Source organism: Hibiscus syriacus, unplaced genomic scaffold, assembly GCF_006381635.1.
Source record: "Hibiscus syriacus cultivar Baekdansim isolate YM2019G1 unplaced genomic scaffold, ASM638163v2 tig00111745_pilon, whole genome shotgun sequence".
NCBI classification, from domain to species: domain Eukaryota; kingdom Viridiplantae; phylum Streptophyta; class Magnoliopsida; order Malvales; family Malvaceae; genus Hibiscus; species Hibiscus syriacus.
This window is the reverse complement of record NW_024063168.1, coordinates 153,643-297,821: the sequence shown is the minus strand read 5'-3', so window position 1 is coordinate 297,821 and position 144,179 is coordinate 153,643. Positions and strand designations below refer to the sequence as shown.

Here is a 144,179-nt window from a genome sequence, read left to right as displayed (position 1 = left end):
AAACGAACCCAATTTTTTGAGATAAAATCTGAACTCAATCTGACCCAACCCGAAATAATAATAAAATATTATTTTTATTCAATAAAAATAATGGTTTAATTGAAAAAAATAATAATATATATAGGGGTATTATTATAATTATTTCTAAATATATAAGGCAAAATAATATTTTTTGGGGTCGGGTATTTTCACCCTAAACCCGAATCCGACCCGACCCGAACATCACCTTTAAAAAACTATTTTTATTTATAATTTCGCGAGCAACTTGTTTTTTTATTTATAATTTTTACTAGTTTCTTAAAAAATTATTTCATTAAAAAATTTACTAATTTACTGATAGATGATAAATGACTTATCTATTAATTTTCTAATAAAATACTAAATTATTAATTATTAATTATTGTTTTACTACACCCAAAAATTAAACTATAATTATTATTTTAATGTGTTTTGTGGATTTTTATTTTGGAATTTAGACTTTGAATTTGTTTCATACACTCTTTTGATAATATTTTTTTATTAAATTTATCAATTTAGGTTTATATTAAGCTTTATATAATATTAGTAGATTTTACCTATAGTTTAAAAAATAAGATAAAAATTTTGGTAAGCTTAATGAGCAACAAGGCGAGTAATGAGCTTAACGAGCACGAGTTGATCAACAAGTTTTTTTAACGAGCATGAGTCGAGCAAAATTTTAACGAGCTTAACGAGTCGAGTCGAGTCGAGCAACAATTTTTTTTTAAAGAGTATGAGTCAAACACTTTCTAACTCGCGATCGACTTGCTCGATAAACACCCTAGTAAAAGCTACATCTTATAATCGGAATGAAAGAATCTGTCATACGACGTATTTTTCAAAACTTTGAGAACAACATCCCAATCCGTCACCTGCTCCGACAATGGCGACATATGTATTTTAACTTGACCACTCCTTACCTCTCTATAAGGCAACCTTAAGAAGTCTTAAACTTCCCTGAGTTTCTGCATCGGGTGAAAACTTGTATAGGTGAGCCTGGAAAAAGAACCTGGATCAAATTCGAGATTAATCCAATCTTACCGAGAGATTCTTAACAAGATCTTCGTAGTAAAGAACTATTTGGCGAGTAGTGCTGAAATATTCGATGGCCTTTGCAGTTTCCTTCTCGGTTAGCCTCAAATCGGGAATCAGCTGAGTATTGTTGATAGTTGGCTTGTATTTAGCAAGTATCGGAGTCTGCATTTGAGTCAAGTCATTATAACTATTAGTGAAGTAGAGACAACACCATGGTTGGTTGAGAGCGGAATGTATGCGGGATTTTATGCTAGAGAATTAGGGGATGAATTCATAAAATTTTAAGGAAATAAAATAGGTTATCAATGGAAAATACAAATACCTCGGCAGGTGAATGGACATGAGATTTGTGGGTTCCATTCAAAAGCTTAGCTTCTTTGTCACGTGCATTTGCGAGCAGAGATACCAGTCTCCGAATAACATTCTCCCTATACAAAAATATTGTAGAAACCCCATTTCTCTTGAAATACTCCACAACATCTTCGTGATGTTTCATCACTCCCTGGTGAAAAATAAATAAATATCATTTGGTCCACAGTCTTGGCATTCACCATACTGAATTTTATGTACCTGATTAAGCATCCATTTGAACCCAACTGCAGCTGAGCATTCATTCTTGGAAGCGCTAGTGTACCAGTCAAGGTTATGAACTTTAGCCAGATTCTCCAGGATTGAAGATGCATTCCTTCTCCTATCCGAAGGTCCCATAATTTCTCCATTTGAGCTAACATTTATGTGGCTGTTTAACAATGTCTTGAACCATCCACTTCCTGGTCTCTGCATTGACATAATCACAAAGTATCTCACTGGATTGCACACACATTCTTCCCTGCATAACAACAGATATAAACCACCTAAGAACAATGGAATATATGTATGCATCCATGCATGCATGTATGTATGTATAAGGATAAGATTAATATAATTGGTGGTACCGGCTGAACGTTATAGGGTTTGGAAAATGTATAAAAGGAGCTTCCCATCGTTCAATGCTTAGAGTTTGGCATTGCCGAGGCTTCTGGTTTTTGAGTTTTGGTGTCTGCGTGAGGGGTTACCATCCGTAAGCGGATTGAGCATACATAAACTCCAGAAACCATGAAGAAAAATAAGATCAAAATAGTTATTGTTAATGGAAATTTCTTCGGTTCCTGCATGTATTTTCAAATTTGAACATGATATTTAGTGTGCATCCGTAAAACCAGTAGAGTTAATCAAGTTAATGCAGTAAAAAAAAACAACAGAACTGGGCGACTTAGAACGCTTACATGTAAAAATCTCCATTAAAAGTTAAAAAAATAAAGTGTAGGTTTGAAGTTAAAGACAGTTTCATTTTGGATTGGTCTGATTTCTCTAGTTATTTTAGAAAAGAGAAGGCGAATGAAGAGGTCAAAAGCATGCAATTGGCAAGGATAACCGATTATTAGATTAGTTCACTAAACATAAATTTCCCCATTTTTAATTTTATTAAATTATATATCCGAGAATTCATCGAATGACATCAGTAATATAAAGTAAAGGTCCTAAATTTAAGAATTTGTGTACTTGTGTTTACGGGATATATATATATATATATATATATATATATATATATATATATGTTTTCAATTGATTATGAAATTCTAAAGATATATTATCTCGTAATTACTTTAAACTATTTGAAAAAAAGTTTTATGGCTGAATTTTATCATCAACGAATTAAAATACTTATACTAATTTCGCTAAAGATTTTTAATGTAAAATTTATCTTATCATACGTATAAAAAATTAAAAATTTCTGAAACAATATTTTCAGTGATCTCTCATCTTATGAGTATATTTAAAAAAATCAGTTAAAAACAAGGGTAAAGTACACAAATGGTCCCCTGACTATAAGATATTATTTTATTAATTCCTTTAACTATTAAAAGTTACAAAATGGTCCTTCGATTATAGAATGTTACTTTGTCATGTCCCTCAACTATTAAAAGTTACGAAATGATCATCCAACTATTTATTATGTTTCAAACTTGTCATTTTCTATAAAAAAAAATTACAATTGTCTAAATTGGATGTTAACATGATGACTGAGCTATGATAGTCTTTAAGATTCTAGGATAAGATTTTATCATACTGCAGTCAGCAGGTTAACGTTCAGCTCAGAATACCATCAAATTTTTAACGAAAAGGACAAGTTTGTAACATAGTGAATAGTCGGGTGACCATTTTGTAACTTTTAATAGTTGAGGGACTCAATAAAACCACACTCTAAAGTAGGAGGATAATTTTATAATTTTTAATAGTTTAAGGACTTAATAAAATAATATTCTATAATCGGGGATCATTTGTGTACTTCACCCGAAAACCAACATATAATAATTTTTTGATTACAAAATTAAAAAAAAATCAGTGCTAATCCAAGGAGTCTCTTTAGTTTTTATTTAGTAGGCTCAGAAAAATCCTCTCGATATTTCTTGAATTGGATCGAGCCCGATATGGTCTTTGTTATATATATGGCCTTTCACAGCCCAGGAGGATTCAATAGAGGGAAAAAGAAAAAGAAAAAAGATCCTCATTTCATATTTCTTCTTGCCAAGGAAAAGTTCTCGAAACCCCCATCCACGTGTCCGGCATGGAGAGGTTGCAGAGGATGTTCGCTGGTGCAGGTGGCGCGTTGGGGCATCCACCGCCGGACTCGCCTACTCTCGATTCGTCAGAGCAAGTCTACATCTCCTCTCTGGCCCTCCTCAAAATGCTTAAGCACGGTAAGTCGGTAACCTCTCTCTCTCTCTCTATGAATTTCTGCTCACAATTTTTGTTTTTAGTTTTCCTTTTACTTGCATAGGTGATTAGGGTTTCTTCGGTTTTTATATTTTTGTTTCTGAATTTGATAGAAACAATCGAAGGGCTTGTCTTATTTTCCTTTTGCGCTTTAGGGTTTACTTCATTAAATTAAAATTTTAATTGCTGATCTGCCTTCTCTTTACTTTCTATAAGTAATATGAGCTGTATCAATATCAATTTTAGGCTGAAATTAATGTGTACTTGTGGTGATTGTGATTCTGTTTCTGTGCTTGGTTGATGTGAAAACTTTATAGGAAGAGCCGGGGTTCCCATGGAAGTTATGGGTTTGATGCTGGGAGAGTTTGTTGATGAGTACACAGTGCGTGTTGTGGATGTCTTTGCAATGCCACAGAGTGGTACTGGTGTCAGTGTTGAAGCTGTGGATCATGTTTTTCAAACAAATATGCTTGATATGCTCAAACAAACAGGAAGGTATTGTCTACTCTGTAGTTCCGTTCATATTAACTTTTAACAGTTGTTGGAAATAGCTCAAAGATTCAATGACTTGTTTCTCTAGATCGAGCTGACCTTTATGCTTGGCATTGCAGGCCGGAGATGGTGGTGGGTTGGTATCATTCACATCCTGGATTTGGCTGCTGGCTTTCTGGTGTTGACATTAACACACAGCAGGTAAGGTTTTAAACGTTTCGCATTGTGCTGCATCATACGCATAGTAGTTAACATGCTATGTTATTGTTGCTTAGAAGACTTTTTTGTCAGAATATGAGCTTTAATATCATTAGTTGGTGTTACCATATAGGTCATTGACCCTGTAGTACTTTTTTGCAAAGAATGAAAGCATTCAACTTATCTGGATCTTATATTGAGTTGCCTGATAGTATTGTGTTTTAGGCTTAACTGAAAATAAGTGTCAAAATTATCTCTCTTTTTTGCTTTATGTACCTAATGATTTTTTAATCAAAGTAGGTAGCTAACGCTTCATCATGTTATCATTTTAAAGTTGAACCATGGCGTCAACATCCTTTAAAAAGCTGTCACCCAATCATTGCTTGTCACGTAGCCTGGTTTTTAATTTATTTTAATCTTTTATTTGAAAATCCAAAATTCCTAATTTCTCAGAAAACCTAAAATCGCTAATTTCTCACAAAACCCCCTTAAATAACTATTTTCTAAAAAACCCTAATCCCTTCCCCCTTTCAGCCGCCACATTCTCCTCCCTTGGAAATATGTTGTCAGCCAACCCCTTCGCCACACTTTGTCGCCAACACAGCCTCCTTCTGTTGAATCGTTCACCCCCATTTCGGTAACCCCTTTCACCCATCGTTGACCACTAAACCCTCCATAAAATAAAAAATCTTCGCCCCCGCTCTTCACTTTTCCCCCTTTGCACCATCGATCGTCCTTCGACTTGCACTAGTCATGGGAGGGGTGGCAGTGGTGGTTGATTTCGTTGATGGGATTTAGGGATTTGGATATTAGAGATTTAGGGGTTTTGATAGTTCAGGATTTTAGGAGTCTTTTTGAGAACATTAATGATCTTAAGTTTTTTTAATTAACGGAAATTAAAAGCCAGGCCACTTGGCATGCATTCATTAGATGATGGAAATTAAAAATGGTATAGTTTGAACACTTATTTTTTTAGTTAAGCCTTTGTTTTATCAGATTGTTATCCCTGAACTTTTTGGTTTGTTCGTTCCTGTTGTTGGAGGGTGCGGGTATATCTTGACTATGCCATCCTTAATTGATAACTTTAGGAAACAATGATTCCAATCATGTAATGGATAGGAGAGGAAGGGTATCATTTCACTGCAGTGTATTGATTGTGATTCATGCTATTGTAAACTCCCTCTGTCCCCTTCCTAGACTGAAACTTTGATCTTAGGAAGGAAAGACATAAAGACTGTGTCAAAGTCTGATCATTAGAAGTTTAACAACTTTCATTGTTTGCAGAGCTTTGAAGCTTTGAATCAAAGGGCTGTAGCAGTGGTGGTGGACCCAATCCAGAGTGTTAAAGGGAAGGTGGTGATTGATGCATTCCGTTTGATCAATCCCCAAACCATGATGCTTGGCCAAGAACCACGTCAGACAACATCTAATCTTGGGCATCTTAATAAGCCATCTATTCAAGTGAGTGCCAAAAGAATATGTCTGATTGCTTTTTTGCATCTCCTTTTATACGAGAAATGATTTAATCTCATCATTTATGTTGCAGGCATTAATCCATGGGCTAAATAGGCATTATTACTCCATAGCCATTAACTATAGGAAGAATGAGCTCGAGGAGAAGATGCTGCTGAATCTTCATAAGAAGAAGTGGACGGATGGATTAACACTTAGACGATTTGATACACATTCCAAAACTAATGAGCAGACTGTTCAGGTGAATGAATGGACTTTATCATCCCAGTCTATGCTGTATAATTATTGACCGTGTAATATATAATGTGCATGCTTTTGTCCCTCGCAGAAGTGAGGCATCCGCGGCATGAAATAGGAGAATAACATTAGTTAATGATAGCTTATCTTGCCATGAACACTTTGTGAATATCCATGAAAAGAAGGCTATGGTTTCTTAAATGTGTGGCCTATTTTTCTAATTGGTCACACTTTGTTTTAATAATTGCTTTTATAACGTTGCTCAAAGAGTTGAAAAATGAATGTTAGATAAATTAATTTTCTCATTTCCGTGACTCCATAAGGTGAATTTATGATGCATGTTTGTTTTGATATTGTGCAGGAAATGCTGAATTTAGCTGTAAAATACAACAAGGCAGTACAGGAGGAAGACGAATTACCTCCCGAGAAGCTGGCAATCGCAAATGTTGGACGACAAGATGCCAAGAAGCACTTGGAGGAACATGTCTCGAACTTGATGTCCTCAAACATAGTTCAGACTTTGGGAACTATGCTCGACACGGTGGTGTTCTGAACTCGACCGTTTTCAAATTCAGGAACATTGATGTCATAGCTTGGTGAAGCGCACTGCTATCTTTGTTATTTGGTGAAAAACTGAGAGTGACTCAACTCGTCTCTCATTAATCTCTCTGCCCGCACCTTCCCTCGATGTATTTTTTTTATAGTTCTTTCGAGATTCTCTATTTCGCAGTGTTTAGCTTTTTCAACGTACTTCTACTTAGCTCGGTGTTTTGGTTTAAATTGCTTTAAAGGAGCAGGTTTTTAATGAATACGTCACGACTGGTTGCTTTAAAGAAGGTGACGACTTGGGTCCATTTTTTAAGGAAAAAACTAATCAATAGAATGTTATGACTTGCGTCACATTTTGGTATAGAAAATGCTACTCCATTTCTCTAAAAAAATTAATCATAATATTTCACTAAATAAACCAAAAATTTATAATGATTAGCGGCTTGGAGAGACAAACTTAAAATGATTTGAAGACCCAATCAAAAAAATCTCAAATCCCATATTTAAACAACTTGGAACTGAAAAAAATTATAACCTAAACCTAAAATACCATAATCCCAAATCTAGGAAACTAAAACTTCAAATTATAAAATCCAAATTAATATGTTTCAAAATCAATCTGCTCTGGCTAATTGATATGGACTGCATCTCACATCCGGCTGATGCAGCCCAAAGCCCAGCCCCAATTTGTTAATGTATTGGTTTATTTTGCGTTTTGAATTAATCACTATATTCGATTTATTAATCGATTAATCCGATTTATTGGTAAATGTATTGGTTTATTAACTCTGATTCTTCTTTAGTTTACCGTCTTTCTGCCAATTTTACGAAGAAAAATGGACAAGATGATGTTTTTGAGATCCGTTTGTAGAGCTGCCTGTTTCAGATCTTCCCATTTCACGGCTGCCGCCGTCGCCGCCACCAATCACAACCACCACTTGGGTTTCCGTAATCTATACTCCATCTCATCGCCTTCCGCCTCAAATCCGCCCACGAACATTCCTTCTGGTACTATTCTATTCTTTGGATCATTATTTGATTACCCATTTCTCGTTTTTCATTATCTTGGTAATCGCTGAGTTTATCGACTTATATTTAGTATTTTCTAATAATGTAGCTCGTGGCCGACTATTCTTCATGGGATTTCAAAATTTATCCTTTTGGTTGTTTTCCTGTGCAAGCTTTGCACTTTGCCCTTCAAAAAGTCGAATTTAAGCGCGTAGAACCTCCTTAGGATTGTGGTATTTTTCTAACATAAAAATTGGTGGGTTTTTTATGTTCTTAGGGTGTACGATGTGGAACTGTGTTAATTGTTTAGTAATGTTTTAATTTTTTTAGAACAACAGCTAAGAACTTCTTGTGGGTTGTTTAGCATGTTGTAATGATACCAATTTGTATCAAATTCCAAACATTTATTACGAGGGAAAATATGCAGGTGCCAGGTCATCCTTCGGGTTGAGATTGGGAAGCTTGCGCTATTTTAGTGATGATGTATCTCATATGCCTGTCATAAAGGACGATGAGATTCTGAATGTTTTTAAGGACTTGATGGCTGCAAGTTGGGATGAGCTTCCTTATTCAGTGGTACAGGATGCAAAGAAAACCCTGTCCAAAAACACGGATGACAAAGCCGGACAGGCAGTTTTGAAAAATGTCTTCCGTGCTGCTGAAGCCGTTGAAGAATTTGGTGGTATTCTGATCAGCATGAAAATGGAACTTGATGACAGCATTGGAATGAGCGGAGAGGTATTACTATAGTCTATAAGACCCTGATGATTTCGTTCTGTGTCTTTACTATTACCAACTGTTGGCATTTGATGAAATGTATTTTTTTCCTTTTTTCTGTAGAATGTGAAACCTTTGTCAAGTGATTTTTCAGCTGCACTTAAGACGGTTTTTCAAAATATGCAACTTACTTGGATGCATTTGACCCGGATGAAACCTACTTGAAAAAGAAGGTAGAGACAGAGTTGGGATCAAAGATGATCTACCTTAAGATGAGATGCGGTCACCTTGGTGCCGAGTGGGGAAAGGTACCAAGAATATTTGCAACTAATTGTAAATTCACGTATGACTGTATGATCTATGTCAAGGGTGTATAACATGGTTCATTCATGCACTGCGTAGCATTTCCTTGTAGTTCATGTTTGTGAAACAAGAGATTTTTCATTAACCATTAGGTTCCAAATGGTGAATAAGATGTGAGAACAACAAAGAAAGTCATCTCAGATTACGTTATAGGTATTAGTTGCTATTTGTTCTTCCCTGATGTTTAGCATCCTAACCATCTGGTGTTCTGGAACACCAATCTGAACCTAGGCTAAAGGTTAACCTGTTTAGAGAATCCTTTTTCATTACAGGAACCGTTTATATCCACATTCATCCACCTAAACTTACATAAGGTAAAACAAGGGAAGCTAATAGATGCTTTCGCCATTCACTCGGTTTTCTTTGTTGCATTTATTATATTTGTCAATTGTAGTCATTCTTGCATGCGCAGTGTGCATAAATGCCGGTACCAATTTGCTTTTGTATTCCTACACAAATATTTCGGATGCTTTCATTGCAGATTACTGTTCTTGGAACTTCTGGACTTTCTGGATCTTATGTGGAGCAAAGAGCTTAGCACTAAAGTGTTTCAGAGAGTTCATGTGAACCTTTTTTTCCCTTTTTTGGTTTTAGATTATGTTTATGAATATTAGGAGACAGGTTGGTGTCTCCTGAGAACCTTGGAGGTTGGAGTTTGCTTGGCAACTAAATAAATGGCTTGTGTTTGTCAACAACACAGTAAATCAAAGTGAAAATCATGTTTTTTTATGCTTCTTTTCATGGGAAATTTTTCACAATGTTTCTTCTTAATTTGTTAGGATCTATAACTACAAAGTTGCTCATCGTGTTTACAATACTTCTGGTTCAATAAAAAAGTTGTCTGTTTAATGGGCATCAAGAAAGCATTATCATCTTATCCAAGTGTGAATATCTGATGTATTTTTAACATTTAAAAAATACATAAACTAAAATCGATCAATTTAAAATACAAGACCTAAATACACAACTTAACCGTAATACAGTCATTAACCATAGAATTTGAATAAAAAAAATCAAAAAGAGAAACACAAGTTACATCCTGATTACCTTCTTCATGTTTTGACTGGTAGCTGGACTTGGGAGAAGAAGGAATTTCTATTGCCAAAACAATCCAAGTAAAGTGTGTAAAGGTAGATTTTGTGCTTAAATATACGGCGTCTTAGCTAATCTGGTGCCTTTATGCCAAGACCAAGACTCTGAAGGAGATTTAGGCAAAGGTGGGAGCAACACAGCCTTCCTACATAGCCCAAATGGCCACCCTTCACAATGACAGAATTCCCTAATGATTGATCGTCTTCGAAAATCCTCCAAATCGAAATTCCAAATCTCCGTGAAATCGACCTTGTTTAAGCTTGAACAATGGGAAAAGTTCGACTTGGTCGACATAAATACTTCTCTGCTTGCACCACTCGAACACAGTGGGAAACAGCTCCCTACGGAAAAGAATTCGTCGTCTTCATTATCATCGTCTCTTATTTTGGCATGCTTTAAGCTTATATAAAGCTCTCCCGTCGATGGAGATAACACCCATGAAAAGCTTTCCGCCATTAGACTTGGCCTTTTCTTCATCTTCTCCATTGCTCGACTTCGGATTTCCGAAACAACTACCTGTAAACAACATCACATACAATGAGAACAAATGAAATGAACACTTATCTCGGCGATGGAATTCATATAGGAAGAATAGAAAAGAGTTGGTACTTCGGATTCATCTTCCATGTCACTCGTCGAGTGTTCATCATCACAACCTGAAATCGAAAGCCGTCCATTGAAACTATGGCAACGGGAAAATGCTTCCTTGAGAAGTGAAGCCAGAAACATGCATCTCTTAGAATGATGAGACCGCTGTTCTTGATAAAAGGCACTCATGGTTGGAGAACTGGACGTGGCAAATTGATCCCCAAGATACCAACTTTATATTATGCATATTCTTATACAACATTGATTGTTATAAGACTTGTACTTGTTTTATTATTATTATTTTGATGTTGAAGTTGACCTGATTGAACTGATAGTGGCCTTACAGCTTACTGAAAATACTGGGATTCTATATTTCTATACTTTGGGGTGAAGGCCAAGTTAAAAAGCAGAAAAACCTGGGCTAAGACAAGCCAACAAATGACAACGAAAATCCCAGTTTTCAGCTTGAGATTGCCGTCCAATGGTCATCATCTAGGACTAAAAAAACTCCCTTGAAAGTGAAGCATCTTTTGTCATTTTTCCATAAGATAGTTCCTTTGGAGTTACTTACAAGTTTTACTTGTACCTGAAGTCACGGTGAAAACTGAGACATACTACCAAACAATGGCGGTCAGTACTGTACAAATTTGAAAAGGATTTTGCTTTTTCTAGTAACTATTTAAGAGCTGTTTATAAATATATATTATATAATCTTAAATATCGAAAACTGTGTCGGGATTTCAAGCAATGATAGGACAGCCCAACTATAGCACTTGCATTTGCCAAGCCAAAATAAAGAGAGAGAGAAGAAAAACAAGTCATCTCCAACCTCAGACAAACTTTATGAACGGAGAAGGCAAAATGGTGATAGAGATGAAAGCAACCAATGATGCTAGCTTTTGTCTTATTCCACCTAATTTAGAAGCAAAAAGAAGATTAGAACATGAATAAATATAAAAAGCTAATTAGAGAAACATTAACATAGAAGGGACTTAACCAGAATTAACACAGCAGATCAAATTCCGAAGGATATGAAAGTTGAGCATCACCTTGTTAGCTATAGCATCTCTATGGAGATACAACTTTATTTTGTTCCAGTCCACTAACCAGAAGCGTCACGGGCAGCGAGTCAAGGTCCGAGGTCAAGACAATCCTAGGTGCCCGAAGAGTATCGAGCAACACACCAAGACTACAATTCGAGTTACACTTGCTGCCATCCAAGATGGATCACATCCGAAAGACCCAAGTCAAAAAGTAAATAGAAAGCTAATCAAGTTAGGATTCGGGAATCAAGATAAGACTTTAAGTTGAGACTCCACATTATAAGAAGGAATACTTTGAGTTATTTTAGGATTTTTGTCTTGTGGATAGGCTTTAGGGACTTTAGTATAAATAGAGGCTCTCCCAACCTCAATTGTCACACAGATTTTCTTATGCAATCAAAGATTAACATAAGCATTGGGGTTCAAACTCTTTCTTGTCCTTTTTTCTCTCAATATTCTACCTCTTTATTTCTGCCGACTCAATCTATCCGATTTCATCCAAGCCAAGGAACGTTTTCGAGACCTTGAGTATCCAAGGACGAAGGCTGACTTAGGCGCATAGTTCATGCCGTGGTTCCAAATGCCGTAGGGCTGCTAGGTTCAAATCTAGCCCGTGACAGAAGCTCATGTTTAAATTAGCACACTACATCTAAAATCTAAAACCAAGTGGTGAATCACCAACAATCCTTTGTTTATCCTAGTCCCAGAAAACCTCTTCAAAAGGCACAGCAGTCTGGATAATTTCAAATACCCAAGGGGAGTGAGGCAAAACACAAAAAGGAATCATGAATGCCCTTATATTTCTATCAATCTACAACTAATGTTCACCTACAAACCGAGTTATTGTTATCTTGATGAATCAATTGATCCAAATTCAACAATGGAAATCATTCATATACATTTTACCAACGATTTGGTCACGCAATTGCAGAAGCATCTCAAAATGGCAACATCGTGCAATCTTTTAACTAAAATTTGATGGAACTTAAAAAGGAAAAAAATACCACACAAATATGGACTAGTTTGAAACAGAAGATTTGTGGAGTTGCTGAGAAGTGAAAGATATAAGAGACTGAAGCTTGGCAACAGCAGAGGCTTTCTCAGGTGGGCATTTGGAGAGTGAAACATTCAAGGAATGAAAAGCATCATCAAGTTTGCCAGCAGCCAATGCAGCACAACCAGCTTTATAAGCCTCATCAGCCAACCGGGCATCATACTCGGGCGAATCCTGACCCTCGTTTCTGGACGATGACGAAGATGGGAGTCAAGGAGAGCTGTAGCACGTGCATATTCGAGATTAGTGATGGAAGCGTTGATTTCAGCCATGAGAGCCTCAGGTGTCAATGGGAAGGTCTTCACTCCATCAAACACACTGAAATGGGGATTCCCTTCCCCAGAACCCATCTGCTTCCCAAGAATCTTTTAGTCAATGAATGACCTTAAGCGATTTAAACACTGGTCCGCTGTCGGAATAGCGATAACGGTACCTTCAGAAACCGTTACAGCAATACCCGCAATGACCTCACTAGCATCCGTCCACATCCGCAATTTAAATCCCTTAACTTTCCGCTTTGACCCTAGTCGTGTAAAACCCAACAATGAATGATTTAGTCAACTGAAATTACTGAATTAATAATCTTTAGAAAGCAAAACCCAGAAAAGATATGGAACCTGTTAATCATTAAAGGAGGAAAATAAAAATCTTGAACTGGAATCAAATCATGTTCGAAAAAGATAACGGAAGTAGCAAAAACACTAACCTTAAAAAGATGATATCTGTCTTTCAGATTCCGTAACAGATTCTTTGCTCCAACAACAAAGAAGGTTAAGCTAAGAACTGGTTTTATCGACGAGTTGTAGTAAGAATCGAGACGTGGGGCAATTTTTTTCCTACTTTCGTTTTGTTCCCAACAATTATTTATGATCACCAATTAAACCCCTCTTAAATTTTAGGGTATATTACATATTTGGAATCTAAACTATTAAATTTGATCCGCTTTATACATAAACTTTCAATTTTTTAAAACTATTCTAAAAATTTAGTTTTTGTTTCATTTTAGCACCACGCCGTTAAAAACTTTTGTTTTTGTACTCGTTCAAATTTAACGTTAAATTTTAAAAAATAAAAGTTTAGGTACTAAAAATGTCAAAACTGATAATTTAAATACTAAATGTGTTAAGATTTTAATTGCGGGTACTAAAATGAAATGAAAACTAAATGTTAGGCATAATTTTGAAAAAAATTGAAAGTTTTGATATTAAAACAAAAAGATTAATAATTTAAGAACTAAATGCATAATTTACCCTAAATTTTAATGTTCTTCTTCAAGTGTTGATTAAAAATCGAGGAATTGAATTTTCCCCGACCACAAGTTTGATTGCATCATCCCCCCCCCCCCCAAAAACATTTTCAATCATTTTTCTGTCTTAAATTAATTTTTTTTTACTTTCCCATGAGATTGGCAATTGTTAAAGGATAAACTACACAAATGTTTATTAAAAAAAATTTATTTTTTACTAAAGTTTCAAAAGTAATAAATAATTCACTAATATTATCGATTTATAAAAAATCGATTATTCGATGTTATTATTATTGTAATTGACAAAAAATGGGCGTACCACATTAATCACTAACTTAACATCATTTGACCAGCACTTTGTTGATCTTTTTCATCTTCGCATTTCTTTTAACTCTTCAACACCCATAATTTCTCTCCGATCTTCCCTTTTTAATCATTCACGCGATGTACATGCACTATTTTCAGAGAAAAAAGGTTTAATATTAAAACAAGTGCATATATACCTAAATTGACTTTTGGTGTCTAATTGTTCGGAACAGGGAGAGAAACTCAATGATGGCGGTCGTATAACGTACGGACAGTTGGAGCTATCAAAATCGTCAGAAAATATTAAAGGAAACCCTAAAAATCCGACGACCCTTCCCAATGATTTTCACAACGATATGCGTATTTTCACGGTGGGTGAGAGACTGAGTTTTGGTCGTTATGGCGAGACGATTTTGATGGTGTCAACGATAATGACCACGGACCGACGATGGGCGATCGATGGTGGAGGAAATAATTTTTAGTTTGTTTTTTTAATTTATAATATTAAGTGTTTTACAATAATTGTTTTAAACTTTATGTGTAATACGTGTCGGATAACAATCAATTTAACGATAGTTACAGTCTAATCACCTAAAAGTATAACGTTAAAAACGTTAAACGCCTATTTTTTAACAAAAAAAAGTTCTTTAAACACCAAAATTATTTGAAATATAATATAGACACTTATTTTTGTATTAAACCAAAAAAAAAAACCGGGTCTTATTTAGCTCCTACCACCACTACATCCTTATTGATCACCGTAAATGATAACAAAAAGTGTCCTAAACCTTAATTTCCTTCAATAGAAAGGCAACCGTTGTAGGCTAGCAATTAAATATACTTTCCTCTAACAAATAAATAATCTTTAAATCGTATGCTTTAATCGTAACGATCAGAATTATGCTGGAAAGCCAACATGTGAAAAAACAAAAGATCAAAAGCTGTTAAAGAACTCTTTCACATTCATGTACCCACACAGCAGATCATTGAGGATCGTCCGATCCAACTTTCCCACACAAAAGAGATCCATTTTTCACATTTATCAATGTATAAATAATTGAACAACAAGCAGTGCCTCACCCATGGGTCTCTACATCTACCAATGCTGCCTGAGGCCACCCAATAGTCCCATTTCGTGGTACAAAAATAATTTCCATGTCAAGGCTAGGTTGGAAAGGTTCCAGTTGTTCGAAACTACAAAACATTATATTGCGAAAAGCATACGTCTTCGTCAATATTAAACATCAGTAGAACTCGAGTCCGACACATCTCGAATTGACTGCCCTATTTTCGGTGTCCGTCTAGTAGATCAAAATCCAGTCAACTGCTAGTAATACCTGATACCCAAGGAACCATAACAGGCGCCTTTGGGTGTGCGTCTCGGTATGCTTCGGAATATCTGTCCTTAAAGTTCAGCCTGGGTTTCTCCGACTGCATATTAAGTTGCAGTCAGTGTGGAATGAGAATGCCAACTTAATGGATTCAAAAGGGGAACTTACGAATTTCAGCCAGCACTCCATGTGTTTGTGTTGGTATTTATCTGGGGAATAGCAACCAGTCTCTGAAGGACAATAAACCCATATGTTGCATTTCTTTTCATCAGGCTTTGCATTTTTGGCCTGATCTAAGCAAGCCTGGCAGCAGTCAGCTGCACTTTCTTTGTGGTGGGTAAGACCCCATCTAACGGCTGCACCGTTATAATCGGTATGAAGTTCAGCATGGCACTCTCGTGGAAGGGGCCTCCCGGCTAAAATTTGCTCATCGTCTTCTGCAGTACAGAAGGGTTACACCTTAGCGATCGACATTTCTGAACAACAATTTTTCATCAACTCTTCTTTGAAGAAGAGATTACTAACTTCAAATCCATATTCCCAAATATTGATTTAAATCTGTCTGCTATGCTGCAGTAAAGAGAGGTGGGTTTGAACAACTACCTGTATCTTCCACACCCTCAGGCTTATCATCATGTTCTTGATTATTGATTTCAGTGGGTATCCAAAGGCCAATTTCTTCAGATAGCACAGACCAATTGGACTCCAAGGCTTTTACTAGCATCCCTACAAAAATGATATGTCAAACTGGTAAACTTAATATTCTACAACAAGGAAAAAGGGTAACACTTTTTTTGAGCTAGGGTGCCTGAAGCTCTCGATTTTTTAAACCCTATTTTTTGCACTCAAACTGAAAATTAAATCAATTAATCCCTCAAACTAAAATTTCTTAAGTTATCATGGTCACCTGGCACATTGTTTTCGGCCACATGTTTTCTAAAGGAAAAATTCTAAAAGAAAATTTTCAAATAACAAAATATAAAAAGTTATTAACTGCTACTAAAACTTATTTCAAAACTAAAAAAAAATTAATCTTTTTTTAAAATGCCAAAAAAATGGTAAAAGTTAATAATCAACCTTAGTTAAAGGAATGTCGATGAAATTGTGGGCTATAATTGTTTAACTGATTTTTTTCGAAAGTTTAAACTTTAACACCCTTTTTTTATCTCAATGACGAACAAAATAGTGAAATATGGCAGCTTCAGAGTACGAGTTACCTGCTTCCTCTTGCAAACGTGTTGAATTCAAGCCATCCCCTCCGAGGGCCAACTTTTTGGCTTCTTTTAGTTTCTCCTTCCGCCAGCTTTCAACCGCTTCTATTAACCCCAATAAGAATAGTAGTAAATTATAATGAAAACAACAATGCCACAGATGATTAGTTGTCCTCAAGCATGAGACCTATATTGCTGATAAGTCAAACTCTTCTAACACACGGGAATTACAGCTATGATAACTCTTAACTAATGGCAGAAATTGGGAAGCTTTTGAGGAATTCAAAACAAATATAGGCTAAAACAATCTATCCAATCCCTAAAAGTAAAGATCTTAAAATTTAGAGCTGGTCAGCAACCAGCAGCAAAATACTGTCAACTAAAATAAAAATTAAAAAAGGTTATAGTAAAAATAGTTCTGACAATCTCAAAATAACTACTTTTAACCAAAATACACATTGTATTTGGGTAATGCCAAACCCAAGACACTCACACTTCTCATCATAAATTGTACTGTGGCCTCATTAAGACTACCCTTGGGTGTAAACTAGTTTTCTACCTATTTTACATTTGTGTGTACAGTCAGAAACAGCGCTAATGCAAGAAACTCGTCCTTTCAGCACCAAATAAAAGCAAAAAAAGGACAAGTACAAGTGGAACTCCAAAATCAGCATAAGTAACGATTTAAATGTATCCATGACTTATTACCCCGACAAGAGATGAAAATTAATGCAGTTGTGTTCTTCAGTGTAAGGAGAGCAGAGGGTATTTGGCTTCTAAGCAATTAGATGCATGAAACATCATTTAATCATAGAAACAGACCCAATTTATTTCATAAAGGGAAAAAGGTATCAGAAAAGAAGGGAAAAAATAGGTAGCAAAACAAAAAAGCAGGATATGAGAAAAGGGCCTTTAAACACTAATATCTTATATGTACTAAACAGGATAATTTCTAATAAGAATTTGGTGATAGCCACCGACAAAAAACTTATTTTTCTTTAAAGTTATTGTCAGAAATATATCATAACCAATGATTTGAAACCTTTCTTCAATCAAGAATCAAAATGTATAATGTGCTTTCTCACCAATGATTTGAATCCTTTCTTCAATCACTGGGCACCAAAGAATACAGATGTAGCAATTCTTCTTAATGCAATCAATCAATTAACCACAAAACTCTGCAAACTATGACTTAGTGGCTAGCTAAATTCAAATAGATTATGAAAGAAATGATCTATCCCATTAATTGCAATGTAATAAATATGAAGCATATACACCTTTGGACTATTGGGTGACACTAGATTAATAGGATTAGGAACCTTGAAAATATGAAAGAACAGAAGCGACAGCATAACATATGAATCTAACAGAAATTAAATAGCATGAACTCGAAAGCCTACATGTAATTATGAACTGAACTTTCCTATTGTTACGAAACATAGGAAGCATCACAAACACGCCCATAGATGATGAGAACAAAGTTTTAAAACATATTTCTTCAGGATTATCACAGAATTCCATTTGCCTCTTGACAGATCAAGAAGATGATTCCTAGGAAGGTCAGGTTCCAGCAATCATAATGTTTGTGTACTGGAACATGTGATATGGGCAATAATCAAGTGCTATTTAAGGATAAAAACAGTAAATGATTTTTCATGCTCAAAAACTGCAATGTATTTAATGCATTTCTTGTCTCTTGCATACTAAACTAGGTAATTACACATCAAAAAGTTTCAATTACAATAATGCAGTTTAAGGCTTATTCACTGAGAAGTATTTGTTAACTTGTAATCTTTGCAGTTTCCAGATCACAAAAAGTTTTTAATCTTTGAAACTAAAACCTAAAACTCCTGAAAAGGATACATCATAAATGTTCAATCTGTATAACAAAATATATAGAAATACAACAATTTTAAACAGTAATATAAAGGAACAAAACAGTCAAAATTAGAAGGAAACTAAGACACTAACCTTGCTTCTCGCTGGCAGTGACATTTGGTTTCAAACTTCTCAATCTCTGTAGGATCTCATCAGTGATCTTATTCTTAACTGTCTGTGGCAGTTCAGCCACCAATTCTTCACTCCTAGATCCTCGCTTTATTCTCTTAACCTTTATTTACAGATATCAAGTGTATCCCCCAATTAAAATCTTATCGCCAATAAAACAAAAGCTGTAGAAAAAAAGGTTAATTTGGATACCAATTTAATAAGCTCGATAGGTTCACTAGCTCTTCGAATCTTAACTGATTCTTCCATTTTCCTAATCTGATCTTGAGTATACTTTACAACTGAAAAAGAATAACAAAAACCCAGATAATCAGAACACTAATCAGTAAGAAATCTCTTAAGAAAAAGGCAAAGCTGATAGAAACTGACCATTATCTTTGTTGGAATAAATGTAGAGAGAAGAATAGAGAGAACGAAGAACAAAGAGAGCAATAACAATGTTAACGAAGCAAACAGTCAGAGTTATCCTTTTATACGACCAGTGACCCGAAGCCGAACCTAAACCGAAGCCGAACCCTTTGGGTCTTCCTTCCCTAGCCATCTCTCACTCCGTTTCTCCTTCTCCTTCCTTTCACTCATCCAACCATTTCCTTTTTTTCTTTCCCTCCTCCAACAGATCGATCAAAAGGGGACTTTTACCATATCCCACCAACCGAATTCCTTATTAATCTTTCACTTTCCAAGCCACACAAAATAGGAGGCACCCCACAGGCCACAGCAGTGAACTTGTTCAGCTTATGTTCTGTTCTTCTTTGCGTGCGTTTTGGGTATGGGGTTTGGGGGTTAATACAAAGAGATACGAAGGTAACAATTACTTTTAATTTAGAAAGGTGGGGGGATTAGAAGAAATGATTGGATTGTCCTTGATATTGACGATGTTTGCTGGTAGGGGTTGTCCTTGATATTAAATAAATTTATGTCTCTTATAAATAGAAAGAAAAAAATATAGGTAACTACGATTATAATCCTTTTTGTTTTTGGTTTGTTTTATTTTGGTCACCAATTTTGAAAAAAAATAATATTTTAATTCTTTATGTTAATGGTTCATTATATTTTGATGATTGAGTCGTTAGTTCCCATTAGTTTGATGATGTAACATGTTAGTAAATATGATGATGTTTTAACTTGATACTTAAATTTTAGACAATGCTAATTTAAACTTAAAATTTTGATTAAATATCAATCTAACCTTAGAAATTTATATAAAATATCAATTCGACCCTTGAATTCGGTCAAAGTCATTGTCAATGACCGCTACTCATCATCGTCATCGATTATAATCTGTTTTTGTCACCAGTCACCATTGATCGTCATCATTAACGTTCATTAAATCCCAAAATTTGTAATTCACTTTTTTTGACCTCTTGAATGCAAATTTAAAATCTACTTCACCGGAAAATATCATGAACTCCACAAATTTAGTTAAAACCCTTCAATTCATTTGAAACAAACTTAGTCTAGAACTTTTCATATGATATGGAGGGTTATTCCCATGGGTATTTACTGACAACAATAGGAATTGATGCAAATAATACTATGCATCTCATAGTATATGTTGTAGTGTAGAATAAGAACTATGCATATTAGTTCTGGTTTGAACATATTAAGAAATGAATTGGAGATTGATAACTCTTATAACATCTTTTTCATGTATAATAAAAAGAAGATATCTCTTCTAAATTGCATTTTTTTATAATTTATTTTCAATTTTATTGATTAACCGTGTTTTTCTTTTCTAATGTAGGGACTTGTGGAAGCTATTCAAGAAATATTCTCTAATGTAGAGGTCGTGAAATGTGTAACACACGTATACTAATTTTGAAAAAGATAATATATGTTCAAAGACTTTTAATCATTTGATAATGAATGCTTATACCCCTGACAGATGCAATGCTTGAAACCGAGATCTCAATAGATAACAATAATCCTTCAACCATTGAGATCACCTAATTTATGCACTAATTTCGAAGTCATTCATAAAGGGAAAAATCTTAAAGATATTATATAGAGGGCTGCTCGAGCTACATATTTACGAGAATATAAAGATGCAATAATTCAGTTAAAAACTTTGTAGGTTGATTCTTATAAGGTAAAATTATATATTTTTTCGGATCGGATAGTTTTAACCCTAAACCCAAACACGACCCAACGCTAATTTTTTTAAAAAAAAATCCAACCCGGTCGGGTCGGAACCCATCGAGTTCGGGTCCCATACCCATTCCAGTCACAACTAAAGGATTTGTAAAGGAGAAGTGAGTGCAAATCAACATGTAAGCATACCCATAACTATAGGCTAACAACATCATCAACCTCTTATCATCCTACAAACATCAACCTCAAAAGAAAAAAGAATGCCAAAGTCAACAACCTCTTGCCCCACCAACTATTGTTAGATGGATGTCAAATGTGTCTCTCAGATAACAATCAATTGTCTTCGACCTTGTAACTTAAGAATCAATCCACCCTCTAAAATAAAGATCACAAACTTCAATAAGGGGATGATGTTGCACAACTAACCCCGCTTATTTATTGAATGACCTAAATATATGATTATTTTTTGTGAACTACGTTGATTACGTCTATAATATCCTTTGCATAAGCAATTCCCTTTTATGTTTATACTTTGTATTTGGTAACAAGGGATTTAAGTTGCACTTTCTTTTATACAAATATCGATACATTTATACAACTGACAATATCATTTTCTACCTATAATATTTTATAAAAGTATCGATATTTATCATCTATCTATAATATCACTTTCTACCTGTAATCGGTCTCAAATACTTCCATCTGATCGATGGAATAATGTATGCAAAAAAAAAAGTCGGTAAAATAGATTCGTAACCTTGAAAAAAATATTAGCTATGAGGGCTGGGTACGGGGTATTAAGCTTAATAGCTATATTCCATCCACGTCTCACAAATACTAGCACAGCGCGCGTCCTCAAGTTGGATTGGGCTATATTTTTTCTTTGGGGATAAATTACACCATTGTCTATTGAACTTTATTCTTTCTTCTATTTTACTCGTTATACTTTTAATTTTTCTAATTTACTCACTGAACTTTTAAATTGCTCCTATTTTGATCACTCTAAATTATTTTATTATTATTTTCGTATGATGTGGCATATTATTATTAATATTACTTAATATAAAATAATTTAAAATATAAAATAAAAATAAAAGGTGGTCAGACGTCATTGTAAGTCGTCGTCGACAACCGTCTATAGTGGTCGTTCGGTCTCAAATTTCATGGGTAGCTTCGGCTCTACACCCTAAGTCCAAATTCAACCTCTATTTCGTCAGAACTTGCTCTGAAGTCTTCGAATTGGAGATCAAAAGTGAGGAACCTGAAATGTTTTAGTAGAGATTTATGGGTTTTTGGGACATTTTTGGCAAAACAACCACCGTATTCGGACTCAGGGGTGGAGGCGAACCTACCAATGAAATTTCAGATCGAATGATGGGGTGGTGGTGTCCGACTACCTTTTGTTTTTATTTTATATTTTAAATAATAATAATAATAATGATGATGATGATGATGATGATGATGATGATGATGATGATGATGATAATGATAATGATAATGATGAATTCCATATTATACAAAAATAATAAAATAATTCAGAGTGATCAAAATATGAATAATTTAAAAAGTTTAGTGAGTAAATTAAAAAATTAAAAATACAATTAGTAAAATTAAATGAGGAATGATGTATTTTACCTTTTTCCCTTTTCTTTGTGTTTTAGGCCTTAGAATCCGAGTTGATAGGTTGCTGCTATATATTTTTGGGTAAACTATACGGGAGATCACCAAACTATGGTCATTAATCAATATTGTCAACGAATTATTTTTTGTCTCAATTCGACCACCAAACTTTTTAATTGATTCAATCAGACCACTCTCCGTTAAAAAAATAGACTTGTTGACGTGTCCGTCAATAAAACTAGTATAATTATATATTTGGTCCTTAATATTTACATATTCTATTAAATTTAGTCACTATTTTAATTCAATTAAATAAATTTAATTATCCAATTAAAACGTGTCACGGGCGACACGAGTCACCACTCAATTGAAATGAAAAATAGAAGAACACAACAATGCACCCAAGGAGAATCAAACTTGTGTCCATGGGGAGAATAATCAAGCGCCTAAACCGTTGGGCTAAAGGTCTCATATGATTCTAACTTACAACAATTTGTATTTGACTTATAAAAGTTGGTTAATAATAAAAAATAAAATTATTTGTTTAAATAAATTATTTTTTTCTTTAACCGTTAATCGAACTGAAATTTATTTGAAAATTATTAACCGAATTTTTTTCTTTAACATTAATCGAACCGAAATTATTTGACCGTTAATCAAACCGAAATTTATTTGAAAATATTAACCAAAACAAATTAATCGAACCGAAATTGTTTGACCGTTAATCAAACCCAAATTTATTTTAAAATTATTAACCGAATTTTTTTCTTTAACCATTAATCGAACCAAAATTATTTGACCGTTAATCGAATCCAAATTTATTTTAAAATTATTAACCGAATTAACCGAATAAGATAAATTATTTTTCTTTAACCGTTAATTGAACTAAAATTTATTTGAAAATTATTAACCGAACCAAATCAATCGATTTTTTTCTTTAACCATTAATTGAATTGAAATTATTTGACCGTTAATCGAATCAAAATTTATTTGAAAATTATTAACCGAATAAAATAAATTATTTTTTCCTTAACCGTTAATCGAACCGAAATTTATTTGAAAATTATTAACCGAACCAAATCAACCGATTTTTTTCTTTAACCATTAATCGAACCGAAATTATTTGACCATTAATCAAATCGAAATTATTTGACCGTTAATTGAATCAAAATTTATTTGAAAATTATTAACCGAATAAAATAAATTATTTTTTCTTTAACCGTTAATCAATCCGAAATTTATTTGAAAATTATTTACCGAATTTTTTTCTTTAACCATTAATTGAACCGAATTTTTTCATTAACAAACTTTTAAAACTAAAATACAAATTGTTGTAAATTAAAATCATTTGAGACCTTTAGCCCAACAGTTTGGGCGCCTAGTTACTCTCCTTTACAGACACATGTTCGATTCTCCTTGTGCTCATATTTGTTCTTCAATTTTCCATTTTAAGTCAAATACAAGATGTTGTAAGTTAGAACTATACGAGACCCTTAGCCCAACGGTTTGGGCGCCTAATTATTCTCCCTACATACACAAGTTCGAATCTCCTTGGGTGTATTGTTGTGTTTTTTTATTTTCCATTTCAATTGGGTGGTTACATGTGTCACCACCTGATTGGTTAAAAATTATTTAATTAAATAATTTAAAATTTATAAATAAAATCTTCCAATCATTTATTGACACGAGTTACGTCTTAATTGGATAGTTAAATTTATTTAATTGAATTAAAATAATGACTAAATTGATAGAATATATAAATATTAAGGACTAAATATATAATTATGCCAGTTTTATCAACGGACACGTCAGTAAGTCCGTTTTTTTAAGGGAGAGTGGTCTGATTGAATCAATTAAAAAGTTTGGTAGTCGAATTGAGACAAAAAATAGTTCGATGACAAGATTGATTAATGACCATAGTTTAGTGGTATCCCGATAGTTTACCCTATATTTTTTAAGTACAATTAGAAAAAATTAGAATGTTTCTCATTATATGAGCATTTCTCACGCTAAAGGCACGATCCTAGAAGGTTTATACCATTTTTTTTTAGTTATTATTGCTTGAGTTAACACTTGATTGAGACTTTGAATTATGATTCACGTGACATTCATCCTTTACACTAAAGAGAAATAAGAAAGTATGCAAATAAAAGAAGAAAAATGTTTTTTTATTAACAATTAGTTGGTCTAGTGAGATGAGGTATTAGATTTCTTAAGTAAGGTTAGGGGTTCGAACTTTGGCATTTGTGAATGAAACAAACTAGGTTAGAAGGGTCTTCATTGTCTCTGCAATACCTGACTTAAAATTGATCAATAAATCATATATCAATCATTAATTTAAAAAAAAATATTCCTTTTACCTTTTAAGAATTGTATTAATTTTTACATAAAAAAAGAATTGTAATAATTTATACTTTAGTAACTAAAAAAAAATGAAATGTGGAATTTGATAATCATGGGAGGCTTAATATCAAAATAAGTAGTTAAACTATATTCAAAATTAACTTTTGATACTTAAAGAATTTTTATCTAAAAATAGGTGTCTAAAGTTTTTTCCGTTATATTTTTATGTGCCTAACGTAAAAAAAACCTGTTAAGTGACACGTATCACGTATATGTTTTTTAAAAATATTTTTAAATAATATTTTATTTTTTTAAACCGTTAAGTGGCACGTATCACGTATATATTTTTAAAAAATATTTTTAAATAATTTTTTAACAGTGATCACTTAAAAATATAACAAAAAAACTTTAAACATTTATTTTTAACCAAAAAAAATTAATATTTTTCGAGATATTCTTTAAATACTTATTTTTATATAAAACGATTATCTGCGAGTGGGATTAGATGGGATGACGTGGTAGTCAATTACAGAGAGCAATTGGCTCCGAGAATTTCGCGGTCAACGATGGAGGAGGTCAAAGGGTTAGGTTGGCAATTAGAGAAAAATTAGTTTCCTAAATTAAATGGACCCATGCTTTATGGAACCCACACTACGCTATCACAGCTACGTGACAATGGGGTAATATTGACCCAATAAGTTGATAAAAAAATTAACTCATTGTGTCAATTCATATTTTACTTTGAGATTTACGACAAATGTTATGATGTATGGTAAAGATGTTATATTTATATGATGATTTTATTTAAATAATATTTTTTATTTAAACTCATTACGTCGACATAATAAATTTTAATAAAAAAAATTTCATTAAATTTTGTCACGTCAGAGTGACAAATTTTAATAAAAAATATATTTTACTGAATTTTTTATGACGATATGACTAATTTCAAGTCACTATAATAAATATCATATCTCAAATTAATTTTAAAAAATAACCTAATGGATTAATTTTTTAATCCCACCTAACCTAGTGAGCCAAATTTACCGATATTATCGGGCAAAAAGTGCATTTGTATTTCATTTTTCTTTAAAAATTAAAGTTTCTTTGCATGCAAATGCAATCGCAGGACTTCCCTTTGAGGAAACTGGATAAATTGACAAATGGACTTGGTCTTTTCTTATTTTTCGATATCATGAGCCTACATGTCGTTTCGCTTAACAGGCGCCAAGAAAAACGTCTCCTTGAGTAATAACTTCTCCTTGAGTTTACTCCCACATGTTTAGTATTTGACAGAGATGCATGGTTTTTTCCCAGCAAAAACGTCAGGAACAACTGTAACCTTTGTGATAATAGAAGGATGGGTTATAACAGTTGCATCTGTTGGTGATTCCCGCTGTATATTTGAATCAGCTGAAGGTGGAATATACTACTTGTCAGCTGATCATAGGCTTGAATGCAATGAAGAGGAGTAAGTTTTTGTCATGGTGATTGCTGTATTTAAGTTTCCCCTAAATGTTGAGGTCTTACTTCTTCTTTTCATCTTATTAGGAGGGAACGGATCACTACACGTGGGGGTGAGATTGGTCGGTTAAATGCCGGTAGTGGTGCAGAGGTATCTCCTCTTCCCCTACAAGTGTGTATCTTAATGCATTTTGAGTTCCTTGACTATTTTTTCTCTCTAGATTCTTAGTATTTTCTCCCCATCAGTGAAACTTAACACCCTCGATATCAATGTTAATGTATGTGCAACCACCATGCTTGTAAAAGTAAAACACAATCTAGAAGCTAGGTTCAGCAATGCATGACTCTTTCGGCAGTTTACCAGAAAACATTGAACGTATTTGATAATTGATGTGAATTAAAGGACCCTTTTGTAGACCTTACTAATTTTAGCTTTAACAATTGTCATTTGCAACAGCCTTTTGGTTATTTATATTGCTGTGCTGCAGGCCTAATAAACTCTATACTCTTAATATTTGTAAACAATGGTCAATTGATTCTCATTAGAGAATTTCAGTATCTGCAGTATAAGAGAAAACTATATTTGATTAATTGTGTGGATCAAAGCTGGTGACCTAATGGTGAAGTTATTTTATATATTGGATCCATGAGATGTTGGCCTGGAGGTTTGTGCCTTTCACGAACCATTGGTGATATGGATGCTGGGGAGTTCATTGTTCCTGTTCCATACGTAAAGCAAGTAAAGGTTTGTCTTCCATAATCTACCTGCATAATTTGTTTGATATTTGTTGATTTAACTTCTGTGCTTAGTAGTGTGAGATCTTGACATTTGATTTAAGGGGTGCTTTTGAAGTTATATATTTATCTATTTTCATTTGAGGTATTTCTAAAACGTTTTCTAATACACAAGATGATTGCAAACTATACAGCAGTTAAAAAAAATACAAATCTCATAAAACATGTAGTTTTCGCGATTCATAAATATACAAATCTATTAAAAACAATCTCAAATTTATTGAATAGATTGAAATGTATAATAAGAAGTTATGCGGGTTAGGCTCCACATGGCTCACTCAATGGTCTGCCACTATTGCTTAAATATCATGTTCTGTACATTTTAATTCACGATATGTTAATTTTTTCCCTTATGCATCTCTTTTAAGAGATTTGATATGTACTTGGCTGTAATGGTGGTCTTTGAACTTCTAACCATGACCATTTCTAATCTAAGTTCCCGCTAGTTAAGTATATAGTATAGTCATTAATTTCATATCCTCATGTGTCCTATGCTCGCACATTGAAGTGCTTTTGCATTTGGATTTTTGTTTTTTAATCAGTTTTCTTTGGAATGGCTCTGTTTGACTGAGTTAGTGTTTTATCTAAAATTAGAAAACATTTTATCTTCATTGTTAATAATTGTTTTATTTTACCTACTACTATATTTTCTGCAGTTATCTACAGCTGGTGGTAGGATGATTATCTCTAGTGATGGTGTTTGGGATGTTTTATCAGCTGAAGAAGCTCTTGATTGTTGTCGCCGAATGTCACCAGATGCAGCTGCTGCACAGATTGTGAAAGTAAACTCATATTATTTTTTCTGCGTTATGCTCTTCAGATATTGCTGCTGGGAGCACTATGCCCATTTGGCTTTGGAATATGTTGGTATAAGTTTGCCTTTCCTCATGATTTCTGATTCCTTGGTTTCCAATGAACAGGAAGCTGTACAGTCAGGGTCTTCGAGATGATACAACCTGCATTGTTGTTGATATCTTACCACCAGATAAGCCAGCTGCACCTTCGCTGCCACCGAAGAAGCCTAACAAATGTATGTTAAAGGGCATGTTCCGCAAGAAGAATTCTGGATCATCGTCTAATGACAAAGAACACATTGAGCCAGATGTGGTGGAGGAATTATTTGAGGAGGGATCTGCTATGCTTTCAGAAAGGTTAGTGTTTATGAGAATAGTCTAATGAGATCAACTATAAACTACGAATGAGGAGAGGATGTAGTTTATAGTTGATCTCATTAGGACCCTTCTGTTGATGCAGGTTGGATACAAAATATCCATTGTGCAACATGTTTAAGCTGTTTGTGTGTGCAATCTATCAATTAGAGATGAAACCTGGAGAGGGCGTTTCAATTCATGTTGGCATATCTAATTCAGTATTGCGTCCATGGGATGGTCCTTTCCTTTGCTCTAGTTGCCAGGAGAAGAGAGAAGCCATGGAAGGGAAAAGACCATCAGGAAGTAACGGCAGATCTCTCTCCCTCCATTTCTTACGGTATTCATGTTGATAAACTAAAGACCCTTGATTCATTTTTTTCCTTCTTGTTTTTCCTTTTTTTCAGATAGACATGGTAGGGACACTGACTAGCTAGACCTTTCCAGATACAGTTGGGTTTTGTGGGCATTAACAATTGCTCTGGCGGCGGTGATCATGACTGGGGGAAATGGTGCATTCTCATTATAGTAATCTATTTTTCTTCGGGCATCAAACGCCCTTTTGAATTTATACTCCCAAGTCAGAAGATCAGAGTTGAAATGTGGGTTTAGATTTCAGTTTTGCAGCTTGGGGAGCGAGGAGATGTGTTTTACCTCAAGTGAAAGTGGAAAGAAAAATGTAAAACAAAAAAAAGCCGAAAACTTGACCAGAAAACTTGGCAGTGGACAGTGGCATGCTTCAAGGGTAAGTCCTTTTCTCCATATGTATTCATTGCATTGTATACCAGTCGCTCCAAATTCACAGAGCTAGCAGTAAATGGTAGTGGACCTGGATGTGATGTTATAACATAGGGAGTTTGATGAGTATCAACACACATGTGTCAAAAGCTAGGAAGAAAACTCGCTGAATCAAATTTGTTTATGTATCATTGGTTATTTGTTCCTTCTTTCCTTTGACAACGGGGAAGGTGCATCTTTGGTATAGAAAAAATTTGGAAATTCCACTATTCTTTCTCAACCTTGCAGCTATGGTTCTGTTTCATAGTGTACAATACATGTAGATATGCTTGGTTGATGCGAACATGTATAATTTATTGTCGTTGATGTTTTATGAAAACCTAGTAGCTGGATGTTGCCCGTGTTTGAGGAATAGGCATTTTGAGCATTCATGCATCACAGTTGAGACCAGCTTTGCTTTTGGGGACCGGTAGACATCGCTTGTCTGCAGGATGTGGATTCTCGTCAGCACACATTTGAACTTTCTCCTCCCCTGTACTAATCAAGTTCTTTCAGAAGGCAAAGTGCCTTCCGGCTTCAGTTTTAAAATAAAATTGCAATTCATTTAAATAATCTTACTTGAACCGATACAATGAATCGATTTTTTAATTAAGGATAAATTACAGGATTATTCACTTTCGTTTAATATTTATATATTTTTCTTCATCGAATTCAAAAAGTTAATTTTTTGTTCACTTCTTTTACTTTTGAGATGTTTACTGTTGTTGGTTTGAAGACATGACACATTAATAAAAATGTTTAATCTTTATTTTAAGATGTGACGTGTTAGAGAAAGGGTTTAATTTTTATTTTAATCCTTGAACGTTAAATAAACTATTACTTTTAGGTTTTTTTGAAAACTTAAAATAGTTTAGGGATAAATTTTTAATTTACCCCTTTTTTAAAATATTTCATCTCCTTCATCCACCGTCGGAAATTCAGGTACTGGTTTCCGGATTCCATTGCCAAACTTTTAATTTTTAATAATTTATGATTTATCATTTTATAGCTTCATGTTTTTTTTTTTCCTTTTTATTTCGTTTTAATAATATTTTATTTCTAGTAATTTTTAATATTATAATTATTTTATTATTTATTATATTTAAATTTTAATATATTTTAAATTTTTAAAAATATTATATAAACGCTCAAACTTTTTATATAAATTAATTAAGTCCTTCTCTCAGGTAATCATTCCCCATAACATTAGCAAGAAAGACCCATTCGACCTTATCATAAACTTTTTTAGTATTAATATGTTTGTTTGCCTGCAATTGATTTTTCGAAAAATAAATTACTGAAATTTGAATTATTGGAAAATGAATTACTGGAATTTGAATTCTGGAAAATGAATTACATTTTTGGAAAATGAATTACATTTCTGGAAAACATCTGGAAAATGTTTTATGATGTTTGGAAGATGTTATTTAAACATTTTTTCCACTAGTTGAATAGTTTTTTAAAAATTATTTATTACAAATATTAAATATAATAAATAATATTATTTATCATAAAACTTAATATTTATTATTTTAAAATATTAAAATAATTTATTTATTATTAAATATTTTTTTAATAATTTTATTAATAAAAATATTAATATTGGTATATTTTAGTGAAATAAAATATTATAAATTATTTATTAAAGTAATAGTGTTATATTATATTTTAAAAATATTAATTAGTATATTTTAAATATCTTTACTAAAATATTATTTAAATATATAAATAATATTATTCATTATTAAATATATAAAAAAATTTATTATATATTATTAAAATAAAAAATATTATATCTTATATTATTATAATATAATTGATTATATTATTAAACTAAAAATATAATATTATATTATTATAAATATTAATAAATATATTTTAAATATTTTAATAATTAATATTTTGATGAAAATGGTATTAAAATATTTTATTAATATTAAATTCATAAAATAAAATTATTTTGAGTATTTTTGTTTTAAAGTAAAAAGTTCAGAAAATAACTTACGAAAAATGAATTGTAAATCATTTTACAGAAAACATAAAGGAAATTATGTTACTAGGAAATGAATTGCGTTCCGGAAAATGAATTACGTGAAACAAACACGGGAAAATATTTTCCGGAAAACGAATTACGTGAAACAAATACGGGAAAACATTTTCCGAAAAATGAATTACATGAAACAAACACGGATTTCGGAAAAAACCAATTTCGTAATTGATTTTACGACAAACAAACACACCCTAAGTTTAATATCGGCATAAATTTTTAGTCAGTTTATAAATGATCATGCAAAAGGTTAATTGATCTAAAATTGTTCATTAGATGTGGGCATGCAATTTTTGAAATCAAAACAATGATCGTTTGATTAACATCTTCAAAGCTAGTATCAACCCTAAGAAGGCTTAAACAAAAGGAAATTACATCATCACCGACAATATTTCAAAAGGTTCGGAAGAAATTACCAGCCAACATTCCATCAATATTGGGGTTTTGTTGGGGGTTGATTTGAGAAAAGACAGCTTGAACCTCCTCCGCTGGTTGCTCCGTTCAAAGAAGCATCCATGCATAGCCATCCGAAGTTTGAGTTTCTCCACTTTATTCCTCGATAATATAGACTCACAAGCAAACGCCAAATGGGGACTTTTTGAGGCAATAAGCCTCTTGAGCTCATGAATTGTAGACGGGTTCCCAAGCCCTCAACAATTCCAGCTTAGGATGATCATGGTTCTGGGCGGGATTGCCCCGCAGCCTCCACCGTTGGTATAGGCGGTTTGGATTGGCCACTCGCCTCAATGGCTATTTCTGTTTCTTCAGTAACGGTTCTGGTACACGACTTCTTTGGGTTCAACGTGGCATCCTCCACCACCTTTCCTTGTGAAGCACGCTTTGCACTTCAAACCTTAATATCAGGCTTGTCTCCATTTTACATTGTTCTCCTTTCACCCAGTTTGTCTCCGAGGCAGTGATCTCCAAGCAGACAGGCTTACCAGTCTCGTTTCTTGGCTTCTCTTCCTCTTTGCACATCCCAGTTTGACTAGTGGCTTCTGCCCCTTTGGCGCTCTCATCTGGGGTCACGGTTAAAGTCATAAGTGGGGCACTACTTTCATTCAAAACTGTTGTAGCTTCAGATTGTAGTCTTTGAGTTCTTACTCCCCTTGGATTCCGTAGCAAACATAAGGATCCCTTTCTTCCTTCTTTCTCCAGCTACCGCCATCTTCTTAGCTGGTTGGACTTTGAGCCACTCCCCGTATCGAGGACGCCCTTCATGGTCATCCGTTTTGTTCGGGCAGAGCTCCCACTATGACCAATAATGCCACATCGGTGGCAGAAACAGGGAAGTCGCTCGTACTTAATCGGGCAGATTCTTGGCTGACCATCCGCTTTAGTTCCATGGGTGAGGCAACGTCTCAGTGGTGATTTGCAGTCCAGCTCGACTCTGATCCTTAAGAAATCCCCCAATCTACCCTCCCCTTCTCGGAGGTCGACCGCTAATAACTTCCCAAGGGCGTTGCCAAGCTCTTCCCCTATTTCCCGGTTCATCCAGCCTAAAGGAACGTTGTAAATTCGCAGCCAAATGGCAAGCATTGAGAAATCATACTCGTCAAGGCTTAAGTGAGTTTCAAAATCCTTTATAGCAAGGAAATCTGCGCCGAAACTCCATGGAGTTCTTTCTAGGACAGCAACTTTCTCTTCCACTGATGAAACTTGAATAAGAAGAAGTTTTGCTTTAGACAGGATGATCGAGGTAGTTCCCCTGAACCCCAGGCACATCTAAACATCAGCATAACCTCCTCACCGTCAGTGATTTTGTTGGAGATGAGCTTGGCCACCATTCATTTATCCATCTCTTCGACCTGAGTTGGAAGCGATCCAATAAATACCATCTCAGCTTCGGTGGCTGTGGAACAACTTCCTCGGCCATGATTGGAGAGCAAGAGCAGGGTTTCAAAAGAACTAAGGGAGGCAAAGAAGGTTTTGTTGGAACTCACCAAATTCTTAGGGAAGGCTCTGGTTTGGCAATGATCTTGCTTCCTAGGTAAACACTTTTGTCTTTCTTGAAAAGTGAGAATATTTTTGAACCAGATTGCTACACAAAAGTCTTATTTTCGAAGTTGAGTTCCAAAAGTTGAGGGCACCCCATCAGAGGTATTAGCAATTTCCATTGGGAGGATGTGCTCGTCCACCGTTTTGTCCAGTGGTCAACCAGTTGTGATCTAGGTAAAACAAAGATAACAATGTGAAACTCACTGTGCTGGCCAGGTTATGACAACTTCAGCGCAATATTTTATCAGATTAGCCTTCTTACTTGAGATGGACATAACGTCTGCCACAATATTGACCAACCTTCTTCCTCGTACAGTGGCATATCCCAAGAGATCCGGGCGCGTGGGGAGCATACCATGCCGATTGCCATGAAATTTTAAACTTATTTGATGATTTGATTAAACATCAAATAGATATAATTTCAAGGCCTACTGAAAAGATAATATCGACCACATGTTTGATAAAAGAAGAGTACAACAATCCAAAGCCCCCATTTGTTCATAAGGTTGACATCAAAAGTAATAGTGGCCTTTGCACCAACCAGACATCAAAAAATGCTGTTTTGAAAGAGATTTTTTAAAAATACATTTACTTAAGTGTTCAAGATAAAGAAGTCGTTGTATGGATTAAAGCAATCACTTTGTGTCTAATCTGATAAGTTTTTCGAAATAATAATCACAAATGAATGCAACTAACGGAGTTATATGTGTAATCTTTCTCAAATATTCTCGTTGTTTGTGTTGATGATATTATTTTAATCGAAGATAACTCGGAGGAAATTATCAAACTAAAAAATTTCTTGCTATTGAGTTTAAAATTAAAGATTATTATTCTATCAAATACTTTGATAAATTCAACTCTAAACTGGGATTGTACAACACATACAACATACAACATACACCAAATTCTAAACTGGGATTGCATGAAACATACAACATATATCAAATTCTAAACTGGGATTATATAACATATACAACCCAATATGAGGCGGAGTGTAGAAAAAAGTCGAATTGTTTCCGTACGAGGTGAAGTTTTTCGTTCACCAAAACTCTCGATAGTTAATACGATGTCATTCTAATATAATTTTCTCCGTCCAAAAGATAATCTCAATAGTCAATTAACAATAAACGCATACACACCTTGCAGATATAACTATTTAAATTTAAAACATCTAAAGAGAACAATACCTTTTTTATCACTAAAATCGCTCCATGAGTTCTATAAAACACTTCTAAAAAAAATGAGATCTTAAGTGGAGTCATAAATAAATTTATATCATTAGAACCAGGGACGAACACATGATTTTATGTTAGGAGGTGAATTTGAACTTACGGGGTGAACTTTAATTTATAAAATCCTAGGGGAGAAAATAGATTTTCCATAGAAAATGCATAGAAAAAACCTAAAATATATAGTAATTTTAAATTTTCAGGAGACAGCTACTCACGTCCGCCGCTCGATCCATCCCTGATTAGAACCATCAACTAATCTTATTAAAACGTTAGATGTTGATTTCTTTTCCTCAAAAACACCATTAACAATACATATAAGCCATAACAAACGAAATTAATTAACAAGCTTATCATATAAATCCTTCAACCATAGAGTTACACACATATTTTGTTCAAAGCAGCACTTATTGATCGCTAAAGGCAGGCTTATATATATATATATATATCGCATAACATAAGAAGGGAATTAATAACAGTAACCACCTGTTTCCCATAACGTTATTAATCATGCACTAGAGATGAAGGATTCTGACCCCCAAGTATTTGTCTGCAAAACCAACAAGGTTGGCGATCTCATTTTCATCGATAAAGCCACTGCCATCGGTGTCGGCGGATCGTATCCCGTGCCAGCTCTTCCACCTGCCGAATCGTCCCCCAGTCTCGTAAACGGCGCTCCGGAGTTCTTCCTTGCTGATACGGCCATCTTTGTCGGCGTCGAACTTCTTTAACCACTGCTTGAACTCGTCCATCGTCATAACACGCTTTCCGTCCATGGAGATGCTCTTATGATTAGTCTTGATGGCCATGGTGATACAGAAACCAATTAAACTATATAATTCAGGATAACAATTGTATTCTCAGAGCTCACAGTAGGTGACAACGTCCTTGAGAGTTCAACCCCAATATATGCTCTCTCGTGAACGACTGCCTTTTCTTTTAACTACTGGACTTGGATTAACAAGAATCTCACTGTCTTTTCATATAAAAAAATCCATAAAATTAAATAATTCATCTTATTGCCAATGTGAATAACGACCTTTGTTTCAAGGCATATCTATTACATTCATATCATCGGGATTTGAATTTATGAATTCCGACATTATTTAAAAAGTCTAATATTTCATCCTACTGAATCAATTTATTGTCGGTATTGTAATTTATATATTAATAAACAAATATATAATGTTGAAATAAATTTATGAGACCATAATTATTATTATAATTAATATATTAATAGATCAATCACTAGAATAAATATAATAATTTTAATTTTAAAATAAATGTTTTTTATTTTATTTTATCTTATCACTGACCTTATCTAAAGGGCCAAAAAGTAGAGCTCCTTTTAATTCTAACCAAGGCCTAAATGAGGTGAAGCGTGAAGGGCCATGACCCTCCTAAATTGGTAGAACTATAAAATGATAATTTAATATTTTTTAAAAATTAAAAAAATTATATTTTAGTTGCACGTGGTGTACTGTTAACATTAGTTACTGTTGATTCAATGAGACAAAATATGAATAGTGGTGACTTTATTCTCGAATCCAAATTGCCAAGGGGTCTTGAACCCTTTTCTAAAGTAATTATTCGGACATCTTCTAATTTTGTGATTTATATCTGTCAATTTATTTTATTTTTATTAATATATAAACATAATATTAAGGCTTAAGAACTCATTACCTTTTTTTTAATGGATAATGAGTTCGAAAGCAGGTTTAACGACATCGTACACAATGGTAGGACTGTAAATGAGACGAGACAGATCGTGAGCTACTCGAGAGTGACTCGGTCAAAGCTCGATAAATACTCGACTCTTCTTCATAACGAGCTGAAACGAGCTACTTGACACTCTACTCGAAAAGCTCGTGACTAGCTCGAAAATATAATATATTAAGATTTTATTTTAAAAAAATAATAAATTATTAATAATATTAACATTTACGTGTTGATTTTTCAAAAATAATATAAGGTTTTTATGTATTTAATGTTTAAGTTCAAGTTTGAGACTTCAATTTAGTTAAACTTGAGCTTTTTTTTTCATTTCGAGCCTTTTTTTAACTTTTATTAGTTACAATTCATAATTTCGAGTACGAGTCGAACTTAAAAATTTTAGACTCAAAAATTTTCGAGTTACAGATGACCAATCTTTATGGAAAATGCTAAAAGGAAGGAGCCAATGTTGTCGCGGATAACTCCTTCGGCTAAAGTAGCGCCAGACACTGCACCATCAGAATTGAGGCAGTACCACCCTGCATGAGGTGGTTTCCAGTCGATAAGCTCGATTGAGGCAGTGCCAATCTTTTGTACGACATAAGCTTCTTTATTTTCGTGAGGATTTAAATAGCGTTCGCGATCACATTTTTAGTCGCGTCGTGTTTATTATTGTTATAAATATAACGGATGTTATTGCGGTCATTGCAGATATCGCGATCGTCAATTTTTTTCGAAAGAGCTGATTTTTTAATAAAAAAACATGTTTTTTTAAAAAAATTAAAATAACAGAATAATAGCGGAATAATGGTCCGCTATTACCGCGATTGGCCGCGATCCGCAGCTATTGATGTGATCTCGCTTCACACCGTTATTTTCTGCGATAGCGATTTCGGACACCATCGCAACCGCGATATAGCGGCCGCGATACTACTATTCGGCTACGATAACCCGCTTCACACTGGTTAACAAAGGTTGCAATCGTTCATTACAGATTTGCAGTTATCATATAATTATATGGATTGCAACGAAAGAAACTTGTTTCTATTTCAACATATGAAATTGCTGGAACACAAGCAAACAACAAAAAGCAAATACAAACACAAGTAACTTTCACAGACGACTTATTGTACGACACACACACACGCATATATATAGTTAATATTATACAAAGCACAAAAATACACTAGTTTACGCCATATCCTTGTTTGACAACATATTTGACAAGCTCGTCAAGTTCTTCTAAACCGATGGATCCATCTCCGTCGCCGTCGGCATGAGACAGCGATCGACGGACTCGCCAACTAGGGTTACGGGAACCCAGTTTCTGGAAAGCTTTCAACAACTCCTCCTTACTTAGACGGCCATCACCGTCGGTGTCGTGTTCTTTGAAGAGAGCCTTCAGTTGCTCTTCATTTAGGGTAAGACTTATGGATTTTGGCACGTATAAAGGCATGTTGGCGAAGGGGACAAATTAGGGTTTGGGTTTTCGATATGATCGAAGGAGTTGCTAGAGGCATCGAGTTATATAGAATTTCTTCACCATACTTGGCCACTTTCTCCTATGTTTATTTTTTTTCATATTATAATTATCTCCTTTTACCCTTTCTCTCCTATATTCTTTTATCGTACACGTGTAAATGGGAATATAACGTATAGTGGAAAGTTGAGGTAATTATCCTCCCGAAATTTTTAAATTTTTATATAATTTAATTATTTTTATATTTTATTTATTTATTTTTATTAATGATGTTATCCCTTAGAGTGCGTTTGGTTCACGGAATGTAAAATTACCAGTGGGAATAAAAGATTACCAGAGAATAGAATTACTGGGAATGTTGTATTTTGTGTTTGGTCGGTTTAATAGGAATGTAAGATTACTGTGTTTTAAAGGAATAAAAGATTATTGGAATATATATTTTACCAAATTGTCTTTATTATATATTTGTTTTTTTAACAAGTTGAATTATACTATAATATTACTATAATTAATTTATATATTTTCTTTAAAAAATTTAAATTCATAAAATTTATATAAATTTTTTTTACAAAATTGAAAAGATAAATAGGATTAATGAAAGGGTAAAACTTTATTTTAACCCCCAAACTTCATATAAAATTATAATTATAGACTTTTTTTTTGTAAATCTAAAATAGTTTAAGTATAAATTTGTAATTTAACCTTCGTAGAATTTTTATTATTCAACGACAGAAGAATGATAATTTTGAAAGAACAAAAATAATTAAGGGCATTTTAGTCCAAAACGCCGGTAATCCAACAATACCTAAGGGAATGGGGTAATCACATTCCCGGTAATATACCCAACAAAATCCACTGTTGGTAATTAAAGATTACCGGTAATAAGATTATCGGACAACCAAACGGGGGAATGAAAATACTATTCCCCGGTAATATTGTATGCCGTGAACCAAACGTCCCCTTAAAATTTTATAATTCACCCAAATATAAAATTGTGATCGTTTCTATATGAGAAAATACATTATATTATTCCATTACAACACATAATTCAACCGGCAACTAGGAGTTGATCCAAGTCAAATCTTGTAGTTTGTTCGAGGGCTCGAAACTAGTTTGGGACGATGGATTCCAGTGTATATCTTTGTAGGTCGACAGTACAGTGTATAATTATAAATGTATATTCGGCAATTTTCGTATTTTATTTGGTTAACCATTGGGTAGCATTCAATCATTCATTTTATTCCTACTGATCAGGAATTTTGTTTTATGGTAGGGTCATAGATAGTTTGGACTTTGATATAGTTTCACTTTTTTTGGTCGATAACAAGGTGTGGTTCTTTGCTACTACTTTTAATATGCTTATCCTCGACCTTTTTGTATTTATTCTTTTGATTTTATTGAGCATATATTCTATTTTTTTCATTAAGTATTTTAAAACTTATTCTGTGAAGAGAATAATCATTAATAAACTCATTTTGCAAAAATTAATAATTCTGAATTAGGTTAGATTTTAATCATTTTTTTTATAAAATTACCCTCTACTCAAAGTTTTTTAAAAAACCAGCGACTATAGATAAGGTTTGAATGATGGTTTCAAAAAAAATACATGAGAAAATGATTTAAGATAAATAAAGTATGCAAAAAAATAATATTTATAGAATTTTTAAGTCATATAGTTTAAATTTTGACGTCGGATATGTTGACGTGTGTCTAGCATGACACAAGTCATGGATGTGATTTTATCATTTCTCTTCTCCTTCTCTTGATTTATAATAAGAGATTTGTGAATCAAATTTACGATCTCAATGATTAAAGAGTGTTTTTTTTATTCTCTAAACCTAATTAAAAGAAAATAGTACATACAATCGGGAAAAATCCTCATGAAACACTGAAGAAAAGGCAAACTCGAAAAATTATTAATGCACTTCTACATGGCATTTTTATCCAAAAAATCATTCAAATATTATAATATTATCTGTCAGGTACCGTTTCTTCAAATATTGATATAATGAAATTTAACATTAGTGTATAAGTGGATTCATTAGATATAGAGATGATATAAAAAAAGTTAAGGAAATATTCATTTGAGCTTTTATATCACGTTGTCAAAAAACATAACCTAAATATTTCAATATGTCTATATAAACTAATACTATTAGACTCTTCAACTTGTGGAACTAATATATATTAAATTATATTATTGGTCCCTATAGTTTTATTTTTTATTTTTTTAAAATATATATTTTTTAATATGCTTTTAGGGAATCTAATGTGACAAGATAACCTTGGAATGCACACCCCTTGAAACACACCTTCTCACGTGATGTCATGCCAACATTTTCACTGGAAAGCGCAGGGGATGCACCTTTGATATCTATGTCAGAAAGAGTGTTAGATCGGTAAAATTTGAGAAAACAATATCTGACAAATAATATTATAATATTTTAGTGATTTTTAGGTAAAAACCACTTCTACAAGACTACATAAAAAGTAAGGCACAACTCTTCAACACCAAAATAAATAATGACTCAAGCCTTAAAACACAATTTTCAAAGCAAAACGATGCGCTAAACAAAACCAAGATGCCACTGCAAGAACATACACTAAAAAAACAGACATTAGAACAGCCACACAAAGAACATCACCAACATGCTTTGAAAACTTCTCATCTCTTCGTATCTGATTTCGCAAGACTATTAGCCTATGGTCACTCGATCTAGAAACGTCAATATGTGATCACTTTTGTTTCGTTTTAATTAAGATGTAGTCATTGAGACGTTAACTGTCGTGAGTTGGATGACGTGACACGCTAGTAAAAAGGTTTAATTTTTATTTGAACCCTTAAACTGGAGATAAATTACTAAATATGAGTCTTTTTGTAAATCCAAAATGATTCAGGGATAAAAAATCAATTAACCCCCTTTCCTTATATGTTTTATTCCCAAATCAGAAATGGAAATCCCTAAAATCAAACCCCTAAATTTCATAATCCCGTCATCATTCCATCGATCCCCCGCCATCGTTCGATCGTCGGTGATCATCATCGCCAATGCCATCGTGAAGGCCTAATCAAAGCAATCAAAACAGAGTTGAGAGGGTCCCGTGAGCCACTGTCGTTCGATGTGGAAAGCTCGTTGAAGTTCCTTCAAAGAACTCAAAACCACTGCATTGTTATCAACGAATTTATGTCAATCCAGTCACCGTTATGCCTCATCTTCATCATCCATGTGCTCCCCGATGTCTTGCGAACCAAACCCAACAAGTGTGAACATCCCCTTCTCCGTCGTGGAAAGGGGTGAAGCGTGGAGGTTTCGGGTTTGTTGATAAACATATGAGAAGAATGGGTAAATTGATATTTTATTCATGAACTGTTTTGGGTTTACAAAAATACCCATAACTAATAATTTATCTCAAGTTTAAGGGTTAAAATAAAAACTAAACCTTTTTATTAACGTGTCACGTCATCCAACTCACGGCAGCTAACGCCTCAGTGATCATGTCTTAATTAAAATGAAACAAAAGTGAATATGTATTGACGTTTCTGGATCGAGTGACCATAAGTTTTCAAAAAAAAAGTGATGTAGTTTACCCTAAAGAAAAATATGGTGATTGTTACATATGATTCAAAATTTGACGTCAGATGTTAACGTCTTCGGCTAGCATTACTCACAAGTGGTGAATATGATTCTATCACTTTTTCTCCTCCTTTTAACTTGGTGAAAAAGGTTATTCGGGCCTCGGGGTTATTCCAATGAAAATCACATGGTGTGCTCCAGAGATATATAAGATTCGTAATGTACCGATTCTCTTGGTTAAATACAAAAAATGTTTTCTAACCACTTTCAAAAGGTTAAAATATTTAATCCGACTTTTTTTAATTAATCACTAATATTCGATCTAATGACCAACTAATTCATTAGAACAAATGAAATAGTTGGGCCTTTGGAACCAATATGCAATAGAAAAAATATGCTGAAAAATCCATCGGAATAATTGTTATGTTGGAGAATTAAGCAGATGTTTCAATAAGTAAAGAGACTGTTATTTTTTAAGTGATTCAGATTCGAACAATTTTATTTATAAGTATGTATGAGTTTAATTAAATTTAACATCAGACACATATACTATTTGGAATCAGATAGTAAAAGTTTATTTATTTTTAGGATAAATTACATATATGATCATTGAGATATAAGTAAAAAAAAATTATTTCAACATTGAAGTTTTATAATAAATTAGTCGCTCAACAGTTAAAAGTCGTCATCTCACTCATGAAAGACTGACGTAACATGTTTTTTCGACTTATCTGGCACTATTTGGACACGTAAGACCGCGAGAGATCGAGCCTTTGGCTTCCATTTAAAGAAAAAACATAAACCCCTAAGTTTAAAACCCTAATTTGAAAAGAGGAGAAAATATTAGACAAGAAGAATAACCGGAGAGGTGTTGGAGTTTCAAACCCCAAGTCTTGTCTGGTTTAGTATTCTTTCAATAAATTGATCCTTAGCTAGCATTGAGTCTCTCATTGGTATAAGTTGGCCACCATGTGATAAATGGTTAATTTACATCATATGTGCCTATTTGGCTAGCTTATTCCATTAGTCATTGCTTGTATGGTATATGCTCTGCATTAGTCATTACTCTTTCTTGTTACACAATGTTCAAACATCCTTGAGAATGTTGTAACTTGAATTTAGAATTTACTTTATGGCATGTTGTTTTGATGGTTTTATGTTTGCTTTAGCAATGCCACTGTTTCTTTTGGGTAAAACTGAACCTTTTTGGGTCTTTGAGTTTATGAGATTTTAGTGGCACGAGGCGAATATAAAATTTAGACTTTTAATAACAAGAATAAAAAATAAATTAAATTATAAAAATAAATAAAGTTGCTTGTAAATTATTTTCTTTATTGTGTTTAATAAATTATCTAATAAATACATCGAATTTTGCATAATAAGTATCAAGAAACTTTATTAAAAATCCAAATACAAATACTCATACGAAACAAGCATGACCCTCTTTCAGGAGGACGCAGGTTCGATTTCAACCTTTTCCATCTTGTTAAAAAAATAAAAGAATAATTAAGTGAAAAAAGAAAAATAATTTAAAATGCCACTTGAACATCGCCGTTAATTTTTTAATGGTGAGTAACAAAATATAACGTTATGTACGATTTAAAAAATAACAATTAGATGGTAAAAATAAAAAAATAATAAGTAAGTGAATAAATAGATAAATATTATTTATTCATTTTTTTAATTATATGTAGATTTTATAATTTTGGCGTCCGGACAAAATGGAGCCCTGGAAAGGCGTCCCTCGGCTAGAGGCCCGTCTCTAATGGATCTAATCATGATTCAGTTTATTTTGCTCTTCATAGGCAGGGACGGACCCACGTTATAGGTGGGAGGGCCAAACTTTTGAAGGTTTAATTACTTCTTAAGCCATTTATAGTTTTGAAACTATTACAATTAGGTCTTGTCCGTCCCAAAAATTATTGGTATAATTAATTTTTGGGATAATGTCAGATTTAAAATTAATGGAATTAAGTCTTGATCCCAAATTTGTCTAGTTTAATTACTTTTTAAGACCTTTGAATTTTACAATTAATAAATTAAATCCTTAATATCTTAAATTTTATGTTGTGATTACTTTTTAGGACCCTGTTTGTTTTAAAGTTAAACAATTTGCTCCCTCATAGTTCAATCTTGATTTTGTCACTGTTGATAGGCATGGATGTTTGAAGGTGATTGAGAATGATTATTGTGCTTCGAAAAGAGATTTGTGCCCTATTTCCCATTTATTTTTCTCGATTTCATCTTGGTTTTGGAACTTCGGTCCTTATATTTTGTTATAGGTCCTTGGAAATAGTTTTCTCACTTGTTGCACTTGGTAAACTTCTTAACCGCAAAATGAAGATGGTGAAATTATATTAATGAACTTCCATTAGCTGGGGTCTCTTTGCGGTTAATTTTGCTGATGTCTTTGTTGTTTTTCATATGTGAAGGTGTAAATTTTATAGACTTGAATGGATGTTGAACTGTCATATTGAAATCTGCAGGTGGAGTCCGTTGCCTGTCTATTTTGAACACAGTTTTTGCTATCATCTTCGGTGTTTTCGCTTCGTTTTTGGGTTCGACCCTCCTCACTCCCGTGAACAGCTGCTTTTTGCCCTTGTTTTGGTGCTATGAGATTGATTAGTGGGGTATGTAGGAGTGATTATCGAGTGAGTCGATCGCGAGTTAGGCAATGCTCGACTCGTGCTTGTTAAAAAATTTTGTTGCTCGATTCGACTCGTTGCTCGTTAAAATTTTGCTTGACGTGCTCATTAAAAAAACTTGTTGCTCGACGTGCTCGTTAAGCTCCTTGCACGTTAAACTCGTTATTCATCTCGTTGCTCGTTAAGCTCATCAAAATTTTTATCTTAGTTCTTTCACTATAGGTAAGATCTATTAATATTGTCTAGAGCTTAATATAAACGTAAATTGATAAATTTAACCAAAAAATTATCAAAAGAATGTATGAAAAAAATCCAAAGTCTAAACTTCAAAATAAAAATTCACAAACACATTAAATTGATATAGGGTTTAATTTTTGGGTGAAGTAAAATAATAATTATTAATTAATAATTTTATTTTTTAAAAAATTAATAGATTAATCATTTATCATCTATTAGTAGATTAATCATTAAGCACCCCCTAAGTGGGGGCTTATGATTAGGGAAGAGAATGAGGCTTTGATTTGATCCGATCCTATTTGGTCAAGCTTTTCTAAAATAATTTTGAGTTTGGGTTGAGTCAAGTCTTTTAGAGGATAAATTTGGATCGAGTTTGAATTTAGAGTTTAAAATATACTCAATCTGGCTTAAAAAATAATATAATTATACCTTATACATTTAAGGATAATTGTAGCAATACACATCTTTATATTATTAGTTTTTTTAATTATATCCCTATTTTTATCAAATAAAATTATTTTTTTCTCTTATAATTATATTTGTATCAAGTCGAGTTTGATAACACGTACAAGTTCTAACAAACAACAAGTGTGATTAAGGATGGGTATGGTCAAGTTGTGTCTAGTCAAGTTTTAGATCAATCTAACTCAACTAAAAAATTATGCATTCTTCACCCGATCCGAACGTGATCTGTTTTTTGAGATAAAACCTGAAATCAAACTTGACCCGGTCTAAAATAATATATTTATAAAAAAATATAACATTATTCAATAAAATAGGGATATAATTGAAAAAAATAAGATATAGAGGGGTTTTATTGCAATTATCTCTAAATATATAAGGTAAAATTATAAAAAAAATGGTTGGGTTGGGTCGGATATTTTTCACTCCAAACCCTAATATAATCTCTAAAAAACCTGACCCGACTGAAACCCAATATTTAAAAAAAAAAATCTAACTTAATAAGATCAAATCAAATCGAACCCAGTCGAATTCGGATTCCGTGCCATCCCTGAGTGTGATACAGTATCAGCCTTTAGTATAGAACATATAAAATGGGTTATTCTTATCCAATTTGTGCTAGTCTTACCGCAGCAGAGAAATGAAATTAGACTAAAGCAATTAACGAGAGAGAACGATTATACATGAAACTACTACATTGGCCTAATTATATATACAACAAAACACTTGCAGAGGAACCTACTCTTCTATTTTCATCTCTGCAAATTGCAGCTACACATATAAAACAAGAGCCTAAAAGCAAGCGAAAGTGAAAGATCTTAAGAAAACAAAAAGAGGGTAGAATTCCTTGTAGATGATGAATAAGTCCTGGGGATTCTTCTATGTTACTTAACGATACGAGTATAACCACATCTCAAGGCGTATTTAACGAGACCATCCAACTCGTCCTCGCTTACATATCCGTCATCGTTGCCATCGGCATGACGCAGCACTCGGCCGGCTCGCCAACCGGGTAGATGAGAGCCTAAGCTAGCGAAAAAATTCTTCAGCTCTTGTTTGCTGAGACGACCATCTCTGTTGGTGTCGCATTGCTTGAATATGGCCTTCAGTTGAGCCTCGGTTATCGGGACGGGGCCTCCCGTTTTCCTCTGGCAAGTACTGGGGATACCCTTGGCCGAATCTCTGAAACGAAACATATTTTTGGAGTAATAGGAGGAAAGTTGTGTAGGAGTATGTCTCCTTTGCGCTGCTGTAGGTCTATTTAACCGAGGTTATATGTATGTGTGCACTTATACATCTCTGTATTAAATCCATGATGAAACTTATCTAAAAGAGAGGGGCCCGGAACGTGGAATACAGAAAAGATTTGCGTTGGGTACCCTTTGATTTCACTGCTTTCATTTCTACTGTTGGATTTACTTGATATATACACAAAACGAATCTTGAAAAGGCAGCAGATGTGCATTTTTGTGCAATCTTTTGAATGGATTCTCTTATCGATCAATTTTGGCCTTTCAGACCCTTGACTGACCATCTTTACTAATCTTGAAGGAACCTTGTTTTGTTTTGCGACATGATTGGTAGATTCAAAGCAGAAGAGTAAGCCTAAAGCCTACGGGAACTTTTGAGGAGAAAGTGTTCGTTCAAAAAGGATGTGAATTAAGGTAAGGGTAAACTACACCGTTGATCACTAATGTTTGAGTTAATTTTCTTTTTCCCCATTGATGTTCCAAAAGTAACAAATCGGTAACTAACGTTATTGATTGGTTACAAAATGGTCACTCGACGTTAACAGTCTAACACTCGTGACGGAAAACATGGCTGGCACGTTAACTACTTACATGAACTGGGGTTGACTGAGTTGACCGTCACGTTCGAGACCTAAAAACATTCAAAGGTCACCTCTTCTCCTTTAAAAAAAACCAGATCTCTAAATTAAACTTAGGGTTTTTCATTCCTATCTATTTGTCCCAAAATTTTTGTGGCATTCAAATACAATCATTTAGCCTTTTTCCCCATTATTTCATTTCCTCCTACTCTGTTCTTTCTTTCCTTATTCTTTACGTGGATGCTCTCTCTCTCTCTCTCTCTCTCCATGTTTGGTTCTTCAGCTAAACGTCGACCACCATCTATCGTCGATGACCGCCATCAGTCGTCGTCACTGACCGTTGGTCGGAGCCCAAATTATACCGTTCGAATCGCCATGTTGTCCTCGTCATGAATCTTCAATCAAATTATATATATAAATATATCACTCAAATATATGCTGTAATCTTTGATGTGAGCTCCAAAATCTAATGTTTATAAAAAGATAATTCGAATCAAGATCAAATTGAAAGTTATTTTAAAACATGCGTCTCTCTTAAGAGACTCATAATATCCATAATAATTGTCATTAGTGTTTTGCCTTCCAAAGCGGTTAAGCAAGAAGAATTTTATTAATACATGAATTGATGATAGAACATTCTTGTAGGCAATTGCCTCTGATTAACGAATAAAAAGAAAGCATCCATATTGAAAAAGAAATTAGGATGCTTTTTATAGATATTGAACCAAATTCTAGTCGGAAGTTGGATTGAATCTTGTTGTAATTTTAATGGTTGGATTTATCTTGGTATGAATTCTTATGAATTATGGATTATTGGTGACTAAATATTTTTTTTTTTGAAAGAAAACGGACTTCATTAAAAATTCCTTATAAGACCTATAAGGGAAAAGAGTGCCCTGAGATCTTGTATTATCGAAATAAAAATCATTGGATACAACGGATGTAATAATCTCAGGACAAACCGAGCCAAAATACAAGGCATTTTCAAAACGGAGAGCCCATTTAGCCAAAGTATGTGCCACAGTTTTACAAGCTTGAGGAACAAAATGCACTTTGTAATATAAGTTATCATCCAAATTCCTATGAGCATCCCGAAGATGAAAACCCAATATGGACAAGTCCTTCTCCTATCAAGACATCTTGTTGACTACAAGCATTGAATTCGATTCGAAGATTACATGCGTCCACTAATACCCACTTGCCAAAGAAAGTGTTGTATTTAGAACATGAATCTCTGAAAGCCCAACTTTGACACAACCTGGTGACTAAATATTTAGTTCTATATTATAAAGTATTTTTTAATTTTAGAATTATGGGAGATAATCAGAGATGTAATCATTTTATAGTTAGATATTGACCCAAATTTATTCTAATTAGAAATTAAATTAGATTTTATTACAATTTTCATAGTTGAAGATTACTTGGAGATTTATTTTATCTACGTAAGAATTCTTATGAATTAATGACACTTGATAACCAAATATTTATCTATATAACTATCAGAACGGTCTTTAAGCTCAGGAACACCACTCGACTAAAATTTGGGTAAATTAGGATTTTTATTGAAAAAAATGGTTGGAGTCCCCATCAACCTTTAGGTTAGGTAGGTCGAACACCTTCAAATGCCTTTTAAAACAATTTTAAGAAAAATCATTTAACAAGACAAAATTGGTATGCGTTTAACCAAAAATTCATTTTTAAGGGATCAAGAGTCGGTTACAAGTGGGGAAGGGTGAGCACCCCTATAGCGCCCAAAATTGGTACTCTTTGATTATATGTAGTCTAAATGGCGGAATTTTACAAACTCGAATTTGAAATTTGACTTACGATCATTTATTTCTACAAGGTTAGAAAAATGAGTGAATCTCTTTTAAAATGTTTAACTCGACGAGAAAGACTTTATTCACTCGGTTTTATTTGAAAGGGATGTCCCCTTACTACGTGAATTAACAAAAATTGAAACAAGTCATGTTGGGCGCAATTTCATTAACTCACGACGCAAGACAACATTACCCCTAATTGTTTTCGAAAACCTAAAAACAAATTCATGATTTATTAATGCAACATTAATAAATGTCATATACAGGATGCATGGAATATCAAATATAACATAGAGTAAAAATAACAACAAATAAATAAAATAAAAGAACACATTAAACACTTACATTTATTAAAACTTAAAAACACTTAGAGGAATATATTTCACTCGTGCGTATTTAAGGAAAGGCAAATCAGGTTTTTGGATGTTTTCCACAAATTGCTCTTCGTTCGAGACATGACCACAAAATAGAAAATAATTTAATTTTATTATATAAAAACATAAATGCATAAAAAAGATACCTTTATTTGAAAAGAAACATATTTAGGTATTTTAATTAGAGAAAATAACCTCAGTGACCAAAAATCCCATATAATATACGATTTTAACCAACTTTTTCCGGATTTGCCAAAATGACCAACAAAATCGCAATGCGATCGCTAATTCGCAACGCGATCTCCATTATCGCAAATTCGCGTTGCATTTTCGCAATGCGATAGTTGAAAATCGCGTTGCGATGGTCTACAGTATCGTTGTGATTTTCCCAATTCGCAGTGCGAATAAGTAAATCGCAACGCGAATTGGGAAATTCGCAATGCGAATAAGTAAATCGCAACGCGAATTGGGAAAATCGCAATGCGATACTGACTATCGCAATGCGATAATAAAAAATCGCAACGAGATACTTACTTTCGCAACGCGATACTGACTTTCGCAACGCGATAATACATAATCGCAATTCGATTTTCAAAGCGCCATTAGTATCCTGGCCAAGTATTTATTTTTAAATTCCAAACATGAATATAAATATATTGGAACACTGAACTGTCCACAGTATATCCCGTAATCGCAACTCATAACCTAAAACCTAAAATCACAACTCAGTCCCATCTCCATCTCTCACTCTCTCACCCATCTCCGACGAAATCCGTCCCCATCTCCGGCGAAATCCGTCTATCTAAATCTCTCAGAGCCACCCTCACAATCAGAAATGGAAAATCAACCAAATCAACCAACGAGGGTTAGTTTTTTTAATTATTTTCTTTTTGAAATTTTTGCATTATTATTAGGTTTTTCATATTGAAATTGATGATAGGTTTACTGGTAATTTCAATAATAGATTAACCATTTCACTTAGATTGCTTATTAAATCAACCAAGAATCGCAACGCGAAATGCAAATCGCAACGCGATTTTAGTTTCTCGTTGCGATAGTCATTTTCGTGTTGCGATTTTCATTTTCAGAAACTATTCTTCTTCTGCAAATTGAAACTTGAATGAATTGCATTACTTCAACCAAAAAACAAAGACAAATACGAAATTCACAGTGTTGCATATTTAAGTTTGAAGAATAAACTACTACTATTTATGTTTATTATTGTTTTTGGTATATCTTCACAGTGTAGTTTTTGGTATATCTAATTTAGTATGTTTATTGTTTTTGTAGAACTTTTATTCGGCTCAATTGACCTTGAGAAATAAAGTCAGCATGGCCAAAACAATTGCGTCAAAGCTTTCACCTGCACAAAGAAAAATGTTTGAGGATACATGCTTCGGGCCATGGCTGAAAGTACAACATCCCGGTGGAGATGCGATGTTGACACACCTGTTTCTTCAAACCATGACTAGAGATCTACCAGAGACTATACAACGTCGTGATGAAGAGATATGGTTTGATTTTCCACCGGCGTATACGTGTTTTGGGCGGGAGGAGTTTTGCTTAATCACCGGTCTACGCTTCGGACACGATGATGTAGGTCGGTACACTAGACACATTACCCGCCCATCATGGCTATCCCGGGTTTTCCCTGAGCTGGAGAGGCCGAGTCTACACGTAGAAGACCTGACAAGATTTTTGAATAATAAAGATGGTTTTACTCGGATGGATGACGTCGACGTTGTCCGAGTATGCCTTCTAATTCTTTTGCATGCCGGCTTTTTAGGCAGAGAGGCCAGACAACCTATTCCAAATGATCTAATCAAATTGGTAGAAGACCTAAATGCGTGGAACCTGTTTCCGTGGGGCTCGTATTTATGGAAAGCTACATGGAATAAGTTATCGTCTGCCTTGGATGATCGAAAAAGTTTTCATGGCGATGGTTCCAAATACACTTTGACATGCTTTATTTGGGCCTTTAAGGTAAGAATTTTTATATAATGTTTCCAAAATTATAAGTAATTATTTAACAATTACTAATGTTTGTTATTATATTGTTTGTAGATTTGGATATTTGAGGCCTTTCCCGCCATGAAGACATATGCAATAAAACTTCAAATAATATTCCCAGGGCTATTTCCTGGAAGAGGAAATGAACCTTGCAATGGGAAGATTTACTACGGTATACGACAATAAATAATGTAAGTTAACATAAATACTACCATATGTTTATAAACAAGTTATTACTAGTATACATTTAACTTTGTTTAAGCTTTTATATTGTTAGGAGGCCAACACTCCTCTACAGAGGCTGACACCCACGGAAGCTGAGCTTGCCACTGATTGGTGGCAAGCTAGTAAGCGTTTTTTTGATGGAACGGTTGATGAGCAGCCTCCACTTCGGGAGCCATCACCTCGCCCAGAGCTATCACCTCACCTAGAGCCATCATCTGATCGACCCGGCTATACACCTCCACAACGACAGCCATCACCTATTCTTTCACATCATCGAGCCTCTTCTCCACCATCACCGCAAGATAGGCGACCGACAAAGATGTCACGACGTTTATCTCCCTGTTCTCCACCTCCACCTCAACGGGATGAGTTAGGGGAGTTACGTGATGAGGTCAATGCCTTGCGTGAGGATGTCGGTACTTTACGCAAAGACGATGGTGCATGGCGTGTTGAGGTGTCTACATTATGCGGTGAGGTAGCCGCTCTACGTGAGATGGTAGCATCGTTGCAGAATGAGGTTCATACTCTACGCAACGAGGTAAGTTTAAGATTTTTCATACTCGTAATTCATTCGGTTGCTGCCAATCTGTTTTTGTTAGTATTTGTTTTTGGTTTTGTTTTTGTCTTTTGGTTGAAGTAATGCAATCCATTCAAGTTTCAATTTGCAGAAGAAGAATAGTTTACTTTCGCAACACGAAATGACTATCGCAACGCGGAAATGGCTATCGCAATGCGAAATGAAAATCGCAACGACAAAATCGCAACGCGAAATGAAATCGCAACGACAAAATCGCAACGCGAAATGAAAATCGCAATGCGATTTGTGTTTCGCGTTGTGATTTTGTCGTTGCGATTTCATTTCGCGTTGCGATTTTGTCGTTGCGATTTTCATTTCGCATTGCGATAGCCATTTCCGCGTTGCGATAGTCATTTCGCGTTGCGATTTTAAGTTTCGTGTTGCGAAAGTAAACTATTCTTCTTCTGGAATGTTTATATATGTTGTCCTTTTAAATGTTTATATAAGTGCTTACTTCTGGAATGTTATCTGAGCATTTTGTGAACTATGATAGAATAATGATTTGGGTGAATACAATGCTAGTTTGAAACATATTTGTCTTTGTTTAATATCATGTCTGTTTATTTACTGATTTATGTATTAATTTTTTTTAGCGGCCCGATAAGGTGGATGCTTTACGTCGGGTTTTCCATGCACGACGGAGTTCACACATCAGACGGCGTGGACGTGCTATTACGTCTCCGTTCACCCCAATGGTGCGAAGACTCCGCAAGAAGAAGCCCGACTCACCGGTCATCCCTCAAGAGTCCCCTCCAATCGTTCAAGAGGCCCCTATTCTCCCTCAAGATTCCCCCCCACCGTTCAAGAGGCCACTGTCATCGTTGAAGAGGTCCCTCCCACCATTCCAGAGCCCGATTCACATGGGGTAATATATCGAAGTATTGAGAAACCCCCACCGGTTCCGGACATGATGGATGAGAGTTGGCTCTCGTATGAGTTACCGGCTAGTACCCTTCCGGTATCTGAAGTGGAGAGGAGACAACTACCGGAAACAATTGTGGATAATACCCTTTGGGCTAAGACCGCAGTTGATTTTTATCTACATGAGCGGAGCCAAGGGTGTTACACTGACATCAGCAAACTCAACGATGAAATGTTTTTGTTGCTTGATCGGTCTTGGTGGGGTGTGCTATTAGGGGTTGAAGACAGTGGCTATTTGGATGGGGAGGTAAGACTATATTTGTCTTATATATGATTTTGATTAATTTGTTTAAAAATTAATGTAATTCACTAATATATGTATTTTTTTGTAAAACAGCATATCGATGCATGGGTGTTACGTCTACTAATAATAAGGAAGCTTAGGAAAAATAAAAAAAATTCGCTATATACAATAATGCCGACGGCTTTTCACGCAGTTCACTTGAAGAATCAACGAGATGAATCATTTTTGTTGGGCAATGGACAAGCTAAACTTTATCCTGCATGGTGGGAGGTCGATAAGGTTAGTGTTAATTTTTTAAATTTTTTAAAGGTGTTAATAAATAAGTGCACAAATAAATGAATTATTACTTATGATCGCAGGTGTTTATCCCTGTTTTGGAACGTCGTCACTGGCTTCTCGTCCAACTTCAGCTCCCATCCCTGAAGATAATAGTGTATGACAGCATGATCAATTACATATCACTGTCTGATTTGAGAGATATTTTCAAGGGATGGAGCTCTCATTTGGCTAAATTCTTGGATGGGATTAAGTATTGGAGTCATTCTGGACACAAGAAGCCAAAGAAGTTCAATGTCACAGTTGTCAGAGACGAGACCGCGCCACAGCAATCGCCGGGAGCCAGAGGGGATTGTGGTCCTCTCGTATGCCTTTGCTTGACGCGTTTGACGACGGGAAGCACAGAGTTTTTACCTCCCACCGATAGAGATAGAGCTGCAGTAGGCTTGTGGTTTCGGCATTATATGGCTAGAGCAATATATTCGAGACGCTGCCTACCTGCATCCGCGTTATGAAAGTGTCCATTGTTAATTGGTAAGTCAAATGCAAGTTTTGTTAACATATATACTCCTTTTGGTTTGAAAATGTTTGGTTAAGTACCTAGAATTCAATAATTTGCTGTTTGTAGGTTTTAGATGTGTAGGAAGTCTTGTTTGAGCAAATGTTTGGTTTCTGCAGGTTAATCCTTAAGTGAGCTGCGTGAAATGGATGTACGGGGTCACAAAGTTGTTGATTCATTGATTCAATAATTGATGAAGAAATAAGAATTATTATTATTTTTTGATTGTTTAATTGATTTGTAAAAGTTGATTTGTAAATGTTGATTTGTTTAATTGATGTGTACATAATTTGTGTTGAAATGTAATAGTTGATTTGTTGATTTTCAATATGCTTTATGTTGAAGGCAAAACAGACTATCGCAACGCGAAATGGTTATCGCAACGAGAAAATCGCAATGCGATTTTCATTTCGCATTGCGATTTTCTCGTTGCGATAACCATTTTCGCGTTGCGATAGTCAAATGAATTAAGTGATGACAACTGAACAGATCATAGCAATGTTCAAACTCAAGTTACTAATACATGCCTAACTGAAAATGTTAAAAGTGCACACATAAAATACACATAATGCAAGTTTTGTTAACATATATACTCCTTTTGTTTTGAAAATGTTTGGTTAAGTACCTAGAATTCAATAATAATTGTTAAAAGTTTATGCATGTTAATCCTCGTTGCCTTTTTCATTTCGCATTGCGATTCTATCGTTGCGATTTGCAGTTCGCATTGCGATGGTCAAATGATTGCCTTTCGCAACGCGATTCTGACTTTCGCAACGAGATAATACAGAATCGCAATGCGAGTTTCAAAGTTCGCAACAGGTTTTAGTTTCACAAGCCAAATTTTTTGTGTATGTATATATACGCAGCAGCAACAACTCATAACCTAAATGCCTAAATCGCAACTCATTTCATCTCCATCTATCACTCTCTCCGGCGACATCCGTTCCAATATCCAACGACATCCTTCCCCATCCGGCAACAGGTCTTAGTTTCGCATCTCGTTTGTTTAGTTACAACCATGAAATCATCTAATGTTGATCATGTTTGGATAGATTTGTGTTTTGGAGGGTCATGGGAGAATGTTCATGGTGTTTTACAATATATGCCTTTACCCATGAATCTTCAACTAAAACTGTCATTAAAGAAGTTAACTTATGAAACCCTAATGTTACGTGTTTCAAAAAAATTGAATTTAGAGCCCCTAAGTGGATTTAGGCTATCTTATCAGAGAAATGGTAAAGTTTATTTGTTAACCGACAATGAAGATGTTGAACGATTCATTGCTTACATTAATGTTTCAAGTGATGATGTTACATTGTATGTTGTTGAACCTAGAAGTAGTATTGTTGGGTCAGTAGCGGGTAGTAATCAACTAAGTGGGTCTCAAAACCCACAGCCTTTCTCTAATCCAAATCCAAATCAACTTTCAGCACCAAATTCCGGTTTTCGTATTGACCAATTAGACGATGATGAGCCAAGAGAAAAAATTGTGAGTACTAGTCAGTATTCGAAATTTGATCTTGGTCAATATCCGGACTTTGATATTGGTCAATACACGAATTTTTATGATGTTTCAGAAGAAGAAACAGACCCTGCGTGTAATGATTTTGATATTGGTCAATACCCGAATTTTGATGATGAAACACCCGTTGTCGAGGAAGATGTTGATGATGATAATGAGGAGGAAGTTACGACTGTGAATGAACATGTTGAACATCCATTCTGTAATTCATATAATCCTGAAGAAGAAAAAGAAGAAGAAAAAGTCCCCGAAGAAAAGAAAATGCCACGGGAGTATAACTGGAATATGCCAGAATTACTTCAGTTACCGGAAGAAGAGTTGGCAAAGAAAGCAGTTGATTGTTACACAAAAGTTATTCGTATCAAGAAAGATGATTGTTTTGATACAAAGGAAGACTTGAAGATAGCTTTGTATACGAAATGTGTGGAAGATGGCTATCAACTAAAAGTTAACAAATCAAGCAAAGATCGTTTCGAAACCAGGTGTACGATTGACAAAAACTGTACGTGGCGTATGATTGCAAAGAGGATAAAAGATTGTGCAATGTTTCAAGTTAGGACCTTTATTGATAAACATACATGTTCAAGAACCCAAGTTTTTCCTCACCATAGACAGGCAAACAAAAAGTGTTGGGTGGTTTTCTGGCTGAGTTAATGTTTTTGAATGGCAGGGTATATCGGGGACATGAAATTATGACTGACATGAATGCTCGGTTCAAGATTAGTATATCATATTCTCAAGCTTGGAGAGCCAAATGTTATGCCTTGGAATTGTTGAGGGGGTCGCCAGAAGCATCGTTTGCCCAACTGCCGGCTTATTGTCATAATTTAAAGCTGAAAAATCCTGGGTCGGTAACTCATATCAAAACAGATAGAGATGGACGCTTTGAGTTGCTGTTTATCGCCATTGGTGCTGCGGTTAGTAAATCAATATAATTCTGTTGACTCATTTCTGTTAGTTACATGCATTTAAAATTTAAATGATTATATTTCTTGTGTATATTATTTTGTAGATTCGTTCGTTTATTACTTGCATGCGCCCAGTTATTATAGTTGACGGAGCACATTTGAAAGGTCGATACCTTGGAGTAAACTTATTAGCAGTAGCCATGGATGCTAACAATGGGATATTGCCAATAGCTTACGGGGTTGGCAAATCTGAAACCTCTGATTCATGGACATGGTTTATGGGGCATCTTAGGGATTGCATAGGTCCTATTAGCAATCTGACAATCATATCCGATAGGGCAAACTCAATTGACAACGCTGTTAGAAGGTGTTTCCCAGATGCTTTTCATGGACTTTGTGGTGTTCATTTGTATAGAAATCTAAAATCAAGGTCTGCTGGTATAAAAAGCACAAATGGACATACTGGAAGGCTGTAAAGGCTTATCGGGAAGTGGATTTCAATAAGCATATAAACTGTTTAAGACGTGTTTTGCCTCAGTGTGCTCAAACACTAGAAGATGTCAGGTTTGAAAGATGGTCAAGAGTACATCAACTTGGAGTAAGATATGGTTTCATGACGTCTAATAGTGCAGAATCAATTAACGCTCTAAGTCATCATTCCCGGAAATTACCCATTACTATGTTAATGGAGTTTTTTCGAGCCTCTATTCAACAGTGGTACTACAAGAAAAGAAACCATGCAGGTATTATTTCTTTGAATTTACAGGAACATTGGGATATATTTTACTAAGTATTATTTATTTAAATTTACAGGAACATTGGAACATCGTGTTACACCATGGACTGAAAAAAAGATAACGAAACGTGTTGTGAAGTCAACGTCATGGAGAGTTGAACCATGTTCAAACACTTTGTTTGAAGTACTGGATAATAACTTAAATGGGCTTGTCGATCTAAATGCAAGGACGTGTAGTTGTATGAAATGACAAACATCTGGTTATCCATGTGGCCATGTTATAAAAGTTGCTCTTCATCTAAACCAAGATGATTCAAGCACATACGCTATGGATTGCTACACTACAGAAGTATATCGACAGACTTATGCCGAGATTGTCTACCCTATTTCACATCCTTCTGAGTGGGACATACCAGATGACTTACAAACAGTTTTGCCACCAACCATGGACAGAAGGCTACCTGGCCGACCAAAAAGTCACGATCGTATACCGTCTAAGGGTGAAGAGAAGAAGAGACCGACATGTAGTCGGTGCAAGGAAAGTGGTCATACAAGGTTGACATGTGGATCACCAGTGCCATCACAATCATCTTTTCCTCTACCAAAATATGGATCATCATCAAAATCCAAAGCTCATATGGTGTCAAGAAAAAGGCAATCAAATCGCAATCATCTTTAAAATCCCAATCACAACTGGCTTCACCTTTTGGGTCTGTTAACTTAGGTGATTTTTAAATGCAAACGTTGTATTATGTAGATTTTATGTGTGAACTTTTAACATTTTCAGTTAGGCATGTATTAGTAACTTGAGTTTGAAAATTGCTATGATCTGTTCCAGTTGTTATCACTTAATAGGCAATCATCTTAATGTCCATCGCAACGCGGAAATTACTTCGCAATGCGAAATGAAAATCGCAACGAGAGAATCGCAATGCGAAATGAAAATCACAACGAGGGAATCGCAATGCGAAATGAAAATCGCAACGCGAATTTAATTTCGCGTTGCGATTCTCTCGTTGCGATTTTCATTTCGCATTGCGATAGTACTTTTTGCCTTCAACATAATGTATATTGAAATCAACAAAATCAACCATTACATTTCAATCAATTAAACAAGCACAAATAAGAATTATGTTAACATCAATTAAACAAATCACTTTTACAAATCACCTTTTACAAATCAATTAAACAATCAAAAAATAAGCAATAATTATTAGAGAAAATAACACTTCTACTATTGAATCAACTTTTGCAGCCATACATCATTTTCACGCAGCTCACTTCTGAGATTAACCTGCATAAACCAAACATTTGCTCAAACAACACTTTCTACACATCTAAAACCTACAAACAGCAAATTATTGAATTCTAGGTACTTAACCAAACATTTTCAAACCACAAGCCTATAAACATACCAATTGTTTATGGACATTTTTATAACGCGGATGCAGGTAGGCAGCGTCTCGTATATATCGATCTAGCCATATAATGTCGAAACCACAAGCCTACTGCAGCTCTATCTATATCGGTGGGAGGTAGATACTTTATACTTCCTGTGATCAAACGGTCCAACGCCAAGCATACGAGAGGACCACAATCCCCTCTGGGTCCTTTCGTTTGTTGTGGTGCGGTCTCGTCTCTGCTAACTGTAATATTGAGCTTCTTTGGCTTCTTGTTTCCAGAACGAGTCCAATAATTTATCGCATCCAAGTATTTAGCCAAATAAGAGCTCCATCCCTTAATAATATCTCTTAAATCAGCCAATGATATGTAATTTATCATGCTGTCATATACTATTGCCTTAAGGGATGGGATCTGAAGCTCGACGAGAAGCAAATGGTTACGTTCCAAAACAGGGATAAACACCTGCAATCATAAGTAATAATTCATTCATTTGTGCACTTATTTATGAATACCTTTAAACTCAATCTAAAATAAACACTAACCTTATCGACCTCCCACCATGCAGGATAAAGTTTAGCTTGTCCATTGCCCAACGCAAATGATTCATCTCGTTGATTCTTCAAGTGAACTGCGTTAAAAGCCGTCGGCATTATTGTATACCGTGTATTTCTTTTATTTTCCTTAAGTTTCCTAATTATTAGTAGACGTGACACCCAGGCATCGATATGCTGTTTTACAAAAAAATACATATATTAGTGAATTACATTAATTTTTAAACAAATTAATCAAATGAAAATATAAGAAAAATATAAGACTTACCCCTCCATCGAAATAGCCATTGTCTTCGACCCCTAATAATACGCCCCACCAAGACCGGTCAAGCAACAAATAGATATCATCATTGAGCTTGCATATGTCAGTGAAACACCCCTGGCTTCGCTCGTGTAGATAAAAATCAACTGCGGTCTTAGCCCAAAGGGTGTTATCCAGAATTGTGTCCGGTAGTTGTTTCATCTCCTCTTCAGATACCGGTATGGTACTGGCCGGTAACTCATACGAGAGCCAACTTGAATCCATCATGTCCGGCACGTCAAAGGGTTTCTCAAGAATCCTACATATGACGCCATGTGAATCGGGCTCTTGAATGGTGGGAGGGACCTCTTCAACGATGACAGTGGCCTCTTGAACGGTGGGAGGGGACTCTCGAGGAATGATAGGGGCCTCTTCAACGATAGGAGTGGACTCTTGAGGGATGATAGGCGAGTCGGGCTTCTTCTTGCGGTGTCTTCGCACTATTGGGGTATACGGAGACTTAATAGCACGTGCACGCCGTCTGATGCGTGAACTCTGTCGTGCAAGAAAAACCCGACGTAAAGCATCCACCTTATCGGTCCGCTAAATAAAAATACAAATATCAGTAAATAAACAGACATGATATTTAAACAGTGAAAACAAAGATAAATATATTTCAAACTTTCAACCAAAAGACAAAACAAAGACAAATACTAACTTCACAGTGTTAAAGTAAAAAGTTTAGCAGTTTTGGCAGCAACCGAATAAATTTACTAAGCAATCTAAGTGAAATGGTTAATTTAAGTGAAATTACGAGTAAATTTATCATCAAGTTAAATATGGAAATCTTAAACTTACCTCGTTGCGTAGAGTATGAACCTCATTCTGCAACGATACTACCATCTCACGTAGAGCGGCAACCTCACCACGTAAAGTAGACACCTCCACACGCCATGCACCATCGTTATCGCGTAGAGTACCGATCTCCTCACGCAAGGCATTGACCTCATCACGTAACTCCCTTGACTCATCCCGTGGAGGTGGAGAACAGGGAGATAGAAGTCGTGGCATCTTTGTCGGTCGCCTATCATGAGGTGATGGTGGAGAAGAGACTCGATGATGTGACGGGATAGGTGATGGCTCTCGTTGTAGAGGTGTATAGTCGGGTCGATCAGGTGATGGCTCTGGGTGAGGTGATGGCTCTCGAAGTGGAGGAAGTGGAGGCTGCTCATCATTCGTGCCATCAAAAAAACGCTGACTAGCTTGCCACCAATCAGTGGCAAGCTCAGCCTCCGTGGGTGTCAGTCTCATTAATGGAGTGTTGGCCTCCTAATAATATAAAAACTAAAACAAAGTTAAACGTCTACTATTAATAACTTGTTTATATATGATAGTATTTGTGTTAACTTACATTATTTATTGTCGCATATGGTATTAAGTCTTCCCAATCCAACATACGTTTCCTCTTCCAGGAAATAGCCCTAGGAATATCATCTGAGGATTTTAATGCATATGTCCGCATGCTGGGGAAAGCCTCGAATATCCAAATCTACAAACAATATAATAACAAACATTAGTAATTGTTAAATAATTAATTATAATTTTGAAAACATTATATAGAAATTCTTACCTTAAAGGCCCAAACAAAGCCTGACAAAGTGTATTTCGACCCATCGCCCCGCAAACTTTTGCGGTCATCAAAGGCAGACGACAACTTAGTCCAGGTAGCTTTCCATATATACGAACCCCACGGAAACAGATTCCATGCATTTAGGTCCTCTACCAATAATATTAGCTCCTGAGGAATAGGTTGTCTGGCCTCTCTACCTAGAAAGCCGGCATACAAAAGTAGTAGAAGGCATACTCGGACAACATCGACGTCATTCATCCGAGTAAAACCATCTTTCTTATTAAACAATTTCTTCATGTCGTCGACGTGTAAGTTCGGCTTCTCTATTGACTCATCAGGAAAAACCCTGGATAACCATGATGGGCGGGTGATATGACGAGTGTACCGGCCTACATCATCGTGTCCGAATCGTAGACCAGTGATTAAGCAGAACTCCTTCCGCCCAAAACAAGTATACGCCGGTGGAAAATGAAACCATATCTCTTCCTCACCACGTTGTATACTGTCGGGTAGATCGCTAGTCATGGTCTGAAGCCACAAATGGGTCAAACTAGCATCTCCACCCGGATGCTGTACTCTCAGCCATGGCCCGAAGCAGGTTTCTTCAAACAATTTTCTTTGTGCAGGTGAAAGCTTCGAAGCAATTGTAGTGGCTAGGCTAACTTTATTCCTTAATGTCAATGAAGCCGAAAAAAATTTCTACAAAAAAACAATAAACATACCAAGTTAGATATACCAAAAATTACACTGTCAAGATATACCAAAAACAAAACAATAAACATAAATAGTAGTTTATTCTTGAAACTAAAATTTGCAACACTGTTTCTGTCTTTTGGTTGAAATGAAAATCGCAACGCGGAAATGACTATCGCAACGAGAGAATCGCAACGCGAAATGACTATCGCGACCAGACAATCGCAACGCGAAATGAAAATCGCAACCGCGAAATTAAAATCGCAACGCGAAATGAAAATCGCAACGCGAAATGAAAATCGCAATGCGATTTTGGTTTCGCGTTGCGATTTTTATTTCGCGTTGCGATTATCTCGTTGCGATAGTCATTTCCGCGTTGCGATTCTCATTCTCGAAACTATTCTTCTTCTGCATTACTTCAACCAAAAGACAAAGCAAAGACAAATACTAACTTCACAGGCTAAACAGTTTAGCAGTATTGGCAGCAATCGAATGAATTTAATAAGAAATCTAAGTGAAATGGTTAATCTATTATTGAAATTACCAGTAAACTTATCATCAATCTCAATATGAAAAACCTAAAATAATGCAAAATTTCAAAATAAAAATAAAAAAACTAACCCTCGGAGGTTGATTTTCCATTTCTGAATGATTGTGAGGGATTTTTGACTGTGAATGGTTGTGAGGGATTTCGCCGGCGATGGGGACGGAAATCTTCGGAGATGGGGACGGATTTCGCCGTAGAGAGTGAGAGATAGAGATGGGACTGAGTGTTGTGTTTTTGGGTTTGAGGTTATGAGTTGCGATTACTGTGGACGGTTCATTTTCCGATTTATTAAGAAAAAATATGTGTTTGGAATTTGAAAAAAAAAATACGCGTTAATACGAATGGCGCTAAGTAAATCGCGTTGCGAAAGTCAGTATCGTGTTGCGAAAGTAAGTATCTCGTTGCGATTTTTTATTATCGCATTGCAATAGTCAGTATCGCATTGCGATTTTCCCAATTCGCGTTGCGATTTACTTATTCGCATTGCGAATTTCCCAATTCGCGTTGCGATTTACTTATTCGCATTGCGAATTGGGAAAATCGCAACGATACTGTAGACCATCGCAACGCGATTTTCAACTATCGCATTGCGAAAATGCAACGCGAATTTGCGATAATGGAGATCGCGTTGCGAATTAGCGATCGCATTGCGATTTTGTTGGTCATTTTGGCAAATCCGGAAAAAGTTGGTTAAAATCGTATATTATATGAGATTTTTGGTCACTGAGGTTATTTTCTCTTTTAATTATTATAAAATATATAAATAATAACAAAAAATTATTTTTAATTCGAATAACCCTTGAAAAAACACTCTAGGTTTTTGGAGGTCTTTCATAGTTTAGTCGAACAATCAAGAACTTTATAAATACTAAAACGTTAAATAGACATATTTGTCAAAAATACTATACGTATGTAATAAGTTATTAAAATTAAAGGGTTCCCTTTAATGAAATATGATATACAATAATACTAAATATATTTAATACTAAATATTTGCAATTATATATTAAAATATTATTTAAATTTTAAAATATATGTATTAAAAAGGATTAAAATATCATAATCTGAAAACTACGGGGACTATAACAGGTATTAACCATTCAAAATAAGGATTAAATCGAACTTGGCAATGAGAATAGGGTCTAATCACGCAATAAATCCATGAAGCCATTCAAGCATTAAACTAAACAGAACAGTGACCAAATTGTGAGCGTAAATAAATTAAAGACTCAAAGCATAAATAGATAAATTTCATTTAACCATACAAAGAATGAGACCCCTCTCACACCATTTACACATGCGCTACATACAGGCAGCCCTACACCCTAAAACGGCGTCGTTTCAAGAGTTAAATAAAACCCTAATGCTAAGCCAAAATGAACCCAACTTCACTCATTTTACCCTATGTTTCCAAAACCACAGAGAATTTTCTCTGTATTTCTCTCACTCCGGGAAAATAAGCTAAAATGTAATACTCCAAATTTTAGCCAGTGATTAGAATGTAAGTTTTGAAAGTTTAGTGACTAAGTATAAACTTTAAAAAAGTTTAGGGACCACAAATGTAATTTTGAAAAAATATATATTTTAGCTCGTAAATAAATAGTTTGGCCTAAAATAAGAATTTTCTTGGTAATCAGATTTTCGATACGAGATTTGTGTTAGAAGTTATAAAGCGTTAAATTTCGGTGTAGAAATTGGATAACCGAATTGAACCAAAATTTTTCTAAAATTTGAAGGATGTTAGATAATGGTTGGAAATATTATTTCTATATTTTAGATCAAAGAAATTTAGCTCATATCAATATAATTTTTTTGATTTGCCCAAACAATGGAATTTTAGTGACTAAAATGTAATTTTTGAAAATTGCATGACTAAAGTAGAAAATCAAAGCTAAGTTGATTCATCTTTGACTATGGAATATTTTAATGGAAGATAATACAATGACATTTTATAATTATCAAGTTTCATTAATGGTAATTTTCGAATTTCTCATTAATTGAATTCTAAATTCAATTATATTTATGAATAAGTCATGTGTCAAGGATTATAATACTATAATAATCAAGCAATTTAGCACATTTTCAGCCATCTTCAAGCTTGAGGCCGAAACAACCATTGCTTCAAGGTAAATATTTCATTTTTTATTTTTAAGCTTGTATGCGTGATTTTTGGACTAAGTTGTGAAATAGAGAATTGTTCTACATCAATTTCTCTATCATTTGGTATAAGAAATTAGTGTAAAGCATGCTTGGATGTTGAGATTTGGTGATTAGGGTTTATGGATTTTGAAGATTTAATGGAAGATTATTATATTTTTTATGTTGGAGATTAATTCTAAGGCTTGTATGATAATTCAAACTATGTGTAAAGCCTTGTATTGAATTTGGGCATGCTTATGATGTTAGGAGATTGATTGATTTTGATTCAATTTGATATTATGATGGTTGAAATTGCATGAATTTGATCATAGGAGGTTGAATTTATGCTTGAAAATGAATGAAATCCTTGCCTTAGTGCATTAATTGGGTTCGACCATAAGGAAAATTGGGGGGGGGGAATATTGAAAATTTTCCTATGGTCTAGAATTGATATTAGAAGTATTCTATGTAACTTGGAGATCAATTTGGAGCCTTGAGATAGTAAAAGGTCTTATATATTTGCAAGTTTTGAGAATTATGAGACATTATTGATTAAATGTGAGTAGTAGGATGTTCAATGTTAAATTTTAATATTTAAATGCTGGAATTTCAAGTTGGGAAATTGGATGGAACCAAATTATAAGTTTGGTAAATTTTAAGGGTGGAATTTGAAAAGTCTCAAAATTTAGGGACTTGTTTATGAGCTTGAAAACATGTTGGTATTATTTTGAAAAAGAAATAATACAATGCTGGAAATTTTATTAGTATGATGATTTTTGAGTTTAAATATTGACTTGGGATCAAATTTCAAGTTTATAAAGATGGATGGTTGAATTCAAAAAGTCTAAGAAAGTTTATGATGAAATTGCAAGTTTTTGAATATTAAAGTATGAATTTGAGTATTTTATTAAGGTGCTGGAAATTTTAGTAATTAATGTGCAATGATCATAATGGTGAAGGATCATTATGAATTTAATGGAAAAGTTAAGGTGAATTCTAGAAAGAATTCATAATTAGAGGCTTGATTGTGTAATTGGAAAAGTTGAAGGGTTGATGATGGAAATAAATATTTATGGAATTTAATGAGTATTTTGAGAAGTTTAAAATGTTGATGGAAAATATGATTTAGTTTTATATCGATTTTATTTATACATAATTTTACATTTAAGCTTAGATTATGTTAGTTCGATACTAACATATAGTTTGAATATTTTTATGTTTTTACTTGACGTCGTCAGACCTCGATAAATCTAGTGATTCAAGTAACTCGAAAGAGAAGAAAAAAGTGTGGGATCGAGAAGATTATTGTGGAGAAGATTTGATAGTGTGACAACTGTGAGTGCATATTTAATTGTACTTATGTTATCGAACAAACATTGGCTTGCGATGAGCCAGTGACGGAGTTACTATGGTAAGAAGTGACTCCTAAATATTATGTGATTTGTGATTTACATATATATATATATATATATATATATATATTCATTTGGTAAGTTAATAAAATTATGGAATAAGCCAAGAGTCCTAATTAGGGAAAGCTACCTAGAAGTCACGATTTGAACAGAAAGTTTAAAAAATCACCATAAATTATACAGAAGTGATTAGAAGATGATCTCTATATCTTTAAATTCGAATATCAGTCTAGTTTCGTTTAAAACAAAATACCACTGATTTCAAGTAGTATACAAAAAGATATGAATTTTTGATCGATGATAGATTAGAAAAGAGGGGCAACAGATTCTACTCAAAACTGTTTTTGTAAGTCATCTTTGAAAATTTGTTATAAATTGTACAAGTTGAACTAAAAGAAGTTATGTAATGGTTAGATTTTTATTCTAGTCTAGTTTCCAAAGTTACAAACAAAATATTTTTGAAGTATTTAGATTAATACATAATAATACTTCTTTGAAGATTGTGCAAACTAACAAAGTATAAAATTTTGATAAATTTTGTAGTCAAAGTAATCGAAAACAAAGGACTAAACCTAAAGCTTAGTGAGGCTTATATTTTGATTTATAAAGTGTCAAAGTGATTATAGTTTATTTATTTAATTGTTTTGAACGAAGGCGACTTGTGATAAGTCAACCTCATTATTTTTCAAGTATGGTTTCTACTTTAATTATGGATTATTTTCATAATATTTACATAAATGTTTTATGGATGATTTAGGGTATAAACTACCCACGTTCTATTTTGACAATGATAAAGTAAAAATGATTCTGAATTTGAAATAATGATTATGAAACGAATAAGATATGTTCTGAAAGCCCATTGTATGTTGCATTGAGAGTCGTAGGTACAATTGGCATGACATGAGGTGGAGTGATTATGATTATGATCTGGTACATTTGTATACACTATGTGTAGTACCGTTGGTGCAAATGATATGAATGCACTTGGAGTGCATGTTCTGGTTACGATGATAGCACTGAAGTGCTTATTGCACACACTCGTCTGACTCACGTACTTTGCATTCTCTTACATATACATTGTGCTATAAAAGTAAATGTGAAAGTTATGAAAATATATGAAGGAAAAAATATGAATTGTTTATGATATTGATGTTGATTTACTTGATTTTGATAAAATCATAAGATGGTGATTTTTAGGTTTTTAAGAGGAAAACAACTTGAATAGCTCGGTTTGAAAGTTTTAATGTTTTCGTGTTGAATCACAACTTTATGTTATTAATACTTTATGAAATTTAACTATTATTTCACTTTGGCTATATTATTGCCTCACTAAGTTTTACTTAGTGTGTAATGATTTTCATGCGTAGGTTCAGATAGAGAAAGGAATGTGAAGTGAGGAACCTCTTGAGCATCTTTTTAGAAAATCATACCTAATATCAAAATCAGTAAAACATTCTATCTTTGACTTATTAGTGGTATGTATATTATATATGTATATTACTTTATCGGATTTGTCTTTAAATGGTTTCATAATTAAGATGTGTTTAGGCAATTATATATAATTTATGAAACAACACTAAACTGCCTAATTGCGACATAGAATTTGATTCATTTTGAACGTTCAAATATTATTTTATGATTTTACACGATTAACGAAAATGTTTTAAAGCTGATAAAGAAATATTTTTAAAAATGGAACAAAAATTTTAAGTGTCTATCATCAATGAATGTTTGTAGTGTTGATGTAACATCTATAATTCATATTTCGAGACATATACGAGTTATGGGTGTTACATATCTTATCTCTGACGTGGCTTACCGCCGTAAAACTACCACTGACAGACGTTGACAGTTGTTCTCTGACGACGAATTGGAGAGATAGAACCACCCAACAAAGTTTTTCCCTGCCTTGAGTATGGATCCAAGCTCTGATTGGCCAAAACAAACTTCCTAGCGCCGTAGATCTAAGGAGATTTCCTCGGCCCCATTTGATTTTGGACCTATGAGCTTTCCCGACGCTCAATGAAGACCACGTAGCATTCCTTGTCGAAAAGGGGAGTTTTTTTTCCTCTCTCTCTTTCCCATTGGATTATCTCGGTTTCTTTTTAGTTTCGAATGGTTGCCTTTTGGTTGTGGTTCGAATGAATTCTGGTGATGGTTGCTAAGAAAAATGTTTTTTTTTTGTTTTTCTTTGGGGTTTCTCTTTTTTTGGTTTGTGCTCTCTCCTCTTTTTGTTTATAATAGTTGCATGTTATATAAGAAACCTTAATTTTTAGGGCAATCTGGATCGTTTGATGGGTACAAATCTGGTGACCAAGGATGAGTGGTGCTGGATGAAAAACAGAGAAACCCTAGTTACTTTTTGGATCAACACGCATGAGCCTACTCTGCTGGGTTGCTTTGATTTGGTATTTGTTTGGACTTGACATGCTTTGGTCTTGTTGTAATGGATCTTCCACTTGGGCTTTCTTGTAAACCTTAGAAATAAAATAAAATAAAATATAAGTATTTATTTAATATATATATATATAATATGTATTTAATATATTTAATGTTTAATATATTTAATGTGTAATATATAATAATAAAATTTTAATTAATGACCAAAACATATACACATAAATAATTGCATAGTAACAATAAAATAATAATAATACCATAATAATGATATAATAGTAGTAATAACAATAATAATAATAATAATAATAATAAACCATAGTAAATTATAACTAATAATAATACTAATAATACTTACTAAACTAATATAAACCGAAATAAAATTCGAAACAAAACCCGGACGAAAACGAGTGTCTACAATAAATAAAGAGTATGTCTTAGCTTTTTGAATTATGAGAGATAATTACGTTGGAGAGACATAATTCTTTTGTAATATTAGTAACTTTTAGGTTTTACACTATGGACGTGAGATACCATGTATTTGTATTATTTACGATCTATACTATTATAGTGGATAATTGTTTTTCTCATACGTGGAGATAGGTAAGATCGAACTAGTTAAACTCGTCTCTTGTACGTTTCTTATTATATGTTGATCGCAATTTTATTTTTATTATTTTTTTAATTTCAAATTTTTACAGTGTGGTATCAAAATTATGATTTGAGTTATACAGTATGGAGATAGCCAACATTTGGTGACGTTTTTTTCATGTAAAATCCCACTGGTTGTCTTGGATTTAGTGACATTTATGTCAATTTACAAACACCAATAATTGTTTGGAGATTTTAGTCTTCAGAGGCCTTTTTCATACAAAAATACCATAATCTTGTAACGATGCTTGTTACAGTGTCATTTTTGTGTATTTTTTATAGTGCTGCTAATTTTTAAACGCCACTAAAGGACACAACTTAGAAAAATAATATTTTCATAACTTAAAAAAAATCAAAAAATCGAATTAAAAATAATTATGAATTTATTTTAAGAAAATCTAAATTTTGAATTAATTTAATTTTTAATTTGAATTTGGAGTCGTCATCGACCATTGGGTTGAGTATGTTGAATATCTAAAAACATATTTTAAAACAGTTTTAAGAAAAATCGTTTAAAACACAAAAATTAGTCTGTGTTTATCAAAGATTCATTTTTTAGAGTTCGGGAGTCGATTACACGTGAGGAAGGGTAACCACTCCCATAGCGCCCGAAATCGGTACTTAATCTGTAACACCCCCTACCCGTACCCAACCCGAATACGAGTTCGAGAGGTCACATTGACTTTTTAAAACAATATTCTTACAAAATAACAAAACGTTTGGACTTATATTAAGAAAATACGATAATATACCGTTGAATTATGTTTGTTATAACAAATTTAAGGAAAGAAACGTTTTTATGAATAGTACTATACGGTATGAACAATACTGTGAACAATAATGAACAATACTTTGAACAATACCAAATGCTAAAAATTTTCAGAATTGCTACAGGGGTATCGATACCCTGCTACATTGTACTAATACCCTTGCTACAGTAATTTCGGTCCACTTATATAAAACTCATAAAAATTAAACTTTCATCACCATAAAGATTACCATTTACATATATACGTTTTAAAACATTACAAAACTCGATCATATGATTTTACAAAACCGATTAGAACATATCATATTCAAATCTTTATTTACATGCCAATCACTATTAGTATTACAAAATACATACTATTAAATTATTTTCTGATCTGATCTTTGGAAAGTAGAAACCGATATGTCTTGCATAACTTTTATCAATCTTCCTCTTCTCAGAACCTACGTGTGAAACAATCACACGCTAAGTCGTTGACTTAGTGAGGCGTAAATAAAATTAGGATATATTTGTAACTTCTACAATGCATGAACATTTAATACTACCATATCATACCAAAGCATATATTCTTTCCAGTAACATATACACATATGCACATATCATGTAACATAACATCATAAGTATATACATACTTAATCTTATCATTAACATGCTTATCATTACTTATTTTATCATCACTAATTTCTTTTATATCATATCAGTGTATAATGTAAACTCTAAATTACACCAATGTATAAACCATTACCAATCTCATATCATATACAAATGCATATCATCTCATATAACAAATACACCTATGTAATTATATTATTATCTTCATTTTTATTATCCTATGATCCTGAACTTATCATTTATGCACGTCATATATCACATATATCATTTCACAAAGGAACATACATAATATCATATCAAGTTCTTTATTATCTTTAAAGCCCATGTATACTGTTGAGAACTTAAGGTATGTGAGTACATAGAGGTTGTCTACATATGTTGTCACCACAGCTCGTATGGGGTCCCACTAGGGGCATGTGAAATTTGTCCCGAAGGACCTATGTATTTGTCCCCAAGGACCTCTGTATATGTCCCGAAGAACCGCGTAGACCCTCGACTCTTGGCATGTCAACTATACCACTAGCTCTCATATCACATAACAAGGGCATTATCATTTATAACCGTTCATATCACTTGTTCATTCTCTTCTGTCACATACCACATGTATGTGTAAATATATATCTCATATCACATAACATGTATATCACTTATATCGTTTCATATGGCTTATATCCTTTCTCATTTGTTCATGTACGTATGTCATATCTTGTTCACATATATTCATATATACATCACATAGCACATAAAATAACATATCATACTTATCACATAGTTGATATCATATTTTTCATATATTCATGTAGTTCAGTATCACATATCGCATTTAATAACATATGACACCTATATATATTTTCATGTACTCATGCACACATAAGAATCACATAACATTTTAAAAGTTACGTCTTACCATAATAACTATGTCACTGGCTCATCGCAAGCTAATGTTTGATTAATAACATAAGTACAAATTAAATTGCACTCACCTTAGCCTTGCTTCCTTTGAACAATCCTAGTCTTTCGATTGTTCCGGAACGAGATTACGTTTAGTATCTACATAACATACATGGATCTATATTAGTATTCTAATTGATATACTCTAATTGTTCATTCCTTAGACTAAAAGAAAGGTTGATTTCATCTCTTGATTAAAGTAGGTATCAGTATCCTCTAAAGGGTATCGGTACACCCTAACTGAGGTATCGGTACCCTGCCAAGGGTATCGATACCCCTATTAAAATCTGTAAATTTTGCCTAGAAATCACTATTCAAGCACGAAAATTCACTATTTCCAACTTCAATTCTCCATGTTTCATCCCCTTTCATATTATTAACTCAAATACATACTCTTAAACCAATTTATACTCATTTTATCACATCTTAAACCTCAAAATCCTATTCTCCATATAGAAATCAATAATCATACCAAATTTTCAAGATGCTCTAAATCTAATCCTATTACTTCATATCTCTTAATTAAGTTGATGACAAATCAAATTTAGTTTTAAATTCAACTTATCAACTATTTTCCAAAAATTCACTTAAAACCCCCATTCTCTTTAATCTTTCATAACTTCTTCATCTTTTGATTTCAAGACAACTTAAGCTTTCCTTAAGCTTAAGTATCACATAAGGATCAAAACTCAAACTTAAAATCAACAAAAAAAATCAAGATATAAAAAAACTCACATTTGCTCCCTTGGTTCACGGTGGAGAAGAAGAAAGCAAGAAGAAGAAGAGAGTTTTCCATTTCACTCTCCCCCTCTACGTGTTTATCTCCTATTAAAGGGGAGAAAAATATATTTCATGTCAAATGACCATTTTACCCTTTAATTCCTTTGATAATTATTAATAACTTTCAGGAAATATTTCTAAATAAATCATTGAACTATTGAACTATTATACTTTTATCACCAAATTCTGAAACTTTACAATTTAGTCACTAACCCGTAGTTTAGGATGTTACATAATCGCTTATACGTCGTCATTAAAGTGGAATTTGTCAAAAAAAATTAAAATATGATCCTTTTAATCAAAGTGGTTAAAGGGATTGTTCTTATCTTTGGATGTCTCAAGTTTAAGCACCGAAGACGTATTTAAACTTTCATTGTCAAATTATAGAGAGTCTTTAAAATATATACTATCACTTATAATCATCCTAGATTAATAATAATAATAATTAGTCACTAAAGTTTGAACTAAATCAGATTATTTACATTAATTCAAACTAAGTTTCAATAGATGAAATGAGAATTTCCTGTCCAAAAACAAAAAAGTGTTCATATTTCATGTTTTAGTGCTTTTTTTTATCTTTTACTTGAGGCGTACTTACCGGTGATTTTATCTAAACGAGGTAAGCGACGTGCTCTCTCCGTTTTTGTCTGCTACTTGTTTGTTCTAATTTTAGCTGTAAAATTTCGCATTAGTTGCTTGTTTTCTCCACCCTTAATTCCCAGAGATCATCAACATTTGCTTCTTTTCCAATCTTGGTCTCATTGTGGTAAGGCTTTTTCCCGAGAAAAAAAAGAGTGAAATTTGTTAATTAGATTTCCATTAACATCTAACTAATGCTTTGTTTATGAATTAAGCAGCAACAGGCGTGCCTTGTGTTATTTAGCCGTGGAAACGAAGCTCCGAGATTATAAAATTTGCTGCCCATTGGGATGGATCCGTTCACCATAACCTGAACTTAAGTACTCAAGCTTACTTTCCTTGATTTTGTTTCCATTTTATTGAAAGTTCTGAATGAAGTTACCCTAAAAGGGAGTTTTTGCATGAAATTATTAAATTTGACCGATTAATGTTCTTTGAAAATTTTGGATCATTCTTGGCAAGGACGAACACGTAGTTTTATGTTAGGGATGCGAATTTATAAAATTTTAGGGGTCAAAAAATATCATCGGTAGAAAATAGCTAAATTATATAAAATTAGAAATTTCCACGGAACAACTGCCCGACAGCCCCTTTGGTCCATCCCTGTTGTTGAAATGTTTGTTGATTTCTTGTAATATTCTCTCTTTGACCTCTGTCCCTTACAAGGTTTGTGTTATCTTGGTTTCAGACGCCTTGGTAGGACTCCTTGCAATTTTCTCACAAGGAGAATGTAGAAGTAGAAGAGATGAGTCCTTGAGAATCTTCTTCATCCTCGCTAAATACTGACCATATTTGGCTAAAGGTCCAACAGTTCCAATTAGTAATGGAACAAACAACCTGAGTCAATTGTCAGTAATGGAAATTTCTGAACCCTCCTTTCCAGAAAATGCTTTTGATGCCCCAACTGCAGGGCCAGAAAACCATGTAGCAGATGATTCAGCTTCAAATTTGTCACTTGGCATTGACCAAACTCAGAGAGATCACCAGGGTACACTGATGGAAGATTCTACTACTCGAGGAATACATGACAGTTCCAATTAAAAGCAACCTCAAACCACTGATTCTCCTGCAATTTCACGTAGTCATATCGAGAACGTAATCGCTCCTCGTGCTTCCGATCCGATGGTTGAGACTTCTGAAATTGAGCTTCTGGTATCACCATGCGAGCTTTCTTTACCGCTGGTCGCGGTCGGATGTAGACGAGAATCTGAAGATGCCGGCTCGGTTGTCGGTTCTTATGTTGTCAATGGTGACAATAACATAATTTTGCCTTCTGAAGAAAATCGATCTCAAAATACTCATTCTGTTTCCTTTGATCTAATGGCCAACGTTGTTAACGTTGGATCGTTACAAGATACCATGGATCGAGAAAAGAGTCGAGGCGATGGTGGTTCTCTTTTCAGTTCTCGTGCACTGCTTGATGGCATTGTTCTACCTTCTCCCAAGGCTGATCACTCTAATGAGGCAGAATCATTAGATGCTAAAATCGGGGTTCATGTAGCCAAATTCATTGATCTTTTGCTGCCTCAAAGGATCATCAATTCTTCAGTTGAATCCCCAAGACTCATTAAGGAAGGTTCTTTCAACCGAAGAATTCATATCGATATAGCTGCGCCTTTTGAATATGTTAAGGAAGCTGTTTCCAAGTTTGGATTAATCGTTGATTGGAAAGCTCATAAAGTGCAAAGCATTGAGGTAAGTTAGATATTTCATACCTGGTGAATGTAGTTTATCATGAAATCTATTCTCTATCTTTAATGGCCATTGTAATTTGCTTTCGGGCTGTAGAGACGCAAGCTTGTGGACCAAGAACTTGATAAAATGTACGAGGAGTTGCCTGAATACAAGAAACGGTCAGAGGGAGTAGAAGAGGCGAAGATTAAAGTATTAAAGGAGCTGGAAAACACAAAGAGGTTAGTGGAGGAGATGAAGTTGAGCCTGGAGAGAGCACAAACTGAAGAAAATCAGGCAAAACAAGATTCTGAACTTGCAAAGCTCAGGATGCAGGAGATGAAACAAGGGATCGCCAATGAGGCTAGCGTTGCAGCAAAAACACAGCTCGAGGTTGCTAAATTCAGCATGAAGCTGTGGTTTCCGAGCTCAAAACTGTTATTAATGACCTTGAAGCGATACAAAAGGAACAGGAGTCTTTGATGATCGAGAGAGATATCACAGTTAAGAAGGCCAAAGAAGCTGTTTCGGCATCGAAAGAGTTCGAGAAGATGGTGGAAGACTTGAGCATTGAACTGATTACCACAAAGGAGGTATTAGAGTCTGCGCATGTTGCTCATTTGGAGGCAGAAGAGAGAAGGATTACAGTTGCTGTGGCCCGAGACCAATATACACTCCGATGGAAGAAGGATCTAAAACTAGGTGAAGAAGAGCTTCAGAGAATCAATCATCAAGTGAATTATACAAAGGAGCTGAAATCAAAGATACATTTCTTCAGCTTTGCTACTTGACTTGAAAGCTGAGCTAGATGCTTATAGGGAATGTAAATTTAAGCAGACAACTGATGGAGACTCCAATGATGAGCCAGAGAAATCAGAGGGAAGACCTCACACTGATATGCAAGCATCAATTACTTCAGCAAAGAAGGAGCTTAAATAGTTGAAGCACAATATAGAAAAAGCATATGCAGAAGTGGATTCGTTGAAGGCGACTGTTCGTTCGTTAAAATCGGAGCTTGAAAAAGAGAAGTCTAAACTGGAAAAGACTCAGTCAGAAGCCACCATAGTACAACCAGGGAAGATGACAGATCTGCCCAAGGAACTGCAGCAAGCAGCTCAAGAGGCTGAGAAGGCCAAGTCATTTGCTCAAATGGCTCGTGAAGCACTCTGCAAAGCGAAGGAAGAAGCAGAGCAGGCAAAAGGTGAAGCAAGTAGCATAGAGAGTAGATTACTTGTGACGCAAAAGGAGACTGAAGCTGCCAAGGTTTCAAAGAAGCTAGCTTTAGCTGCTATCAAAGCACTGCAAGCAAGTGAATCAGCTCATAACACCAATAATGTCGATTCATCCAGAGGTGCAACATTTTCCATAGAGGAGTACTATGACCTCAACAAACGTGCATATGAGTTTGAGGCACAAATCAACACGAGGATGGCAGCCGTTAAGTCTCGAATTGAGGTAGCTAAGCAGTCCCAGTCAAAAAGCTTGGAAAAGCTGGAAGATGTAAACAAAGAGATGTCTGAAAGAATGGAAGCACAAAGAATTGCTATGGAAAGGGCTGAGAAGGCCAAACAAGGTAAGTTAAGTGTGGAGCAGGAGTTAAGAGATTGGAGGGCTCAACATGAGCAACAGCGAATGGCTACTGAATCGAACCGTGGACAACGCACTCCAAGCATAAGTTTGGAGGAATATAAAGAAACAAATAACATCGAGCCTGCACGTCCACCTGCTGATCCTTCGGCCAAAACAAATAATAAAGTAACTGAACCGGCACCAGAACTAAAGCCAAAGAAAAAGAAAAAGACAATCTTCCCAAAGATTTTCATGTTTTTTAATAGAAAAATGTCCAAAACCTAGTAAGTCTTCAATGAAGCGCTTTCTTATCTTTGCTGTTGTGATTTCACCTTCTTCTTTTTTTTACTGGTTTATCACAGCTGATATAAACAAAATTTTCAAGCTTGAGTGTAAATTCTAGTGATTATTTGATTTACCATAAGATTGAGAATATATTTTTGTTTACCTTGAGGATTTCATGGCTAGAAAATCCAGAGGAAGAAATAAAGATGGTTCTGTATAGGCTTTGAGATTATTAGCTTTGATTCACTCTTTTAAAAGTGATGTAAGTTTTTAATGATAAAATCTTAAGCCTCCTGAGTCAACCTACATGCCTAATGCAACCAAATCATTTGAGGAAAATCAAGCCAAGAATTCATTCCAACAACAACAACATTTAGAAGCAGCTAAAACAACAGTAATAAGTGATGACATTAGGAATCACACATGGAAATCATTAATTGTCTTTCCAGATAAACTTGCTGTAACACCCTAATTTAGGGGCTGAATTTTAGAAATCATAAAGTGATGGATTTAATTGATATTTTGGAAGAAAATTGAGGATTAAATTATAAAATTATAAAGTTGGCAGACCATTTTAAGAAGTACAGAAAATTCAGTGGCTAAAATCACACTTTACCCATTTTTCTTTTAGAATGAATTATAAACCCATTCTCGTATGTTTTCTGCGCATATTTCTCAGTTTTCCTCTTCTCCTCAACCCTCCTTTCAACTCCGTTCTACTCGTCGTCCGACCTCCGATCGACAAACCGAAACTACCATCGTGTTCGTTGTCGACCGAAAAACAAAATCCCTCAAATCTTTCGTCATGAATCATCGTCGTTCGTCGTTAATTTCAGTCGGAAGTATCGTCGGTAATAACTTGATTTCCGTTGGTTTTTCGTCGATTCACAACGATCCGGCCATCCTTTTTCGACACCTCCCTCACAATCGTGTTCCTTGTGCCATTCCGAGTCTGCCGGTGTCCTCCTTGTCTCAGTCGGCGGCGGCGCGTGAGGAGGTGAAGCGGTCAAAGTTTTCAACGTTTTGGAATCGAGCTCTCCGCCATTCAAAATTGTGAACCGAGCTTTGTAAGTGCCTCAAAATCGCTTAAAATAATTTTTAGAAATTTTTTTCGAGAATTTTCCGACACCGTAGTACTGTTCACGCGCCACGCCCGAGAGTCGGCATTGTCTGGGTGATAATTTTCTAATTAATTTATGTTTGGATGCTATTTGTGTAAAATTTGGGTGTTAGTTTAGTAAATATTTACAGAATATGGTTAATTTGGTAATTAATTTCTGATATGGTGATATTTGTGTAAAATGGTCGACTGTTGACCGTTGACCATAGTTGACCAAAACTTTGACCAGCTTTGATCGGGCATTAAACGACCTTTGATTTTGATCGAGTACACCTTTCCTAACATTTTTCGACGTTCCAAATCCGATTCCGCAGTCTGTTTTTCTAAATTCGGACCCGAAGGCTTCGAAATCGCCAGTCAAACCCGTTGACTTTGATTTTGACCGAAAATTCTAAATTTTTGAAAAGTCATATTTTATGCTTTCGACGTGCTAACCCGAATCCGAAGTCCGTTTCGCCAAATTCGAATCCGGTAAGCTGTTTTTGACTGATTTATCACCTGATTCGATCCATTTATCGCAATTAAGCGCAGTTTTTAATATAATTTATGTTGATATGTATCTGAGGAATTATTGGAAGTTGAGTTAAAGATAAAAGGTGTTCGAATGGAATTTTTATGGTCGATTAGTATTGCACGGAAATCGAGGTAATACTTTACTACCTCCTTATGCTTTATGGAACATGTTTATATTGGTAAGTGCATGAATAAAATAATGTTGGTCACTTTTGTGGAGTTGATTAATTTCTATATTTGATATGAATATGGTAAAAAGGTTTAGTAATTGATTATGGTTTAGATAACTTTTATAAGAAACTGGGGAATTGTTTAATTAAAATTACAAATTTTGTGTTTAGTGATAAAGGAATCAGATTAGATTTGTATCATATAATTTATTTCATTAAAGGTATTTGGATGAGAAATCATGACAATATTCTGATAGGATAAAATTACGAGAATACCCTTATGTTGTAGGATGACAAAAATTGTCCTTGGAAGTTGGTTAATAACTCTAAAAAGGCATATTGATCTGATAAATTTACAGATGTGCATAAGAAATGCTAGCTTTGCTTGGAAAATTTGGTTAATCAGTTTTTAACCCCAGAAGGGTTTATGCACGATACTAGAAGTCGGTTGAGGAATCATTTCAAGATTTGAGAATGTTTCGAAAAGAAATTAACCATAGGATCTCTAAATTATATTTATTTTTGTTAAGAGTAAATACTGAAATTATCTGGTTAAGAAATTACAAAAATGTCATTGTGAGGTAAAATAGTCCGAGTTGACCCTGAATGAGAAAGTACTTTGAGAATTCATACTTAACTCGATTAAGTACAGATTTGATTTTTAAGATCTTGACTTAGTGCAGAAAATTCCTGATATTTCGTTTGTAAAATCTGAGAAGACATTTGACCCAAAAATATCCGAGTTATGAGTAAATACCTAAAGAACAATTTATCGGAGGGTGCTCTTTTATCAGAATTGTTCGAATGGACTGAAATAGATGATAAATTGGAATTAAATCATAAGACCGGATGGAAGGAAAAGATTGAAATATCGTAGATCTGTAAAATGACCAAAATGACTCAAGAATATCACCAAGCTCAGAAATGATTGGATATCCTCGAGCAATGAAATGAATAGAATAAAACAAAACACCAAAATTACAAAAATACCCTTATGGCCTATATTAAGTAAATGTCTTGGATTAATTAAGGAATCCAAATAAGCATAGGTATTGGACTACCTTTAAAAGTTATGAAACACAGCTTAAGTGAGCCGATCAACCTTAATGATATGTCAATACCTGAACGGCATAAATATTACTTGAATGCGTGTTTGTCTATTCAAGTTTGGCTCGATGATAATTTTTGGAAGTATTCAGCTCAGCTCAACTCTAGATTGCGTTAAGCACTAAGAATTGGATATTTGTTTGACAAATCAACCACGAAGACCGAACTGAACAGAAGTACAATATGTATCCGAAATTTAGAGACGTCCAAATTAATCTGGAAAACTCTGAAATAACTGGAATGGATTTGACTACTAAGTGAAATAAGTAACCTCAATGACTAAGATTTTAATAAGTGATTTGGATGAGTCTGAAAACGTTAATGAACATACACGATGTACTGTTCTTCTGGATCATGAACTACAAATCAAGCACGTCAGTATTTCATGATATAGTGGAAGCGTAAAAATAAAATAAAGACATTGGAAGATTTATTCAGTGATGATTCCGAAGATGATCTATGGATAAGAATTTTTGGTATTAAAGTCTAAATACCCTAGAAGGACAACGAAATGACCAGTCGATAAGTATTAATTCTGGGAACTATTCATCTAAGAGTTGTTCAATAATGCGATCAATCGACATAGACTGTAAATGTCCTGAATCTCCATTTCTTCCTTATCAGCCCAAGTCATATTCTGAATAACTGATGATTTCGTTAGTTATTGAACTCTTCCTATAATGATTCTAAATTTCGATATCCTATCGGTATACTGAAGATTCATGTTTCTCTACCTGCTAAGATTATTCAGTACATCTGAATAATTTCTGTAAACTCTGGTGTGTTCCCTAATCACCTGGATATTTTACCTGATTTCCGATTTGATTTCTATTAAAATACATGACCTGGATTCTGATCGGATACTTGACCTGGATTCTGATCGAATACTTGACCTGGATTCTGATGATACTTGACATGGATTATGTTTTGATTTTTGATATATTCGTTTACGGACGGAACATGTTTTATTTGGGGGGTAATGTTGGAGGAAGTATACTTGGAGGCTCCTCAGCTGTGTGCTCAGGGCCTTACTGGACTTGACAGTGGGTGTATGGTTCTGAGAAACCTACACATTTTGGACTTGACGGATGGGAGTATATATATATATATATATATATATATATGTGTGTGTGTGTGTGTGTGTGTGTGTGTGTGTGTGTGTGTGTGTGTGTGTGTGTGTGTTTTAAAAAGATCTGAAAAGTTGCATGATTTTTTGGGAACAACTAGAAAACCTATTATGATCACCTGAAGCTAGACATCCGAAATATTTCCATCTAAAATGAATACTATCTGTTACTACCTGCGATATCAATGGACCTCAGCTCAGCCTAAAAATCTGTAGATATCTGAACCAATAAGGAAATGTATGTTTATTTGTATCTGCACGTTCTTCAACATCATTTAGTAGTTCTGTATTATTTAGCTTTCCAAAGCTCACTTTATTACTCAACATTGCAGGTTAAAAGAATTGTACCAGTGCAACTATCTTCATCAGTATGAGAGTTCTTCCGACGTTGCTTCCAGAGAATGGTACCTGTGATTAGGGGGCATGTAATTGTATTTTGTTTTATATACGAGTCTAAAAATTTGTTTTATTTTTTAATATTGATATATTATTTTATAAGTTTACATGTTATGATAAAAAGTTTTAAATTTTCCGCTATTTTTACGGTGGGTCGCTCCGGTGACCCTAATGTGACAACCCAGATGGATCGGGTTACCCGCATATTCTGGGGGTTACACTTGCAAACACACCTAATCTAACAAGTAAAATATAATTTCAGAAGGCTCTAAACTTGCAGTATCGACTTCTTCGAATACATTTGGAAATGACAGAATAATGGATAAGCGTTACATGAAGAAGGTCATCGCTTGTTGTGTTTAAAAAAGCGCCGCTTAAACGCGATTAAAGCGTTAAGCGACTCGAGCGAGGCCCCTGGCGCTTCAGCATAGCAAAAGCACTGCGAATTCATTAAGCGGTAGTAATCGGCGCTTTTGCAACGCTTTTAGCAAAGCGCTAATCGGCGCTTAATCGCGAGTTCAGAAGATACGATTCTGGGCTTTAGCAGATATGATTTTTGGACTTGTTTAGGGTTTAGCGGGCTATTAGATTATCAGGCTTAGATCGGCTTTTAGTTTAGGCGGGCTAGGGTAAAAAATGCGATTGAAATAGGCGGTAATCGAAGAATTTACAGAGAACGATTGAGGTTGAGCGGTAAAAAATTCACAGAGAGCAATCATCTTCCATGCCTGTGCCTCTGTCGCCTCACGCTCATGACTCTTGACTCACGACTCAAGTTTTGATCATCATCTTCCTCTCATCTCACTCGAATCACGCTGCTGCTGCACTTCATCAACTACTGCTGACCATTGAGAAATGATAAAGGAAAATCTCCTTCTCATAATCCTATCTCTAGTAGACCATCTCGTAGATGCTTAATTGATGAAGATGAGATGGAAGAAGATATTGGAGTGTCTAGTGATGAAGGAGATGGTGTTGTCCGAGTTGATGACGATGACGATTTAGAGGATTTTTAGTTATAAGAAATTGAGGGTTTAGAAAAATACTTTTGTTCATCTCACTTTAGACTATTTTTGGTGTAGACCATCTTTTGAAATTAATATGCTCGTATAACCGTATGGTTAACGATATATAAGTATTTAAGTGTTTATAACTTATAAGTAAATTGAGAATTATATTTTGGTGTTTAAGTACTTATAAATTTTGAATATATGCATTGACACTTTGATATTTAAGTATTTATAAGTTAATTTATAAATATTCTGTATTTTTTTTGTAAATTTCGGCCTTTCTAACGTTTCGTGGGTATAAAGCGAGCGCTTTCGCTTAGTGCTTCCGCGTCTAGGACCCTAGGCGCTTTAAGCTTTTTAAAACCAACATCGCTTGTTGGATGTGCAAATTTGCTAAATGAACTGACTTTTACTTGGTAGCAGTTACCAGTGGGGTAAGGACTATCTTGTAATAGTAGCAGCTTTTCAGACCCATCTTTCACATGTTGGAAGTATTATATTACACTAAACTTGCCTACTGTTGCAACCAAATGGTGTCTTGTTGGTCCCAAAAATGTCAAAAATATGAAAATTTTGTCCATGCTACATGGTTGAACTATAAGAAGATGAGCATGAATAAGTATTACCATTAACCGTTAAAGAAGCGAATCATAAATAAATACAGAAAAAACATGGGACTTTGCCTTTACTTTCAAGGCCTTCGGCCAAACATGGAACACAGAGCTTCTTTGTTTTTGGGTTTTTTTTTTTTTTTACATTTTTTCAATTTCTCTACATGAAGCTTTTAATTGGGAAGCCTAATCATGCCCCAATTTTCTAATTGAATTTGGGGTCAAACTCTATACCTAGGGCACTGCATTAAGTGCCACCTTTCCTACTCTGAACCCTAGAAAAGAAGGGGAAACGGGCAGCCGCGGATGATGCTAATAGTGCCTATATTTTACAGACAATCCTTTCAAAGCTGTATTTCTTGAAAAGAAACTATATCGAAAGCGATTATACCAGGAAAGCTTTGTCTCGCCAAAGCCCGTGCACTGGCCGTCACCTTCCTCTTCGCTACTAAAGAGAGTTTGGTCCGAGCAGTCAAGTGATGCTCTGCATGCTAGATTATATGACTGACATGCCGAATGGCATACCCGCAGTCTGTTATCCCAGTCGTTATCACATTTTTGGATCGAAATCTGGTAAGGAAAGGAATAAGTGACAACCCAAACCAAAATGGAGATAACTAATGAAAAACAAATTCTTGGAAATAGAATTGCCAGGGTGAGCTACTTTACCCAGCAAGCCAGTCGCTTGGCAGCTGCATCGCAATAGCCACTCCCGAATACATTATTAAACAACTTTCGCGCACCACTTGGGAATAGACGGTGGTAATTGGGCATGACAACAACTTCTTCTAACTGCTGTAATATACTTGCCCGCTAGGTGCACAGTGTTGCCCAGACAATTCCCTCTGCAACACATCCTTGCATACTGAAAGACTCGAGAGAAGTGTAGAGCTATTCTGGCATGTGTAGCCCGCATAGTCAGAGCAGCGGAACTCACAAATTCCATTGTCACAGACACCACCGTGGAGGCTGCATTGTTCATTGCAAACAGCTGGCATATAATTCCAAGTAAAATGGTAAGAATTAGGAAACACACACAGGAAATATGGTATCACTTGACTGCATTTTATCCTTTACATACACAGCGTGAAATGGCTTCAATAATGAAATGAAAACCTAGAGAGGTACCAATCAATGTCTTAGTATATTTAAACAGCACTCAGTGCTTCATTTTGTTTCTCTTGAAGAAAGAAGGAATAATAAAAATATCATAACTCGCCCGTGCATGCTTAACAATGCTGGAAAAGGCAATACTAATATAGAAACCTCTCAACTTTTAATCCACAAGATACAAAAAACTACTAAAAAGGATAGAAAATGAGTATCTATAGTTAAACAACGCATTACCAGTGGAGCAGTCAATGCCAGCATGACCATTATCACATTCACAGACCCCATTTGCAAGGCACTTTCCATGCCCATTGCAATTGCTGGGGCAAGATCCTGAAAATTATATAACAGAGGCCAGAAAAATAACATTACTTTATTTAACAGGATTAGCTTGGAAGAGAATACACATACCATGCTTTATCTTAACTAAATAATGAAACTGAGGTGTGGAACTCACTTTTACTACAATCGTGACCATGAAATCCCAGAAAGCAATGACACTTTCCATTGACACAGTGACCGTTAAAATTGCAAGAATTTGCACATTGGCCAGACACAGAAACAGAGGCAGTGCTACAGAGTTCGTGGTAAGCAGGACAAATCAGTTCACCTGCAGATAAAACATCACAAGAAATTAGTGCAAATAGATAGATTATATTGACTGGAAAGTCAGTCGATTGAAATTACCATTAAAACCAGGGAACTGAACTGGTCCACCAGATTTAGGACACACTTTCCAGATACCATCTACAGCAACCTAAAAGAACAATTATTAACAAAATTAAGTACAAGGTGTAGGAGGGAAAGAACTTAACATTCAATGATTCTTTGCCAGCTTTATCTTTTACTGTTATAAACAAAAGGTATTAGTTCAGTTAGCCAGTCCATGCAGGAAATAGATCATAGCAAACCTTTGCTTTGTAAAATAAAAATCTTTGCTTAGCAAGCACCTATCTGTACCTCTAATGAGTTATTTACACATCTGTGCTGGTAACAACCATTTCCTTGGGTAACAGAACCGCGCACAAAACCCATACGCACTAACGATGAAGCCATGCACCTATGTAATCGTTAAAAGATAATTCATCAGCAATTGCCTCGAGAGTCCTAACCATATTTAAGTTAAAAAGAAAATTTTAAACAGAGCCCCAGTAAAGTTCTTTTTGGTCAAAGCTCACCTCGAGTTACTCCCTCTCACTTCACCTAACATCCTGTCTGGGGCCCTTGCACTATTAATGTCCGTACATGATCCATCAGAGTATGCCACAAAGTATGCGCAATAATCAGCCAGCGAGGACTGACCACCTGTAAAAGTCAATAACAAAGGTCATGGACTCAAAACGGCAAGTTGCATGCAGAACACAAGTATTACAATAGGAACATGTATAACCAAAACTGAAAACAGATTGGCTATAACTGTAACTTAACATTTTCAAATGTTAATTCACTGGTTTTCAATCCCCATGGATAAGGAATTCAAGTTGCAAACAATAACATACCCTTGTTAGCCTGAGGAAAATACTGAGCCCATTGTGGGAGGTCCCCACTATAACTTACGATAGGACAGTAACCCTCTGCTTCCCTGTTATATGTACAGCCAGAAAAATTGGTTGTATTGCAATGATATGCCCCCTTCCAGAGATTGCAAGGAGAAGTGACAAAATCTGTTCCTTGGTTGCGACCCCAATCAAGACGATCTGCCATGCTATAGTTAGCTTGATACCATCCACTATCTTCCAACAATGCCAAAGTCATTTTTGAAACTACTGATCTTGTATCCACAGATCCCGTCATTATCTCATTCATCAAAAGCCGTTTCTCCCAGTGAGATCCTGCAGCCAAGTCATCACTCAAAACATTAAGGACCATATGGCTAAACAGCTGCATCATCTGTTAAGAACCATATTGAGTATTCTATTTTGAGATAACTTCCATGAGTAATCCACAACCAATGGCTCAAAATTGAAAGGGGAGAGGTAATAACAACTATGCCAAACTTGAATACCTGATGTGCCACGTCCTCCCCCATCTTCTAGCTCTAAGCCTGTAAAATTTTCTGAGAACGCCTGTTGATTAAACAATCATCAATAACTTGTTCAATTTTATCTTTCACTTTTTTCAGTAATCTAAAGCAAACAAAAAAGGAATTAACAATACCCCATAATGATGTTGTGAATGCATGATAACACGTGGAAGCACCACACGAGTTACCATCCTCCCAAGCTTTTCATCCATGGTCTGTACAGTCACCTGCAAATGCACAAAGTGATAACCATGGGATAGTGAGGTTCTAACACTTTCCATGAAGCACATATATGACAAATAAGCAACATAAGATTTTCATATTGAAAGCAACAAGACATAAGATTCAGTGTCAAAAGCATTTGTTTGTGTTCAAATCACAAAATATTAGAAGTTCAAGTGAAGTCTGATTTCAAAAGCAACGAACAAGTGATGCAGATTTGAGCTTTTACTTTAGAATCCAAAACTTGTCATGAAAATTGATTTGATGTCCATATTCACAATCAAGCCATGCAATTACCTGACTGCGCCTCCTTTTTCTCTCATCCCTAAAATGTGCAAAAGCATGTGGGTCAAAGCCAAGAACATGCATAACCTGGATTAAAACAACAATGGTGTTTAGGAAAATTATCCTTCCATACTCTCCCAAATTTGTACAATTAACATCATCAAACCTCATGGATAAGAGTAGCTGAAAGTAAAGTCTTTGCTTCCGCTGTTAAATGTCGAGGAGCAACATTCACATGACCTACAAAACGGAAGTACATTGTTTCTTTTATTTTAGATTTCTACTGCACACAGAAGCAACATATTTGACACTTTAGAGATGAGAAAACAAGCAATTACCAGCAATTGCACGGCCCCATTGATCACGTTCACATGCTACCGCCCATGCCAAAGTGTTGCCAGTGGTAGGTCTTGTAGTCACAAGAAGAACCAAGTCTGCATCGGCAACACCATCTGCATGAAAAGATAGATAAAGATCATGGTTATAAAAGGATGAATCTAACAGGAAAATACCCTTAGAGGCCAACATGAAGACGAAAATGGAATCTAAGCAAAGTTATGAAACAACAATGGCATACCTTCAACATATTCACGTGGTAGCTGGACGCCTCCATCTTGTCCACATGCAGAATATCCACTCAATCTCAAATTTCCTCTTACAGGCTCTACAGCCAATGCTCTCTTGAACCAATCAGCTGTCTGCCCTAGAGCCTTCATTAAATTTCATAGAAAAGTTAACGTTCACTTAATCCTAACTCAACAAAAGATTCATTTGTAGAATGTATAGGTTCAAACCTTGCGGAGGCGGCGACGTTTGTCCTCCCCAGATATATCATCCAAAGTGCAATTATACCAACAGTCACCATAGATTGGAGGCTCACCATGAGGATTGCAGGAGGAGGGTGTGCCAGGCGGAGAACTCAGAGGAGGCTCCCCAAGCTGGTAAAATAAAATCCGGAAACAACAGAAAAACAAAAAAAGAAAATAGCAAATAGCAAATACCCTCAATTAGACTCACAATCATGACCAGAACTACAATGTTAAAGAGATAACCATGGACACAAGAGCACCCACCTTCACAATGTCACCAACTTTTCGACAATCTCTATCCTGTGAGTGGCCAACAGCATCATAATTCAAAAATATTCTTATAGGTTGTTTAGCATCCTTTGGATGCCCAAGCAACTCGGGAATCCCAAGCAATGACCTTCCATTGTGATGTACATGATTTGAGATACCAGAATGCTCATAAACTTGGGGGGTAACCGAATAAACCTTGAGTCCCGGCCGCCTCCTCTGTTCAACTATCTGGTCATGAATACATGAATGTGAAGCAATGTTTTCCGTACTGCCTCTTTCTTGGCCTTCCCACTGCAAATCATCGTGGTCTCGGAACTTGGCTGTAGCAGCTTCAAACCATAACAATAACAATAAAACCTGCAGTACACATAAGAAAAAAGCTCCAGCTTTAAAGGGAATTGCACAAACCCTAAACCCCGGAATTATAAATTAAAACAAAAAAGGCAAAGTAAAACTCTATGCATCAATAAATCTGAAAAAAAAACAATGGCTAATACCAGCACCAAGATTATTTTTTGCAAATCGTGAACCCAAATTCAGCCATCTGATGTGGCGTTCACCCACCACCACACAATAAATAAATAAACTTCAAATAATTCGAAAGTAATAAAATTGGGGAACGATTAATACTGTAGATATAAGAATCCCAGATAACTTTCAAAATCTCAAGAGCTAATTCAAGTTCACAGTTTTATCCAACAAGCAAATCCTTAGTGAACAGCTTCCAAAAAGGGAAGAACCCCCAAAAAACCGTTGCAAAAAGTAAAATTAATAAATATAGGTAAAACTATGAAGTACCCAAATGAATCACATCTTTAAGCAGACAAGAAAGAAAGAAAAAAGTTTACTAAACAGCAACTTTCGAAATATCTGATCCTTTTCGAACTAATTTTCTCAGCGAACCCAGGAGTTCTGCAACCTGGTTTATTTCTGCAATTAAACCCACAGCCATCCCAACCATTTTATGCAATTCAAACGGTCTGAGAATTGTTTTCTCTTTTAAGAAAAAAAAATACAGTGAAACGGAAGCTTTACCTCCAATAAAACAGCAGCAAATCGAAGCTTAAAATCAAATCTGGTTAAGCTCCTTGAACCAAAACGTATTATAAGCTCCATGAAATATCCAAAAGTAAAGCATCCACTCTTATAATTCCATCAAATCCGTATTGATTCGTCAATCGGTTTTAGAACCCAGAAAAATAGCTCTTCTCTCCACATTCTCCTCCAAAAAAGATACTTCCAAGAAAAACCCAAAAGTTGCAGAGCTTGGCCCAAGCGAAAATCTGTGTATAAATTTAAAAATAATGGGATCTAAATATCTTCCACTTTGTCCTTCTGAACAGGAAATCAGGTGTTCTCAAAACAGTGCTGCTAAAAAGGACGAGATTTCTAACGATTTCTCCTCTCACTTTTTTCCCTTCTCTGGGTTTTCATATAGAGAAGAAATAGTGACAGTGAATAGATGAAAGAGATAATGAGGGTAAAGGAGATTATAGAAGAAATAATGAACATAAAATCGAAAGGTTGGTTGGGTGAGTACAACTATATATATATATATATATATATATATATATATATATATATATATATATATAAGACTAAACTAAATATAAAAAGTTGATATTAAGCGACTAAACTAAATATAAAAAGTTGATAATATTTATCTAAAAAAATTTATTATTATTATTATTATTATTAATATTATTATTAGTATAATATTTAATATATTTTAATTTATAAATAAAATTTTTTTAAATTAATATCTAAACCATCTTTTTAATTTTAATGTATTATGGTTGTTTACCATTGAAATATAATAATTAATTTTAATTTTTTATTAAGCTAAGGTGATTATAAAGTAATATTTGTTATGAGTACATTTAATCATTTGACAATAAAAGATTGACCATGTTGCAGTCGTTGGTTAAACTCGTAACTTTTAGAATAACAATGATTCCTTTAACCACCGAAATATTTGATTCGTGCAAATTTAGCTATTTTAGGTTCTATTCAACATTTAATTTTCCAAAGTGTCCACCCTAAATATTTAATTTACATGGAAAACATGTTATGCTACGTGTCTACACAGTAATATCACCCCCAAATATAAATGCAAAATTTTGAATGGATAAGTTATTAAAAATTTGTTTCCTTGGAACATAAGTAAATAGCTTTTATTAAGGTCCAAAAACTTTAACGGGATCATTAAACGAGGAAACGAAGCTTGTAATATTTCAAATTAAAAATGAAAATAATATTTTTATTATTATTTCGGGTCGGATCGAGTTTCTAAGTTATATGTCGGGTCGAGGTCGGGTTGAGTGAAATTTTATTTTAGTCGGGTCAGGTCGGGTCTCATATGGGAATCCTTTGTTCTCGGGTCGGGTCGGGTGGACCAAAAATCTGACCCGACCTGACTGATTCCCATCCCTAATATAAATCAATTTAAATTGAATATTAATATTTCAGGGATATCATGTTATGTAATTTTGTCAATGACAATTGTGTCATTTATTTATACGACACTTTGTTCCCACAATTCATGTCCTCAAACTAATAATTGTTTTTTATTTTATTTTACAAAAACCAAAATAAGATATATAATTAAACTCGAGATTAGACAATATTCTATATTCCATTAAAACCAAATTCTAAATATAAATAATTTCCTTTTATTATTTGACTTTTTTAGATGAAAAAAAAGTATTTGGGGTGCCCTGGTAATTTGGGCTAATTAGGGTTGTAATCCATGGAGGATTTGGGATAACTTGGAGGAGTGACTAGGTTTTGGAACATAACCTAATGGTTTGGAAGGGATGGATGGGTTAATTAGACACCAAGCAAACTAATGCATACATTTTAGGTTTTGTTTGGTTTTCAACGTTGAAAGAGTAAAAAGCAAACTTTTTTTAATTTCCTTGGTTCTTATGTCACATAATTGGAAATTAATTTTTTATTAATTCGAGATAAGTACAAAGTAGTGTATGTTAAAAATAACTCTAAATCATTTGAATTGATTCTCACACTTCTAGTATTTATGATGCTCGAATCCGAGACATTTAGAATAATAATAATTTCTTTATCACCGATATCGCTAGATTAGTGCTAATCGAAAACAATTTTATTAAGAGTTTGGGACATTACGTGAACAGCAATGTTGGTTTCAGAAACGATTCCTATTTTTGTGTAAAAGGGTAAGCAAAAGGCCAAGATCTCTGCCTAAAGAAATCCCTTGTGTTTAATTATGTAATTTGAATGACGCGTGACTCACATGAAAAAATGATAATATATTATTATTATTATTAAAGATTTATATTTTATAATATTTTAGAATAATTATAAGGTGATATATTTTTAAAAAATAGTTATTAACAACGTGTGCATTTTGCAATGTAACTGTTTGTACTCAAAATATTTAGAAAGAATAACATTCTCATTTATCACTAAGGTCGTTTGTCCTATAAGATACAATTCCTTAGATAATATGGTGAGAGGAAAAAAAAAGGCTCATATAAAGTGTAGGAGAAATTATTTTCTCAACTAAGATGAAATGAACCGTGCATGAGGAAAGATTATGTGATCACCTGACGTCTTTAGAAAGACACGATATTTTCTAGGTTGGTACTCTGCTAAGATTGATGTTTAGACTACATGCAGACTGAAAAAGATGTGTCTTCTAAGCGTCTTCCCAAAGATGTTAGGTGATCCAGCCGTCTTTCTTAATATAATGTTGATTCTATCGTAATCAAAAAAATATTTCTTTTCAACACCCTGTGCATACACTTTCCCCTAAACCATTATCACGTCAAATTTACCCTACAATTTAATATATTATATATCAATAAAATACAATTATCTACGACATATAGTCGTATAAAATAATAGTGAATGAGAAGAAAGGTTGTTAGGGTTTGGTGTACTCCAAACCGATTGTCAAGGACTTAAACATTATTTAGATTTTAGTTTGAGTTTATTACAACATTGTTACAAGAACTATCATTGTCTTCAAATGTGTTAGCTGACCTACTTTGGATACAATACAACTTAGCTACCTTATAAAAAATATAGTCAAATCTATTTATCAGGTGACTAATCCAACTTGTCATTTTAAAAAACCCTTAATTGGACAAATGACAAATTAAAAGATTTTGTTAATTCAACGATTGAGTAACAAACTTATAGAGGAAAATGACATCGAAACCTATAAATAAAGCTCTTACCCCAAAAAAAATCATCTTCCTTAAAAAATTCACCCTATCATACACTTGTTTCTAACTATTTCCCAATCTAACATCCTTTTTCAGGAGAGAGAAGGAGGCATGTGCACGAAATGTGCCTTTGGTGGGGGGGGGAGAAGGCGCGTCTCATGAAACGTGCCTCTCACCTAAAAAGCGTCCTAGGAAACACGCCTCCCTTGAATGGCGCGTCCTACAGCACGCGCCTCCTTTAATCGGTGGTTTTAGATTTAAGGTTTTAGTTTAAGATGATTTTAGGGTTTTGATTAGTGGTTTAGGTTATTTTCTTAGTGGTTTAAGGTTTTAAAGAAGTTTAAAATTGGTTGTATATTTGGATGTTTGTGTTTTTAGTTGTATGTTAGAATGTAAGAAATAAATGTTAAACATTTAATTGGAAAAATACATAGATATAAGAAATAAAAAAGTTGAAATCACATTAATCGAAACTAAAATGAAATGGAATAACAAAGTTGAAACATAAGATGATATGATTACATGAGTGGTGGTCAACAGTTACGTGATAATAAAAGAGATAAACATTTTTACTATTATGGTCAGGGTTTATGCAATGGTCACATCTTAAGTTTTGTCTTGACATCTCTCGAATATCCATATCACAATGAATTCGAGTGGATTTTGAACGCCCTTCCTCCCTTAATAAGTCCAGATTCGGTATAATTGGAAGCCAAGTCTGAATTGCATTTGGGTCTTTGTCATTACCTATGGGGGAAAACTCATATTCATATACCTTGAATACTTCAGAAAATTGGTATACGGGATCCACATAACAATTATAGTCTTGACGAGAAAATAAGCAAGCTGTTATGATATGGGAGCATGGATGCTCCAAATCTTGGAAAAACTCACAATCATAACATCTTTCCCATAGATTAACTCTGAAAAAGTTAGATTCAATCCCATGAAGGGGTTGTGGCATTTCTGTGACCCGAAATAATTATTGGGTGTGAGAAAAGCTTATTACGGACATCTTGTTTGATGTTGAAACCTTTTGCTGCAGATCTGCTACTAATCGTGGGTGATAAACATGACCGTTTTGTATCCAAGTAAGAGCTTGGAAAAAAGTTGACGCAAACGGAAGTACGTCGTTTTAGCCAAAGCAGTCACTGGTAAATGACAGAGGCCCTTTATGGTTGAATTGATTGCCTCGGCCAAGTTGGTTGTCATATTTCCATATCGATATCCACCATCGTATGCGTTTGTCCACTTTTCTTTGTTGATTTCATTGATGTAATTATATACATATTCAATTTTTCCAAGCAATTCTTGAAGCATATCCTCAAACGTTTGATGTGAGAGTTTGTAACCTAAACAAAATAAAGTAATTAGCATAAAAAAATGAAAATGAGTGAGAAATGAAATTGGGAAAAATGTAACATACCCATGCGTATAATTAATTGTCGTTCATTGTTCTTCTTATATCTGCCATGATAGTTTGCAGCAACATGTCGAATATAAAGACAATGTTGGACGTTTAGGGGGTTCCATATTGGACCCAAAGACTCCATTGATGCTTTGATACCAGCTCCTCGATCTGAAATGATACAAACACAGTCTCGGGTGATGACATGTAGCCGTAGATTTCTTAGGAAAAAAGCCCAAGACTCTGTATCTTCTCCTTCAACAAGGGCAAAGACAATAGGAAGAATGTTGCGATTACCGTCTTGGACAACTGTCAATAATAAAACTTGATTTATTTCCTATACAAGAATGTACCATGAATTTGGACAACGGTTTTACAGTATTTGACTGCATTAATGCATTGTGGGCAAGTCCAAAAAACACGATAAATTAGTAGTGATATCGAAAACCTCAATCATTGTGGTAGGCATGGCGAGTTTCGAACTCAACTATTGTCCCATGATTAAGTCATTGAACTAGGTTAAACCAACTAGATAGTTCGTTGTAAGATGAATCTAATTCACTGTGTAATTTTATAATGTCATTCTATTTTGCCTTCCACGCTTTTTTGTAGGAGACAGTGTACCCATATTAAAATTGTATTGCAGAAATCAGCACTGCAATAGGTACGTGGGAGCTTGCTTTGACCAAGGGCATGATGGCTTCGCAAATGACGCTGGAGTCCAAGTTTCGATGGTCCTGATTGATCCCCTGTGAACAACATGTATGATGTTCATTGTATTTTGTTAGTTCCCATATGTCGGTCTTCTTTGTCTTTAAAATAAGAACCATGCAACTGCAACCGTTATCGCGTTAGACACAATAATAGACATACTTTGCAGTGGTATATCGGTCGACTCTAGAGTGAATTGAATTACGAATATTGTAATTCTTAATTGCCATCATTTCTTAATGTGAACTTCATTCCACAATATAAATCACCATCATTAATTGATGAATGCCTCTCATAGTCTCCAAGATGAGGCATATTAGGAAATTTTGACACGTACATCGCATCATAGTCAGCTTCATACATGTGTGTTGGAGGTTCATATTATATCGTATTTGTAGGAACTTCGTCTGCATCATCATCAGAATTCATTTTGGTCACCCATTGTTAAAAAGTTAATGGTGATGTTAATGTATCACCGTAAGATAATGTCATGTCATCATTAAAAAAATTAAAAAAATATCACATTAATAATTTTTTAATTTTTTTGCATTGGGTGACCAAACCAAAACATAACATTATGTATAATTTTGAAGGAAAAAAAATAATAGTTAGATGACCAAAACGGAATAAAAGTAACGGTTTGAACACTAAACATGTAGTTTATTCTAAAATAATTTAGTCACCATCTTTAGGTGTTGAAAATACATGGCTTCTTTCAACATATAAGTTCTCCCTATAAGTTTCTTTAATTTTCATTAATAAGGGTTGAAAGATGTGAATCAGATAATGCTATATCAATGTATAATATAAATGTTTAAAATAAATCCATTTGGATTTATTTTAAATATTATATTATACATTGATTTACTAATACTGTATTTAACAATTAAATTTGATTAGTCTGATGGTATGTCATAATCCATCAACTCGTGGATGGATCTAATTAAGAGCTTTATTTGAAAAGACGAAGCATGGAATTTAAGAATGTTTCTTTTGCGTCCAAGTTGTTATAAATTAAAGAAATTAATCAAAGTATGAATCTAATTTCCGTTTATAAAATGCCATGCTGAAATCCACTTTTAGTATGTTATTTGTGTTTATGGATTAAAAAGTTGTATGATGCGAATACAGTTTCCCCGGATCTGAACATTTTTCATGCACTTTTTAATCTGCCTTTTGCCCTTTTGAGCTTTGAATGTTAGGTTATCTCTCACCTTGGGAATTTTTTTAGGGACGTAAATGAACATAACGTTTAATAACATGCTCATAAATCATTCGTGTATGTTCGTTTGCTAAACTTAATAAATGAGTAGAAACAAAATTTGTTTGTTCATAGAGGTATATTTGGTTCATTTATGTTCACAAACAAGCTAGTTTATTCGGTTATTATTTTTCTTTTATTTTTTACATTTTAAATATCGGTGAAAGTATGGACTAAAATGAAGAAAAGTTAAACTTTGGAGTTCAAATTACGAAGCCTAAGGAAACTAAGGACTAGTGGCATAATTTCACCAATTTGCTTTAGCTTGCAAATAAAAGGATAAAAATATAGTGTTGGTTGTCCTACATTAAACGAACGTTAAACGAACGAATACAAATATGATACTAAAAGTTTAAATGAATATAAACCGAACATGAACATCTTCAAAAATATAAAATAAAAAATTGAGCATGGATATAGCTTCGTTCGTTCAAACTCGATTCATTTACGCCCCTAGAATTTTCATGTCGTGAACATGACTCCATAATTGGTTCATAGGCTCCTGATTTTGGACCGCAACGTTACGATTCAAGTGTCTACAAAATAATTGTATAATTAGACATCGAAAACAGAATCGCGGGAATAGATAAATCATCCCATGGTTCATTAGAAGAGAAACATTAGGTGGGATTGGGATGGAAATAATGGTGGATGGGTACCACCGGCGTTGGTGTGTCATGCACAAACCAAAACCGAAAAGAGGAAGATGAAATTATTGAAAACAAGACCGGGCCATCCCGTCTGAAATTCAATGGTTCCCTATTTCCGACCAAACCCAAAGCAGCAACCCCTACACTTTTTGTACTGCCTGCAACTGCAAGTGGTTTGAGACCACGTTTGTTTCCATTGGTCTACTCTACTAGAGCTTAAAAGAAGGGATACAGCTCAGAGTGGGGGCTCCATTGGCACATGGACAAGGGGACCCAAATTCGTGACTGATTGAGATTATTTCCCACTTTTTGGGTATAGCTTTCCCGTTTTTACAACCCCGAAGGCCATTTTCACTTGAAAGTTGCAAGTACATTGGCTTAACTAGGAAGCCATATTTGCTCATGTTCTGCCATACTTTCGAACTTCGCTTCCCCAAATCTTATTTTACCAAATAAAGTTATAGAGGTCACTTCATGTACCCTGCAAATTGCAAAGACTATCATACTCTGTTCTTTTTCGTACTATGTTCGTAAAAGTCGAATATAGTTTATACTTGATTTAGATTTTATTTTTTTTTGTGATTTTCAATGATTTTTTTAAAGAATATATGATGACTACAAATGGTAACGCAAGTGCATATGTCGAACCGCGTAATAAAAATGATAAATATGTATTGTTCCTGCAATGACTAGTATCTAAGTTATGATATTCAGTATTATTTAATCCGTTGAAGTAAAAGGATTAAATTTGAAAATATTAATATCCATGTACTTGAATGCTATATTTCAATGACTAGTATCTAAGTTATGACTAGTATCCTAACGATCCAGTGATGTTGGAGAATACTGCAGATTCTAAAGACAAGGGTCGGCTCAAAGAAGGGGCAGGAGACGAGAAAATCTTGACTGCTTTGTGGCTATCTAGAATCTATCTCAACACCAACTTGTCGGTAACCCTGATTCCATGCTATATTTAAACCATTAAGGAGGGCCCAAAGTTCAGCATGTAGGATTGAGCAATGACCAATACTGTGGGAAAAGCCTGATAATCACGTGCCCTCAGAGTCTCGAAGGATACCGCCACTCGCCGCTTCCATCGTAGGCTTCTTGACAACTCCATCCGTGTTGAGTTTGATCACACCAGGGTAAGGAGGTTAAAATATAAAAATCAAATTGTATTGCGTATAAATTGTAGTTTTATTTGAAAATTTTGGAGTTGAGAAAAGGCTCCATTTTCTAGTACTTTATGGAGTCGAGAAAAGGCCTCTCCTTGTAAAGATGCTGTTTTCCACTGTTAAAAATTAGTTGTAATTAGTTTTTAGAGTTTGCTGTAATAGTGTGTTCAAGGTCAGAAGAACAAAAGAAGTAGAGGGAATGTTAGCATAATGAGTTAGTGAACATCAATGATCATGCTCTAACATTGCTCGAGCTCCAGGGTATGTTGCATGGTGTGCATGGAGAAGATTCAAGAAGCTTGTAGTTAAGCTCATAGTTGATGGTGTATGCTGGGTTGCAAACAATCAGAACCATAATTTGTTAGGTTGTTGTTACACGGTTATATTTGTCAAAGTCTGTTAGGAAGTTTGCTTCTTGGTTCAGCAACCAAGTGCTATATGAACCATGTAATTCTTCACTGGTTTGTCAATGAAAATGCAGTAATTGTTTTGATATAATGGCACCTTTCTCACATCCACCATGAGTCCTGATCACATCGGATACCTTCTTTCCTTAAGGGATTGATACCTAAAGGCAACCGTGAATATATATATATATATATACACATTTCAAGAAATCCACTTCCACAAGTCACAGCTACATTCAACCAAGCTTTGGAAAGGAAGCTTTCTTGGAGGTGTCGTTTTGGATTATATCTGCATTAACTACTCTACCATAATGGAACTCAACCTCTATAGCTCCAACTAAGAGATACACATATGTTACAGATATCACTACCGAATACCAAGCAAATACGAACAACGTTACGATAGCAAGTATATGTTAGAGTTTGAGAGCCGGTCACAACATTCTCCCCTGTGTCATTTGCAAACAATCTTCAATCTCTTTGCAGCCTGAACAAATCCCGCGATCACCTGCAGCTCATCCATTTGCTACACCAACAGAAGGTAATTTTGCCACATTATCATAACTTTTTTTTTTCCAGAAACTGATATCTCATACGAAAAGGAGGTGAAAAACTTAATATACAACTGGCTTAATAGATAGAGAACTACTTGCCATACATAAACAAGGAAGAAGAAAAAATCAAAGGGAAGTTATCGCAGTTAAGTTACCTGTGCCATGAAATGCCTCTGGACGATATCAACTAGTTGCTCTTTTGATGGATTGGGAATGGCCTCCACCTAGAAATAGCAAAAGCAATGAGACGTTCTAACTCGTTTTTCTTCGGTTATGCTTGCACACGAGGCCGTGCTGGTAAATTATATTTCTATTTAATGTTTCAATGGGAGGAGCTTACAAGATTGAAGTGTCGCCAATATCTCCACAGAGCAGCCATCTCAAGTTTGCTGAGATCAACTTTCTACAGAGCGGATATTATGAAAATAAACCTTAATTAGGCCAAAAATAGATAGCTAACCTATACCAGCAACTGGTGATATCGAAAACTATGCAAGAAATAAATACAACGTTTTAGAAATCATATACCGTGGATCCGCGGGGTGTTGAAACAGAACTCTTGGACTGTGAGTCACAAGAAAGAGATCTGCTCAAAGTCTTGTGAGAAGACCCCCTCGATTTATGTGATCTATGCCTGGATCTGTAGGACTTTTGAGTGTCTTCAGATGCTGAAAAGTGAGATGGAGCAAGCAACATTGAGAAAAAAAAGCATGCAGGGACCAATAAAAAGATAAAGAAATGAGACAATGGAGCTTTTAGATTAGAAGTAGTGAAAGTTAAAGGTAAAGACACAATATTCCCTACATGTACAAACCTCAACTACTTTTCACTACACAATATCATCATCCAAATCACTATATCAAAAGGAAGTATTGGAATTGTTAATCCAAAAATTAAGTATCATTAGAGATCAAAAGCCATTAAACACCATAGCACACCACTTCCAGGACAAATTTTATTAGTACCCCAAAGTCAACACAAGTAAAGAAAACAACTTTTGTACTGATAAATTTAAGAGAAAAAATCATGTATGCCCAAAAAGAACATAGAAACAAGTGAATTTAGACTCAAAATGAATAACCCTCTCCAGAATTTGCAAGATTTGAAATGAGGAGGAAAAGAGAGCTCACTCATATCTGATCCATTGCACTGCATGTTCCCTAATTCGAGGTGGTCGTAGTCTTCTTTACCAGTGGGAGCTTCAATCACGCTGAGGGCATTTCTCTGTAGCTTTATTTCTATGCCATTTGTAAGAACCTGTGATTTTATTAGTTGGACAAACGCAAATAACCATCAACTACAAAGTAAATGATCCAACAAGTGGATTTGGATATTTGACAAGAAATAATAGATAGAGAAGGCAAATGAAAAGAACTATATAATTTTTGAAGAAACAATTGCAAGTTTCGAAAAGCTCGAGATAAGCAAAAACATTGAGAGATTGATACTAATTCAGAATAAATATGGGTTTCTTAAACACTCTCAAACCAAGCTCAACAAAGTCCCAAGAATACCCAATTATGCAATCCAGAAATGTAGTACCAAATATGAAGATCAACGCCTAATAAATTTAATTTAAAAATTTAATATCAAGACTTTAGAACAGATTTCGAACACCAAGTACAAGAAAAAGAAGACCCCCCACCCCACAAAAAAAATCATGAATCATCGTTAAAATACTTTAAAATGCCAGATCCAATGATAGACACTTACATGCAATCAAAATCCAAATCCAATACCTCAATTTGCAACTCGTGAGCAATATTAAGACCATTACTTTTACTAGAAAGTATCAAAATCCAAGCAAATTTAGACAGTGGAAAGCTAAATTTGCAGTTTTATTCAAAAATAAATCTTATACAACAGGACATGCAATTGGCTCAGAGAGAAAGATTCAATGCAAAGATCACAAAGAGGAAAAAAAGTACAAATAAACGAAGTAAAACTAAAACTCGATAATAGATCAAATCGAATCCACGCTGCTTTGAACAAAATCAAATTTGATTTTACTTAAAACTTGAAGAAAAAACATCCACATTATAGACTCAGGAAATAAAGAGTAAAACAATTGCCGGATAAACCCACCCAAACCCCATTTCCATCGAAATTGGAAAATTCAAAAGAATTACCAGCCAATGCCACCCGCCAAGTCCAACAGCCTTCTTGACCACGCCTTGAAGACCAACGAGAACCGATTTAGTACGGTTATTCCCAGTGACAACCACCTTAGTGTGACGAGGCAACACCGAGAGTTCCTCTTCACTACTGTCCCCGCAGCTCAGTAATTGTGTGAAACCACCTCCATTGCCGGAACCCTCCATTGCCTCCAGCATAATTTTCCACCAAACCAACTCAGTGAGTCAAATCAGGCTGGGGTAAAACTCGATGGGACTTGGGAACCGTTAAGGGTCAAAATTGCATTGGATCGGAAGATGATGCATTGGTTAATAGGTCTGAAGTGTTTTCGTAAGCAAGAGAGGGGGAGAAAGTAGGGATAAAAATTGGAATTTTGTGGGGAGGGAAAACAGTGATTTTGAAAAGGCAACAAATTTAAAGGGAAATGAAAACTCGGTGCTTTTATCTCAGTCAGAGAGACTGGTATTTGTTTATTGGTTGGTGTTCGCGATGGATCCCGACGACTCTAAATTGACCAACCGGAAAACGCCACGTAATCGTGTAAGTGCTTTCTCGTCGATCGTGCGCTACAGATTTAATTATGCTTTGTTTTTGTCAAAAGTCAAAGATGATGAAGAAGGCTACAACATAGCGTCGATCTGCACAAAAATATGACGAGTGTTCACTAGCTTGTTAAGAGCTAGGTTATGATGAGATAATATAATTTATCTACCAAATCATGTGATTACTAATTTACTATCTTTACAAATAACTACGTATAAAATGGCATGAAGCAGCAGTATTTCTGTCTAAGTTCTTTCATTCTACCAAAACCATCTCTCTTCCTTCTACCTGCTGTCGCTGGGTGACGATGATTCACCAGATGATGGTGATGACTTCACCGATGACGGACCTTCAACCCTTTGATTCCCTTTCTCATACTTTGAGACCTTGTTGAGGTTTCTACTCCCACAAGATGAATTGCACATAAAACCAGTTGTTTAAAGAATTCTTCACTATCTGAATTGCTGCCCGGAATACTAAAAAGAGTTCCTGCTAAGCAACCAGTACAAGGCATTATAGTACATAAAATGACTGGCGGGGTTAGTAGATTGTATGAACATCTCATATGATACAAATCAGAAAGATGGAATGCAACGAGCATACCTAAAGCGGCCGGAACTATAACCCCCTCTTCCAGTCTGTTGGATGCAGAGACATTCAACTTTTTACCTGTGTCGTTGCGTTCGAAAACTTGGTCCTGATCAAGGTCTTGCAAGAAAGCCATTGAATCGAAACCTTCATCTGATGAAATGCTCATGGCACTTGAATTTTCTGAGCTTGAAGAAGATGTAGGGTTGTCGAGATCTTTCAATTCCAGAAAGTCACCTCCTGAAAATAAATCAATTTTAGCTACCGAGAAAAATCCATTTCAACTATGTTTTCTCCTTGATGCTCCGGAATCAGAAGTCTCTCTGCAACACCCAATACTTCTGTCTCATAATGCTTGTTCACCTACAAATTATGGCTACACCTCAAATAGACAAACAGAACAACAGCAAAATTTAATTATTGAAAGAAGTAGACAGGTATAAGAAAAACTGATCATCCTCTTCAAATTCTCTCCCAACATTCCTCGTGTTAACAAGTGGCTCACGGTTTTCGATCTAGTTGTCTACTGTTATCTTATCAATCTTGGAAATCATCCTAGGACTCGAATCATTTGATTTCCATATTCTGAAAATCATCCAGTCCAGTTATCTTAACCGTAGCACAAGTATTTGCATTGTGACTAACTAGAGTAGAAGTATAGCTAAACTATAAAGTAGGATAGTCCTAAATCCTAATCAGAGCAGATATTTCATGGCCAAGAGGCAACTTGTTGATATTTTAGGTGACTTCAGTTGTTTCAATGTTAAATGCCCAAGTTGATATCTTGATGTCAAAGCCATCAGGTTGAAAGATTTGTATGATTTATTGTCCTAAATAATCCCAGAAGGAAAATGAAATCAAATAGATCAACTGACCAAAGTAAACATGCAGATACTGAGATAACTGACGGTCCCTCGATGAACCAATTCTTGTACTGCTATTAGTATCCAGAACAGGAGGTTCTGGTAAATGATTTTCGGCGTTGATTTTAGCACTAAATAAGTTCTGCTGCATGTCATTACTGGCAGGTTGAGTTGATAACTGAAATAGAACAAACATGTTGTTAAACTGTAAGCTTGTACGTCTTCCGGTTTGGTAGAGTACCTTTTTTTGCATTTCATCGCACAGTCTCTTCTGAGTTATGCTGAAAACTTGCATCACCCAGTTAGTTTTACGCTCATAAGGGACTTGACCATTGTAGTATTCAAGAGTGGTTGTCCAACCAAAAATATCCGAGTTTGAGAAGACTTCACGGGCCTCCTCTTTTGGCTTCCAGAGGCTATGTTCAATATCAGCAAAACTCAAGAGATATTGCTGTGAAAAAAACAATTCACGTGATAATGTTGTCCAAGAAATAATTGTTCAAATGGTGTGAATTATACAGTGCATGGATTGGTCGCCATGCAAGCCAAACGAGATCATAGGTCGCCATACACTCGGTGTGACCTTGTATGTCGCCATGCAAGTGGCTCGAACTCCTCCGTGATTCTGCTGAAATCAAGACAAAGGTGGCTCTGCCTCCCTCACCCCTGTCTCCCTCATGCATGCAATAATGAAATCACGACAAAAGTGTTCTATACGAGCTGTGGCGAGAGGATGAAGCTTTGCTACGAGCTGTGGTGAGAGGATGAAACTTTGCTACGAGCTGTGGTGAGAGGATGAAGCTTTGCATGCGCCATGCACGTCTGAAGAGGTCGTCATGCACGTCGGAAGAGGTCGCCTGCATGTAGTGAGAGCAGACGAGCATGCAGCGGGGAGCAGGGCGCAGGACAAGGTCGCCCAACGTGCATGGCGGCCTACCATGTCGCATGGCGACCTATGCTGGGAAGTTGCCATGTCGTAGGTCGCCCGGAAGGCATGGCGACCTACTGCCAACACAGTGTAATTCGCCGTATTTGAGCAATTAATCTTGGGAGTACGTTATATCGTTAAATAAAAAATTCGAGAACATTATCTCGAAAGTTTTGCCGTTCAATATCAGTGTTATCGTTTGAGCTACTGAAGCCTCGAAACCCTAGAAGACACAAATTTAAGAACAAAATCAATCCTAACTGTTTCATTTTAGATGCTCACTCTATCGCATGACATAAAAATTCCAGAAGTCTCCCATGCCTTCATGATAAATTTAATTACACGAATAGAACTTGAGAATAAGTTCAGAGAGTCACAGAAGACACAACTTTTCAGCTCGTAGAGAAGACAAAGGCTTTGTAACTAATGCGTAGATACAAGAACATCGAGCATACATCTATTTTACAGTGGCAGGCAAAGCAACAGTCTTGTGAGAGGAGGATGGAAGCAAAATCTTATTGATTATCAGAAAGAAAGCTTATTGATTAAGGGTCAGACGAGAAATGATTATTTGCTCCAATTATGCACATTAGAACATAGCAAAATTCAGGGAGTTATAGATAATAAGTTACGGTAAAAGAAAAAAGAGAGGCTCTAAGCTGGTAAGCTTCGGGGCTCATATCTGTAAGGATTGACATCAATAACATTACTTGGTAGGGGAGATCCACTAGTCAGTTTGTCAAGACCGATAAAGAGCTCCTCATTGGTGCAGGTGAAACCAATATTCGCAGGTGGGGAAGCTGCCCGAGTGGCCATGGTGATCTGATTTCAGACAACAAATAAATGATCGCATCACTAAATAGTTTAGCTGGTGCAGCTATAAAAAGAAGACCTTCCAAGCTGGTGGGTTTCAAGTTTCTACTACCAAAAAAAACTAACAATAAATTAATATAAAAATAGCAACAACAAAAAAAACTGGTAAATGATACATTGCATATAGAATCATTTGTATCATTTGTATGCATCTTTTTGCTAGACGGCAGTGGAAGTTTGTAATTGTCTTGTTGTATTTTAGCTTTGGTTCTTTTATGTCTAAAAATGTCTGTCTTCAGTGTTAGAAGAAGAAGACCCGTGAATTTTGTGGATTTTTTTAATTTTTTTGACGGAATTTATCGCATCGACTTAAATCAAACGATCCGATAATATAAAGGATCAAACACACTTAATTAAAAAATCGGTGACAAAAGTCGATTAGACCGAAAATAAAAGAGACTATTAACATGGTTTACATTTTTTTGAAAAAAATGAGGTGATTGAGAATTATTTTAAAATTTAAGTCATATGTTAAAGTATTAGTGAAACTTATCAGTTTTATACAATTTTAATTCATTTCTTCATAGTTTTTTACAATTTTGATTCATTTCATATGAAAAATACTATTTTTTAAAAATACTTTATAAAACTCGTTATATAAAAATGACAAATTTCACGTGTATAATAACAAATGACCTATATATTAAAATTCTCAACCGGAAGTCGAATTGTTACGGCTCCAAGAGGCGGGAAGGCATATGTATTTGGACCGAAAGCCCACGCGTTAAAAGTACGTGCGTAATAATGGGTTTTTTTGGCCCATTACCGTGGATCCTAAAACTATTTAGGTAAAAAGGGATGTCAACAAATTATTTTTGGATCTACTACATATTTTACGATACAAGGAGAACTCGTCACCTGTGGGATATTATTTTTATATTAGAGGATTATTATTTTAATATTTTTTTTTATAATTTTTAATTATTAATAACACGTACATATGTTATAAATATAATTATTCTAATTTAAATTTTTTAAAAAATAATATTTTTTAATCACTAAAATCATTTGTTAAATTTATTCCTTATGTATTTTAGTTTAAATTTTAATTTAACATATAGACTATTATTTGTTATTTTGTCTCTATCTTATTAATCACTGGATGAGTACTACTATTGACATGCATTGAAATTCATCACTAATACAAAATAGGGTAAAATTCATAAATTGGCACAAAAATTTTTAAATTGATTTTATTTATCATTGAATTTATAAAAGTTACAAAATAGACATTAAACTTTAAATTTCGTTAAAAATAATAAATAACAATCGTTAAATATTATTAAGGGGTGAATAACATACTAAATTAATGAAAAATATCTTATTTAGCCCCTCGATTATAACTAAAATTTTAATTTAATATTTTTCAACATTTTTAACTGACACGTTTCTTGTTTGGTTTTTGTCAATTGGGACCCTTGGATTGTATCGCTGAAGAGATCTGTGGCTAAAATTCCTTTAGTTGGTCTCATCAGGTGAGTTTACTTCAACCCCCTAAATTTCTCTAATTGTCAAACTGTTAAGTTTCTTCATTACTGGTCTTTCAAGCTTGATACAGCTGTGGTGGAAGTTTTTGTTTTACTTCACATTTAAGTTCTTAATCTACTAGGTTCATTGCTTATGTTGCAGCAATGTTTTTATGGATATATACAAATCTTTGTTTTGGAAAGTGTTGCTTACTTGCAAGTGTTTGAGTTCTTAAGCCTAAATTTATAGTTGTTTTGGATGGTTATAGCTGTTATAGCCGTATAGGGTTACATGTTGTTTCGGAGTGATGAATGATATTTTGGCTTGTTTGTTACAGCAAATGCCTCAGTTGTGTCTACGTTCAACCGGAGTCGAAATCATCAGACTTCAAAGTTGTTGCAGGCAGAACAACTATAGATCTCTCAAACATGTTCTTCACCACTTACCATTGATTCAAAGTAAATTGCATAAATGATCTTTCTTTCAGGTGTTGTGACTGACAGAGTTCATGAAGCTCATCAAAATAGATCTGCTCCAATGATGATGCTCTTTCCAGGTTAATCATCGTTTTGATCCGCTATATGCATTTATAACATGGTTAGTTTATAGTGCATGCTATACCCTAGTAGTGTGGGTCTGTATGCATGCATGTATGTAGCTGATGTTTCATAGCTGCATAAATTTTTCATATTCCTATAAGTTCCCGATGAGTAAGAGTTTGATTCATATTCATCTTGACAACAGAATGAACAACTACAAATGGGGATTACCTTCTCCCACTCAAGGCTGGTGCATATTTGGCTGGAGCACTTGTGGTGACTGTTATATTAAGGTACCCATACCAAAGATTTAGTCCAACCTGGGACTCAATAACAGGGGTGATTGAGTATTTCTTAAGCAGATTCAAGATGACTGTAAATTTTCATAATAAAATTTATATTTTCCCTAATTAAGTAGCTATGTAATACACAACTAACTGGTCATTCGATATCGGAAACATTTTTTTTCTGGATGATGCATTTTGTATTGCTCCCTGTAGGTACGGCACGTTGTTCTACTTCTGTGTCAATTTGTAAATCACATGGAAGTGATAGACTTGCCTATCTACTACCCCTCGCTGCAAGAGAAGGATGACCCAAAGCAATATGCTAATAATGTCCGAAGATTGATGGCCACTGAGGTATGCATGTCACAAATTGTGTTTTTTCTTCAAAAAAAAATATCTATCCTAACACCATTGACGGATAGAAGATACCATATTTTGATTGTTCCAGAGTTTCGAGGCACCTGCTTAAAGCGCCATTGTGTTCTTTTCATGCCATGTAGTCACCAATATGCAGTAGGAAAACCATCATGTTTATTCACATTGTTTGATTTCTTTGAATCCCAGGGAGGTAAGCAGCCTCTTAAGGGTGATTGTAGAAGTAACAAAGACTTTTGCCGCATGGACACGGAAGATAGGCAACCGAAGGCACATCTCAGCCTCTTCTTCTCACTATCGTATGGTTGATAGTTTGGATCGTGCCGCACAACAGAAGTCTTAAGGGCTTCGGGAAGAACGCAGTTGCACTTTGAACCTAATACAAACAAAAGGCGAGGCATGTGACACCAGAAGATGCGTAAGTGATGTAATAACAAGGATCACTAGGATATTAAGGATACCTATCCCTGCCAGTCGGTTTACCCATTTTGGAATGTGTTTCCGCGTCAGCTTGTTGCAAATATCCCTGCAGAAATGGTTGCAGTTCTTGATAATCAAATGTGAATAAAATAAATTTCAATTTCGAATTATACGAATATCCGAAAAATAAATGGGCATTCAGGCCTACGCCCAGGGAGCAGGGTCCTTTCTTCGCATTCTCCTTGTCGCAGCGAAGAGCCCGCCTCATTCTATGTGATTTTCTTTATATCTCTTAATAATATACGGATCGAAAAATAATGAAATGTTCGGATCGGATATCCGAATATCATTTCTGAAAATTTGGATATTGTATTTTTTATCAGATTCAGATCGCTATTTTAATTATCTGAAATTTTTAATATATCCGAATTTTCGGATAAATTATGCTAAATAAACCTTAATAGAACTAATTGAAGTGCTTTTAGAGTTTGACAAAAAGTTGCACAAAAGGAAAGGAAGTGAATAGAGAAAGATATTCAACATGTTTATCAGAAGATAATTACATTTATTCTTTGTTATGTTATTGAAAACTACAAAATACAACATGTCAAAGTTCAGATGGTTTCATAATATCTTTTGAACAGCCAAAATAATCTAAAAGAACCCTTCCTTGAAGTGCATGTAGTGAACTGGTTGTAACGGTTAACTGTTGTCATCCGAAACTCGTGCGTTCGCGAATAAACTCTCTCTTCGTTTAGGAAAGCCGGGCGGTGGTTCAAGGGTCGAAATCCTATAATTTAGCTCCGGTGCAGCTCTATAATTCGGATCAATGGAAGAGGGTCTGGAGATGGGATCGGCAGATTTCGGCCTGAAAGAACTGGTAGCTCCAGCTGGATATCGAGAAGGAGATGCGTACCTTCGACTTCGAAGACCACTGCTTCTCAGGTCCGCCACATCAGAACCTCTTGAAGAAGTATCTATAAAAGGCCTGTCTCCTGAATTAGATCCTACTGGGGCACCATTTGTAGCTGATGTGGAGGTGGAGGTAAAAGGGTCATCAGGTCCCCATAAAGTAAGAGCCTCTTTCTTCTTAGCAAAGAATTGCCATGCTCCGAATAGGAAAAGTATGAAAAACAGTACGGGGCTGGTCCATAGGATCGAATTCGATTCACCTTTCAGAACCGGAAGGTTAGAGTGATACATCCCCATATACCCGCCTCCAAGTCCAAGGACAATGAGCTTTTCACGATCACCGGCTATTACAGGCATAACCTGTCCTCTCTCTTTATTTTCATCCATCACTTGGTAAGTTAAAAACGACAACTTGATCTCATCCAACGAGGTGGAGGAAAGAAGCCGTGGCACACCGGCTCTAACATAATGCGGGGTAGAAATGTTGAACACGAAAACCTTTTCTGGATCAACAACAATCAAGTATCCTTTAATAGCCTGAAATGCAAGGGGTTCAAGCATTTCAAGCTTTTTCTTGTACCTAACCCTGCACTTGAAGTTAGTAATATCGCCCAACAACAAAACATGAATCAAATCACCGTCTGATGTAAAACCATACGCTTTAGACCGCTCCGTTGCATCGAAGACGTAATTCCGAGCAAGGGAATGATTCAACCCTTCACATTCTGATTCCTTAACTTTCAAGCTCCGCAAATCCAATGACCCGGCACCGGTCTCTGTCAAGAACAAAAGCCTTTGCTTCAAGAACACAAGCGGCTTACTTCTTGGCATGGCAGAGCCGTAAAGTGATCCGTTTTCTCTGAAAACTCTTATTTTCCCACTAAGATCTGTAGATAAAATATACCTCATCCTTCCAACATGATGAACTTCCAATGTAGTTATCGGCAGCCCATCTTCCCCACTTCCGGCAGCCACAAATTTACCAACAAATTCAATTACAGAGAACCCAACTCGTCTCCATTTAATCTTTCATAAACTCTATGCATCGAGATCACACCATTTCGATGTCCGATGACAACGGAACTCTCATTCTTATAAACAGACATGTATGCAACCATCGCTGTAATCGGTGATTCACACTCGGTATAAAACTCAACCAGAACATCCCCATTCCTTGAAACACAAACACCCTTCCTCTTTCATCCCCAACAGCAACATACTTGCTGAATCCATCGTAATCACGAAACGGAAAACGTTTATGCAAGTTGCAACAGACCCTAACTTCACAGCTGAAATGAATTGAAACCTCTCAGACCAAACGGCTGTATTTAGTAACCTCAAGATCCCTCCCTTTTTCCCCATCTTTAGCTTTAAAATCTTGATTTTTCGTCCCACCGTCATATTCTCTTAAACTAATTTTATCTTTCTTCCCTAAACTATCAACACTAAACTCATCATCAGCTTTTGAAGATTCTGATAGCTTTGTTTCTAGTCTAGAAACTACTTCACTGAGATTTCTCACTAATTCTTCAAGTTTCAACAATAAAACTTCCTGGGGGTCATTAAAACGATCAGATGAATCCTTGGGTTCATATTCATGGCGAGGAATCTGGTCATGCCCGTGCTCATTTTGGATTGAGACAGAATTAGAGTTTGCAAAAAGTATGGAAAGACAGAAGAAGAAAAAGAACCTGACTTTGTGGGGATCTGCCATTTGAAAGGGAAAAATGCTTGAAGGCCGACTGTTGTTTCAATGTTTTTCCATTACAAAACCCAGAGCTTGTAAGAATTGCAGATCTTAATTGTGTGTTTTTCGGATATGGGTTTATTGTATTTCGGGCGAATATTTGCAATAATTGGTGGATTATATGATGTGGGAAAATTAGTTCGAGAGAGTTGGTATCTTAATACACGGTTAAGAGAAGTACTACCGAAATATTTATTATTTTTTTAATATTTTTGATAAAAAAATTTATTTAAAAAATTATTATTTTTACCAAAAATAAACTTCCAAAAATACTCATATTATCTCATACTTGTAGAATCTCAATATTTACCTTGATTTTTTTAAAAGAAAAAAAAACCTTGATAACGTAATACCTCTTTATTTAATTAAAAAAATTTAAATTTTTTTTATAATTTAAATTAAATTTTATAAATATTTTTTATTAATTATTTTTTATATTTAAAACTAATTTCCCCTGTATAAATTAGTTATTTCATTTACTGGATTATCAAAATTTATTTATACTAATTTAAGCTAGTTTTTTTTTTCATATATTGAACTATCAAGAATTTATGATTGTTTTGTTTCTCTTTATTTATTCTCCCTTTCATGCGCCCTTCTGGCTTTGAGGGACACCTATTCTTATAACTGTGATTGGGATGGAGCTATCAATAAAGGTGTGTTTGGTTCACGGGATATAAGATTATCAGTGGGAATAAAATATTATTAGGGAATAGAATTACTGGGAATGTTGTATTTTGTGTTTGGTTGGTTTAGCATGAATGTAAGATTAAATTTAAATTCGACGATGTTCGGGATCTCTACCAGACAGTTGGAATGCTACTATTACAACAGTCAGCAGCTCGTCGGGAAACATCAAATTAAAATTCGACGATGTTCGGGATCTGGTATTGAGTGAAGAAATTCGACGAAGAGAATCGGGTGAAGTATCAACCTCCTCAGCCTTGCACACGGAGTCTAAAGGGAGAACTTCAGAAAGAAATTCAAATCGTGGCAGATCAAAATCCAGACGGGGAAAATCCAGAACGGGAAAGAAAGATTGTACTTGTTATAATTGTGGCAAGAAGGGTCACTTTAAAAGAGATTGACGAGCATTGAAGAAAGATACCAGCGCACAGGATTCTACCAACATGACAGAGGAGACAGGTGATGCCATGATTATAAGCGTCAACAGTCCAATTGAATCATGGATCTTGGATTCAGGGGCATCTTTCCACTCCACCCCATGCCAAGAAATCATGGAGAACTATGTCAATGGTGATTTTGGAAGGGTTCATTTAGCTGATGATGAAACCTTAAAGATCATAGGAAAATGAGACATCCAATTAAAGTTGCAAAACCAGACCACCTGGACGCTGAAGGGAGTGAGACATATTCCTGGCCTCAAAAGAAATTTGATTTCTGTAGGACAGCTTGATGGAGAAGGATATAGCACAACCTTTTCAGGCTGTGAATGGAATATTACCAAATGAGCACTCGTCATTGCTCGTGGTAAGAAGACTGGTACTCTCTATGTAACATCAAATTTAGAGAATATCATTGCTGCAGCAGATGCTGATGGAAAATCAAACATATGGCACAAAAAGCTTGGTCATATGAGCGAGAAAGGGATGAAGACACTTTTGTTAAAAGGGAAGATGTCGGATCTAAAGAATGTAGATGTCGGACTATGCGAGGATTGCATCTTTGGCAAACAAAAGAAAGTCAGCTTTGCAAAGATTGGTAAGACACCCAAGGCTGAAAAGTTAGAGTTGGTTCTTACTAATATATGTGGACCATCTCCAGTTCCATCTCTTGCAGGCTCATTATATTATGTCACCTTCATCGATGATTCTACAAGGAAGGTGTGGGTTTATTTTCTGAAGAAGAAATCAGAAGTCTTTGATACCTTCAGAAAATGGAAGGTCATGGTGGAAAATGGAGACTGGTTTAAAAGTCAAGCGGTTGAGGTCTGATAATGGAAGAGAGTACAAAAATAGAAGATTCAGAGATTTCTGCGCAAATAATGGGATCAAGATGGAGACAACAGTTCCAATGACACCGCAGCAGAATGGCGTAGCAGAGAGCATGAACAGAACTCTGAATGAACGTGCTAGAAGCATGAGGATACATGCCGGATTGCCCAAATTTCTATGGGCTGAAGCTATCAACACTGCAGCTTACCTGATCAACTGTGTGCCCTCAGTTCCTTTAGATGGCAGAATACCAGAGAAAGTTTGGAGCAAAAAAGAAATAAACCTTTCACACTTAAGAGTGTTTGGTTGTATTTCTTATGTACACATTGATTACGCTGAAAGAAGTAAACTTGATGCCAAGTCCAACAAATGCGTCTTTGTTGGTTATGGTGGTGATGAGTTTGGTTACCGATTTTGGGACTACGAAAATCGAAAGATCATTAAAAGCAGAGATGTAATTTTCAATGAGAATGTGATGTACAAAGATATATCAACTGTAGAATCAAGTAGCTCCAATACCGAAGCTGAAACAAAGGAATTTGTTGAGTTCGATGAGATTTTTAGAAATGATGTTCAGATCAATCCTGAAGCAGTTCAAGAAGAACCAGGCACACCAGGACTGAGATGTTCCTCCAGAATTCCTAAACTAACCCAACGGTATTCTCATTCTTTGCACTACTTGTTGCTGACTGACAATGGTGAACTAGAGTACTATGATGAAGCAATGCAAGTGGAGGATTCAGTCAAGTGGGAGTCTTCCATGAAAGATGAGATGGACTCGCTTATGTCAAATCAGACGTGGGAATTACCTGAATTACCACCAAGCAAGAAAGCGCTCCACAACAAGTGGATTTACAGGATCAAAGAAAAAGCACGATGGGAGCAAACGCTACAAAGCAAGATTGGTTGTAAAAGGTTTTCAGCAAAAGGAAGGTATTGACTACAATAAAATTTTCTCTCCAGTTGTAAAACTGTCTACAATCAGACTGGTGTTGAAAATTGTAGCTGCAGAAAATTTACATCTTATTAGATGTAAAGATTGCTTTCCTTCATGGTGATTTGGAGGAAGAAATCTATATGTGGCAGCCAGAAGGCTTCATAGAGGAAAGCAAGAAAAACCGGGTATGCAGGTTGAAGAAGAGCTTATATGGTTTAAAACAAGCTCCTAGACAATGGTACAAGAAGTTCGATAGCTTCATAAGTAGCAGTGGTTTTACCAGATGCCAAGCAGATCATTGTTGCTACATCAAGAGGTTCGACAATAGCTTCATTATTTTATTGTTGTACGTTGATGACATGCTCGTTGTAGGCTCAGACATGCAAGAGATTATAAACTTGAAGCAAAAATTGTCTAAGCAATTTGCTATGAAGGATTCGGGCGCTACGAAGCAGATTCTTGGGATGAGGATTAAGAGAGACACAAAGTCGGGGACTTTGATGTTATCATAGGCCAAGAACATCAACAAAGTACTCTCCAGGTTCAACATGCAAGATGCTAAATCAGTAAGTACACCTTTAGGTGTTCATTTTAGACTCTCCAAAGAACAGTCACCAAAGACGGAGGAAGAACGTGCACACATGGAGAATGTGTCGTATGCCTCAATAATTGGAAGTCTGATGTATGACATGGTTTGTACCAGACCAGATATTGCTCATGCAGTGGGAGCTGTTAGCAGGTACATGAATAATCCAGGCAAGGTACATTGGGAAGCAGTCAAATGGATCCTCAGATATCTGCGGGGTACCACAAACAATGCACTTTGTTTCAAAGGTGGAGATACGATACTGACAGACTATGTAGATACTGACTTAGCCGTAAATGTTGACATCAGAAGGAGCACTACAGGGTATGACTATACTCTAGGAGGAACCGCGGTGAGTTGGGTTTCTCAACTACAGAAGATAGTTGCTTTCTCCACAACTGAAACAGAATATGTCGCTGTTACAGAAGCCAGCAAGGAGATGGTTTTGGCTCCAAAGTTTCTTGGAAGAGTTAGGCAAGAAACAAGAAAACAATGTCTTGTATTGCGACAGTCAAAGTGTTATTCATCTAGCAAATAATCAGTCTTTTCATTCCAGGACGAAGCATATACAATTGAGATATCATTTTATCCGGCCTCTTCTGGAAGATGGGATTTTGAAGCTTGAAAAGATTAGTGGAGCTCAAAATCCAGCAGACATGTTGACAAAGACGGTGACCACAGACAAACTGAAGTTGTGTTCAACTTCAGTTAGCATGCTAGAATAACAAGACTAGAAATGTTGCTGCATTGATCGAGGTGTGAAGAAAGATTAAAATCAGTCTTCAAGTGGAAGATTGTTGGAAAGTCAACAATGGGTGGCCACCGAAAGTGGCAAGTTAGGCACCGAATGGTGCATTTAATTTTTGTTGAAAAAATGGTAAATGACATAAGTGCATTTTAGTCATTGTACTTTAGGGTATTTACAAGATTAGTCCTTAAGCTTCAACTATAAATACCCTAACCCATTTAGCTTCAAAATCATCCCAAAAATAATTTCTTCCTCCCAATATTAGAGAGTTTTCTTGTGAGAAGTGAGTGTTTTGTAAACACCTGTAAATTTTCTCTCTTAGTAAAAGATCTGCAGCAGTCCGGAGACGTAGGCACAATTGGTTGAACTCCGTTATCAATTTTTCGGGTATATTTTTCCGCTTTTATTTCGCATTCTCACTAATCTGGTTATAAGGAAATTACTCGTTCTCGTTTATTTCCCAACATTCTTAACCCTTGGTAATAAGTTATTCCCAACAGTGGTATTTTGAGGGTATATTACCGGGAATGTGATTACTCTTTCCCTTATGTATTGTTACATTATCGACGTTTTGGACTAAAATGTCCTTAATTTTTTTCTTAAAAAATATCCTTATTATGTCGTTGAATAAAAAAAATTCTATGAATGTTAAATTACAAATTTATCCTTAAATTATTTTAGATTTTAAAAAAAAGTCCATAATTAGAATTTTATACGAAGTTTAGGGGTTAAAATAAAATTTCACCATTTCATTAAACATATTTATATTTTCAATTTTGTAAACAAAATTATATAAATTTTATGATTTTTTAAAAATATATAAATTAATTATAATAAAATTATAATAAAATTTAACTTGTTAAAAAAACAAGTATATAATAAGGATAATTTGATAAAATATACATTCTAATAATCTTTTATTCTTTTAACTAAACACTGTAATCATACATTCCTGCTAAACGAACCAAACACAAAATACAACATTCCCATTAATCTTATTCCCACCGGTAATCCTATTCCTATCGGTAATCTTGCATTCCGTGAACCAAACACACTCTTAGTATTACTTGATTGAGAGGTTTTATAATGACCCTTACTATTGGTGTAGAGCGTATGATCATAATGATTATTCGTAGATTATCAAGTCCAATAGATGTAGTTAGTTGACGATTGATTTTGACATTGAGATATCATGTAACACTATTAAATGTAATGTTAAAAGGCTACGCTTTCTTGAGAGGAATAAGACTCCTAAAATTTTATATTCGAATATGTTTTTCTGAAAATTTAACTATAAATTAATACGTAAAAATCAATCTTACGAAGAAGATATAAAGATTGACACAATAATATATATATATATATATATATGGTGAAATATGTTATTCATTAAAATATATTTAAAGAATAAATATTTAAAAGTTAACGTCCACATAAATTTTAGATTCGAAAAAAATAATAAATAAACATTCCAATTCAACTCGTTAAAAGAAATTGATTATCCATGATATCCGAATATATTACAATCCACCTTAGAACATAGCAGGCTCACAGTTGCCTGAACCCAACCGCCTAAAGGAATCCAGCGCGGACGAGCTGAGTTAGCCAATTCACGATAAGCGGTGTACACGGAAATCACAGATCACAACAAGATACACGGCCATTATAAAAACAACGAGTTTTCAATATTCGCGCGCGCGTAACACGCAAACTTTGCCTTACTTTATTTCTATTGAAGATCCAATTAAAGGTTTCACCGCTCTCAGGAGTTCCCGCTACTAACAATTTGGCGGAGATCATATAATCCCAAATTATTTTTAGTTTTACCAGCCATCTCTATTCCCTTAACACTGGTTCTCCGCTGCATCGCTACGAAGCTACATTCCCTCGAACTCCTCTCCTCGTTATCTTCCCCGACGAAAGTCTTCAATCTCAGGTAACTCAGATGCTTTTTAGGTTTTTTTGTTGCGTTTGATTATCTATATTTCTAAATCTTGGTTAGATCTGGAACTTTTAGATGCATATTTTTGTTAGATTTGTTTTATTCTTTACTATTCTGTTTTAAAAACTATAAATCCGAGTTATCATTGGTAATGGATACCAGCCAACCAAGACAGTGAAGTAGTTTACCATCTTTCGTTCTTGCTTTAGCATTTCGTTTTACAGATATTGCATTTGAAAAGAGCAACGCGTCATTTTTGTATTATTACCTCGCGCATCGCTTAGTCCCTTGAATTTGCGGTCATACCAATGAAATTACAGTGCCGGATTGCAACTGCACAGTTTTGTTTTTTTTTATTTGGATTGTATTTTCTCAAAATTAACGCTAGGGTTTGGGTTATACATATTGTGTTTTCTTTTGTCTGTGGTGACTGGTGACACTCTTTCTGCTCAAAAGTTCTAATGTTGTATTGCTAGGCTACCTTAGCATTCGAAAACTGGTTGACAGGAAGACCTTTTATTATGCTCGTTTATCCAAAACTAAGCCATTTGGCCCACAGTTTCTACTCTTTGAGTTAATTTAATGTTGTTGCTATTTTTCGGTTTTCTTGTCATTAATTTGATTCACTGTTAATTATTAATGTTTGAACTTCATTTTTTGCTTGCTTTTTATTTATTAATTTGTGTAGGATTGGAGATTTCAGTTAGAAAAGCTAGACTTGCAATTTTTTTATCTAGGTATTTTGAAATTAATGCATTGTCAAATTATGTGCCATTTTATCAGGAAGTGAAATTTCTGCATTTTGCTGGCAAGCCTTTAAACCTACTGCTGAATGATCTAGGCTAGTAACAACACTAGCTAATGGAGTTAAGGAGCAGGACCCACTTGCACTTTGTCAATGCCATTAAAGGTGGCTCTGTGGAGAAGTCCATGAATGTGGGTTTTCGTGGGCGACCAGCACTCAAGTTTAGGGAAATCAAGGAAATATACATTTTTGAGAGACATCGCATATCATAATCAAGTTCCAGCAATTTATCTGAGGGATGATTTAGACAACTCACCGACCAAATGTTTAGGGGTCAAGGTAGAGAGGCAGGACTTTTCTTTAGTGAGTGGAATAAAAATCAAAAGTGAACCTGAAGATTTTGATTCAAATTGCAAAAGTGATTGTGTTGAAAGAATGCATGACCTGGATGATCTTGGCTTTGGCAATATGACATTGAAACAGATCAAGAAGAGATGCAAAAAAAGGAAAAGAAAATGCTCCAACTTTGTTGGTTTAAAAGAAGAAACCATGGAAACTTGTTCTAGTGAGAAACATGAGTTGCCTAACATTCTGCACAAGGATGGAGAATGCGATTTTGAAGTGCCTCTCATCTGTTTGAAATCTAAACTATCCAAGAATATAAAGAGAAGGAATTCTTCAAGCAAGAGCATTGCTTCTTTATCTCCACATGCAATTTCCTTAACTAAATCCAAGCAGATTCATTGTGTTGAAGAGTTACAGCTACCGAATGAAGATTCGGTTGCACCTGTTGAAGTTGAGGTTCCCGACCCTGGTTACTCGGAATGCCAAAGCTTTTTCAGTGTTACATTTGTTTCTCATTTTAGTTGCAGCAAGCCGGTGGATTCTACTGTTCATGTATCTAGTGATGTTGTCGAGGTGCCTGATCCTACAAAAGAATCTCAATATGATTCACTTAATGAAGTTTCCTATGAATATAGCAGAAATTTGGAGCTCAAATCTGATGTGAGGGTTTCTAGTAATGATATTGTTAAGGTAGACAGTCCAGAAATAGCAAGTTATGAGTACTATGACTTGTCAGAATTTAAGAAAGATAATTATATAACCTATCCCCCTTTCCTATGATGCCTCATTAGAATCAATGTCTCCAACAAAGGATTATAACGATTATAGTTTGATTCAAGTTCCTGAGACAGCTATTACTTGTGGTTTAGAAACAGGTAGCACATTGTATCATGTAGAAGAACCTCTATGCAGTGTTTCAAATAGGGTGTCTTGTGAATATCTTGAACACTTATTCCTAAATTTGCTACCAGTTCTTCTGGTTGGGAGATTGTAAAGGCAGACAGTCCAGAAATTATCAGTTATCAATGTTCAGGCTTGCACGAACTTGGACAAGAAAGATGCGCTGTCTATGCTCTACCTTATGATAGTACCCCAGAGTCAATACCACCATCCAAGGATTGTTCTGCTGATCTTGATAGCTTTAAAAGTAATTCTTCTGATCATGAGATGTCTTGGCAGACCAGCAGTCATGACAGAACTGAAGCACCTGAGTTGGTCAGTGATGATAGCCTCCAATGCTTGGAAAATATCAATGAAGGTAGTGCATGGTCCAATGAGAGCAGTAGTGCACATGGTTGGCCTTTAAACAGTGGCATCAGTCCTCCTGGAGATAGGCTGTCTTGGAGTCCACCATGCTTGAATTCTGGGGGACATTCAGTCCCTGTTTCTAGCCATTCTACTTCAGCAGGGAAGCAATTGCAGTTGCCTGACTCTGTGGCCACTGATGACGATGCTTCGGATAAGCTTATGGCATCACCAGGACATCCAGATTATCATCAAAGAAAGCATCAGCAGCAGCATCCTGAAAGGCTTCCTTCAAGTCGAAAGGTGTGCAAAACACATGTTTAGGTAACTCTTGTATTCTGTTGAAGTTTTTTCTAACTAAATGCTTTGACTTTCAGACCATTTCTCCAACATCTCAAGAAAGACTTTGTTGGGCTATGGAGTTAACCAGGTTGGATGAAGATGAGCGTCAACGTAAGTTAACAAAAGTTTGTTATTAGATTGGAATTTGGGATCTTTAACTTCTATCCTCTGCCTTTTAAAGTGGTTTTCAAAGTATTGAATCCGTCATGATCTGTGGAACAGACAAGTGGTAGCCATGAGTTTTCTTGTCAGAACTGAGCTAGGAGAAAAAGTACAAGTTCTATCGTAACTGATATTATTATTCTCTTTTATGGTTTATTCAATTAACTGCTAGTGTTTGGAGCAAAAAATGTAATTGTGGCTATCCTAAAGAACAAAAGGGAAAAAAGATTTTCTTGATGTATCATGCAGTATATTTCATCCTCTAACATCTAATATTTCCTCTAAATGGCAAAAGGATCTTAAAACTCAAGAAACTTGTAAATCTAAGTTTTGCATTCAAATGTATATCTTATTGAAGCTCTATGTTTTTTCTAGATTGGTTTGTCCTTTTGCATTCCATGTCTGCTTGATATTGATTGGTTTTGTGATACTATCAGAATGTAGGGGGAAGTTGTATTTTGGAAGGCAGACCAATCATAGGATTTTAATAGCTCAACGGCTTGACCAGTTTGGGAGAGACGGAGCCACTATCAAGCCAAAACCATTCACGAGAAAAGCAAAACAGGATAAGAAAGGATCTCCCCCTAAGGGCATTCTCAAGGGTACTCATCTTTCTGGTTCCGTACCGCACGTTAGCAGTGCATGTACCACTGCCCAACTTTGTTCACAAAGCGCCATATCATTTACACAGAGACAAATGCGAGATATTGAATCTTTGGCAACTAAACCAACAGAATTGAAGTCCATGAAAGTATTGTGATGGGGAAATTGCATTCGGAGTTGGAAGCCTCTGCAGCTACAGCTGCAAAAGAAAATGCGGACGAGGTGTGTTGATGTACAACCCCTCTTTGTTAGATGCATAAAGTTCAGTACTGATATATGTATTACCTTGTAAATTAAGTCATTCATATCTTGTTAGATGCCTGAAGTTTTCATAGCTAACTTTACTTCACTTCTGACAGATCAGGATAGCTGTTGAAAGTGCAACGAAAGCTGAAGAAACTGCAAGAAAATGGCTTTCTATGATGGCAAGAGATTGCAACCGTTTCTGTAAAATCATGGTATATTTCTCCTTTCCTTGTAGTTGAAAATACATAATGAAAAAACTCAACTTTTTTGGTTAAAAAATAAAAAACTAGTAGGGGGTTAAAAAATCAATTTTACCTGTTCGGGTTCTAGTTTTTTTTTTTTAATTTCTCCTATCGGTTGTCTAAGTTTTACGTTTAATTTATTTGATTAATCGTTTTATTAACTTGTTTAATCGGTTAGTCACTCTAATTTTTACATCCTTGTTTTCCATACTATTCGAAGCAAAACAAAGCTAAGAGGAATCATTAGCGGCTGGGGATAGAGCTTATGAGTGTTGCTGATTAGTTTAATGGTTGGATTGCAGAAATCGACCGAGGATAACACTGCTGCTTCAGAAGGTGTAATCCAGAAAGAAAGGAAGATTACATTTGCCGATGAGGCCGGTGGGAAGCTTTGCCATGTCAAGATTTTTAAGGATGACATGGGCGCAGCTTCTCCACTGCAGTGTGGCACTGGAAAGACAGAGATCGCCGGTTGAGTAGTTTTCCGGCATGTCTTGCTGGTTTGTTGTTACCAAGTTGATTCATGTGCGGCAAATAAAGGACGGCTTGCGGTTTGTTTTTACGGCATGCTTTAGTTGAGGCTTCTTAATGCGCTGTTTGTTTTTTGTTCATATTTGTATGAATGTAAGAATGTTGTATTATTCAAGAATATCCAGAATGGATAGGAATCCTCTACAGCCTTCTTGAGGTAAGAAGTTCGTTATAGGTGTCATTAGAAAATCGACTCGACTTGTAAACTAATCAAACGAATAGAAACGAGGGTATATTATATTGTTTGTTTAATTTTAATCGAATAAACGAATGAACAAACAAATAAGTGAATAAAATTTCTTATTTTTTATTTATTAAAAAAATAATTTGTTATATTTATTCATGTTTATTGTTAAAATGATAAATGAATAGTTAAGGGATTTGTAAAGTGATATATGATTAGAATTTTTATTAATCTATTATAATATTTTTTTAATATATTAAGTGTGCTGTATTGTACAACTTTACGACATCAACGAGTCGTCATTATAAATACACTGTCTATATGGTGGCGCAATTGTCCCAAAGGAAATAGCGAGAAACTAGGCGCCATATTTACAAATCTCAATTCTACCTTAATTCAAGAATAATTTATCACTATAATCACTGATGGTCGTGTATATTTTTTATTAATCTATATAAAAAATAAAATTTTAAATATTTTTAATCATTTAATAAAAATTCTCAAATATTATGTAACTTTAGTGTTCGTATAACTTTTCTTCTCATTAAAGTTAAAATATTCATTATTAATATTTGTGTAAGTTTTTAAATTTTAAGCTTAATATAAAAATAAATGCTTAAAGAATATTTCAGAAAATGTTTTAATGCCTAAATAACTTTTTGATAAAAAATAAGTAATTAAAGTTTTTTCTATTACATTTTTAGGTATCTACTGTTAAGTAACACGTGTTACTCTTAATTTTTTTAAAAATAAATATTATTTAAAAAAAAATCTAAAATAATAGATATAACTTAATGATTTTTTTAAAGATAGACGTTTGAAAAATTATTTAAATTTATTTTTATATTAAGCCAAATTTTTATAATAACTTTGTTTTGCGCAAATATCAATGATCACAAAGTTCTTCAAACTTCAATAATATCAATCCCCTTAGAAAACGTTAGTTCTCCATGTTCATGTTCAAACCATTTGCATTGCTGGAAGTACAGTCCATCTATTTTCATTTCGTTCTCAAGATCTCTAGCAATGACCACAACCCTGAAATCAGAGAGTCGTTCCAACAAGTCAAAGAGGCTCAGTTTCCAGTCTCACTTTTGAGAGTGAAAAAGCTCTCTGAAAAGCCATGTTGTCCTCAAGGGGATCTCCTCTCGCTGCTGGATACGATCTGTCAAGTAACCTTGGGTTCTCAATACATTTGATGGGTCGTTTTAAAATCTTACCCATCATGAATCTCATAGGATTGAGATGAATTCTTATGGTCTTTTTGTTTTCGGCACAGTGCAATCGATACCAAAGTGCCAGCTAGAGGAAAACCAATGGTTGCTATTGATCTAAGCGTTTCAATTCCCGAAGGAACCTACACTCGAGGTATAAATTTTCTATTATGCTCGAAATTGAATTTTATTCCTGTATTTCGATTTGGTATGATTTGATCATTCTACTTCTATGAAATATTGGGTTCTAATTTTTGTTTCTTTTTGTAGTACCGAGGTGTGGCTTGTCTTGGAAGCTTTCCATTGACGTTGATTACTGGGACCTCCAGGGTTAATATTGGTCAACCACTCAGCATTGATTTTGAAGTGAAAGTGTGTGATAGAATTGCGCTGCTAATTATTGAGAGTATAATTATGTCACGAATGAAAGAGAAGAACAAGACGGGAGATTAGAATTGAAGCGAGATATTGGGGGAAATGAAAGAGGAATTAGGGATTGAGAAAAAATGATCAGGGAATTAGGGATTTCAATTCCTAATGCTAAGACTGGAGGAAATTACATGGAGCTGGACACAAGTAAGGGAGGGCAGATGCTGAATGGGGCAGAAGAGATGGACTCAGCAGAGGATGCAACCAATAGCCCAAAGGAGGAAAATATTTAGTTTTATCTGTAGGGAATCTGTTAGAAGTTAGTATATAGTTGTCACCTTCACAATTGCCTTAGTACATTGTAATGCAAATAAAATCGTGTACTGGGAAGAAAGAGAGCACCATGAATGAATGAAATTTGTTTTCTGTAATCATCTGCTTTTCTTTCTAAACCTTCATTCCTTCGATTTTTCCTTCTCTATTCTCCTTGGTTCATAACAAATTAGTATTCAGAGCCACTCTTCCTGGCAACTTGTTCATTGCTATACCAGAAAAATATCAAACCATGGTCGAAACTCCTAATCTTTCTTCAATCCAACAACAGATTACAGAACTTACAACTCTGGTGAAACAAGCAACGGATGGCACAAACCTCCTAAATGGTGGAAGAACAGGATATTGGATCAGTAAACTGGAGTCAAGGATGACAACGAATCAAGGTTGTGTGGGGCAAATTTTGAGGATTTTGACTGGGAGGACAGAGGAACAAGAACAAACCATTTCAGAAAATGAACAGGTAAATATTCCTAACCTTCCTAAGACTGATGGGAAGAAGCCTATGTTAGTGACAGGGATGAATGAATCCCAATTTTTAAGCACAATGAACCCGAAATCCTAAAATCTAAATCAGCACATGGTGACTCTATCAATGAGTTTACAGCCAATGATATTAGGATACTTCATAATAGAGGGTATAAACTGTTTGAAAAAATATCGAAGCTAACGTTTCAGCATTGGACAGATCATGACAGTAATGACAAATTGTTCAGACAAGTTTTCACAGGTGGTGTTGATAAATTCATCAAATGTGAGTTCAATGTCGAGGGGCTAAACCTCTACATGGACAGAAAAAAAATTGGTATAGGTTGGAATTTTCACAACAACTTCAAAATCAAATGAAGGTTCAAGAAGAATTGAGTAATAAAACCGTCACTTATTATGATACAAGCTGGAGGAATGGTCTTTTGACGTAGAAATATGCTTTGATGAATTCGGTTGACTTCCCATATACAAAGGGTGAGGTCAAGTTTAGAAGTGTGCTGTACATTCCTAGCATGGGCCCTCTCAACAATGAGGATGTCACGAATTCCAAAACAAAGAATATACTTTGTATGTGAAGCGTGTATTTATCTCGGATGATTTTGACGGGAGCTGTTTCCACGATACTTGAGCTTTGTGAAGGGTGTTGTGGAATCAAATGATCTTTCCTTAATGTTTATCGAGAGATCCTTCAGAAAGTCGAATTGTGAGAATTATGGAAAGAGGCTTGTCAGGAAAACATTTGACATGATTCAAGAGATTTCTGAAAGTGAAAATAAAGAGGATTACAAAAATTCTGGGAGAACTTCGACAGGTTTCTAAAGTTGGGCTGCATCGAAGACACTGGTAATCACAAACGTATAACTCCCTTACTTTGGTTTTACACATCAAAAGTGAAGAGTTCTCTATTTAATTGAGCCTATCGACGAGGTTGCCATCAAAAATCTGCGGACCTTCAAAGAAAATAAATTTGTTGATAATAGCAAGGAAGATTTAGAATTGGTGATGAAGATGAGGTAAAAGAGGGATTTGCTCTATTCAAATACTGCTGAGACTAAGCTTAATGCCTCAGAAGCCCTTGCAAAGGCATTGCAAGAAAAGAGGGGTATGCTGGATTTAAATACTGTTGAGACTAAAGGTGATGCCTCAGATGCCTTTGCACAGCATTGCAAGAAAAGTGGCAGCACTGTTGCTTTTATCGCAGCAGGAAGAAAGGCATTTACTTGAGAAAAATGTTAATGCAGCTCTTCAGAAAAGATAGGTGAACTTCATAGAAATTTGCTTCAAGTTACAAATAAAAAGGTGGAGGCTCTTCGGGAGTTGGCACAGTTCAAGCGGAGACATCAGTTATTGCAAGCGAAAATCAGTAATGAGATATTAGAGGGTTTGATCCTTGGGACAAAGATCATTTCAAGGGGGGAATGTCATAACTATAGAAGTCAACAAAGAAAGTAGCAGGAATCAATTACTTAACAACAACTTTTGAATCTGAAATTTTTTCAGAAGACTCAAGCAAAGCTGAAATTTTTGCTAAAATAAAATTGACAGACAGGACAGAATTTACCAAAGTTTCGGTCTTACCATCGAACCTCACTTGCTCTTCGAAAAGGATTAAGGCTAGCAGCAAGGGTCCATGGTACTTGCATCATTTTACATTGCATGGGGTTAATAGCATATAACTTGTTATATGAGTCCTCGAAGGTGCAAACAGTGAATTATGATAGTTGGTTGAAAAAGAAATCTGAAGATCAACACATTACCATTGGAGCCTTTCAAGTTTGGACATAAAGACAGTTGAAGGTCCAATATGTTTATGAAGTTTAACAAACATAGGGAGAAGAGTACAATCAACTACAGTGGATGAACTTAAGGTTAGAAAATGTCATTGGGGTAAATTATATTGTGCTTAAGGTACAATTATTAGGTTTTGATCATTGGGGATAAGGATCATTTTATGGAGGGGTATTGTCACGAATGAAAGAGAAGAACAAGACGGGGATATTATAATTGAAGCGAGAGAATTGGAGAATGAAAGATGAATTAGGGATTGAGAAAAAAGATCAGGGAATTAGGGATTTCAATTCCTAATATTAAGACTGGAGGAAATTACCTAGAGCTGGACACAAGTAAGGGAGGGCAGATGCTGAATGGTGCAGAAGATGGGCTCAGCAGTGGATGCAACCAACAGCCCAAAAAAGAAAATATTTAGTTCTTATCTGCAGGGAATCTATTAAAGTTAGTTATACAGCTGATGAATGAATGAATGAAATATGTTTTCTGTAATCCTTTTGCTTTTCTTTTTCTAAAACCTTCCTTCCTTTTTTTTTCTTTCTCTATTCTCCTCGGTTCATAACAAATTACTCCTGGTGTTTGGACGTTGAGGATTTGGATTCTAATACTAGAGGAGCTGGTGGATTTGGATCCACTGGTGGAGCAGATTTTGGGTGCGTAATCGATCTTCTATTTTCTTCTAGAGCAACATCAGGTAAGCTTCACTGTTTTCTATTACGATACTTCAATCCTTTTTCTATCTGTTTTTCCCCCTATGATCTAAACGTTTCTTAGGTTATTAATAATACATTTAGATTTGTGATAAAAGTCGCCTTAAAATGTATATGAAAGTAGATAAACAGCCGTTTCAAGGGAAGGAGGGAGAGAGTGGGGTGAATCAATCATTATTTATATGCAAAACATTGGAATATGCAATAAGAATCACAGTTTTAGGTAATTTACAGGGAAAGAAAAAATGTGGAAAAATTTTCTGTGATACAGACAGAAACCTTAAACAAATCACGCTTAAATAGTTTTTGGGTATTTTCTATTTTTAAAATTTACAATTAAACTGTAACACACACTTGTGAAAGATCTCTGGCACATCTTTCTCAAGAAACCCAACCATGGTGTTGTTCCAACCCAAGTCCCACATACAATTCAGGTGGTTCCTTGTTGTAGACATCGGCCTCAAGCATTTTTGGTAGGTAGTCTTCGAAAGGAGAGTCTTCTCTCCTGTCCCTTCCGTATAACTTCAACCTTTTCAAAGTTCTTGCACGTTTGCTTGATCAACTCATCCAAGGATTTTGCTTTGTATGAAGTGTTGGATACCTTAGAAATGGGTGAACACTACTTCCTGCCTTCTTCCTTTCCTTTTCATTACTTCGTAGCCACAGTCTAAAACTAGCTTGCTGTCTTGGTTGTGATAGTTGTGACTGTTTGCATGAAGAATGCTTATAGGGATGTTGAGTTTGAAAAGTGCCTCTGCTGTGTTCATAAATAGTTGGCTTTTCATAAGTATCTGTTTGAGGGATTTTCACTTCTGTTAATGGCTCTGGCATCTCTGGTAAAAGTCCTTTGATTCTCTGGCGTGGGATACAAAGGTTTCCGTGCTCTCTTCACGAGTTCCTAGAAAACAATGAACTTAAGCAGATAAGTTCCGTTTTCCCTAAAACCACTCCTCAAAAACAATAAAAAATAAAGTTTTTGATACTGCCACTACCATGCCTTAATTGATAGAATGATTAGGAGAAAGTGGGGTTTCCTTAAGATGATGGTATTTATGCACGTAGTGGACTTTTTATGGTTCAGTTTCTATATAATAAAGTGGGAAACTCCTGCATGTTTTATTGTGTTTGTCTCGATGTGTGTGCATAAACACCTATTTTAAATTTTAGTTGGTGTGGGCTCATTTTTCTAGACCCTTCAGCAAATAAGAAACCTTTCATGGAAAATTTGAGATTTTAGACATTGGAACTGCAAAATTGTACTACTGTTTTGTGGATCAGGTACACTATCCCTGAACTCATGTTCATCGTCTCTGCCGAAATCAAGTCTTGATCCTGCTGTCCTTTTGTAGCCATTGGCATTGTATTTGACACTGCATAAGATCAAAACATTTATTGTGTTTCCACTCAGAATTATGAGAGTGACTTCGTCTAATAGTTGGTTAATGATTATAGTTATGGTGTAATCTTACGCTGTCTTTTGTAGCTAAAGCTTGTTCACTTTGGCTTTGGCATCCATCTTCTAGGTTAAAGCACAAAGTTGGATTTTGTTGTGCTTTTCTGCAGTCGGGCTTCGTGCGATGATTGTAGGTTGCTCCTGACACATTGGGTCTAATGATCTGCGTTTCTACATCTTCGGACCTGCTGGCTTTCATTTGCTCTTCTTCTTGTGGGATAGCAAGCTTCTCCTGCCTTGTCTGTTTCCTCTCTTGCAAATTGGAACTTTGATGCTTCATGGTCCTCGGCATGTTATAAACTTTGCACCTTTTGTGGTCATTACTTCATTAATCTTTCCAGAGACTCCGAGTTTATGTCCTTTTGCACTTCTTACATTCATTGTTTGAACTTGAACAGGTTTCTCATCCACAGCAAACAACATGCGAGCTTTTGCTGATTCAATTCTTTATCCTCTCGAGAAGAATGTAGATTTGGAGTTTTGCTTAGTGAATCTTTAGCTCTGAAATTTAAAATTCTTGAACTTCTATCACCGCTGGATTTTCATTGAATTGCGTTGCATCAACATGTTCGGTGGAGCCTTTCCTAGTGTTGCTGCTTGATTCATTTGCAGCTGCTTCTTTTGCAAATTGGTTGCACCAGATATTTGTTTGGAGATACTAATGATATTGATTCATGTCTCTTTTGTTTCTTCTCCTGCAATTCAGTTTCTGTTGCTCCCTTTCTTCTGATTGTCGAGCTCTGATTTTGGAGCATGTGTTGAAATCCATGATTATATTGGAGCTTTGTTGACTGCTTAGGAGAAGCTTGTTAGCAAAATTATTTTCCCCATGAAGCATGCTTTCGCTGTACTCTGGCTTTTCGGGCAATGTAAATGCAGCTTCTGATCTTTTATGTACAAGAGGAATCATCTGCCGCATCTCATCATTGAAACTGGTTCCTTGATTACACTTCTTCCATTGTACTTCTGCTCCCTGTGCTTTATACCATCATGGTTTCTCTCCTCCTGAATTTCTTTTCTACTTTCAGAGCTATGATTCGGCTGGGCAACGTCACTTTGTTGTTGTCTATCTTAATCATGATTTTTCTCGAACTTGTCACAGAATCTAAGTCTTCCAGCCCTTTCGAGGTGGTAATTTGTCACGAACAGCAACCCTTGTGCTACCATTTCTAGTTGTCAATGTTTTTCCTGCTTGTGATGAACCGTAACCTGAGCCAGAGGAATCTTGCTGGCGATTGTTTCCTTCTGTTTTGCTGGTGGGAGAACTGGGGTTGTGGAGTTTTTTGTCCTTTGTTCAGCTTTCTTGATGCTTTCCTGTGCAGGTCTCTTTGCAATTACCCCTTCTAATTTTTTATTTCCAGACTCCTTTCTTTTGGTGACCTTTGAATCTACATTTCCCGGAAGTTCATTAATCCCCATCAGCTTTGGCGATTACATTTGGAATTCTGGACTTCTCTTGTTTAGACTGCAATGGAGTGAGTTGTTCTGAGAATGCAGTGAGAGTTTTAGTGTTTGCACCATAGCTAACTGATCGCTTGTGAGAATGTAAGTTGGGGGAAGTTGCAACTTTCTTATCATGCTTGGAATTAGTAACCTCTGAAGAGTAGTAAGAGCTGCCAACCTCAGCTTAAGTTCTGTTCTTGCAACTTCTTGAATGTCATTATAATTTCTCGAGGGTCTATCAAAAGAAAATATTGGCCTACCCAACTGCTTCTGATCGGCTACTGTGACGGTGTTCTTATCATCATCTTCATCCTCCCTAGCAATGTTAACCGACTTTTTTCTGCGGCGTTATCAAGTAATCCGAAGCTTCCTGCATGTTACAAGCAACCTTAGAGACTCTTCCAAATCCATTGCTTTCAACAGTTCCCTTCCAATTTCTATCGAATATCTGTCAAAGTTGAGGCCATTAGAGCAGTCCCGGAGGATCTGATTAAACTTTTGTGCACCCCTTGATATTTCTTCAATATGGATATGAGAGAGTAGGGAGTTGGCTACTTGAAGGTTGATGCTTACTGCTCTGTTTCTTCCTTCCACGTTCCTGTAGTCCATCTGTCTCCTACCAATGTTTTGTAGAAAACTGAAAATCGAACTAGTTCCCGAAGACTCTGTTCTTATCTTTCCTCCATTTCAAGCGCGAAAGCTAGGGCCTTCGACAGATCTCCCATTCGTTCTGGCTTCTTGCCTCCCCCAAAAGGAACAATCTGATTCGATGCCTGCCCAGTGCTGACTGATTTCCTGCCTCCACTAGGTCTGTTTTGTGTGCTTCCAGCTCTAAAACCAGTCTGAAGGAAGACAAACATTGAACTAAATGAAATTGTGCTATCTAATTAATCTTGTTGTATGGAAAGACTATACTTTAGACGGGCAAACTTACAGTTTTGACTGCCTTTGGGTCCCTGGATGATTTATAGGTTTCCTTGGAGTAAACATATGTATCTGTTCAAACACGCAACAAAAGAAATGGACTGAAATTATACATTAAAGTTTCTTGCTGATGAGGTGTCACTAGCCAACTTGCTAAAGCTCTATTTTCATGAGTCTAGCCTTGCACGGGATTCAATTACTTAGCACCACCAAACTTATAACTTCTCCTGAGTAAGCATTTTCATATATCATTGCATTATTTTAAACTCATTCAGAGATTCTTTCCTCTATTTCATACTATGCAGCTGAAGATCTCTTATTTTTAAGTTTTACTTTAGGTGAAATGGTTCATATTATTTGGAGACAATTAGTCTGTAAGAGGCAGCAGCCTAGAAGGGTGGAGCAATTATGTTGCACAACATACGCAAGACAAAGGCAGGCTGCCTTATAAAGAAAAGATGAAAGGATTCTACACTCTCTTAGCTTCTTTGATCGTCGTCACCAAAGCAAAGAATTGTTGCATAATTGTGTGGTTGGTTTTGTCAGGTAAGAGAAGAGAATCAACAGCTGCTTTGAGACTTGGATGGTAGCAGGGGATGGGAAAACGTATCTCCCGAAAGAAACAAGAGAAAGAATAGTAATCGGTGCTAAACCGAACCATTTCAACAATTGAATCCATGTGCATAATTGTATATTTGTGTGTGTTTTTCAGTTTGCATTAATAAGGTTCACAAAGTGCAGCAGTAAGTCATGCCTCCTGTTTTCTAACTTCTAGAAGACGGTCAATAATAGCCATGATCCATAAAAAATTCTTATTCACCACAGGGTTTTAACTGATGTCTTTTTAAGTCATGCCCAACCAAGTTTGCTTTTAGCAGAGATTTCAGGAAACGCTCACCTGCAACCATTGGATTTGAACCCTTTGAGTTCTTAGGGGCAGCCATCCGCTCCTTCCTCAACCGAAGATCATCTAACAGCTTCTGGGCGAAATCTGATCTCTTTGCCATGTTTGGTATTTGATTCAACAAGGTACTACCCTTCAACTCTCTTTGAACCAGAATAAAGACATAACTTTCTTAACATTTGCAGTTTGCTAATTACCCTTTTACGGATAAGTAGGAATATGAATGATTCTTTTCTTGAGAAAAAAAGAGAATGTGAATGTTTTTGTTCCCTTCTCGTTTAGTTGGGAGAGTTCTTTCAGAGTTTGGTAAGTTGTGGAGTCTAGTCCTTCTAGCAATAAAAATGGGCATTTGAAAAATTTATGTTAGATAGGTTGACGTGAAAGTTAGCTCTCTTTCTCTCTCCGGAGGGTCTCTGTAGGATTTTCTGACTTTGATTCTAATCCAAGCAATGGCAGAAAAAAGGTTCCATTGAAAGGGCTTCCATCCCAAGCCTTCTTTACCAGCATCTTCCCCTTTTTGTATTTGCCAAACTCCCTCTCCTTTGCATCCAACTAATGGTCAACGGGAATAAAAGGTAGTTTAACTATGGAACCAAGGGAGAATCTAGTGGGAGAGATGAGAGACGACACTTTTGGAGCATCTAATTGACCCACCATTACAAAAGGAAAAATCGGGTGGGGAAGGGGTGTTAAGTAATTAATCCAATTGATGAAATTAAACATAGGATATGCAATTTACAACACAAAATTTCCATTTTTAACTTAAATTTAAGGCTGAACTTTACAAGTGATTGTTTTTTTATGTATAACGTTTAATATGGATATATTAAAATTTTAAAATTAGAACATATTTAAATATGTGGTGTGATGGGTGCACCTTTTTGGTCTTTATCTTGAGCGTTCAATTGGACAGGACAGTATGGTTTTGGAGAAGGAATTTGTTTTATTTTGTTGTGTATATCAATTAATGGCTTCCAATGGAATTTACAAGGTTTCCTAGCACATAAGGGTGTGAATTAGGACTACACATCAATTGGACTGCCAGTAGAATTACTTTACTCTTCAACCCAGTTAATTTTTTATTATTATATTAGAATAAATTTAACTTTTAATATTTATAATTCTTTTTATCAATTCAATTTTTTTCTTTTCTAACTTAAAATGACCTTTAAGTAAATATTTTTTCGAATTTAACCTATTATTTTCTAATAGAAATATCTGCTCATGCGTATTTTATGATATAGTATTCCTTAATCTTTTCAATTTCGAATATTTAATAAGTTGAACGGTCTTGAATTTGAGTAATTACGTCTGTATTATACATGTTAATGATTAATAAAAGTTCCAAGTATATATCACTTTTTTATCACTTCAAATTTGAAAAAAAAAATTAATAACTTAAACTATTTATTAACGTGACATATAAGATAAATTGTTAATATCAGTATGAAATATGCGTTGATGCAGAGTGTTATATCAATATCATTAAGACTTGATGTTTTAGTATTTTTATAAAAGAAATAATTTAACTCTTTTTATGTATATCTATAAAACAGTTTTTTTTAAAATTTAAAGGTTAAATTTAAGTAAAAAGGGTGAAATTAAAAAAAAATTCATCGGTAGCCTGGAACTAATGGTGCACAAAAAATCCGAATATCTGATTTTGCGAAAAAAATATTCGAAACCGGATTTGGGAAAAACCGGGTTTTTTTTAACCGGATCGGATTTTTTTAAACCGGTTTTTTTACCGGATAAAAAACCGGTTTGAAAAAAACCAGTTAAAAAACCGGTTTTTATCCGGAAAAAAACCGGTCTGGGTTTAAAAAACTAGCCGTTAATATAGCCGTTGGGGGGGGGGGTTTGTGACCGTTTTTGACCGTTTTTTTCTTTAAAAAATTACCATTTTACCACCCTAAACATGTATAATAGGTTGGGGATGTATTTGGTTGATTACAAATTTCTCAAATCTTATTACACAATTTCTTTAAAAAATTACCATTTACCACCCTAAATGTATAAATAGGTTTGGGATGTATTTGGTTTTACAAATTTCTCAAATCTTATTACACAACACTTAAACATCTCTCAATCTTATTTTTGTAATTTTTGTTCCATGAGTAACACGGTTGAATCTTCCGTCGGGGGAAACCTTGAAGTCGTGAGAGTGATCGAACACACTCGAAACAAAGACATTTGGGATCACTACGATTTATGTGAGATGTCAAATGGCTCGAGGAGGGAGCGTTGTAAACTTTGTCTAAAGTTTCTTGCATCGGAAGGAAACACAACGTTGAAGAACCATTTGACAAAATCAGCAAGGCACTTCGCTCAAGATCGGATCCTAGTTAATCGAATCTTACACCGCAAGGTGGTGTTTTTGTTTACGACAACGAAAAATTACGAGAAGCGTTTACAAAGTTCGTGATTACAAAAGAATTGCCGTTCGACCATTTTGATGATGAAGATTTCACGACAACAATTCAACAACTAATGCAACCACGTTATACTCAAGTAAGTCGTACTACCCTTAGAAGAGATGCTATAAAAATGTGGCGTACGGCGAGGGAAAAATGATTTTAGGATTCCAAGAACACCGTTATGGTGTGTCGCTACATGTGACGTTTGGAGTTCCCCTCCTCATACCGGAAATTTTTTAGCCGTTGCGTCACATTGGTTAGATCAAGATAATTGGCAAATGATGAAAAGAACAATCGCGTTTGAATTATTCGGTGAGCCGCATACCGGTGCTAATTTATTTACACTTTTAAAAAGGGTAATTTGTCTTTATAATTAGAAATAAAGTTTTTTCTATATCCTTTGATATGCATCGAATATAAACGCGGTTCCAAGATTGAAAATATTACTTTCACCGATTTTAGACGTGCGTTTTTTCATACCCGTTGCGTTACAATAATTAATTTATCCGTGCAAGCCGGTTTGGAGGTTATTGAGCCGATTAGATTAGAATTTAAAACATGATAAAATCGGTTTCTTTGTAACAAAAGCTAATGATTATAACGATTTTGTAAGTCCGTTAATAAAAAGCTTTGGGTCCTAATTTGGATGTCCAACTCGTTGGAACTCAACTGGATGATGATGCATACTGCCTTAAGGCAAAGGGAAACATTGCAAACATTCACGATCGACTTTTTCGAGAGGGGTCATGTCCCAAACATTTATCCGGATTCGAGTTGGGAAACTATAGCCAAAATAACCGATTTGCTTGAGGTTTTTAAAAAGCAACAACTTTTTTATCCGGTGTTATTACCCTACTAGCCCGTTGGTTTCTTAATCAAATATTTTTGTTGGCTACCCGACTAAATGACTTTGAATTTGAAACCGAAGTTTTCAAGAAATTGGCTTTGCAATGAAGGAAAAACTTTTAAAATATTTTAAGGAGATTCCCCCCCATTTTTACTTGTGCCGTCGCTTTAACCCAACGTTAAATGTTGGTGGGGTTGAAACACTAATTGAACAAATTGCGTTTGCTTTTAATCTAACGATGATGAACCCAACTTTGTCCAAACCAATAAATTATTTTAACAAATGTTTTCGAGACATGTTTGCAATTTATTTAACTAAATACGGGATCAAGTAGTGTAATACACATCAAATGAGAATGAATGCGGAATCATCTAGTAGACGTCCAAGTAACATAAATTTGAATCTTTTTAACACTCTTGTAAATTCCCAATCCAAACGATCACGTACTACCACCCCAAGTAGCGAGTTGGGAAATTACATGTCATGCGATTTTCTATCAAAAATGACATTTGAAGAGTTTGAAAGTTTGGATATTTTGGCTTGGTGGAAAGAAAAGGAAGCACAATTTCCGATTCTAGCCGCCATGGCCCGTGATTTACTAACCGTCCAAGCTTCTACAGTCTTCGGAATCCGCTTTTTCTGTTAGTGGCAGGGTTATATCGCAAGGAGATCAAGACTAAGTCCCGAGTCGGTGGAAATATGCATTTGTTTAAAGGATTATTTGGATGGAGCGGCTCGTAAGCAACATATCACCCACCCTAGAAGATGCAATTGATGCCGATTTGGAAGCAAACTTACACATTGAAGAAGTCGAACTTGGAATATCCCCTCCAAACGAAGAAGGCGAAGATGATGAAGAAGAGATGGCAATGTAGTTTATTTTATAACTTTATTCAATTATCGTAAACTTTGTTTCAATTATCGAACTTGAAGTTTTTAAGTATTGAATTTATCGAACTTGGAAGTTTAAGTATTTGAATTTATCAAACTTGGAAGTATTTAAGTATTTCATTATGTTGAGTAATTAAGTATTTCAATTAAGTATTTGAATTAACGAACTTGAGGTTTGATGCTTTCTCTTTGATTCTCTCTTGATTATAGTTGCTTGATGTTCTTGTCTTTGATCAATGGCTTCTAAGCTTGCTTAAATACCCTTAAATCACTTCTGAACGTTAGTGATAATTAATGAAGATAATATAGCCGTTTAAGTGTGAAAACAGTTAATAAAAATGCTTGGAGCGTGGGGGAATCGGTACCCTCTCATAGGGAATCGGTTTCCTCTCATAGGGAATCGGTTCCCTAAGTAAAATTCAAATATTTCGACGTTGAATAGGGGGAATCGGTACCCCCTATGGGGAATCGGTTCCCTCCGAGCATTCTGGAAATCTCGGAGCCAAACCATTCAGTGAGGAATCGGTACCCCCTTGGGGGGGGAATCGGTTCCCTATGAGCAATCTGGAATATTAAAATCGGTTTTTTTATAACCGTTTTTTTTTTTTAAAAAACCGATTTTTTTAAAACCGAAACCGAAACCGGTTACACCGGTTAGGATATCCGGCCCTCCAAACCGGTTAGAAACCGAACCGGTTATTTTATAAACCGGTTTTTTCTATGGGAAAAAACCGGATCGAATAAAAACCGATCCGGATCGGATTGAAATCCGACAAATGTGCAACCCCTACCTGGAACTGTTGCGTTCAGCTAATATGGTAGTGTTATAGAAGGGTAAAAAAGAGTTGGTATATGTCTGATACTATGGGTCCGTTTATGGGCTTTCTGTCCCAATAACTGGTTTTTTTATTTAGCTCATTAGAGTATTTCGGTTTATAATTTGGAATCTACGGCATTTTCTATAGTATTATTGAAACTCATCATCTCGAGGTGACGAGTTTCAATTAAATACATTTTTTATTAAAATTTATCACATCGAGATAAAAAAATTAAAAAAAAATATTTTTATTAAAACTCGTCACCTTGACGTGATGAGTCTTATGTCATTGTAGAAAATATCATAGATCCCAAAAAAATTTTATTTATCTTATTAGACTAAATAAAAAAACTCATATCTCTTACTGTGTCAATTTTCCCCTATTTATTACTCGAAAAACTTTTGGGTTATGTTCTCTCAGTGGTATTAACATTAATTAGGTTATCGAAATGTAACTGTGTGAATAATTAAGTGATTAAATTATTAGTTTACTTTAATTATATTTATTTATTGAATAATTAATTTAAATTAAACATTATAAAAAAATTATTACGAACTAACTTAATTTCCTTCGTCCGTAGTGTGTTGATATTTGAACATGAACCTTGTTTTCATTTTAATGAAGCAACTTATAGCTTGGTAAGATGATGTGTGCATATATATTAGTATATGCTTTGGCAGCGGATATTTGACGAGGTACGTTATTGCTCTTCGAATGGAATGTGATTGGACGTGATTAAAAGAATTATTATTGTTCTTAGAAATTATATGTTCGAATATCAACAATTGTAGGCGTGATTGAACATTCGTTATTAATCGATTAAGAATATTTAGAATAAGTAATACTTATAATCACTTTAGCTTAATAAAAATCCATCAATCATATTTTGTTTACTTCTCTTAAACTCTAGTTTGGTGTTCCGTCTTTTCATTTCTCTCTCTTCCACTTCTATTTCTATGGTTGGCTCCAACTACCATTTAGAGTAAACTACATTTTAGTTCTCTTATTACCTCTTTTATATCGATTTGCTTGAGTTTTTTTTTAATATCTCTTTTATTTCGTTTTGCTCACCTTACTATCTTTCGTTTCAAAATTATATCTAACGTTCTGTTTTAGTTCATTTTTGGTTACCCGTCGTTAAAATTGATGGTAATGATGATGTATCACATAAGGTAATGTCACGCCATCATTGAAAAAAATAAGAATACTATGTCAGTAAATTAGCTGACCCTATTCCCATATATAATTGGGTAAGGGGGAGGTAGGGTAGTAGGCTGCCCCCAACTCCAGGTTAAGAGCAGCTTCCGTGGAAGACCTCCGTTATGAATTGCCCTCATAAGACTCGATCCCACGACCACAATGTTAAGATGACTAAAACGAAATAAAAATAATAATCGGTTACTAATGTATAGTTTACCTAATAATTTATGTAAATTCAGTAAAAAAAATCAATTGTTAGAATTTTTTTATTAAGTTAAGGTGATTACAAAGTAGTATCTATTTTAAATATTTTCATTATTTGACAATGAACATCACCCTGTTGCAATTGCTGATGCTCGAACCCCTGACCTCTAGGAACAACAACGATTCCTTTAACCAATGAGGTGAGTTGGTTCGTGCCCAAATGTTCAATTATATTTAATGCAGGATCATTTTACTTGAGTCTAATTTTATTTTAACAAATTGTAACAGGGTCATTGCTTTATGTTCAATTTGTTATTACATGTCTTAATTAACAAAATGCTACTAAACTTATTAAAATTTTGAGTTAAATTCAATCCCTAATCAAATCAATTCGAATGAAATATTAATCAAATTAAATTCAAATAAGGGTAAACTACAGAGTTGGTTGCTTTTGTTTTAGTTTTATAAACATATGATTACTCAATTCAAAAAGTTTATTTCATAATCACTTTTGTTTCATTTAATTAAGATATGATCATTTTCGTTTTGTTTTAATTAAGATATGATTATTTATCCTAAACGGTCGTTCTCGTTAAAGGTTTAACGATTTGTTGACGTGGCACGTTAAAAAATGGTTTAATTTTTGTTTTAACCCTTGAACTTTAGATAAATTTAATTATAAATTGTTTTGTAATTCTAAAGCAGTTTAGGGACAAGTTTGCAATTTACCAATTTTTAATATGCTTTTCTTCTTAATTACCTTTACACCGCACACCCCATCTCCTCCTCCTCCAACTACGGCTAGATATCAGAACAAACTCAACCTTCATTGATTTTCACTTATGTTCAATAACCTTTTCTCGTCTTCGTACTACTTCTTGAAGAATACGATGGCAACATAGAATAAGCCCGTTGCTTCTTCAACCTCAGCAACTCTTTCACAAAACTTTGCATCTCGGCGGCAATACTCAACAGAACAGTTCGCCGGTACCACCACTACCGCCGCCCTTCTCTTTCAGCTCCTCCTGGGTTGAGAATGCAGGTTGATGGAGATGAAGTTGCTTTTGTCGAGGAAGAAATCACTGAAGAATGAGAGGGATGTCAAAATCGGTTCGGTGGTTGATTTTTGGGCCATTTGTTTTAGGAATTCTGGGGAAAATTTGTATTCTGATATGTGATTTATAAAAAAAAAATTGTAAATTTCAAACTTGTCCCTAAACTACTTTAAATTACAAAAAGATCCATAATTAAATTTTATTTAAAGTTTAAAAGTTAAAATAAAAATTAAATTATTTTATTAATGTTTAATCATTAAATCGTAAACCTTTAATAACCGTTTAAGATAAATGATTACAACTTAATTAAAATGAAACGAAAGTGACCACAGATGGTGTGATTAATAGACTTCATCGGCTGGAGCTTGAGCACGAGCATTCCGATCAAGTCCGCTCGTGACACCATTAATGTGTTCCAGAACCACTACCCCGAGAGGCTGGCCACGGCATTTCTCTACAGCCCCCCCTAGAATTTCCACTTTGGGATTCTTAACTTGTTGAGTGACAACGCATTCCTCCTACTAATGCGTCAGATCATTTTCGGGTAGGCTGAGTTGATCTGGTAACAGTTTAACCAGCTTGTTTTGCTTTCATATATGCAGATTGTAAAGTATTTTCTAGATGCCAAAACCTTCCAAATGGTGAAGTTTGTGTATCCTAAGAATAAAAACAGCGTGGAGCTGATGAGATCATATTCTGACGAAGAAAATCTACCGACGGAATTTGGAGGAAAGGCCTTATTGGAGTACAACCATGAAGAATTCTCAAAGCAAATGCTCCAGGATGACACCAAATCTGCCACTTTGTGGGGATTTGATGATCAACTCCAATCTAACAGCAACCACCAATATATCTGCCTTGCACCTGCGGCGGTTGATTAACCAGCCATCGGCTTATCATGTAATAAATTATAGCCAATTCAGACATCAACTTATGGCTTAAAGGTTTTGTTTGGTTGAGTTCAGAGTGGAAATAAAATAAACTTTATACTGGGGTCTATTTTTGTTTTGATTTTTTAATGTGATTCTTTGGAAGATTATTTATGAAATAATATTATTGCGTGTTATGTAGGGTGGAGATATGCTTGAAGGAATAAAAGTGTGTTTGTGTTCATTTGTTTATTTTTAAAAATGTTTATGCTTAATTCGTGCTTGTTTAAATTTTAATATTATGATTATGTTCATTTTTTTTTTAAAAAGTTGTATGTATTTTCATTTAACATTCACGAACTTGTTTGTTTATATGTTTGCGAATGTTTGTTTAGTGTTACTGAACATGTTTGTTTTACATACGTTTAATGCTCGTTTATATGTTCACGAACATGTTCATTGGAAAGCTAAAAATGGTAAAATTATGCCTAATGCTTAAACTCCTTAAGCTTCATAGTTTTAAACTTCAAATTTCACCATGTGTTCAATTTAGTCCCTATATTAGCCAATGTTTAAAATGGAAAAAAATAAATAAATGAAATTGTTCATGAATATAAACAAAAGGGTTAGTAAACGAGCTTGTTCATAAATATAAACAAATCGAATTCACTTATATTCGTGCTCATTGTTTATTAAATAAACTTAAAAATTTACTTGTACTCGTTTATTTAACTTAACAAGCGAACAGGGTTGGAGTAGGACCAGGGGCTGCCAAGTTGGGGACGCAGGGGAATGTATAGGACAATGTCCCGAGGGCGACGGTGATGCAGGGGTTGGGATGCTACTGCCATTGGTGAAAGGTTGTTTCAAATTCAAACTTGGAACATTTCCTGAGATGCAGGCATGTTGATCTTTATCCTGCATTGCCAAGAATTTGCTGAAGTCATTATTTTGACGTCTGTGATGTCTATGCTACTTGAACATTATAGCCCACTGCTCGCATTTGTGTGGGACACAATGTCAGGTTGTTTAAACGAATTTGTGCCAAACTATACACTTTCATCTTTCACATTTTCCGAAAAGAAAGTCTTTAATCTTGAACAAAAATACAACATACAATACCAAGTGGACATGGAGAAATGGTGAAATTTACCTGTTGTGGATGTTTGACATACTCATCTGTTTCATCTAATATCTCCTCCTGTCATAAGCAAGCATCACAAAAGAAATTAGCATGCATGTCCTGTAAACCATGATGGCGGTCGTGTTCCTTGATATCAGGCCACAACTAGAGGATGATATATGTATAACTATCATGGAGAAGAGAAACCCATATGAATGTCTCAAAGATGGCTTGTCCCTGGATTTCCCCAAGAATGCATGATTGCATTGTACTGTATCCAAAGGTATATTTACCTAAGTAGTTCTTTGATAACATCCTCCATGGCGATAACACCAACTACCTCTTCATTGATGGGAATTCAGGAATAGGACCATTTTCAATGTCCAATATGCAGTATGAACAACCTCTGTGCCGCTTCTTAAAGGCAGGAGTAACTGGTGGACTCTTCTTTGTCTGATGACCTCCATCACTGTTAGTGAAAGATGTTTTAACATCTTGCGAGTCCAAATTAAGCCCCAACTTTTGGGTACTGACACCAATCTTACGATCATCTGGAAGTAAGAAGACTGGTTATATTTAGTACAGAAGAACCAGTTCAGGCAACCTAATGAAGCTAACTAGCTAAGCTCGATCAACCAAACGGAATCCATAATGATAAGCTCTTATCTAGTTAATAATGGATCGTAACTTGGGCAAAATTAGTGAGAACTGACAAGTGCTTGTTTCTCAAAGCCATTTCTAAGAAAACCTTGTGTGGTAATTATCTTGCAAAGTAATATGTTTTTGGGAATTATTCTGTTTCATTATGTATATTTTCACCTTTTCTTGATGTCCCAGGCTCGCCTCCTCGCATCTTACAGCTGTCCTTAAACTCAAGTTTTTCCTTGCTCTTATTCAGATCCTTATATACCACAGCTAGGTGACTGACCTTTTTGGAATTCATTAAGAATGCCGTATAATGGCATGTCCTCTGATACCCGTAGGGTGAACAAAAGCATAGAAGAATAAATTGAGCTCCTCTGCACTAGGGGAAACAAAGGCAGTAAACCGGCGGAAATTAAAGCTGATCCTGGATAGTGGATACCCCAAAGGGGGATATATCCATTTTTAACTCTCATGTTCTGATCTCTAGGCAACCTATTTAGAAACTAAATGATGTACTATAACAAAAAGGAGGAGATTCTATACCATGGGATTTTTCTTATGATTATTTTTCTCAGTGGAACTGGACCTTCTGAATCAATTGTTAAAAGATTTTTAACCTGCATGTTTCAAGCCAAACAAAGAAGAAGAATCTCTAATCAAGATATGAAAACAGAAAATGAAATTAAAGTTAAGCCTGCAAGATGAGAACGAATATACTTTCAGTTATGTTATAGACTAAAATGAGGAGAATGACTGATGGGAGAACTTTGGACAAAAGATTCAGAAAACTAGAGGAAGTGCATCAGAAAGGAATTCGACACAATGGCCAAAGACTCCAAGTGACCAAAATCAATATATGAAAGAAACAGAATCAACAAATGAATTGTTTTCTAGATATAGGAGCAGGCAAGCAAATTACAAGGCATTTTTAAGATGTCTCCAGCATGGTTATCATGATACTCGTGGCATTCAGCAAAGCACCAAAGGGGCATCACGATATTCTATAGATGCAAGGAATTATAGATAAAATAAACAAGCAATTGCAGCTCAATTTCAAATTACTAATGCATATGCTTATTTGACTTTCCTTAAAGAAACTGTAGTGACCTTTTAGGTCCAGGAAGCATTTTCATTACCAGTAGCTATTAATCATCCCACTGCAACTCACTGTTTTACCTTATTCATCAACTTGTCTCTCGTTTTTTAACAATAAAAATGGATTGAATTAGGACAATGAGAGGTCAGAATCAGATCATAAGACCAAGAAATAAAAATGAATGGGTGGGAAATAAATATAAAGTACCGTTCAAGAAACTATCAGAAAATTATAGCTTATACAGAGAAAGGGCCTCACCAGAACAAGTCCAATTATATTTGTTGGGTTTCCATGATAAACTGGAACTCTGCTATGACCCATTGTCATTACTTTATTCAATGTTTCCCTGAAATGAAAAGATTAAGAAAAAAACTTAGAACATAAGAGGTAGTAAAATCCTATGGTTGCAATATGCTGGAACCGGTGAACCCACAAATCAAGAGTCGTATCCAGATCAAGAGAAAATGCATTTGAAATTGGCGTCATGGCAACTTTGGCAGTCTTTTCGGTCATTTCAAATGCCCCGGCAATGATAGTTGTCTCATCATGAGTTAGATCCCCACCTTTCCCAGCCTAAAAAAACCATACATGTATTGACAGACAAAGAAAATCTAAGGAATGCATGAAACAATTAAACATAAGCCACAAGGCGGATGTTGCTTGTACAAAATTCATAGAAAATGGAGTTCTGCAAATGATTGCCACCAGGTCCTAAACTACAAAACTCAATACCTCGTTGCCATGAAAATCCACGAGAGTCTTTAGCTCTGCTCTCCGTAATAGGGCAGCATGTCCCTTTCCCAACATCCAGTCCAAAACCTGAAAGTACATGTCATTTATGAACAAAATATAAAGCACAAGACCTATGTTGAAGAAAATAATACCAGCAAACTTTAGTTTCAACTATGTGTAATAACAATTTGTAGAAAGCACATGATGATATGGTACAGCAAACCATTATCACCACAAAATAATAGAAAACTCATATAATGACTATACCTTGCTGATTGGATAAGAAATTGGTAAAAAAAAGAAAAAGAAGAACATGGACGAAAGGTGCCATTGCAGCTCCAACTTTCAAGCCATACCGAGTGCAGACAGCTTGTGGCAATGTCTGCAGTCAGATGTACAAACACATATTAACAAGAATACTGCGACTTCCTCAAAAAGATGGCTAGTTCAATATGTTAACAACCAACCTCGATTTGGGTTTTTTTATAGAAAAATACTCGGTTTTTTTAGTTAGGGTCGACGAATCGGGTTAACCGGATCAGGTATTTTGAACAACCCTACCACGAGGTCTTAAATTTAAAAAAAATTAAAATGTCATAATTAAAAGATGAAAATTAGTAAAAATATAAAAAAACATAATTTAAAAATCCTAAATATTAGATTTTTTTAATATTTTAAAAAAATAAGAAAGTTGATAATAAAAAAATGATATTAAAATATCCTAAATCATTTAGTTATAAGAGAGAAGCCAAGATTAGAGTATAATGATAATAAATCGAATAATAACCAAAAAGATACATAAATATCATAATCAGATGTCACAAAAAATATCCAACAAAATATCCAAAATAAAATACTAAACAATGTCATAAAAAATCTAAAATAAAATATCCAAAGTATAAATACATCGTAAAGTTCAATATACTATGCAAGTGATCAATCCTTAGATGGACCTGAAGAAGGAAACGACCCCGAAAATGAGTTTCCAAAGCGTCAATACGAGCTCCCTTGGCATAAAAGCGAGTATAAACATGATGAAGAACTCATCAAAGTGAGTGGCCATGTAATCATAAGAGACTCTAAAGTGACAGGAGGGCGGAAAGAACAACATCAGCAGGTGCATTCCATGAGCGATAAAATAATCATCAGGAGCAATGTCATCATGTTTTTTACCCGATCGTGTGACATTAGAATTTCAATTAGTTGACGACGACAGATAGTAGTAAGGAGATTGAAATTAGGATCATTAGTGATTTTAAGTTCTTTTATAATTTTAAAATGATTTTTTCAAAAATTAATAATTTAAGTTTCTAAATAAAAAATTTAGAAAATAATAAAAAACAATACATATTAGATAATATTTGTTTTAATAATTGTTAAATCGTAAACACTTAAAAAGAGTAACGGCAAAAATGTAAGACACATATTGAACAAATAATGCTTAAACACGTAGAGTGAACAAAGAATATTTTGAAAACCTATTTTTCCATTACGTCTTATTGTTGTTGTTATGCTTTACTCTTAATAACTAGCACCAATAAAACATTATATTATAGTGAAAATTTTAAAAGAACTCGTAATTAATAGGAAAAAAATCAAAATTAAACACGAAGTAACTTACTTCAGTGGTTAAAAGAATTGTTGTTGTTTCTAAAGTCACGGGTTCAAACATCAACAATTACAGTAAGGTGATTGAGCGGTTATTGTCAAATGGTTGAGAGTGTTTACAACAGATACTACTTTGTAATAATTACCTTAGTTTAATAAAAAAATCAAAATTAAATTTAAAAAATTAAAAATTAAAAATAGTAGTTTTTAAATAATAATTATTTTTATTATTTTATCATGTTATATTCTATTAGCTCAAATTCTAATAAATAATGGTTAAATTTCATTATTTTCGTGATAAAAGATTATTTATGATTAATTTTATTTAAATAAAACTTTTTATATAATAAAAAAATATTGATAATCAAATTTATTTTCTCTACAAATATAAAATATCTTAACTTTTAAATTATATAAAAATATGTTAAAGATATATAATTTTGTGTGTGATGTATATGAAATATACGTTACAATATATTACATAGATTAATTTGATAACAATGTTAATTTTTTTTAATTCGGATATTCGATTCTCACAGATTGGATACGAATCACTATTTTAGGTATTTAAAATTTTTAGATCAGATCCGATATCCGGATTTGTACACCCTAATTGGTGCACACGAAATGAGTTGAGTTTGAAAGGTTTAATATATTTGAATTGAAAGGGTTTAATATTAAGTTCGAATTGATTTAAAATTTTAAATTTAAAATTATCGAATTTGAATGAAATTAAAATTTAGAATTTAACTCAAACTCAAAAAATAAAAATAAAAAAACGAACTAAAAAAATGTAAAAATTTATCACTTCCATTCCTACCGTCATTTATCACTTTCCTAAACGTCAATCCATTGAATTAAAAGAAATTAGACTGACAATTATTTTTCTTACATTAGAAATTTGAGTAACGAGGATCTCAGTTATCATGTTTATTATTGCTATTTTAAAAAAAATCATTAAATAAATTTTAATTTATTAATAATTTAATTTAAAAAATGAAAAAATCCAATATTTTTTGAGTTATTCATGAGATTTATTAATCGAATAATTTATCTCGGTTCATTCAAATTCGGATTAAATTAGTACTCAAATAATTTCGGTGAAACTACAATTCTACCACTTAACCAAAGGCGCTATATATCCAAATTTAATTAGTGAGAAAATCTATTCTATGTAAAAAAAAATATAAACAAAAGTTTTGGAAGTATATTGAATAATGGATACATATACAAAATATTGGAAAAAAAAGTATAAAATAGATTAATATTATATATTTTTTAATAATCTAGAGAGACTATAAGACGATATATGTTTAATTTTTTTAATTTATTAACAACATGCATCATTCAGACACAACAAACATTCATTTAACCATCGAATAGTCCTAATATTAGATGTATATTTTCGACATTATGTCTTTCAGTCAAATAGATTATAATATTTGTTGCTTTTTGCACGAACTGAATATCTCTGTAGTTAAGGAATAATTGTTTTTTCTAGAGATCTCAGATTCAATATCAATAACTACATTATAGATATTTAAGCATTGATTGTCAATAATTGAATATTTAAGGAGTAATAGATAATCTTTTTTCTCTTTTTTTTTCTTATTCTTTACAACTTATGTTAATTTTATTGATCAATCAAACTTTTTCTTCTTTAATTTTGTTTAACCAGAGGCAATACCGATTATCTTTTTTTTTAGTTTTTTAATAAGAATAATTATGTCTTTATGACATGTTCTCTACCTTTATAACACATTTATCTCTGTCTTTGTGACATGTTTTTCTCTGTCTTTTGGTAGCTTACAATTTTTTGCCGTTGTTTTTTTTTATCTTTTTTTCTCGATGTTAGATTTGACATCGTCATGACTGATCAATATGGTGCTTATTTGTTATTATGATGATATTATCTGCTTTGGATTCTCGGATTGATTTGGATACGTGTTTTGCGTTCGTGGATAGTTTTGTCACGTCGCTTAACTCTGATTTACGATTGGTCGATTGTCTTTCGGTAGTTTTATCTTTTTTTGTGGTTCATTTACCGATGTAATCATATTTGTTTGTATCTCTATTTTATTTGAGTTTTTTGTTAGATTTTTAAAATTTTTCTTCTTTGC

The 144,179-nt window shown here is 34.8% G+C and overlaps 9 protein-coding genes, 2 long non-coding RNA genes and 9 pseudogenes across 11 annotated transcripts; 9 read left to right on the top strand and 11 right to left on the bottom strand.

The window, feature by feature from the left end:
• Positions 1 to 808: 808 nt before the first annotated feature.
• On the bottom strand, positions 809 to 2,334 carry LOC120169049 (annotated as a pseudogene).
• Positions 2,335 to 3,583: 1,249 nt separating this feature from the next.
• LOC120169079 (26S proteasome non-ATPase regulatory subunit 14 homolog) lies at positions 3,584 to 6,960 on the top strand. Its single transcript, XM_039177306.1, has 6 exons — positions 3,584 to 3,794; positions 4,128 to 4,305; positions 4,422 to 4,503; positions 5,785 to 5,961; positions 6,047 to 6,214; positions 6,572 to 6,960. The coding sequence occupies exons 1-6, from the start codon at positions 3,662 to 3,664 to the stop codon at positions 6,761 to 6,763; spliced, it is 930 nt and encodes a 309-aa protein (XP_039033237.1). The 5' UTR covers positions 3,584 to 3,661; the 3' UTR covers positions 6,764 to 6,960.
• A 588-nt stretch (positions 6,961 to 7,548) lies between these two features.
• Positions 7,549 to 9,556, top strand: LOC120169081 (annotated as a pseudogene).
• A 334-nt stretch (positions 9,557 to 9,890) lies between these two features.
• On the bottom strand, positions 9,891 to 12,540 carry LOC120169082. The gene is made up of 2 exons (XM_039177307.1): positions 10,549 to 12,540; positions 9,891 to 10,455 (listed from the first exon to the last, which is right to left on the bottom strand). Exons 1-2 carry the CDS (start codon positions 10,714 to 10,716, stop codon positions 9,991 to 9,993), a joined length of 633 nt encoding a protein of 210 aa, XP_039033238.1. The 5' UTR covers positions 10,717 to 12,540; the 3' UTR covers positions 9,891 to 9,990.
• A 2,643-nt stretch (positions 12,541 to 15,183) lies between these two features.
• On the bottom strand, positions 15,184 to 19,518 carry LOC120169078. The gene is made up of 7 exons (XM_039177305.1): positions 19,095 to 19,518; positions 18,918 to 19,006; positions 18,690 to 18,828; positions 16,725 to 16,823; positions 16,111 to 16,233; positions 15,676 to 15,944; positions 15,184 to 15,607 (listed from the first exon to the last, which is right to left on the bottom strand). The coding sequence occupies exons 1-7, from the start codon at positions 19,264 to 19,266 to the stop codon at positions 15,497 to 15,499; spliced, it is 1,002 nt and encodes a 333-aa protein (XP_039033236.1). The 5' UTR covers positions 19,267 to 19,518; the 3' UTR covers positions 15,184 to 15,496.
• A 6,544-nt stretch (positions 19,519 to 26,062) lies between these two features.
• On the top strand, positions 26,063 to 26,472 carry LOC120169047 (probable protein phosphatase 2C 12). Its single transcript, XM_039177271.1, has 2 exons — positions 26,063 to 26,250; positions 26,331 to 26,472. Exons 1-2 carry the CDS (start codon positions 26,078 to 26,080, stop codon positions 26,470 to 26,472), a joined length of 315 nt encoding a protein of 104 aa, XP_039033202.1. The 5' UTR covers positions 26,063 to 26,077.
• A 417-nt stretch (positions 26,473 to 26,889) lies between these two features.
• LOC120169046 lies at positions 26,890 to 28,550 on the top strand (annotated as a pseudogene).
• Positions 28,551 to 32,168: 3,618 nt separating this feature from the next.
• LOC120169045 lies at positions 32,169 to 32,886 on the bottom strand. The gene is made up of 2 exons (XM_039177270.1): positions 32,846 to 32,886; positions 32,169 to 32,718 (listed from the first exon to the last, which is right to left on the bottom strand). Exons 1-2 carry the CDS (start codon positions 32,884 to 32,886, stop codon positions 32,169 to 32,171), a joined length of 591 nt encoding a protein of 196 aa, XP_039033201.1.
• A 39,573-nt stretch (positions 32,887 to 72,459) lies between these two features.
• Positions 72,460 to 75,290, top strand: LOC120169044 (annotated as a pseudogene).
• A 6,101-nt stretch (positions 75,291 to 81,391) lies between these two features.
• LOC120169032 lies at positions 81,392 to 87,560 on the bottom strand (annotated as a pseudogene).
• An 8,734-nt stretch (positions 87,561 to 96,294) lies between these two features.
• LOC120169118 lies at positions 96,295 to 98,947 on the bottom strand. The gene is made up of 6 exons (XM_039177338.1): positions 98,566 to 98,947; positions 97,567 to 97,693; positions 96,965 to 97,104; positions 96,777 to 96,839; positions 96,592 to 96,660; positions 96,295 to 96,408 (listed from the first exon to the last, which is right to left on the bottom strand). Exons 1-6 carry the CDS (start codon positions 98,767 to 98,769, stop codon positions 96,337 to 96,339), a joined length of 675 nt encoding a protein of 224 aa, XP_039033269.1. The 5' UTR covers positions 98,770 to 98,947; the 3' UTR covers positions 96,295 to 96,336.
• Positions 98,948 to 99,449: 502 nt separating this feature from the next.
• On the bottom strand, positions 99,450 to 100,424 carry LOC120169042. Its single transcript, XM_039177269.1, has 2 exons — positions 99,719 to 100,424; positions 99,450 to 99,604 (listed from the first exon to the last, which is right to left on the bottom strand). The coding sequence occupies exons 1-2, from the start codon at positions 99,870 to 99,872 to the stop codon at positions 99,450 to 99,452; spliced, it is 309 nt and encodes a 102-aa protein (XP_039033200.1). The 5' UTR covers positions 99,873 to 100,424.
• Positions 100,425 to 103,759: 3,335 nt separating this feature from the next.
• Positions 103,760 to 114,989, top strand: LOC120169041 (annotated as a pseudogene).
• On the bottom strand, positions 106,019 to 108,227 carry LOC120169117 (annotated as a pseudogene).
• LOC120169040 lies at positions 114,125 to 118,967 on the top strand. The gene is made up of 8 exons (XM_039177268.1): positions 114,125 to 114,276; positions 115,066 to 115,293; positions 115,511 to 116,062; positions 116,321 to 116,920; positions 116,995 to 117,070; positions 117,559 to 117,878; positions 118,084 to 118,182; positions 118,515 to 118,967. The coding sequence occupies exons 2-8, from the start codon at positions 115,144 to 115,146 to the stop codon at positions 118,686 to 118,688; spliced, it is 1,971 nt and encodes a 656-aa protein (XP_039033199.1). The 5' UTR covers positions 114,125 to 114,276; positions 115,066 to 115,143; the 3' UTR covers positions 118,689 to 118,967.
• A 910-nt stretch (positions 118,968 to 119,877) lies between these two features.
• On the top strand, positions 119,878 to 120,594 carry LOC120169039 (annotated as a pseudogene).
• A 2,581-nt stretch (positions 120,595 to 123,175) lies between these two features.
• LOC120169103 lies at positions 123,176 to 128,680 on the top strand. The gene is made up of 3 exons (XR_005520638.1): positions 123,176 to 123,814; positions 127,698 to 127,881; positions 127,989 to 128,680. It is a non-coding gene; the product is annotated as an uncharacterized LOC120169103 (long non-coding RNA).
• LOC120169102 lies at positions 124,434 to 125,367 on the bottom strand. The gene is made up of 3 exons (XR_005520637.1): positions 125,300 to 125,367; positions 125,094 to 125,200; positions 124,434 to 124,728 (listed from the first exon to the last, which is right to left on the bottom strand). It is a non-coding gene; the product is annotated as an uncharacterized LOC120169102 (long non-coding RNA).
• On the bottom strand, positions 127,282 to 128,674 carry LOC120169101. The gene is made up of 3 exons (XM_039177320.1): positions 128,549 to 128,674; positions 127,661 to 127,722; positions 127,282 to 127,568 (listed from the first exon to the last, which is right to left on the bottom strand). The coding sequence occupies exons 1-3, from the start codon at positions 128,655 to 128,657 to the stop codon at positions 127,398 to 127,400; spliced, it is 342 nt and encodes a 113-aa protein (XP_039033251.1). The 5' UTR covers positions 128,658 to 128,674; the 3' UTR covers positions 127,282 to 127,397.
• Positions 128,681 to 137,588: 8,908 nt separating the features above from the next.
• On the bottom strand, positions 137,589 to 141,514 carry LOC120169038 (annotated as a pseudogene).
• Between the last annotated feature and the right edge of the window lie 2,665 nt (positions 141,515 to 144,179).

What these genes read in the sequence shown, in the direction of transcription:
- LOC120169047 (XM_039177271.1), top strand. Translation starts at nt 26,078, where the DNA reads ATGCATGGTTTTTTCCCAGCAAAAACGTCAGGAACAACTGTAACCTTT. An exon ending in CTTGAATGCAATGAAGAGGA is followed by an intron (nt 26,251 to 26,330) that starts GTAAGTTTTTGT and finishes TCATCTTATTAG; the next exon opens with GAGGGAACGGATCACTACAC.
- LOC120169040 (XM_039177268.1), top strand. Translation starts at nt 115,144, where the DNA reads ATGGAGTTAAGGAGCAGGACCCACTTGCACTTTGTCAATGCCATTAAA. An exon ending in GGCTTCCTTCAAGTCGAAAG is followed by an intron (nt 116,921 to 116,994) that starts GTGTGCAAAACA and finishes TTTGACTTTCAG; the next exon opens with ACCATTTCTCCAACATCTCA. An exon ending in GGATGAAGATGAGCGTCAAC is followed by an intron (nt 117,071 to 117,558) that starts GTAAGTTAACAA and finishes TGATACTATCAG; the next exon opens with AATGTAGGGGGAAGTTGTAT.
- LOC120169078 (XM_039177305.1), bottom strand. Translation starts at nt 19,266, where the DNA reads ATGGCTAGGGAAGGAAGACCCAAAGGGTTCGGCTTCGGTTTAGGTTCG. An exon ending in ACGTTTGCAAGAGGAAGCAG is followed by an intron (nt 16,234 to 16,724) that starts GTAACTCGTACT and finishes TCATTTTTGTAG; the next exon opens with GGATGCTAGTAAAAGCCTTG. An exon ending in TGGAGTGCTGGCTGAAATTC is followed by an intron (nt 15,608 to 15,675) that starts GTAAGTTCCCCT and finishes CTTAATATGCAG; the next exon opens with TCGGAGAAACCCAGGCTGAA.
- LOC120169082 (XM_039177307.1), bottom strand. Translation starts at nt 10,716, where the DNA reads ATGAGTGCCTTTTATCAAGAACAGCGGTCTCATCATTCTAAGAGATGC. An exon ending in ACATGGAAGATGAATCCGAA is followed by an intron (nt 10,456 to 10,548) that starts GTACCAACTCTT and finishes TGTTGTTTACAG; the next exon opens with GTAGTTGTTTCGGAAATCCG.
- LOC120169042 (XM_039177269.1), bottom strand. Translation starts at nt 99,872, where the DNA reads ATGAGCATTTCATCAGATGAAGGTTTCGATTCAATGGCTTTCTTGCAA. An exon ending in TATAGTTCCGGCCGCTTTAG is followed by an intron (nt 99,605 to 99,718) that starts GTATGCTCGTTG and finishes GTTGCTTAGCAG; the next exon opens with GAACTCTTTTTAGTATTCCG.
- LOC120169118 (XM_039177338.1), bottom strand. Translation starts at nt 98,769, where the DNA reads ATGCTGGAGGCAATGGAGGGTTCCGGCAATGGAGGTGGTTTCACACAA. An exon ending in GTGCAATGGATCAGATATGA is followed by an intron (nt 97,105 to 97,566) that starts GTGAGCTCTCTT and finishes CTCACTTTTCAG; the next exon opens with CATCTGAAGACACTCAAAAG. An exon ending in AGAGGCATTTCATGGCACAG is followed by an intron (nt 96,409 to 96,591) that starts GTAACTTAACTG and finishes CTGTTGGTGTAG; the next exon opens with CAAATGGATGAGCTGCAGGT.
- LOC120169079 (XM_039177306.1), top strand. Translation starts at nt 3,662, where the DNA reads ATGGAGAGGTTGCAGAGGATGTTCGCTGGTGCAGGTGGCGCGTTGGGG. An exon ending in ATGCTCAAACAAACAGGAAG is followed by an intron (nt 4,306 to 4,421) that starts GTATTGTCTACT and finishes TTGGCATTGCAG; the next exon opens with GCCGGAGATGGTGGTGGGTT. An exon ending in CTAATGAGCAGACTGTTCAG is followed by an intron (nt 6,215 to 6,571) that starts GTGAATGAATGG and finishes GATATTGTGCAG; the next exon opens with GAAATGCTGAATTTAGCTGT.
- LOC120169101 (XM_039177320.1), bottom strand. Translation starts at nt 128,657, where the DNA reads ATGGCAAAGAGATCAGATTTCGCCCAGAAGCTGTTAGATGATCTTCGG. An exon ending in TTCAAATCCAATGGTTGCAG is followed by an intron (nt 127,723 to 128,548) that starts GTGAGCGTTTCC and finishes GTGTTTGAACAG; the next exon opens with ATACATATGTTTACTCCAAG. An exon ending in ACCCAAAGGCAGTCAAAACT is followed by an intron (nt 127,569 to 127,660) that starts GTAAGTTTGCCC and finishes GTCTTCCTTCAG; the next exon opens with ACTGGTTTTAGAGCTGGAAG.
- LOC120169045 (XM_039177270.1), bottom strand. Translation starts at nt 32,886, where the DNA reads ATGGCCGAGGAAGTTGTTCCACAGCCACCGAAGCTGAGATG. An exon ending in CAGCCACCGAAGCTGAGATG is followed by an intron (nt 32,719 to 32,845) that starts GTATTTATTGGA and finishes CCTGGGGTTCAG; the next exon opens with GGGAACTACCTCGATCATCC.